Below are 144,179 nucleotides of genomic sequence, written 5' to 3'. Positions count from 1 at the left end.
AGGTAGTTTTGATGCGGAAGTTGCGTCAATGCGATACATTGCATTGCTTCTGTCCTTTCTTTTAATGGCCGCGCTTTTTCGTGCGCGATGAATTATCACGTCGAACGGCAGCATTCAATAGTTTTTAAAAATAATGCTCAATGTGCGTTTTTAAGTGTGTTATTTTCTTTACATATCTATTTTACAAACTTAACCGTCCTGGTGGCATTTGTCTTCAGTTCAATCAGATACAACACTATTAACATTCATATAGCCTAATTACACGAATTCAATAGCTTAATACGTTTCACATGACTTCATTTATTCCCCTCCCCCGCCAGCCCCAACCCACCTCATACACCCCAAATTTAAATGGGACCAAATTTTTATTTCATGAACGCGTTAATCACGATCTTTATCTCCTCCTGTACTGAGCTGTCCAACAGATTCGATGTTAAAGCCTAAATTGCCTTGCGGTTCGAAAAGTAAGGGCTTGGTGTGTAATTGGCTTTTTATTTTGTTGTTTTTAATTGGGGAGGGGAGTGGGGGATGGTGGGGGTGGGGTAATAGGTTGTGTTTTTTGTTTTTTTTTATGGGGATGGAGTCGAATTTTTTGTTTCGGCTTTGGGTTTATTTATTTGTTTGTTTGTTTGTTTCTTATGATTTATTCATTTTGGTTTGGATTGGTAGTTTCGATTTTTAATTTGTTTTTTTTTTTTTTTTTTTTTTTTTTTTTTAGGTTTGTTGTTTATTTTTGTTTTCTTTTGTTTTTTGTTGGGTTTTTTTTTTTTTGGGGGGGGGGTTGAGGTTTTTGTTTGTTTTTTTCAATTCTTCCCCCTATTTTTATTGCAATTTGCAATTTTCTTTTGGATGTTTTTGTGTGGGTTTTTTTTTTTTTTGCGTGGAGGTGTTTTGAGGGGGGGGGGGTTTGTTTTCCAAATACAGGATGCAACCTGATCTAGCCAAGTAAACATGCAAGATTGTTCCAAGTTTCAATGAACAACGATTGCAATTTATTCAGTGTGGTTGTTATATTATGTACTTTATGTACATAATGCCTTGCAAGATATATTTTTATTAATACTTCAATTCCAATGAATATCGAGCGAGATTGATTACCTTCAGGACGATGGGCATGCTTGATTGGTTAAATAGAATATAGTGTTACCTGAGCCCATTGGGACAAAGTGACATAGTCGAGGATCATTGTGACACAACTATGTTCTGTTTCATACTTTAACATATCACCACACAGATAAAAAAGGTGCATTTATATAGCGCAATATCCATTGAACATACTCAACAAGTTTTATAGGGGGTCCCAAGCCAACAACAGCACTTAATACGTCAGACATGACGTCGATTTGGCGATAGTACTTTTTTTTTTCGACAGAGACAACGCTGTTACTGTTGTTAATGACCAGATACTCATTTTATGCCTGATCGCAGAGAGAGAATGTGAGTAAAGAGCCTTTTTCAAGGACTGAACTATGCACCACTCTGGACAGGACTCGAACATAACCCTCAGGTCCGAGGGCGAGTGTCATACTACTAGACCATGTACCCGCACAAGACACATATATTACAAACGGTAGTATGTTGGATAGACTTATAGCTTGAAATTCAATGCTAAGCTTTTACTTTCACATTTCTAATTAGAACAAATGCCTTCAATTAAAGGAATCAGTCCCGATAGCTCAGTTGGTAGAGCACTCACATCACAAGTAAAGTAAAGGGAGCTAGATCAATCCCGGTTGCAGTCGAGACCCCCCCCCCCCCCCCCCCCCCCCCCCCAAAATATCTCTCCTGTCACCCAGCGGTGGTTAGGTGGTTGGATCTGGCGGAAAGTACGTATATATGGGTGTATGTACAATCGGGTTAATAACGTTTCATTTATTCCCCAAGAAGGCCATACAAATGAACCAAAATGTCTAAATCCTTCACTACAAGTCGCCTGTTATTCGTCTTTATTTGTATCAGCACTCCTGTTCTAACGTCCCACAATTGCTGGATATTTGTTGACAACTGAGTCAAGTGTGACAATAAATACGAAGCACATTATTCAAGATCACAACGCCTATGCCAGAGTTTTGAAATCACTGTCACCCCCCCCCCCCCCCCCCAACCACCTACCCTTCCCTGTCACTTACTTCGCTGAACATCGCTTGGCTTTTTTTCAAAATGTGACTCTTCCTTATCCCTTAACCACCAACAACAATAGGACATGAGTTTAAATCTAATATCCGAGGTCGTACTTTAAAGATAAAGGGGCTGAGATCAGCTACATCAAATGCATTGCCTCAATACCAGACATCTTTACCTTCAATTTTGTGCTGTGTGAATGGTATAGTTTATCTGATAAGAATTGTAGGACTATTTCAAATTGGTACAACTGATATCATCGAAGTCGTAAATTAAACTTTCCATATTTTCACTTTTATGTTTTCGATAATACCAGAACTTATCAAAAAAATGGAAAAAATACAGACACAAACAATATCAGAAAGATTTTCAACGAATGTTTTGTTTAGTTTTTTGTTTGCTTTATTTTTTTGGGGGGGGGGGGGGGGGATTCTTTTTTTTTTGGGGGGGGGGGGGGATTTTTTTTTTTTTTTTGATTTTGTCTTTTATTGGGGTGTTTTTTGTAGTTTGTGCTCATCTGAATATTATGAATTCCTCTGAGATAAAAGATAGCTGTGTTGCTAATGCTTTGACACTGAACCAAATTGCTTCATTACTTTTTTCATCTCTAATAATAAATAGCCTTTTTCTTATGTTTTCCACATATTCCTACGCCAATAAGTCGCGCGTTCAATAATGAACAATAGTGTTCAATACACATCTGTTTTTTTTTCGCACCATACCTATAATAGATATCCGTTATTTTATCCCACAGAATTTGTAAAGATGATGACATCCAAGTAAAGACTGTTTCAACATTGTAAATGATTCCATCGATCTACCACATCCACCACCACATCTACCACCACCACCACCATCTATTCATGATCATCGCCATATCTTCCTTGGGTGCCTGGGTTAATACAGACCTTACAACAACAACAACCACACATTGCCTCTACTGATCTACTCAAACAAACCATTTTTATCAACATTTTGGCCTGACATTTTTATTTTTTCAACTATCATCAATCAATTGAGAGTCACGGTAGCTCAGTTGATAGAGCACTCACTTCACAAGCAAAGGGATCGAGATTACAATTACAAGATTTTTTTCAGCCCCCCTGTATACCCAGCAGTGATTGGGTAGTTTGATCTATTAGATTTGGCAGAAAGTACTTTGCCTTAGACAAGGGGTAGCAAGCTATTAAAAACGTTATAAACTCCAGCTCCATGGCCTAAATGACTCGGAAGGACTTCTTTTATCAATTGATTAAGATGACCCCCCAAATCGTCAATCTCAAACCTGAGACTTCTTAATTAAACCTGAAAGTTCTTTGGAGTTTTGGGTTACAGAAGACTCTTGTTAATTTTACTTGATCGATATTTAGAGTAAAGGTTTTCTGGCCACACTGAAAAAAAATAATTGTATTTTGTTTGTGTACGGCAGTCCAACCCAGGCTGACAGACTTGCTTGCTTTAAGACAAATGGCTTGAAATTGAAATTGAGATTGAAATCAGCTGGTTCTAGATTTTTTTTAATGAATCTTACATCGTTTGTCTAATATTAATATTAATATTATTATTACAATGTTTTGAAATATATTCTTATGATGAAGACTGAATTCCATAACTTTATTTATCCTGTGATTATTAATAAGTTAACTGCCGTGTCCTGGAAAATCACGTATTTAAAAATTTGACCAGAAAACTCGTCCTTCAAATCAATCAATATTTTAAAGATGAGTTTATTTTCTGGCCAAATTTTTAAATACATGTCTTTCCAGAGTACGGCAGTTAACTTGTTAATAATGGCCTTTAATTAACGACAGGATAAATTCATCTTTAGGGTCACATGCACACTCCCTGTTGTGACCCTTCACCTAAAAATGGTATTAATTAAATATTTCGCTATTAAAACAATCCTTCATGACCACATTAATACCGATGTGAGACGAGTCACTTTTTTTTTAAGTTAAGAAAAGTAACAGATGAACCAGGCACTTTCTTATAATATTTATCTCTGTATTCTATTGCTACATCTCTACCCCATCCCCTCCATCCATATTCCTTTCACCAATTTTTAATAGACGTTTTATGATTTAAGGCCCACTGATTTATTGCTAAACAAATGTTATGTTGTCATTCCGTTGTACCCTGTAAAAAGAAACATGTATTTAAAAATTTGACCAAAAACTCGTCCTTAAAATATTGATCAATTAAAATGACCCCCATCTTGACCAAAATACTCTTTAAACTGGGGCCTCTGCGGAAGTCCCAGGTTTGAGAGTTTTTTGTCAAGATGGGGGTCATTTTAATCAATCAATATTTGAAGGACGAGTTATCTGGCCATAATTTTTAATACGTGTTGTTTGCAATGTGCAGCAGTATTGTCTGAAATGGCCAAATAGCTAGTAAATTCTGTTATATTTGTGGTTTGTTGCTACTATATTCATTGGGTTTAAGAATAGCTTTTGTAAACTATGGACCGATAGATACGCACTTCCCATAAAGTTCCTCACAGTTGATGGTATGCTGTTAAGTAAAATACTCACCAATTCTGCTTTCTAATTAAAAAATGCAAAACCGATACACAAAATCTATGGAAAATATTGAATATATAGCTATAGCTATAACCAATAAGAGATAATTTAGTTTAAAACTTTTCTCCTCTCTGGCTACTACAAACAATGACAAAGAACGGAATAATGTCAACTTTATCCTTTGTATAGAAGGAATGAAGTTGATGTCACTTAACTCTTAGTTATTGTTTTTATACAGCCTGTTGTCTGATTAGTTGTCACAACTATATCAATCAATAAACGTTTACGGTTACACATAGTTTTGTGTGTTGGTACATTACATCTGGTTGGCAGGTGTTGTGAGTATCATACTACCTACATGCATAGCATCAATAGGCGGTGATGTACACCCCCCCCCCCCCCCCCCCCCCCCCCAAAAAGGAATGGAATCGTGGGATTTCTTTATGGGATCAATTGAAAATGTTCGATATTACCTTGGCCGCTGCTAAAGACACATCACGTTTGACTCTCTTTTGGTGAACGCACCGTGTATGGTGATGAGTGCAAGCAACTGGACCTCAAAAAGCCTGCAAGTCTACTTATGACCAGACATATAATCTGAAAAAGCCTGCAAGATTCACGGACTTAAGTTTCGCTTAATCATATGGACGGACCCGACCTGATTGTTGGGACCTAAACCAAAAAAAAAAAAAAAAAAAAAAAAATCAATCAAATCCAAATCGCAAAAAGCAGGCGACGTTTTTTTCGGTAATCCAATCGGCCAGCAGGCCAGCTGTAGCCGGCACTCTTGCACCCATAGTGATGTAATTTTTGGGAAGTATTAGACTATAAGGTTTACGAAGGCTATCAATTTATGCCTGTTCTCCTTTCGTTGTGGTTGCAAGCTGTTTTTATAATTTCATATTTCATTCTTCCGTTCTTCCTCATAATTCATAATTTATTTTCGCAATGAGAATTAAGAGTGATTAACGATTGAAGCGTTATTTCTGAATTATGAATGTTTGAATTTGAATCTCGCATACATAGACTGCAACTCTGCAAGTTTCAAGTGCAAAACTAAATTGTGCGTATTTGTGAATATGTGTGTGTGTGTGTCTGCATGTGTAAATGACTTTAAAATAACTTTTTTAAAGTATTCACAGTCCGTTATGCATGCAAAAATGCAAGAAAAGGCTTTGAAATTTAACACATTTAAGGTAACAATAATTAACACATTTCAATTCATTCTATCATCCTACAACACCATCATTTTACATGCTAGAGTATAATATTGTCCAACAACATTTTTTTTTTCCTTTCTTTTGTGGCGAGAAATTTTCATAAAACAAAATAAATTACATGAACACTTGTACATAGAGCTCAGGCAGTGCGCTTAAAAACACTTTAAATATTTCTCAATCTTTCATATAGAAATAAATTGCTGCAGTCAAAGATAGAAAATTCCTCTATTACTACATGAGCTGTTTAGTCAGAATGTTTATTTTGTGAAATACACTACATCTTGATTGATTGGCTATAACCAAAGAAGAAGAAAAAAAATGCAAACGTTTAAGGAATGACGTCAAAGAAGGAAAAATACAAGAACACAGTCAAACATTTAAGGAGTGGCGTCAAGGAGGAAAAAAAAAATTGCGGTCAAACATTTAGGGAGTGGCATCCTGTACTTTTATCAGTTTCCGACTATGGCTGCTTGCATCACCTGATAAGAAATAAGTATCGGTTGGAAAACTGTTAGTGTCCTCCTTATTAACACCTCTCTCTCTCTCTCTCTCTCTCTCTCTCACACACACACACACACACACACACACACACACACACACACACATATCTCTCGTGACTAGAGCCTGTACCAATCAATGGATTTAATGTTTTTTGTCAACATGTCCCTGCATGATCCACATGACAACTTTTATCCTTTTCGGTATTATTAATATCAACGAATATCATGTTGGATTTTTACTCATATAATAATATTACTTGAAACGGAAATAAAAGCTACCTTTTGTAGCCAATTTATAACATTGATTGGACTTGTTTTTCTATTTCAAAAAAAAAAAAAAAAGTTAAGTCTGAGCCATCGCCCAGACATTCCATGAAGAAATAGAGATAATCCATCAAACTAAAGTCTTATGTCAACAGGGATCACCCATGTTGTCCAAAAAAAAAATTGGGGATCAATAATCTTTCTGAAAAAAAAAAAAAGCATAAGTCCCTGAAGCAGGGATCGAACCTGGGACCTCCAGGTCACAGTACAACAATGCTGTAACTGTAACAATCGCTACCTTAACCCCAGGAACCACAAAAATTCCTTGACCAGTTTTTATTAGATTGCTTTAAGTTGAACAAATATTTGAAGGATAGTACTTTCAGTTTTTAAGGTCATGAACTTTAAAATAAAAAGTAACAGCAATCCAAGTCATTAGCGCCCTCTGCCTGTGAAATCATATTTGGGTCCTTCAATGTCTTCTGAGAGGACTAATCTCAGTTTGACAGTTCAATTATGACACCTTTCACAGTCTGCCTTTGCCTGCAATAACAGACATTTGTTTGGGCTTATGTAAAAAGTATATGGGTCAAAATGACCTGACCTTTTACAAGCATAGTGATATCGTTGCATGTCATATATTTTCACTTTATCTGGCCCGAATCGTTTCATATTTCAAAATAGTTTCTAAAAATAGTTAATTGAAGCATAACTAAAAGACCAATATTTTTGAGCTTTTTATACTGATGATAGTAAAGCAAATGGATAGGCTCGGGTCATTCTGACCCGACGTTTTACTGGTTGGTAGGGTTAAAGCAGACAGATTACCCGTATCATGTAGTCTCGGATTAATGATAATCAGAGTGCATTTTGCTTATGACAGAATAATCAATCAATAACAATATTTCTTAACATCTGAGAACAGAATCTTCCCATCAATTTCGTTGATAATTAGGTGCAATGTAAAGTGCCGCAGGGAGATCAATTGTGATTTTACAGGAGAGCTTTAAATAAACCAATATCCAATACATGCCAAAGCCCTTTTCACAATGAATTCCAAAAAGTACACCAACATTGGGGGGGGGGAGATGCCTGTGATGAGTGCCATTGCCCCACCCAACCTACGGCGAGTCGAGGCAACCCAAAGACATGACCAATGAATAGTCAACACTGAAATCAATACCCATCTTAAAAACTGATGAGAACTGCTCCTAAAACACCACTTTACAAATGCAGAAAACCATTTGATAGCACACAAAATTATGCTTTTGACCCTTGAAATAGCCTGGAGGGATGATTGGCACCGAAGAGATACCCAAAGGAGAAGAAATTATTGAAGATCCCTTTAACTCACTCAATCCTAGATACTTTTGATACTTGTCAAAATTGGAAAAAAAATGTATTGAAAATGAGTATGTACATAGATAGTTTTATTCAACTATCATTAACATGTAAAGACTAAAAACATAAGCTTTGATACTAAGCCTATACGTTGTCCCGTAAAAAATATAATAAATAGGCATGGGGTAAAAGTAGCTCGGGTAAACTATGGATATAGTCGGTGTTAGGGTTGAGTGAGTTAATATCCAACTTCTAGACTTCAAAACATTAATAAATGACACAAGACATGATGTTGTCTGGGTTTTTTTCACAGATACACCACTTAGCAACCGGAGCTTTTATCAACGGAAAATTTTTGACAAGGCAAAAGCAGCTGGAAGATTATCATCACTGCTAAATAAAGCATAGTAATTTGATCAAAGTCTCAATTTTTTTACTGTAAGTTCAATTCTCAGCACCCAACAGAATAATAATAATAATAATAATAATAATAATAATAATAATAATAATAATAATAATAATAATAATACTGTTTTGAGTCGTCAATTATTGTTAAGTCAACTTCAGCAGTAATCAGCAGCCTCAGGCCAGCCAAAGTCTTACACAGACTCTAGCACAGGATCCCATTAAAATGGAGGCAGACAAGATTATAACCACTTGTAATCAACAAACATCTATCCACACACCATTTTACAAATTTAACAACTTCTTGAAAACAATGAAATTGTCTTAATTTCCATTTATTTACATAATAAAACTATTTACATTTACATAAAAATGAATCAATTCACTTTGACTTTTTTCCTACCCCTTTCGATTTAGCCATCAATGAAGTTGGAATCTGGTCTGATGATAATCCCTTCACCGAGAACAGTCTTTCTGCTCGTTCCTCTAATGTACCGCCACATTTCAAACCCCTAGTAGTCAGAGCATTTTTTAGTCGATTCAAACTCATGACAGTGAGATCGTCAATACTGATAATCTCATCTAAATCAATTGGTTTGTCATCGTCATCTGTGTTGTTTGTTGCATTTATAGATTTATCTTTGGTGTTAGATTCTATCTTTCCGTCATTTGAATTAGAACCGTGTAAAATGTCAGATTTCGATGTTTCCCCTTTGACAGCTTCAGTACTTTTGTCTCCATCTTTGCCAGAAGTGTTCGACAAAGAATCACTTCCACTTTGATCTTTGCAGGACATTGATTGAATTTCAGATTCTCTCAAACCTGGAGATCCTGGGTTTGCTTCATTGTCAGAATCACTGTCAAGGTCGTCTGAGTCGATATCCATCCCTAACCTGACAAATGAAGAAAGAAAAAAAACAATTTATAGGTTGGATAGACAAATAAATATGAACATTTATAAATCATCATTATTTGTAACCATTGTAAACTAGACCTGGAAATGAAGGCGAAATTCTGAATTGTTACATAATATGATCTTTGGTAAGGTTATGGTTCAGATGGGTAGACTATAACTGTTAGAAAAGAAGACATGAAAATAAAAAGGGTAGAGATGCATTTGAAACTTTGGCATCAGCTGGGATATTAGAGCGATTAATGAAGAGGTTTGTTGTTGTTGTTTGTTGCTTTAGGTCTCTTCCAACACAATTGAGGTTATATGAGAGACCGCTGAAACAAAAAAACAAGCAATCTAACAAAAATAGTACAAATGTAAATCAAAATCATAACCTAAAGATATCATAAGCTAAATTATAAATAACCAAGAACAAACAGGCAGAAGATTTACAGAAAAAAAAATATCCCCTGTCAAAAATACAATCACAAACCAAAGAAGCAGGATAGGCTAGTAAAGAGAAGAAGAAACGACATCACTATCGGATCGTACACCCATGCGAACATCATAGGTATATGATTCAAGGGTGATGCTCCCATCCAACCACCCGCGAAGAGGTTTGGATGAGTAAGAATATGAAGGACTCTTGATTATATGCATCATATTAATTCCTAAACTGATAAAAAGACAATTTATAACTTGAATTGACAAATAAACATAGAGCGGCCAAATTTTCAAAGAGCTAAAAGAACAGGACATTGTCATGACCCAAAACAGCAGTATGTTTGGACTATTATTTGAAAAAATCTGGTGACAGTGAACAAGCCTTTCAGAATTCTGGCCCATGGTTGTGGAATTTGCTACCACTTGAGATACATTCTTCGTCATCACTAGAGGAATTCAAGCATCGGTTGAAGACATTCTTATTCCGACAGGCTTTCTTTTCATTATGTGTATAATTAGCGTTGGTCGTGTAGGCCTACTGTGTTAGGGCTTAATCTATGTTATGCACCCAGAGCCCTCCTGATGAAAAGATGTTTGGCGCACAATAAATCTATACCATTATTATTATTTAGAGATTTTCCTGTTCCCATTTTAATTTTCTAATCAAAAAAGCATAATCCTGGAACATGCAAGGGTCATTTCATCCATATAAACAGTCCCAATTTTTTGTCTTTAAATTTTTCTCAGATTGCCAAATCGAGACAGTTCCGATAGTTGGCCACTATGAATAAAACAAACAATTATATATCATGATCACCTGCAACCATTGTAAACCAGATCTAGAAAAGAAGACAAAATTCCTGAAGTATTACATAAGGGCAAGATAATAGTTCAGATGTGTGGACTATTAGAATCAAGGATATGAAAATAAAAATAAATAGGATAGATGCATTTAAACCGAACTGTAACATGTCATCAGCTGGGAAAATTGAAAGTGATTACTGAAGTGGTTAAAAATATAAGAGATGACGAAGACCTCTGATAAGATGAATCATGAAAGAATAAAATTGTATATTAATATTAACCTTTGTCACCATATAACGCACATGTACAGTTTTCTTCAATCTACACTGTATTGTAAAATTTAAGTCATATGATGGAACGAGAAATGAAAAACAATCTGGTTAGACAGCATCAAACAATGGACAAACAAACGCCCAAAGCAAAAAACAATAACGATGCGGCTATGTGGTCTAGTGGTATGACACTCGCTTTCGGATCGGAACGTCCTGGGTCCGAGCCTTGCGCTCGGCGCATAGTTGAGTCCTTGGAAAAGGCTCTTTACTCACATTCTCTCACCGTACTCAGGTGTAAAATGAGTACCTGGTCGTTAACAACGTTGTCTTTGTCCGAAAAATTGTAATATCGCCTAACAGCCGTCATGTCCCGTCCTACATGTTAAATGTTGCTGTTGACCAGGGCCCCCTTGTAAAGCGCTTTGAGCACATTTAGTGGATATTGCGCTATATAAAGCTCAAAAAAAAAAGCTCAAGCTCAACGATGAAGAATGAAAACCCCTTGGAGCAGCGTTAAAACCCCTTGGAGCAGCGTTAAAACCCCTTGGAGCAGCGTTAAAACCCCTTGGAGCAGCGTTAAAACCCCTTAGAGCAGCGTTTAAACCCCTTGGAGCAGCGTTAAAACCCCTTAGAGCAGCGTTAAAACCCCTTGGAGCAGCGTTAAAACCCCTTGGAGCAGCGTGTACTTATTTCCAGGTCTGATACAATTATGGCTTGATTCGACATTGTTGTCATGGATATTTTGCAATGATTTGAGAGTATTTCCATTACATAAATTAATGAGATCATAACAATTTGGGTTATCAGACCTGCTAATATGTACACATCGCCTTGAAGCTATCTATAATATCACTTCCAATTAACAGTATAATTAATAACACTTAGCAAGTAAATCTACATATGTTACAGTAAATGACATAATCAGTTGGATGGTGAAAAGGTTTGAACTGAAATATTGCGAAGTTTAGTTAGAAGGTCAATTTTTATCAAAAATGAGTTCTTGTCATAAATTATTAAATCAACCCTTTTTGTACATCTTCGGGAAATATCAAAGCGTAATTTCACTTCTAAATATTTTTTTACAGCTAGTCAAGTTGAAAAAGTATGAAATTTGAGAAATGATGCTGGATACTTTCCTGATCACCCGATTTACTTCAAATAAAGATTAAAATGCTCTCGTGAGCATATTCTTTCAGAAAATGCAAATCCAATGTTTTCACCTTTCGACTGACTATGCCAAGCACTGTTACATATTCGCGCTGTAGTTTCTCTCATCATAACATTGATCTGTATAATTTTGTAACATTTTTTAGACCATGTGTTTTTCGGGATTGCATAGAGTTGGAGATTTCAGAAATCATTCAAATAGCGCAAACAGAGAGATACATAATATATTTTAAAAAATAAAACACTGTAAGTGAAAAACAAAATTGTGTACAAATAAATGAAATTTGGAAAAATAGGTAAGTCTTTTTCTTAAACCTGAAATCCATCATCAAATTTTAATAAAAATAGAAACTGAATAAAATGCAATGAATAATAAATCAACTCGAGCATTAAAAAAAGGTTTGTATTGACATCAACATAATAGCAGGTCTGACTTTCAAATACAAATATTGAGTGAATGCATTTACTGCTTATATCAGTCCCTTGATTGATGACAAAATGATAATTACATGGACACCGGCTATGTGGCCTTGTGGTCTGACACTCGCTTTCGGATAGGAAGGTCCTGGGTTCTAGTCCCGCTCGGCGCATAGTTGAGTCAATGAAAAAGGCTCTTTACTCACATTCTCTCAGGTGTAAAATCAATACCTGGCCGTTAACAGCATTGTCTCTGTCCAAAAAAATTATAATATTGCCTTACAGGCATAGTGTCTTGTCCTAAATGTTGAATGTTGCTGTTGGACAGGGACCCCTTTGTAAAGCGCTTTGAGCACGTTTAGTGGATATTGCTCTATATAAAAGCTCGATTTTTTAATCAATTTTTTTCAAATGGACAGAAACGCATCAGACTGTCATCGAAACATTCACATGGGCTGGTGTGTGATTTGTGATTTTCATACACTCATTGGAATAAATAACAATGTGAAATTGAATGTAAGTTTCAATTTAATATACGAAAACAGATAAAATGGACGTTTCCAGTTTCCCCTTTATAAAAAAAAACAGGATGAATGAGACAACGTGGTAGTGGAGTTGTTAAGATGAATAAACAAAAAAAATGTTTTAAAAACTGTTTACTTCTGGAAAATACCCAAATTTCAAGAGAAAAAAATCTTAACACAAAATGCATGATTCTCATACTAATTTATAGAAATTATTACTTTCAAAAACTTAAGAAATGTCAAAATGTAATTTGGTCACAAACTGACTAAAACAAGAATATTTTTCACTAATTTCCCCATTAAAATTTTGATAAAAATCGAATAATAGAATTTGGCTGAAAAATCAATTTGCATCCACTGATTGATTCGATACAAATGACAAGTCTGAAACACAACGGCTGGGGCATGTTGTTTAAGGCAAATACTCTCTGCCTAATGGAATGTAATAAATACTCACCACTCTTTATTAGAGGTGGTCTTTACTTTCTTGACAGGTCTAGAGGGAGTTGATGAAGATGCATCCCCATTTTTTTCAACAGATCTCTTCAAACCTAGGATAGAAAAGAAAAGAAAAAAAAGCAATATAATTGAAGCAAAAAATCACAGACAATCCAAATTTAAATGGTTCTTAACTGGTATTCAAAAATGTTCCTTGTCCTTTGAGAAGATTAAATTAATCAGAGCTGATGGTGACTAAGGTGAAAAAAAAAAAGGAAAATTTTAAACAATTGCCTTTATTAAGCCCCATTTGTACTGCACTAACCTTTTACTTTTAGAGCAATTGAGAAGATAAAACTATCACTAATACTTTTGTCAACTTCTGGAAAGTGAGACACTGCATCTATTTGTTCCACCTCATATCAAGTCTCTCACGGCCAGTACATTTGATTGGGGGAAATGTATTTTTTTTTAATGGAGGAAATTCCTCCTGTGACTACAAAATCGTGGATTTTTGCAGATGCGCAGAAAACCATTAGCACTTATGAATAAAACAAAGTATTTGTCAGAAAATACAATATGAAATGTGCTAGGGTTTACTTATACTCAGGGGCATTCACGAGATATGGAAGAATGGAACTGTAAAAGTAGTCACTCAGAGACCAAGGGAGCCAGAGTTAAACCTGGTTTCAGTAGCATAAAATAGACAATTGCAATTGTTTCAAACTGTTTGGAGAAGACACTAGTACAAGACCATAAGCAGATGAAATTTTTATATATGCAATTTGATTTGAATAATATAGTTTTGTCTGTTGATAAATCAAAACAAATAAAACCAATAACATTTAAAGAATTCCGTTTTTTTATTCAAAGGTATTTTTTAAACATAGAAAGATAGACTTAAAGATACCATTAGGGAGTACCCGATGGTTTAATAATTAATCCTATAGGCTTGTCAATATGTGTATTTTATTAAGGCCCTTTTTTTTGTCTAGTTTGCATACATTCAAACAAGTTGTAAATGATTCATTTCAATGAGATTGTGCAAATTGGTAGCTCACTTCATTTTTCATGATTGTAAAAGCATTTAAAATTCACAACCTATTTTTCAATGGCCGTACTGTGCAATGAGCAGACCAATGAATCCCATACAAATCAGTCATTACCTTTCTGCAGGGCATCGTCTAAATCTTCTTGGACTTTGGATCGTTGCTTGTGATACTCAGGATCATCAAACTTGTGTTTTGGCCCTGCTAACTGGGCAGCCAGTTTCTCTTGTTTGCGTTCGGCTTTTTCACGTTCTCTGTCACTTTCTTTTGCAAGCCAATCCTTCAACCTGGAAACATGGATTTTCAAAATTTAAATTTACACAAACATCTACAAACGCCTGATACAATACGATATTTTTAGACCCAAGTTATATTTTTTAAATTCCGACATAAAAAAAAAAAATCATCACAACTAGAGTATTAAAAATTATACTTTAGTAAAAAGCTGAGAAGTTGATTATAACAAATGTTAAACTTATATTAACCATATTATGTGATCAGAACAACGACAAAAATACCAATTTATTGTTCTTGTTAACATCATCAGAAATCTGTCTTAAGGCTTACAATTTGATTATATATAATAGTTGTTAAACCCCTATAACCATATATATGACCTCTTGTCTAAATCTGGTATTATGTTATGATAAAAATAAAAAATGATAAAATTTAACTTTATGAGTTACGTAATCTGTTTTAGAAGTCTTTAAAAAATGAATTCAAACCCATTTAAAATCATTTTAATTACAATCATATTCTATAATTTAGACTTAGATTTTCAATTCTCACATCCTGATTAGATATCAGTTGGGGGAATGGACCATTGCATGAATTTCTATTTTAATATTTTTTTGGTAATCATCACACCACAGTTGGAGTAGAGAGGATTTGAAACTCATTTTTTAGTTAATTTTTTTGCATATTTGCTCCAAGTAGCTAAATAAAATTGACATGTATGCAAACCTGCAGTAAGGTTATTTTCTGCACCAAGCAATGTGTTTAGGTAGCTGGGTCGGATAGATCTGATGGAAACACTTTACAAAGGTAGCAATCAACTAAAGGCACCAATGGGGAAAAAAACCGGCTCTTTAGGCCTATGGTTATAATTACAATATTCTAAACTCTTTGTTTCTAATTTCATGTAACAGGTCAAAATCGAAATCCATGAAAGACAAATCATAAATAGCTTACTTTAGAAATGAAAAACATGTACAGATTGAAAGTTAAATCAAAACCAGTGGCAGATTTGTTACAGTTAAAAATAAAAACACCAATAGAGCATACTTCTTTTCATTGTTAACATCTCTCATTCTCCGTCCACTCAAATCTCTGCAAGCTTCTCGACTTGTCGTCTTCTCAATCTGTGCTCCAATGGCTCTAAGCATAGATCCAAAACCTGAATAAAAATATTAAATTATTTTGAGTACTGCCAAGAAAACAAGAAATGTGAGCCAAGTGTTTATACTCACACCATGATAATGATGAAGAAAAAAAAAAGTGTAAATAAAAATCAAAATAACAAGTGAATCAATTAGACCTGCAAAGAGAAAATTTTATGAAACCATACAATATTTCTATTTAAATTTAATGACCCCCTTGTTATAGTAAGATATAGCTCAGTTGGTAGAGCACTCACTGCACATGCAAAGGGACTGAGATTGAACCTGAGTTGAGATTGTTTTTCTCCTGATGCCCTGTCCACCCAGCAGTGATTGGGAAGTTGGGTCAGTCATATTTAGCAGGAAGTACTTTGCAACAGACTAGCATCCTATTTATAAGTGGGTAGTAAGAAATTGCAATTGTCCGTTTCATGCTATAAAAAAAAAATGGGATAGACTCCGGCTACTTTTCTTTTTTGGTTATAGTAGGGGGGGGGGGGGGGGGGGGGGCAAAATGCTAACAAAAGTAATGATTTGATAGATAAATCTTGACATCCTTAGAATACTTATTTTTTTATAACTAAATTTGGTAAATGAAAACATAAAAAACGTTGTAAAATATTTTGTATGATGATTCATGTCATAGATTTAGAGAGCTGATATTCTAAAATCAATAAATGTGAAAGAGAAAGATAAAAAGATGAAATCTTTCAAATGTTGAACATGTAAGAAGATGCGACGATTGAAAAAGATAGAACAGGGATTAAAAGTGAAAAGGGAGTGAAATAGACATAAAAAAAGAAGCATTATTCCTATGAATGAGAATTAAAAACAAAATTTAAGGAGGGTGCAATGGTCAAGATTTTATGTTGAGAATCAGTTTTGTTTGGAATTGTTTCCATGTCAAGTGAGTCATTGTGAAATTATGGTTGACAAATTGCCACTTTTGATTGTTTTAGTATTCCAAGTCTAAAAGATTGCTATTGATGTTCTCTTGGTAAATTAAGCTTACCGATTACATAGAAAAAAAAAAAATAGCCAGAAATAGAAAGAATCTACTTGTCACTGTCCCAAACATGCTTTGCATACAAACCTCCTTTTCCTCCAAGTACTCTGGGTATAATGTGATAAATGTTGCCATCTTCCAACAGACTTGTCCCTTCAATTTTACGGCCTCTATGAAGTACATAACACAAGTTATGATCAATCTGGAGAGAAATGGAGAAAGGTCAAAATGTTTGAATAACATAAAACTGACTTTTAAATATGGCTTATAAAACACTTTTCAATAATTCGACACTGCAATAATATATACCTTGTTGTGCTTCTCCGACAAGATTACTTTACCAGATCATAGCCAGTACTTTAATACAGGTAAAATATTTTGAAAACAAAGATAATCCTACTTTACACTTGAATAACGTCCAAATATTACACCAATTGCTGATGTCTATGTGTGTCCCATGGCATATTAATTCCATTGGTATCCTTCTAGATGGGTATACTCAACATTCTTCTGTCTGAGACTACCTAATCTAAAACGGCCACAAGCAATAAACAATTTATCTTAAAAAGATAATGGTAGGAAAATATAAAGGTTGTGGCTATTGAGACTTAGGTCTCTGAATAGCTGGATTCAAATTCCAATGTGCATCATGTACAATTGACAAGTTACTTGGAATCGAGTCTGAATCGTCCCCTGATAGTTTTTCAAAATGTCAATGTATCTTATGACAATTACATAAAATTGATGCAAATGAAAATAACAATAATGGTATAGTAACAGCACACAGTCTAAACTGCTTTACTTGATGAGAAAAACAAAATCATTGATCAATTGAAAGTCCAGTTAGAAAATAAAAAGAAAAGAGTTAAAACTCTTCAAAAGGTCGTTCAAAGTAATTGTGCTCTAAAGGAAAAGCGTATTTTCTAACACCTTTACATGTTGTCCAAATAATACAGGGACAAAATAATATAAATTCTGAGTGTTAGGCAGGCAGCAATCCCTCCACAGTCCGAAGAGAAGGTATTGGCCGAGTCAATCAAGTCAATCTGATGATAAGATGGGCAAAACAGATTTCTTCTGAACTCTTCTTATATTTATATATCAGTTCCACCCTATGTCCACTGCCCGCAGACTCGAGTCTGAATTGCCAATTGAAGATATCATAATAATAATAATAATAATAATAATAATAATAATAATAATAATAATAATAATAATAATAATAATAATAATAATAATAATAATAATAATATAATATAAATGTAATTGAAAATTGGCAATCTAAATCTAGAGAAGAAAAAAAAACTAGACTCCCAAACTGACCAGTCTTCATCTTAGACATCGATTGTGATTGATTCGCTTATCGGCATCGGAATTAGAACACACACATTAGAAGAAAATGAAGAAGAAGGAGGAGGAGGTGGAGGAGGAGGAGGAGGGGGAGGAGGACGAGGAGTCGAAGTGAGTCGAGTGAGTGGCGGACGAGGAGGAGAAGAGGATGATTATGACTATGACTATGGTTATGAGTTATGATGCTGATGACGATGAGGAAAGGGGGGGGGGGGGGGGGGGGGGGGGGCCAGGAGAAGAATATGACAACGATGACAAGCAGAAACTGTACGTTGATTGAGTAGTGATAGCGACAGGAGGAGGAATTTTAATTAATATTAAAGGGGGAGGATGATTAGTCTAATGAGGCGTTGCCGTTGCCGTTACCTGTGCTGTACCGTACTTACGTTCAGTTCATTCAAGAGTTGAGAGACATGTGAACCCGAATTAAAATCTTTGATGAGACAATGACATCCAATTTGACACTGTATTGACATGGCTGTTCCGTCTTGTTGATCTAATAGTAACTTCAAAAATTTATTTATTTTTTTTTAATATTGAAAGTGTGGCCAATTATCAGTATCAGGCAGTCTTTCTCCTAACTCAGAACAAATTATAAGCGTCGGACCCCGTCGGACTGTGGCTACCCCTGGCTAGTTGAGGTAAATATGCCAGATGTTTTGCTTTTATGTTGATATAAAGACGACTCGAATAATATATTTGTTTTTATCGTCTAGATCCGTAAGTCAGTAAATTCTAACCTAAAATAGATGACAAAAAATATGTATTAACATAATACAACATTCATAACACTTAATTTAAAATAAAACAGGTTGAGAGAAAAAAAAAATATTAGCCAAAATAACTTAGCTATTAAAATTGACAGCATGTCTACATTGGTATGGAAGTATTTTCCTATCTAAAAGAGTGATGTGATTAATGATCATTAATGTATAGACGAGATAAAGAAACGCAGTTTGTGAAGTGAATCTTATGATGGTTTTCACTACAAGTTATCCAAAAATGGTTATTCAGTATCTGGCCTTATCCACACATTCCGCATAATCCGATACGCACTAGTCTGTTTTGAAACTATCACCAAGCTATGTTATAATGTACAGTTCCATGGATGTAAAGCTGCCAAGAACAAGAAATGAAGTGAGTAGGAAAGTGCCAGAAGACAACAGAGAATAAAAACTTCGCGCGGCGATGGAGGCTCGAACCTGCATTTAAGCTAAATAGGTGCCCTGTGGAAATTAATTAAGGATTATAGATACATGTTTATATAAACATGACGCAATTTGCTAGGCGAAGTTTTGTAAAGCAATGCAGCTATACGATTATGTGATATGACACTCGTCTTCGAACAGAAAAGTCCCGCTCTGATCGGAGTATTGATGATTCTTTGGAAAAGGTACTTTACTCACTATCTCTCACCGTACTCATGTGCAATATGAGTATCTGGCCGTTAACAGAGTTGTCTATAGGGGGGGGGGGGTGTAATATCGCTTAACACACGTCATGTCTCATCGTCTTCTTCTTCTTTCAGCTTATATCCCGCAGTTTGCAGGGTTGCCATTATCTCCATGCATCTCGGTTCAGCGCATCATCTTCCTCCAGGCCCAGTTCTTTCATATTATCATCCTTTACCTTATCCCACCATCTAGTCTTTGGGCGTCCCTTTTTCCTCTTTCCCGCTATTTGTAAGTCCAATTCTTTCCTTCCCGCTTACTCCCTCTCCCGTCTCTTTACATGTCCGAACCATTTCAATCTATCTTCTCACTTCTCACATCTTTATTGATACATTCTTCACTTCAGTCAAGCTTCGAATTCGTCCATGTCTCATCCTACATGTTAAATGTTGCTGTCAGCTAGGGATCCCTTGTAAAGCGCTTTAGCTGATATTGCGTAAGATAAAAATTATCAGATTAAATTAACCAAATTACAAAATTTCAAATTCATACTGAGAGAGACAAGCAGGTATATAATACAAAACGTATATAGGTGGGCAGGAACTGGAGATTTAAGCTGAGAAATATATTTAGAAATATCTTTAGATTTATATAGGCATTTATCATTTATGATTTATGCCGGCTTCCTACACGATCACAATCAACGTTCAAAACCTCTAAATTTAAAGACTTTAAAGATCCAAAGTGGAAGTGGAAAGCTTTCACCTAGGGATAGAAAATTAGTTGTTTTGTTTTTATAGTTTTAAGGCGGTTGCGGCAAAATTGGGAATTTCGGCGCCAGTATAAACATAAAACAGGAAGATGATGAGGGAAAGGTTCGAGTTCTAGGTGTGAAGTTTAAGCACCAAAGAAAAGGTAGGTAAGGTGAAGGGAATTGGTTTAAAATAGAGAACAAGCTATCAATGTGTCAATTTTGGCATAACCTAAAATTCCCACCCAGGCCCAAGCAAAGGGCCCCGCTGTTTTAAGTTGCACTCAAATCTTTACAAAGTATAGATTCAAAACTAAAAACGAAGTAATGCATAACAAACAGATGATTTACTATAATTTACTAGGGGAAAAAACGAGCAATGCCAATCCAGAACAAAGTCGAGAGCAATGTAGAATAGGAAAACATAGAAAGAGGTATAGAAGACACAACATAAGCGAGCTCTTCGACCACCCAGAGAAAATAGGGAACAAAAGTGTGGCGTGAAACAACTGGTTCCAATCTCATTGGAAGTGTAAATCCAGTCTTCTGGAGGACTGGGTACATATTATGCACCTGGTGCAACTGATTTTCTGGTGTCAGAGTGATGACAACTTATTTTCTAGTCTAAATAAATGCTGGTCGTCAAAAGAGATAACCCATTCTCGCTCTTTTACGCCCCGTAATCATAAGAATGTGCCTGTACCTTCTGCTACTTGTGCGGCTATGTGGTGTGGTCTAGTGGTATGACACTCGCTTTCGGATCGGATGGTCCTGGGTTCGAGCCTCGCGCTGTCACCGTACTCAGGTGTAAAATGAGTACCTGGCCCAAAAATTGTAATATCGTCATGTCCCGTCCTACATGATAAATGTTGCTGTTGACCCCTTGTAAAGCGCTTTGAGCACATTTAGTGGATCTTGCGCTATATAAAACTCAATTTTTTTAAAAATGTGCTACTAAAATAGTTATGCAGCCTTATGATTCAATAATATGTAGCCTATTCATTGGTTATGCATCATTGTCCAGAGGACTAGTTACACACATCCAATACGTTTTGAAGAGATACACAGGGTGTGACATCACGACTTCTCTGCGGTATTGGATTCAATAGTCTGATGTCATGTCGCCCAGCAACGGCGGCCATCGTGGTTCTAAACAAAGAAAATCTGTACTTTTTATTCTTCATGTTAGCTAGAACTTTTCATATGTCTTCTGATCAGAATGTGTAAAACTCAAAACATGATCAGATTTATAATGTTTTGTGTTTTGTTTCCTCTGGATACGCTTTTATGCTCGTCGGAGAAATATTTCATAAGGGCATCCGTCATTGTTCCGATAGTTTAGAGCCAGATACTAAGTTACCATGCGTCATTACGAAGGAAGTGACGTAACGACTGTTGAAGCGTATTAGTTGACAAGGCCAAAAGATAGAGGAGAATAATAATAAGTGGAGATCCCACGCCTTCCCAGGACCAAAGTACGGTCGTCTTTCAAGAAGCTCCGATCCCCCATTCATTTTTTGTTTTGTTTTTTTTTTTTTTTTGTTGTTGTTATTGTGAATCTACAGCTTATCCACATTAATTTTTTTATGGGAGAAAATCCCAAAAGGTTCCCACAGTTTGTGTATCCCATTTTGTATAATTTGATAAATGATGATGTAGCAATGATTTACTCCAATTCATATTTGTTTGTTTGTTTGTTTTTAAGGGTTTTACGACGCGTGCAACACATTAAGGTCATATCAGCGCCAGTAAAAAGGAAGAAAATGGGATAGTAAAAAGTTATAGAATTACAATAAAGTATCCAAGAAAAGGGAAGACAAAGGGGAATTCGTTCAAACTAGAAACCGGTGTAGATTCCAAAAGCACACTATCAAAGTACTTAGTTTGGGATCACTAAAAGTCTCATCCAGACACAAGCACATGTCCCCGCTAAGAGGAATACACTCAAATGTTTTACTAATGATACATAATATAAAGAACAGGGACAAAAGATAGAGAATAATAATAAGTGGAGATCCCACGCCTTCCTAGATGCAAAGTACGGTCGTCTTTCAAGAAGCTCCGATCCCCTATTCATTTTTTGTTTTGTTTGTTTGTTTTTTTTGGGTTGTGTGTGTGTGTGAATCTACAGCTTATCCACATCCATTTTTTTAATGGGAGGAAATCCCAAAAGGTTCCCACAGTTTGTGTATCCCATTTTGTATAATTGGACAAATGATGACGTAGCAATTGTGTTTACTCCAGTTCATATTTGTTTTTGTATAATATAGATAGTTCGAATATGACGTCACTCAGGTCTTTGTTATTGTTTTGTTTTTTTGCCATCCGCGTTTTTGAGTGATGCTCACTGAACAGTATTAACCTGACTATAAACGTTCATGGATACACAGTTTTGTGTGTTGGTCCGTTATACTTCCGGATGGCAATGTCATCTTCTTAGCCAAGCGCACACTGCCTATAGGGGTTTTAGGCACTAACAAGAACGTTTGGGCAATTTCAACGCCAGTGGGACAAGATGGCAGAGTGGATAATGGCATTGCACTTCCAGGTAACCCGGGTTTGTTGGTTTTGGTTTTTGTGGGTTTTTTTGTTTGTTTTTTTTTGTTTTTTTTTTGGGGTGGGGGGGGGGGGGGTAATGGTTTTACTGCGCTTGCCTACGTTAAGGTCATTCAGCGCCAGTCTCAAGGGAAAAGATGGGATTGTCAAAAATATTCTACATTTACAATTGAGGCACCCGAGAAAAGGTTAAGACAAAGGGGACTGGTTCAAATAGTGAACAGAGGAAAATTTCCAAGAGAAAACTATTTATGAACTTGGAGATCCGCTTAAAGTCCCATCCAGACACAAGCACAGGATCCAACCAAGAGGAACACTCAAATGTTTACAAAACATGTTTGTTTTGTTTATGTTTTTAAGGGTTTTACGGCGCTTGCAACACATTTATTTCAATTCAGCGCCAGTAAAAAAAGAAGAAAATGGGATAGTAAAAAGTTCTAGAATTACAATTAAAGCACCCAAGAGAAGGTAAGACAAGGGGGAATTGGTTCAAATAGGAAATATATGTAGATTCCAAGAGCACACTATCAAAGTACTTAGTTTGAGATCACCCAAGTCTCATTCAGACACAAGCACAGGTCCCAACTAAGAGGGATACACTCATATATTTACAAAGGATATATAATATGAAAACAAAACAATAAAGTGCATAACAGAGAGATGATATACAAGGGAAAAAAATCATCTCCCAAAACTATCTATACATTTGACTGTTTCCCTCCCAGCCAGGGTATCAGGCCAGGGCCTGGACAAAACCAAGTAGGCCCTAATCCCATTCCAAGTCAAAGACAGAAAGCAAGTTGGAAAACAGATATAAGGGGATAGAAGACAGTAAGCAATCCGGAAAACAAATACAGGGGGGGTAGAAGACCCCACCCAGTTTTCGGCGGTTATTTAAGGAAAGGCATATGGCACGCAAACAAAGAGTGCCTGGAAAAATAAGAAAGACAAAGGGTAATTGCAACACATTCAGGTCATATCAGCGCCAGAAAAAAGGAAGAGAATGGGTTAGTGAAAAGTTCTAGAATTACAATTAAAGCACCCAAGAAAAGGTAGGACAAAGGGGAATTGGTTTAAATAGGAAACAGATGTAGATTCCAAGACCACACTATCAAAGTACTTAGTTTGAGATCATATAAGTCTCATCCAGACACAAGCACAGATCCCTACTAAGAGGGATATACTCAAATGTTTACAAATCATATATAATATGTATACAAAACATAATACAGTGCAGAATAGAGAGATGATTTACAAGGGAAAAAATATTATCTCCCAACACTATTAACTATACACTCGACTGTTTCCCTCGACTCCCAGCCAAGGACTCCGACCAGGATCAGGACAAAACTAAGTTGTTTTTTTGTTTTTTAAGTGTTTTACGGCGCTTGCAACACATTTAGGTTATATCAGCGCCAGTAAAAATGAATAAAATAGGATAGTAAAAAGTTCTAGAATTACAATTAAAGCACCCAAGAAAAAGTAAGACAAAGGGGAACTGAGAACAAATAGGGATCAGATGTAGATTCCAAGACCATACCACCAATGTACTTAGTTTGAGATCACCTATAAGTCTCATCCGGACACAAGCACAAAATCCAACAAAGAGGAACACACTCAAATGCTTACATTATACATTCAAAATAAAAATAATAATACATAACAAAGAGATGATTTACAAGGAAAATAATATCATCTCCCAAAACAATAACTATGCATTTAACTGTTTCCCTCCCAGCTAGGACTCCGGCCAGCGCCAGGACAAATCCAAGTAATCTCATTCCGAGACAAAGACAGAAAGCATGTTGGAAAACAGATATAGGGGGATAGAAGACACAGTAAGTACCTCCCTGCCCACTATGGGAGGTCGGGAACCCCACCCAGAACATGAAAAGGGAAACAGATATTGTGGATAGAAGATAGGCAATTGACCTCCCTGCCCATCATGGGAGATCAGAAGGCCCCGGCTAGCTTTCTAGAGATAACCCCATCAAGTGCATCATTGTGTTTTCCCATGAACTTTCCATATAGCAAATACAAAATTAATTATAATAATAATTGTAAAAACCAACACAAAGGCAGGGGGTATTTTGTTAATAATGGTAATATACTGATGCACAAATAAAATCGTAACAATTGACAGAAGTTAAAATTTCATCAAAATATGAGGATATATGAACAAAACCAATTTACTTGGTATATGTATATATATTATCATAATATAAATGTAATATTTATTAGACAGCACAGACTAAAGTATACGTACGTTTGTATATTATATATGTATATATGAATGAACATGGACATTTTGTTATGTTGTAACACTTAGACGAAGCAAAATATTTCATGAACAGTTGAGCCAAACACACACATGGCATCAAAGCAATAGATTTCATTCAGTTGAGACACACTCGTGCCGTCAACCCTGAACATTAAGCATCACATGGAACATCTAGTCAAGGCAGATGAATATTTCGCAATGAATAACCAACCAAAAAAAAGAAGAAAAAAAAAAGTTTTAAAATGAACAATTATAAATTTAATGATTTTTATTTTTTCCCCCAACATATCTTACGTTGTATGAATGTGTGTTTAATGAATCTACAGCATGGGTTAATTCACAAATCCTTCATACTTGGCCCCTATAAAGATACAATGTTATTACCCGATGAAGGATTATCTATGTCCAAACCAACAATGACACCAAAAAAACACACAGATTTTTCCTCTTTTTTTTCTTCATTTTTTAAATATAAAAAAGAGAGAAAAAAATCTAAGAAAGAAAAAAAAAACAATCTAACTAGAGATAAATGTCCTTTGACTTTGTATCTGAATCAATAATATATGTAGACTGACCAGAACACCATCAATAACATTTAAATAACGAAACAATTTTTTGATACAAATAAGACATAGAAGAACATGACATTAAAAAAAAAAAAAAAGAAAAAGGGAAGAACAAGTTAAATACGCGCATTCTTTGATCCAGTCTAGTTCGCTTTGGCTACATATCCCAATAATGGCCAACAGGACAAACAACTTAGTATAAGCTCTGAATTTGGGTGTTTAGGCAAGCAGGTGATCGGCATTCAAAATGTAAAGTCTAGTGTGACCCACAATATCAAACCTGTATAATATCACGGTCAGCCTAATTATTAAAACTAAATTTTAAGTGTAATTTTTAAAATTTGGGATATTTGAATTTGATTGAGGAGGGAGAGGTTTGTTTCTTAATCTCAAAAAAAAAATATTTTAACCCAAACAAAAAGAACTTACATTCCTTGATTGTCCTTTTGACCTTATGATCACTTTTATGTATCTGGTTTGTTCCGTCATAATACTAGTTTGATGCTGTGGGACACAAATAGCAGAATAATAAATATATATTCAGTCTAAAGAGTTATGCACATGACTCTTTACAATCCTCTGCACACAGAAACTTTTGGCCAAAGTCAACAATTAACATGTATGGTAATTTTGGCCGCAAAAATGGTTAAGCTAAAAAAATAAAGAATACTAGACAGAAGAAAAACGATGAAAAAATGGTTTTGAACACCATGACCAAAAAAAAAAAAAAAAAAAGAAAAGAAAACTTCAAAAAGTGAAATTTAATTACAAAATATTAAGATTAACGACGACCTTATTATTATTAAATAATATTATTATAAGTTGGTTAACAATCACAGAGCTTTGTTGTCCCTTGTTTATGAAACTGGGAACGTGACTAGGGAAAAATATAGATAATAATTACAAACAATCCATCTCAGGTAATCGCCCAGCCAAAACTTCTATAATGGTATCGATGCCATTCATGACTTTTAATCATAATATCGTGATGCTTCCAAACAGTAATAAAAAATTTTTTAAGTAACTGGTATTTCAAAAAAAAAAAAGATAAGCTGATTCTTAGAATGGATTAAATATTAGAGCTACAATGCAATCAACATTATTCCTCTTTCTCATATTCCTCACTTCCATCCATTCCTTGTACCAATCTTAATATCTGAAATTTGAAAAGTTCTCAAATTTTCTTTGTAGAAGTTTCACTTATTCCTCGTTTTTATGGAGTTCTCATTTTCAAGGAATACTCGTTTTCAAGGGTTTTGTCCGACCAAGGACGAGGAATATACGTTGCATTGGAATCATTCAGCGATTTTTTAAATAACAAATAATTAATAAGATAGAAACCACGATATTGGGTGGACTTTTTAAAATCGAAAGTAACAAACACAAATCTGTAAATTATGTCCAAATTCAAACATTTGGGAAGTAGCTAGCTACTCAAATAATTGGTGTTTTGTATGTGCTTATTTCATTACCGAGATAAAAGCCCAAAAAAAACTAAATTACAAATTAATTTATAGGAAAATAAATATAATGACACCACGAAGCAAGATTCAAAGTGACAATAGAAAGGGAGAGAAAAACAACAAGAGTGTGAAATTTTAAAAAATCCAAAAAAAAAATCATATTTTGTTTGTTTGTTGCTTTAGGTCTCTTCCAACACAATTGAGGTTATATGAGAGACCGCTGAAACAAAAAAACAAACAATCTAACAAAAATAGTACAAATGTAAATCAAAATCATAACCTTAAGATATCATAAGCTAAATTAATAATAAACCAAGAACAAACAGGCAGAGGATTTACAGGAAAAAAATATCCCCTGTCAAAAATACAATCACAAACCAAAGAAGCAGGATAGGCTAGTAAAGAGAAAAGAAACGACATCACTATCGGATCGTACACCCATGCGAACATCATAGGTATATGATTCAAGGGTGATGCTCCCATCCAACCACCAGCAAAAAATGATAAATAATACAGTAAGTGTCGGGTTGGCAAGTTTGAATCGAATATCAGTGGGTAGAATCGATGATGTGTGAAATTGGTGAAAACTAAACACAGGTCACAGGTCATGGTCGTATCTCAAACAAAAACCAACTTATACTTATTATCACAGAGAGAAAAAAATGCTCCTCTTTTATCTTGTTAGAAAATTATTCAGAATAAAAGAAGTAAACTGAAAAAAAAAAAATGACCATCCATACACATCTCTTGCCAATATCCGGATTGAGGATAAAATAACATTTATGAATTATATTTTACAAAATCTTTTGAAAATTTTGCATTATTCCTCTTCCCCACCCCCAGCAATGGGGAAGAGAAAAGACAACAAAAAAACGTTTTGGTTCCTAAACCTCCTCAAATCCTCAAAAGTGAAAGTCATATTTTCAGACAAGACAAACTACCTTATTGATAAATTTACTGACTGAGTAGCAAGAAGTAAAACAACCATGAAAACACTGATAAAATAAAACTACAAATACAATGATAAGTACATCAAGCAATCACACTCTTATCTGAAAGTCGAGTCTGAGGCCAAAATCTAAATCATATTCCAATTCCATTTTAATTCTTTTTACCTAACGTTAATAAAGCAAGAAATTTTTTTTATTGAAAATCAAATATTAAAAAAACAGCATGGCACAGCTAGAAGGGCTTTGTGATGAAAAAGTTTAAAAGAAAAAAAAGAGAAACAAAAGATTATTTTGCTTTCCTCTACAGTTATAACTTCAAGAATATTGCTTGTGTTAATAATGTAATAATGTTGATTAAATGATTAAAAGTCCTCCGATGAAATCTATCATTTTTTAAAAGACTTATAAAAAGACTCATTTACAATCCAACCATGTCATTAATTTTAATTAGGTGACAATTTCAATCTGCCACAACCATTATCCACGAAACTTTGTTTAAGGATTTGTTTTCCAACGACTTCTTCAACAATAAAAAATGAACATAGACATTCCCACACCATCATACAAAGTTGCGTAAAAAGCGGTATCAACATAAACAATTCCATGGAATCCCGACTTCATAAAGGTATAAAAGTAAAATTAATTGTGACATCTTCGACAATATATTTAAACCATTTGGTAGCTTCTCTAAGAACCCTGTTAGCATTCGTTCACATTCTTTTCCAGCTAATTTTTTCAATTTGTTTAACAGCACTAGTGACAACTTTTGGTCATGTCTTCAACTGGGAAGAAGATATATGACAATGAAAGACATAGACAATCTGGTTCAAAAAGAGAACAGAAGAGAAGTAATTCTGTACTATGCAAGAAGATTACATGAATAAAAAATTCATCTCCTGAAGTAAGAAACATTCATTTCACATATAATTCTCTGGCAAATAATTCTATCAATGACCAAGACAAAACTGAAAAGATAAAGGCATGAATAAAAAATTCATCTCCTGAAGAAAGAAACATTCATTTCACATATAATTCTCTGGCAAATAATTCTATCAATGACCAAGACAAAACTGAATAGATAAGGGCAGAAAGCCTTATGGGAGGCGCAACAGACATAAGGGGATAGAAGAGACAGCACGAGTTGACCTCCCCGTAAATAACCTCCTTCCAGAAGTGGTGCTCTCTCTATAGCATTCACCCAAAGTACATTTGTGCGAAAGATCATCATGGGTAAGTACGCAACATTCAAAAGCAATCATTAATTCATTTTCTAAAGAATACCCTCCACCAATCATACCTGTAACTACAGAATTCTTACTTCTGTTTTAAAAAAAAATAAACCGAAAAAAAAAAAAATGTTCTGCTACAGCTAGTTAAAACTTGATAACAAATGTTATATAAAATAAAGATTGCCTTTTTTTTCTGCATCACGGGTTCATTAATTCATCTAAACAAAAACATTTTTGACATGCGAAACTTTTTACATTGAATAGAAGCGAATACATCAATGAGTGAAAACATTCTATGGACGGTTGGATCTACATCATCAATTAAAATAAATAGCACAGACCCAAATAAAAAAAAACCAAACCAAATTAATAACAAAACAATGATTTACCATCACCCTAGGGAGAAAAAAAAGGGAAGATTTTCCGCAATGCAGTGGAGCCCACTGACGTCTGGAATTATTTGCTTCTCAAGTCAGTTTGTTTTTCTTTTGTTTATACAAGACTTCTATAAGGCAAATGATTGTGATCCATTGCATCCAAATAGTATTATGTTACTGGTGCAAATTTTGAGAAAATTACACTCAAAGGCTATGAATAAAATATATATAAATAGATATTGCTATCTTCACGGAGTTAGTTATAGGATTCTCTCAACCATCGAAATCCATATGAGCCACGACAGTAAGTTTAATATTAAAATTAACCCACAAGCCTTTTTGTGTTTAAACACAGATAATAAACTCCTGAACTGAAACAGTCCTGTTTTGAATATCTGGGTCCCAATTGAGAATCAGTGGCCCAGGGTCAAGCCTTTACAGACCACAATAATAATAATAAACAGAAGCTAAAATATTTGCAGTCTCTTTACAAAGTACATATTGAGCTATGAATGACAGTGACATGAAGAAAGACAAGCAACAAGTTACAAAGGTTTGTTAACATATGCATGCATGCATCAACACTAAATAAGATTTCATTTTAATCTCCAGCAATTAATTTTCATCCAAATTAACAACTTCAACTAGCTAAAAAAAATGGATCATTTATATCTACCATAAAACTAATTCCTTTCAAAGCATTTGATTTTTCCCCCAAAGTTTGCTCATACAATTTAAGAATTAACAGCAATAAAAAAAAAATTCAAAAAATTTAAGCCAATCTTGGTTTCCTATTCATGAGAGGTAATATTTGCTCGCCTTTTGAGGTTTTGATTAAAATATTTTTAAAAAACTACATGAATTCAATTTCACAGAGTGTGCTAATGTAATCTTAGAAAAATTTGTACTTAACTTGCCTCTGTAATTTAAAATTTAATCTAAAGAAATCAAGTTTTGCTTGAACCATATTGAAACAAGATGTAACAACTGATGATCTTGTAGTTTCTGGCGATGATGATGATGATGATGATGACGATGATGTTGATGATGATGATGATGATGATGGCTTAATAACGATGATTTTGGTGACAGTGGTAGTAGTGGCAAATCAACAAGCAACAGGATGAAGTGATGGCTGGATTGTCCTAAGAAGTTCAAACCGATGTCCCATTCTCTTTGCTCGTGGCAGCCTGAAGTAAATGAAAACACACACACAAAGAAAAACAAATTAATATCAAAGCAAACAGCGTTCAGCATCATATACAACTGGCAACCCTGATTTTCAGCCGAAATGGAAAAAGCGACGCGTCCGAAAGTCAAACAAAGAAGTAGTAAGTTAAAAAATTCATAGAGCCATAATTACTCATAAAATTTGCTTCCCATCCTCTAAACAGGAAAATGGTATATCGTCAGAGATTAAATTTCTGGCAAAAGTTGTTTTAGTAGACCGAGCTTAAGTACTCTATTCCCAGTTAAAGGTACTGAATTCAAATCCAGGTTGAATCAAACTTTTGATTATTATTTTTTACTTTCTATTTCTTCCTCTCTTTTTTTTCTCATCCCCTGGCCATATTGTCAAATTAGCAGGAGTTGGGTGTAGTTGACTGCGTTACATCTGGCAGAAAATACTTTGCAGTGGTAATTGTATAATGATAGGTATGTTATCTATTTCTGTAAAGCGCCTTGCATGAGATGTTGGCACTATATAAATAAATATACAGAATTATTATCATTAAAGGCAACCTTCTCATCCAAAGAGTAGCAAGCACTTATTATAATCCATTTGACCCTACAGAAATTAGCATTAACCCTTGCTCGACGGGCAATATGGCTCTCAACAATCACTACACAAGATGAACCACAAAGGCCAAAGAAAAGAGTCGTCGACCCTTGTCAAACAAGGTTCTTTTGAGAGTCATCACATTACTGGCCAAGCTACCAAGATCACCTACATAAGGCCAGTAAAAGAAAATTACTTACTGGTTTTGTCGGGTTTATTTTATTTGATCAACACTCGAAAATCTCTCTATTTTGACAGTACACCTAAAAGAGTTTCAGCTATTGTGTCTTTTGTTCTGACAACATAAGGGAGGAAATGCAGGGATGGAAGTTATCATCATTACCCGCTGAGTGGTCTCCCTTTTATATAACTAAATTCCCTCATAGCAAAATGTATGCCGACATACCAAGCCCTTTGGATTTCAATTTAACAACTGTTCAATTGTTCAATGAAAAACATAATTTCATTGTTGGCCAAAGTACGCAAAAACTGGACAAAAAAATAAATTGATAAATAATTCATTAAATACACAGGTAAATAAATAAATCAATACATACATAAATAAATAAATAAATAAATAAATAAAATAAATAAATAAATAAATAAATAAATAAGAACAGAGATCAGTAAATCAATTCAAAATCATAAAGAAGAAAAGAGAGAGGAAAAAAACGTGTGGACTTTTCCTTCACCTCGAGGTTAGCCTTTGTTTATGCCAAAAAAAATTATGGTCAAAAGTTACAGTAATGAAGGATGGGGGAAGAGAAGGTGATGAAAGTTTAAATCACTCAGCATCGCACAATCAAACAAAAACAAAACAAAATCCTGAACCATTACAATAAACGTAGAACATTTTCAAAACACAATGACAAATTTCTTTCAATCGGGATCTGCATGCAACAAAGACAATGATGGCGAGTCTGTTTTTTTTTTTTTGTTTTTTTTAGAAAAAAATTGATTTCAAATTGGTATAAAAGTTGGAATGTTTTATTTAAAAGAATAAATGAATATCTAAATACAAGAACAACACAAGTAATAAATAAATAAATAAATAAATAAATAAATAAATAAATAAATAAATAAATAAATAAATAAATAAATAACCACAACCACGGAATATATACATTGTTTAAGTTAGTTGAGGCATTCTGCTGCTCACTGACTAAAAACCTTGCTGTTCATTTTGGACAGAAATTTTTACTTCAAATGTCGATGAATTAAGATGATCCTAAACTTGTCAAAGAATTTTAAGCCTAAGACTCACATTTAAGAATTTTCAAAAAGTTGACAACCATCTCAGTGAATCAATATTTGACATTACAAAATTTTCCGGACAAAATGAAAAATAAAAGTGTTTTGATGTCCAGTATGGGACAGTATTTACAAAGAGAAAAATAAACAATCTTCTCTTAAAAACAACTTGGGTATTAATGCTGCCATACTCTGAAAAAAAAACAAAAAAACATTCAAACATTTTGGCCAGAAAACTCGTCATTCAAATGTCGGTCGATTAAAATGACCCTCAACTTTTTATGTTTTTGCAGAGTACAGTAGTATGATGAATCACTCCCTGCTGTATTATGTACAATTTATGAGTTGAGGCATCTATCACGGAAAGTAATATAGTATTTCTACCATCCACCATCGTCATCCTCATCGCCATCACAATTAAAATCAACAAAAAACAAAATAGATTCAAATACATATTCAGGAGAAAATACCTCCAACCTTAAACAAAAGAAGGAAAACAATTCACCACCATAAAGCTTTCTATTAAGAACTATCACATCAGAAAATATCTTCAGAATCTACTGTTACGATTGAAATCTCCAAAGCCAGCATGCCATTAAGTCAATCAAGGTAAATCATGTTTGCGATAAAAAAAAATGAAGAGAAAAAGAAAGAGAAGAGAAAATAAGCAGCTAATATGAAGTAAGCATTTAAAATCTGGATACCCAAATAAGTAGAAAGAGAACAAAATATTTGAACATTGAAAATCAATCGTAAGACGTCAAAATGTTATTAAAATCCCATTTATGCGAGACATATCTGAAAATAGGTCTCTAAATACCATGCTCTAAGATACCTATAATATATTTATATGTCTCCTGGTGATTTTTGTTTGTTTGTTGCTTTAGGTCTCTTCCAACACAATTGAGGTTATATGAGAGACCGCTGAAACAAAAAAACAAGCAATCTAACAAAAATAGTACAAATGTCAATCAAAAGCATAACCTAAAGATATCATAAGCTAAATTATAAATAACCAAGAACAAACAGGCAGAGGATTTACAGGAAAAAAAATATCCCCTGTCAAAAATACAATCACAAACCAAAGAAGCAGGATAGGCTAGTAAAGAGAAGAAGAAACGACATCACTATCGGATCGTACAACCATGCGAACATCATAGGTATATGATTCAAGGGTGATGCTCCCATCCAACCACCCGCTCTCCTGGTGATATCATACAGTATTGAACCAAAATTCAATAAAACAGCCTCACCAAGGACCATGTTACTCAATAATAATAATAATAATAATAATAATAATAATAATAATAATAATAATAATAATAATAATAATAATAATAATAATAATAAAAATAATAATAATAATAATAATAATAATAATAATAATCTTTATTGTCGAGAAGAAAGGCAATTCGTGTTGTGTTTATAATTACAATGCTCTACAAACAGCACAAACTCATGTCATACACATAACAGTCAAGCGGCGCATTCAAACACACAGTGTACACACCATCTTCCGGGCTCAAAAACACTTCATTTAGTAACTTAGTATTTAGCTTTGACCTAATGGATATTTTCATATAATAAATAAGTAGTACTCCACCTCCCCCGAGTGTGCATATATAATTTTTATGAACAAAGCCATCTTTGCTTACCCCATACGCACTCGACTTTCCAATTTTCATGTCCATAAAAAATCATTTTCATAGTAATCAAGACTGGGGTTTGAACTCTAATCAACCCAATGTATACCACTTAAATATCATTGATACATCAGCTTGACACAGTTTGTAACAGATCATAACTCAAAAAATATTTTACAAACCTATCATTCTTAAGCTAACATAACACTCATGTTTCAGCTTTAGCCCTTTGTCAAACTGAGAGCCAGTCAAGCATAATCTTTGTAACTGACTAAAATACAAAAATAGAGACATGAACATTACCTATTTGTAAATTTAACACTTTTTTTTTAAAAAATAATTGCGGTAACAATAAACCACACCAAATGGATAAAATATGTATATATAAGAATAAATAGCTGAAAGCATTTTAAGGAAAAACTGAAACTTTATCATGTCAGCTGTTCCAAAAAGGAAATAAAAAAAGGTACCTAATCAGTCTTTTAAAAAATAATTGTGATTTTCTTTTTGGCTCAATATATGAGTATGAGTAACATTGAGATGGCAAAATAACTTTGTGCTAATGTGTTTATCAAATCGGAATAAAATAAAAACTTCAAAATCGCATAATTCAAATTTAAATTCATACAGCGTTTACAAATGATAACACACTGGGCCATAACGTTATATACTATGGTAAACACCTCTGACGGATTAGATTGACTATATTATACCATAGACTAGTAGATCTTTTGGAGCATAATATTATTCACTGAAGTGGAAAGGCAAACATTCAATTCAGTTAAATGCAAAAGCCAAAAGCCGTGATTACGAAATCAGGTACCCAATCATTTGACAAAGTGTACTCCGGTGCTGGTCTAGATTAGATGTCCTTTTTTATCTGATAAGAAATCTTAGTTCCTTGTCTCGTCAATTTTATTCTTCCTTTTTGTTGGGGGGGGGGGGGGGGAACACTACAATGTTTTATGACTTTTTTTTTTCTTTGTTGGAACATCAAATTAATATGAAAACCACTCCCATCAGTTTGAAAAGACATTCAAATTTGGAGCCATGTTAAACCAGAGGATTCAAAAGAATGTAAAAAGCAAAGTCTATAGATCTAACCTTAGTTGTGACGAGTCTTACTCTTATTATGTGAAAATAAAACAAAATAAATATCATAAATAAAAAGGTTGGGAAGGGAGCACACATAAAGTAAAGAGGAAGGTTTGCTCACACGATGGTGGGATGGAGGGAGGGAAAGGGTAAACACAAAGGCTTTTTTAAACGTTCATTTTTTTTCTTCTTATCTGTAACTTTTCTGACGCTAAAAAAAATAAAATATTTCTTGTGTAACTTGATTCTCATTAAATCTAATATTTACTTTTCACTCCGTTTAAGATAATAAATTAGCCAATATCGTATTTTACTTTGAACAATTTTCAAAGTGCATGAGTTTGTCTCGTTCCTTTTTTTGCGTGAAGCAAAACCTCTCAAACATCTGTTTACTCGAAAGGCCCAAAGTCACCAAGTTATAGAAACAATAAAGAAAGATGATTGTCCAATGACTTTTATTGTTTTGTTTGTACAGCTTTTACGGCCCTTGCGGAAATATTAGGTCATTTCAGCACTGATAAAAAGGAAGATGATATAGAGGGAATATTTTGAATTTGAAGTTAAAAGCACCACAGAAAGATCAAGACAAAGGGGACTGGTTCAAAAAGGGAATAGAAGATTCCACAAGCAATCCACCGATGTGCCTATTTTGACATAAACTAAAAGTCAGATCCAAGCACAAGTATAGGATTCCTCTATGAAGGATACGCTTAAATGTTACAGAGAATACATTCTAAACTAATGACTATAATAGTTCATAACAGAGAGATGATTTACAAGAAAATAAAAATTCTCAAAAAAAAAAGATAATTTATACTTGACTGTTTTCCTCCCAGCTAAGAATCTCTGCCAGGATCAGGGAGGGGGGAAAAGAGCAATTAAAAACATAAGACAAAAAGCAGCGTGGAAAGGTAAAACAGATAAAGGGGATAGAATGACACAGTAAGTGAACTCTCCACTCTCCACCCACCAGGGAAGGTCAGAAGACCTCACCAATCCCAAAATCTCAAGTCATGAGCTTTTTAATCCATTTCATTTCCATTTAGTATCCATTTCACATAGTGCCAAATTTTCCTTCTCTGCAAAAGTTGTTGAATGCTGTCTGAGTATGTCAGCCTTCCTTATGCTTAACACTGTTTTTGGAAGATGGGTCACAAATATAGTGACAGTTATACAAACTATTTATATTTCATATTATAAATATAAGAGGGGCAGCTAAAAAACCCCACTGTTTTATATACTGTAACTAATTTAAAATCAAATATTTCAGGTCAAATGTTCTTTGTAATTCTATTAAGTGGAGATTGGAGATATTTAATCTTTTAATTATTTTATTTATAATTATTAACTTCTCATTATTTAATCATTCACAAATGAAGGGAAAGATTGCCAACTTTTGACAATAAACATATTCATATTGCTTTTTATCGTTTGTAGGAATTTGACATCGATTTGCCTCAACCATAAGTCGTATTGACACATAGGAGAAGGCAGAGACCAGATGATGCATAGTAGATGATAGAGTGAGGGTTCATCAGAGCCAGCAACACACTTGGGTCACATGCGCATGAGAAAAAGTGGGGCGAAGGGGACAAGTCTGAAGTAGAAACAGAAGTAGATCTCAACACCAATCTTATCACAATCCCCAAAGCCATCAAGAGTCGAGGCAGGGGTCTGATTTCTCACACAAGAATGGAGACAACTGTTTAGGGACGGGACAGCACTCACTAAATACACATGAATGCAGAAAATTGAAAGGAAAATGAATAATCATCATTTTCCAAGGAACTTTAGCACAAACACACAAAAGGACAAACTAGCATGCTCAACAAAATATGAATGTGTCCCTCTTGTCAAAGGATCTCGACGAGGACAAAGACAAATCAACGGGTTTTTTTCAATCGAGGACAAGGACAGAAAGCCACAGGGTGAACAGGTAAACAATTACACGATAGAAGATACAACACAAGCAGGGTGTCCAGCGAAAAAATCAAAATAAAATTTATGACCTTGAGGAAAAATCTATGGGCTTGGAAATAAACATATTTAGATAGCCAAATTTTCTTCTATAATCATTGTTTGATGTCCATTTACCTAAGCATCATATTTCATTAATAAACCCATTTCCAACACCTTTAATATCGTTTATCCATATGCTAAAGTGTGTGTATATATATGTGTTTGTGTACGCGTGGGTGAGTGGGTGTTTGGTGTGTGAGAGAGAGAGAGAGAGAGAGAGAGAGAGAGAGAGAGAGAGAGAGAGAGAGAGAGAGAGAGAGAGAGAGAGAGAGAGAGAGAGAGAGAGAGAGAGAGAGAGGGTTGGGGGTGTAATATTTCGAAATACTTTTTCTTTCCTCTAATTTGATGTCCAGAACTATTATACCACATGCAAAATGTAATAGCAATAGTAAAGGTAGAACTGTTTGTAGTCATAGGGTGCTATTGGGTAGTAGCTGAAGTGGTTGTGGTGGTGGTGGTGGTAGTAGTAGTAGTAGTAGTAGTAGTAGTAGTAGTAGTAGTAGTAGTAATTGTTGTTGTTGTTGTAGCTATGGTGATGGTAATTTTAACATTGGCATCTCCTGAGATAAGGAAGGGCCCTGCAAATGGAGGGGGCATCCATGCTGATTTTAGCGATGGTCTAACCTCCTGTTTAGTTCACATGGGGTCAGAGATCCCCAGAGACTTATCAGGTATCACTTTATGAGCCGCAGAGAAGAAAACAGACAACCGATGCAGTTCACCATGGTCAGATTGCATGTCTGATTAGTCTATGATTTTTAAAATAAAGCGCTGTCATATTTTGCATTGCAATTTTATCCCCCCAGATTCAATTCCTCAATGAACTTTATAAAATGGTATTCTTTAAATATTCACTATTTTACAACTTTTCTATGGCCGAATATGCAAATTTACGACTAATTATGACTTTTACAACCAAGACAGAAAATTTACGACTTTTTAAAGACTTTACGACCTTGCTGGACACCCTGATATGACCCCACTAACTAACCCCTACTCGACTGCCCAACAAAGTTATCTGTCTTGTTTCTACAGGAAATCATGCAGTTTACCATAATGTGGGGATGGGGGGTGGGGATTTCATATTTTTAAAAATTAAAATATAGTGTGGAGTGCATATAATATAATTGAATCTAATCTATATGGTGTTTGAATATATCAACCCTTAACAAATATCAAACCAAAATACCCGTAAACAATAAGAGTTATGCCCCTGTCACCTGATTTATCCCATTTAACAGGTTACAAGTCTAAAAGGTTAAAACTCACCAGCACGCCAAGCTGTGCCTAAATAACAACAGTTAGTATTACTGAATTAAGCCAAAGTTTAAAGAGTTTAAAAAAAAAAAAAAGAATATTTCTACATTCAAACAAATTAGTTGCACATCAAATTCAGCTTTCGATGAATTTTTTACTTTCCAGTTTTTAAATTATCAATTTTATAGCTTTTAATTCTTTTCTATTATTTTGTTTTTTCATATATTATTCTTTTCATTTATTTATGTTTGACAAAAATCTCATTTCTCTAGGTTTCCCTATTAACAGCTAAAAATCTGAAAAGATGTCAACTTTGCCAGATAAAGCATAAAGAAAAATATAAGAAAAAAACCATCACAAAAATGTCAGCCTGTCTCGACCCCCCAGTGGAGGAAGGCAGATTTTTTGTGATGGATTCTTTCTGCTTTGTCTGGCCCTGTTCCACACAGACCTGTCCAAATCTTACACACACCATTGCATACTCCCTAAATTGTCACCTATTAACATCTAAACATTTATAAATCTTCTTCAAATTGTTATCAGAGTACATACTAGACAGGCATGCCAAATTGAAAACTTCGAATTTTTAAAGTAATTTGACAAGGAAATTCGTAATTTCTGAAATTGTATGCGAACAATCACAATATTATTATTATTATTATTATTATTATTATTATTATTATTATTATTATTATTATTATTATTATTATTATAGTAGTAATAGTAGTAGTAGTAGTAGTAGTAGTAGTAGTAGTAGTAGTAGTAGTAGTAGTAGTAGTAATAGTAGTAGTAGTAGTAATAGTAGTAGTAGTGGAAGTAGTAGTAGTAGTAGTTGTTCTTCTTCTTCTTATCATTATTATTATTAATAAGTATTACTAAGAATTAAAAATTCGTAATTTTCCATAAAATTTCGTATTTGGCCATGAAATTTGTCTAAAATTCGTAAAATTACGAAAAATGTGTAAGATTCGACATGTATGACTAGATGATCCCATGTAATCTATCATACCAAAATGGTATTATGTCGGGGTGGGTCTGATGCTTTGTATTGAATTTTACCCTCAACTTGTAATATTTGAGTCCAAATAATTGCCTGGTTTTTTTTTGAGGAAATTAAGGTTTGTTTTAAAAACCTCAAGTAACTTAAACTCTCTGATTCTTACTATGACGACTTTCAACTCAATTTCTTTCACCCAATTCATTCCGACATAATACCAGATTCAGATGACAGATCAAAAATATGGAGTATTGCAGGAATTTAAAAAATTTGTTCCTTCCTTTTCTTTATTATTATTGTTGTTTTGTTTTGTTTTTTTTATATCTAAAATTTTATGAAATTTATCAAGTGGTCAATATTAAAGTTTTCCAATATTCTGATAGGGTTCCTTATAGCTCAATTGGTAGAGCATTCGCTTCAAATGCAAATGGACCAAAATCGATCCCAGGTAAAGTCCAGAATTTATTTTGCTGACCCCCCCCCCCCCCTCTCTCTCTCTCTCATTGTAAACCCCAGCAGTGATTGGGTAGCCAAGTCCATTAGAGTTGGCAGAAGGCACTTTGCGATAGACTATCATGCCATCCAAAGGGTGGCAAGAAAATTACTATTGTCAGTTTCACACTACAGAAACTGGGATATACTTAAGCTCCATGGGCCGAATGGCTCTATAGGACTACAAACAAAAAAACAAAATAATTTTTAAATAGATAAATATAAGTATTCTGCTGGTAGACAATTGTCTAATAGCATAGCTAGTCGACTCACCAGGCGTTCGCTCAGTTGCTTGTTAGCAGATATTTCTTTCTCCAACAGTTTTTGTTTTTCCAACAGTTTAATGCGGAGCTACTCGGTGGGGTTTTGTTGTTTTGTTTGGGTTTTTTTGGTGTCAAAAACAATAAGGTTAGATGTAAATAGGCAAATTGTTAAAAAGACACGCATCAAGCAGTATTCCTTGATGGCAGCATACTTTCTAACATAATTATTATGACTACATTAGGTAGCACAAATTAATATAAATAAATAAAATACTAAAGTTATGTTGTTAATAGAAGCACACAAAATTGCAACGTAAAAAAAATGATCTATTTCATAAGCAAGATGTACTAAGTGAAGCAAATCAAAAGAATGTGTATGAAAATTTTAAAAAGGTCGACTTTTATAAACAAAGACATTGATATCTCCTCTATGCAGACAATTTGAATAGTACAAGAGATAACTAACTACTTTTCACAAAGAAACTGGATATAGGGTATACAACGTAGAGAAGAACTTTTACAAAATAATAATAATAAAACAATCTGGGATGTGCAAGAATGTGAAATATAAATAAAACAAAATATTCATAGTAAAAGGAAGTTGCTTATTTCTTTAATATGAGATGAATGCATTATGTATCCCCCCCCCCCCCCCCCTTTCACTCATCTTAAAAATAGTTTTTTGAAAGTCTGCGGCTAAACAGCATGATTACTAGGGAGAGTATTAAAGAGGAATGATGACAGCGACTTATAAATGATGGAGAGATAGGACAAGCATATGAAACTATTCAAGATTTCATGAACTTGTTACTACTAGGACTTCTTAACATATTCGATATTGAAAAAAAAATAATTAAAAACATTTTTAAATTCATCAACACAGGAAAGACGAGTCTTAACAATTACATAAATGAATAAAAACAATGAATAATCATCAAACATTGAGCGGTACCTCTACTACTTGAACTGAAGAATTGGAGATGACTTTGAATGTTTTAAATGCTACTAAGTGACATTTTCTGAACAACCTTTTATCCAAGTCATAAATAAGGAAACACACACACACACAAAAACATTTTAATTAACGCACTGCTTCTCTTTGTGGAATCTGGATTTTACTAATAGTAAATATAAAAGAACAGCCTTATTTTAAAGACAAGGAAATTACCAGACCATATTACACAGGATAAATGGGAGCTATGTCATGTTAACTTTATATCTTACTTCCAAAACAGTGAACAATGACAAAGAATACTTGAGATATTCAGAATAATGCAATATGAAATTAAAATTTATTTTTTTTAAATCGATACACACAAAAAAAATTTTAAAAGGAAAGAAAAAAAATTATTTATCAAACTTATATTTATATTTTATAGTTTTCAAATGATTTATGTTTTGATAAAAAAAAAAAAAAGAAAAAAAGAGAGAAAAATCGTGTCTGCGTAAATTATGACCAACTTCAGTATCATCGATTCTCTTGGGTTCTTTATGTAAATTAAATAAATTTCTTGACAGCATCATTACGAGAAAGAATATTCCCTTCAAGTAAAAGCGAAACGAAACAGTTTATTACGAGGAAGATATCTAGCAGGGTTAAACTAAGTGAGTTTAGGCAAACACACACGATTGAGGACTAGTTGTTTTGTCTATATGAGTTGTTAATTGAAACACACTTGGGGAGAAAAAAACTAAAAATATGATACACGGTGGGAAAAAAGACGGTTTCAAACATAATATATATATATATATATATATATGTGTGTGTGTGTGACTTTGGAAAAAATGGCTTGAAAGGCATTAGAAATGTTAATCACAGACAATATATATAGACTGCTTTTATATAAATCAGACCTGAACATCTATTTTTTGTCTTTTCTCAACGGTCTTGCAGGTAACCTCTTGCGCTGTTGAATTACAATTTACCACAGATGAACATCAAAAATCAACAATAGCAAATTTTGCACCCTTGCAGCATCTCATACTGCCTTTTCTTACTCTTTCCTTCTAAATCGATAATGCACTGTTTCATCTGTTTCAGTTTTTTTTTTTTTTTTAATCTTCCAAAGTGTTTCACAGACTTCCTATTTCACAGTTGATTCAGATATTCGAAAGGACAAGTTAAAAAAGGAGAGAGATTGATACACAAGTCTAATAAAACTGCAATACTGTTGGTTAAAATAAAATAACACGGATAAAGATTTGTCAAAATGCTTCAAGTTGCACTGAATACATAACAAAATCAAACAAAACCCCCAAAAAAATGATGTATCGAATATTATTTCATATGACATTTTGAGGAGAATGATAGTGTACTTCTAAAAATACAGAATGAATAAAATGACGAAATTTACATGAATATGAAAAGAGGAAATGGGGAAGTATTATAAAAGTGAAAGTCAAAATTAACCTTCAGCGGTGAGATTAGTTACAATTTAACTTCAAATTAAATCACAAAGAGGGCATTAAGAGCAAAGCAACTAAGGCTTCACATGTCACAAGCTGATATTGCTCTCTTGAGGAATTGGGTAGGTCTGAAATTAATTCAATCTCACCTTTAAAAGGTTAACCAAACAATAAGTATAGATAAATATAACCAATACAAATGAGAGATATTCTTTTAGAAGAAATTAATCTTATTAATGAAATCATCAGAATTTTTTTTCAGAATGAAGAAATAAAACAAGACACTAAGACATTACCTGTTCAGTTTCTTCTACTTCTGATATTGCAGACGCCTAAGGAAGACAAAAATTTCATAAACATATGATCTTCATTCATTCATGCAAGTATTTCAAACCATTTAACATTTTAACAATTCTAGATTCAACACTATGCACGATAAAATGCATTTCAATTATTATTTTTATTTTCTCCAATGCTGATGTTAGGCGACATACACATACATGCAAGATGCTGTGGGGGTGTGTGGAATCTAAATTACATATTATTATACAGTGCTAACCAAAGCAAACGGGAATATCAATGAAAAATCATCTCAAAAGAGCAGCTTTCCAAGTTTTAAAATTATCATCCTATCTGATTTGCCTGGCACTGTATTATATATACTTTTCCTATTTTTATCACAAGAACCCGGCCTGCTATTTAGCTCTCCAGTGTAGCAGACTATTGGTTTTGCAGACTTCAATGTGTGTGTGTGCGTGTGTGTGTGTGTGCATGCGTGTGTGTGTTGTGTGTGTGTGTGTGTGTGTGTGTGTGTGTGTGTGTGTGTGTGTGTGTGTGTGCAACAAAAATGGACTGATTGTACAAATCAAAGTGGAGACCAAGAATCAGTTGATCAAACTTTATACAAATTTTAATATTTTGACGTTCCCTTTAGAAATAATGAAATCGATGAACTATGAATGAAATGAAGAATTGTGGGTTTGAGATCATTGCAGGAATTAAAAATTCACCTTGCTTATTAAATTCTTGATGTAGATCCCATTTGTTTACGAAAATAGAAAACCACGTCATTTTTTAACAATAAATACAAACGACATTTTAGGATTGGTCCTAGCCACTGTTGTTGCCATCTTCTTATTTTTGATAAACCTATACAGGCATTGACAGCATGCTTAATTTGCATTCATAATTTTTTTGAACCATCATAACATATCCTTTATCTCATTAACATTTCCAGATTTTTAAAATAATAATCAGGAAGTGTTCCTGAAGATGGGTTCCATCCCCAAATTATTTCATTTAAAAGAGGCCATCCATGCACATCGGACACATTATTGTACAACTCATGTTTTGATAATAAAATCCTGAATATAATTCTTTTTTACTCTTTTTTTCTTTTTTGTTTGAAAGCAGTGGATGACTAAAAATGTTTACTTACCACTGATCGCGTTTCTAGTTGTTCTTGTAATTTGCGCACCAACTCCTGTTCCTGTGTAAGGGCATCGTGGCCAGTCTTTATGATGCCGTTTAGTTTGACTGTGTTCATTGACAGTTCTTTGTTCTTTTTACGTTCTTTTTCCAATTGTTCTTGGAGATCTTTCAATCCCTATAAGGGTGGGATGATAACATTATAGTCATTTTTTTTAGTCATTGATAAAACACCATTTCAGACTTCTAAAATTTTATATTTTTACTCATGAAAAATCCCTTCCCGGACAATTTTAATTCTATCACCAGATTAAAAAGAACATTTCAAATAATCAGAAAAATTTTCTCAAGACTTAAATTTTTTTTTAATTGAGGCAAAACAGAAAAAAGGTTGATATATTTATAAGTGTCCTTATAAATAAAATAAATAAAATTCCCTTTATTCATCCCAAAGGGGAAATTTGTCTCTAGGGAAGACTGGAATAACCCAGGCATTAGCCGCAGTGCACGCCGCAAATTGGGCTAAGGCAAGGTGACTTTCTCAAGGCCACAAGAGGCGGGTAGTCGAACTCGGTACCTTTCGGGTAAGAAGCAAAGACCGTACCGCTGAGCCACACTGCCCCTAATATTAATTAATCAAGTAATAATATTGTGTTTAAAGAATAATGTTGTGATTAAAGAAAAATGTCAAGAGGTCTTTTTTGTAATGTAACAAATGAAGACATGAGTAAAACGTAGACCGTCAGAGCCTTAAGGCCCATAAAGCCGGAGTTTATCCTGGTTTCTATAGCGTGAAACGGACAACAGCAATTGCTTGTTACCCTTTGGTTAGGACACTAGTCAATCGCAAAGTACTTCCCACCAGATGGAACATACCCAGCTACCCAATCACTGCTGGGGGGGGGGTGGGGGGGGGTGGTCAGACTGCAACTGGGATCAATCTCAGTCACTTTGCATGTGAAGTGCGTACTCTACCAACTGAGCTATCGGATGAAGACATGAAATTCACCTTCAATGAAATGAGATGGGGGTTTTATTTGGGAGGGAGGGAGGGAGGGGGTTCAGTCTAAGCTAAGACACCATTACCGCCCTCCTCACCCCCAACCAACACACATACATACATTTCACTGAATCAGTTGTTTTGTGTGGAGTGGAGTGGAGAAGAACAAATAGGAATGTGCATTATGCAAATTAGGATGGTAATTTGAATTTTATGATAATAATTACAGAAATAAAGAAAGAATTGCTCCAGGAACGTAAATTGTCTTACCATCTCTTTTTCAGTGTTAATCACGATAACTCTGTCTTTGGACTGGGCAAGCTCAGATTCCAAGGTAACTATTTTTGTTTGTAGCTAAAGTAGAAAAGACAAAAAATAATAATAATGATAATAATAATAATAATAATAATAATAATAATAATAATAATAATAATAATAATAATAATAATAATGATAATAATAATAATAATGATAATATTAATATAAATAAATAGTATATTAATATTCACTGATAAAGCACACACTAAAACTTCCTCATACTCATTAACAGAATGTTATTTTATGGAGAGAAAGAAAAAAAAACAAACAAGGACCTTATTACCCCAATCAATTTACTCGGATTGACACTCATGACACATATTCCTACTCAAATTGGCATGTAAAAAAAAAAAAATAATAATAATAGACTCTTATAGAGCGCACGGTATCCTCAACAACGAGGCTCTTGGCGCCGTCGTCTTATCATAAATTCTTAAAGCGGAGACTTCTAAAACGTCTTGATTAAAATTCATCATGCTCTCAGCTTAATAATTTGCTTTATAATTGTCATGTACTGTATTTATCACCAGCTGTTGTTGTTGTTGTTGTTGTTGTTGTTGTTATTCTTCTTCTTATTATTATTATTATTATTATTATTATTATTTTCTGTTATTACTATTATTATTATTATATCATTATTATTATTATTATTATTAGCATTATTATTATTATCTTCATTATCATTATTATGGTTATTGCTATATTATTATTTCCATCATTATCATCATCCATATTATTTCTACTACTATTGTTATAAGAAAAGCAAATAATTTTCTCTGGAAATCTATTTCTTCTATAGACAATATATATTGTTCAAATATTACAATTTTGTCTCATGAGCTATACTGAAAATAACAATTTCGGTTTAGAAATAAATATTGGAAAATCCTTATCATTACAAGGATGAAAAATAGCACTTTTAAAAAAAGACAGAAGAAATTCAGAGTCTCTATAGAACAGAAGGACTCTCTAGTTTGTGTTTTTTTTTCTTTTTTCATAATGGAGGTAAATGAAATGGTTGAAAACTGCCATGCAGAAGGACTAGTGCTCAGCATAAGGAAACGATTGACTATGTCAGTGACAGTAAAATTAATATGGAATGGAAGGGACAGGAAAGGTTGGTGGATTCGAGTCTTTTTCTCCAATATCCGTACAATGGAAGATACTTTTTATTTAACAAAACAAAATATATATATATTTTCTTTCCCTTTTTCTAACTTTTTAAGTGTCTTATAAAAAATAAGTACAGAGCAAATCATTGAGAATATTCGTGTTTATTTATAATGATAAAATGTAACGATACTACAAGGAGTAAAAATGACTCATAATTTGAAACAATACAAAACTGCCCAACGTTGACGATAATAATAATAATAATAATGATAATAATAAAAATGATAATAAAATAATAATAATAATAATAATAATAATAATAATAATAATGATAATAATAATAATAATAATAATAATAATAATAATAATAATAATAATAATAATACTAATAATAATACTAATAATAATAATAATAATAATACTAATAATAATAATAATAATAATAATAATAATAATAATAATAATAATAATAATAATAATAATAATATTAATAATAATAATAATAATAATAATAATAATAATAATAATACTAATACTAATACTAATAATAATAATAATAATAATAATAATAATAATAATAATACTAATAATAATAATAATAATAATAATAATAATAATAATAACAACAATATAATATACACTATATTGTTGTGCATTGTTTCACATTATGAGTATTTTTAATATTTTCGTTATATTTTGACTGGCCCACTTATTTTAGCTTGAGTAAGTAATAAAAAAATGGAATAATTTAAGTTACGAGCATATTTGAATGTCATTACAATTACAAATATATCATTAGAAAAAAATGGATGGTTTCTCTTCACTTTTCATTTCTTTTTTTTTTTTTTCTTTCTTTCTTTTGTTTCTTGCTTCTTTTTTTTTTTTTAAAGTTTTGTTTATTTGTTTGTTAATTTTTGAAATCCCTACAGAACATTTTCTACATAAAATCATATAAATAGAGCGATCATTGAGAAACAGATTATTCAAATCTCAAAAACGACTCATGGAGAGACCTAAAAAAAAAAAATAGTCTGTGCAAAACTTTTCAGAAATAAATGATGAAACTGAAATGAAATAACACATTTTACCACATGGATATATATCGATAGCAATGACATAGATGTGAATAAGGACCCGTAACAAAACGTCAAACAATAAAAAGTAAGAAATCCTAGAATAACCCCAGCCGGTAAATATTTCTTCAATGCAAAACAACATTGAGATAACAATCGGTTAGTAAGCATATAACATGAAATGGGTGTGGATAAAATTGGAATTGCAGCATGATAGCTATTTGAATGAATACATTTGGTGGTACACATTCAGTTCCTTTATTGGAGACCAAATAGTAATTACAAAAACCTAGCCTCACAGGACTGATAATTCAGTGTTGCGGTTTGTTGTTTTCATGAATTGTGAGTTTTGTTCCCTCATAGAAAGCATTCAGCCCTAACCAAACGGTGTTGACATGGGTGTTGTCTTCATAATAGTGTTCACTAAGCGACAAAATCTGTGACAAATGCTAATATAAGTGTTGAATGGTTAATCAGATAGGTGGAGAATATTATTATTGTGTCATTTCTGTAGGTAGACAATCCAAAGATTTCAAGGTGTTCCAAAGCAGTTTGAAATTTTCACAAAGCCATTAAAATATACCTAATATTTCAGAAACCTAAAAAGGAATAGAAAAAATGTTTAAGTACAAGCAGCACATTTAAAGTATGGATAATGGAGCAGGGTGCTGCAAACTTTCCCAATAACAATCTTAATTGTTATGAATTCATGTGACAAGCCAATACAAGCATCATTTAGTTGTATAAATGAAGCTCTGTTATGTTAACCATTTTTAGTTGTATAAGTTGAGAGTGTAAATCATGGGGGGTTTTGTAACATAAAAGGGCATCTGAAGAATATATTAGAAATTTTTATGGAAATATTTAAATTTGGATATATTTTACAAATAATTGAGCAATTAAGAAAATGTGTTCACCCCATTGAGCAACACACCATAATTCCTGCATTTTATTTCAGTAGTAAACCAATATGAGGGTGAGGTGGCCAAGTGGGCAAAGCAATAAATCATCATTCACAAGTTCAGAGTTTTACGTTTGTCCTTCGACATATATATATTTTCCTCCATTGATCCATTAAACTGTTCACTGACAAAACACCTTTCCATTTAATTTCATTTTTACCTTCAAAATCGCTGTCCAAAAAAAGTGATGCGAGGAAATTATTTACTATTGAGTTAAAACAAAAATATTTTCATCTTTTTTCTTTTAAAAATAATGGTGACAAATTTGTCACACACAAACTGACACATTATTTTATACGTCCAATTGCAACATATCCTTTTAATGAGGCTACTATATACATGTTGTTTCTTATCAAGAAGCCTTTGAACCTGTGCTCTTCAGTCCAATGTCATGTACTTGTAATAAACAAAAATGAATAAACTTTTTATAAAATAAATAACAAATACGGAATGTTTCGAAATCAAAACCCTTCTTCAGCCAATAACAAAGACAGTAACAGTATTAATACATCACTTAAAATCTAGACACATGGCAGAACAGTATTTGGCAAAGTCTAGTCAGCAAGTACAATCTCAAAATGTAAACAAAATAGAAGCTTTGGCTGGGTAACAAAAGCACTTGTGCGGAACGGTGCGAAATGTTATATCTATTTTTGTTCATTACTTTTGACAGTCCGCATCTTCTGGAGGCTTAGTATCACTTTGACTTGTGAACTGGTATGTAAATCTTTTACCGGTCTCATCCATTTTACAAAAAGTTTGTATAGTGAATACATATTGACCAAATATGAATATAGCAACTCCAAAAATAAATAAAATACATAAAAGCTCATCATACTTCTTCAACAAATAACCAAAACAAGGAGAATAAAATCTTTCCTTTCTTATATTCTATTTATTTTTGAATCCACTATATTCATTTTTCTCCAATATTTTTACACTCCAGAACATCAAGCAACCCAGGATTAACTTTTACATTTGTTTATATTGAATAAGACCCTCTTCTTAAAATGGGAAGAAAAAAAAAGCACATGCACGGTATGACAAGAATTAGTCAAAATTAATATGAAAGGATCTATATTAGGGCTCCAAAAACAAAAAGAAAAAGAATTCATGTTCGAAAAGAGAGAAAGAGTCATTAGGGTTGAGGCATACCTCATCTACTATACTTGTGAGGGATTTCTCAACACACCGATAAGCAAAACCCAAATCGGATAGATCCTAAAAAAAAAGTTGTAAAAATTGCAAACACATGATATAATCACAAGATAACAACAACAACAACAATAGAGATTGTGAGAATACCTGGGACGACAAAGAAAAATCAAACAACTAAAAGAATATAAAACAACAACACATGCAATTAATCAAAATTTGAACTGATTAAATGTAACTTTTAAAACTTATAAATTGGAGCAAACAACACACAAACATCTCTTTAAAATAAAAAATAAAATGTTTTTGAGAAATTGCTACCAAATTTTCACATGCAATCTTTAATCTTATAAAAGAAGTGAAAAAACTTCTAAATGGTGATTAGCAATATAATGATAATACAAAAATAATGTAATGAAATAAATGCACAGATTAGAAAATCTTTTTAAAAAGATATTTGAAATATTAAAACCGCTGTCCAATGGAGTGTAGACTATTCTCAGCTTAAATAATCAAAATTTTACAAGAGTCAGTCAAGCTAAAATCAGGTCTTTTTAAATATAGTAACAAAAAGAAAATCTACACAACTTTTAAAAATGATATATATTATAATTATAAATATTTATAATTATATATTAAAACAGATAGACCACAGGCTACGAGGGATTAACCTGTTTGTTTTGCTTTTTTTTTGTGTGTGTTATTTTATTCTGCAATAAATTATGATTTAAAACAGAAAGTGGATGTTGAGGGGTAGGTGTGTTTATAATTGAATCAGATCTTTCAAAAAGTTGTCACTCGGTTTTATTTTGTTTTTGTTTTTCATTTATATATTTTATTTGGATCTCACTTCAATAAATCATTGATGCTCTTAAAATTAGCGGCTGCATGGCAATCATAAAATAAAATCATTCATAAAAAGAACAAGACAGACAGGCCAACAATGCATAATCTTATATAAGGAACAGAATAAAGGAATGAATGACAGCTCTACTTTGAATTTTAAACTTTAATTATTCTAACAGGTTAGTGAAAATAAAAGCAACACCAGATTGGTCAGACCTGCCACAGGAAGCAAACATAAAATCAGTATTTTCAATTTTTTTAAAATCTGAATATCAAATACAAATTAAGATGCCCTATAATTTGTTTTACACAAATCAACACTTCAAAATGTAGAGGCAAATCTTTAAAACTTGGAACAAATTCCTTTGGAAGTAAAATACAAGATGTTTTCATCAACGAGAGTCTTAAACTCTGGTTAAGAAAAGTAAGAGGACGTAAAAATCCTATTCTTGTTAAACTTGGACCGTGAGAAAAAAATGTATTCTTATAATTTATTATTATTTAAAATATTTACAACAATGTTTGAGACAGTCTACATTAATGTTTCAGGCTTAATTTGCCATCGTGGATTCGCTCCATTACTGCATGTCGAGCACTTTTCGTACCATATTTGTATCAAACACGATTCAATATTCTTATAATTTATATATTTCACGTTTATGAGTCGCAAGTCTGAGAAGTGCGTGCAAGCACTAGTTTTGAGGAACAATTTGACATCTTAAAAGCTTCACTGAAATATTTCCTGGAAAATCTCTTGCAAAAGTCAAAAAATTCTGATTCTTTTTTTTTATGTAATGCAATTTATCAGGGGTGGGACTCTCCAATGCTATTCAGAGGAAAATTTGCCATCAATTACAATTTCAGAGAAAAATTTTGAAGAAAGCGCAAAAATCATGATTTCAACAGAGATAAAAAAAAGCCGTTCTAACTAAAGCTTGGAGTAGTCTACTTACATAGCTCTGCTTTGTGATATTAGTAGATGAAATGAGGTAATGCAGAAGCATCCTCCATTTCCAAAGAATGAAAACATAAAATACGATATCCGAGAGTCAAAAAACAATTTTTGCTGAATTAAGTGGATTGGAGGAAGTATCCCATCCCTGAATCTATTCTCTTCCAATCAATTGTCAGACAAACTGATACAGAGCATATTTGTTGATATTGTTGTTTTAAGACACTAAACTAAAAAAAAAACATTTCAATGATTTAACAGTTGTCTCCTTGTAAATGCAGCTCCAAAATAAAAAAAAATCAAAAGAGTAGAGAGGTTGAAAGCCTTAGAAAAATATGTCTCTCCACAAGGACAAACGAACTCTACAGAACAGCCATTGAATGAAAAAGCTAACCACAGAAAATTTGGTTCCAAATAAAAGAAAACTTAATACATAATAATTGTTCCAGGGGACTTATTAACAGTGGAAAAAAAAAACAATACATAACTTAACTTTTCCAGAGTTAAGGACAGGATAATAATGCTGATAATGATTAGATGTTCCGAATGTAGGAACATGCATACAATTACAATATAAGTCTTTTGGAGAGTTTTTGATTATAATCTTTTAAGTCTAATTCTTAATCTTTAACAAAAGCATACAGCTTTGATAAATTGATTAATATTTTCCATAACTGAAACCATTATCGAACAATACATCAAATGCAACTATTTGGACAACTCATGTTTCCCATGAATTCATTTTATAAAACCACAAAACAAATGCTTAAATCAAGCAACTAAAAATCACAGCATCCGAATGCAAAGCATCAATCAAAATAAAAAATTTTAAAAGCGAAAAAGGGAATTATCTAGCATGGACATATTCTTCGGACAAATCTTGTCTTGTTCCCTTTCTTGACACTTTTATTTACAAATTTTTATTCAATACTTTCAAACAATAATATTTTACTCTAAGAATAACAAATGTAGGAATATTCAGTTTTATTGTTTCATTCCCTCAAAATCCACAGTCTACTAGATTTTTCAGAGCTCGAGATTGGTAATCACATTCAATGAATATGCCACCAGATCATTTTTGAACAATCTGGAAAAATGCTCCCCGAGAAAATTATTTCAATATTATAGCTCAATAATACACTTGGTATATGCCTAATTTCTGACCATTTAACCTGTTCAGATAAATTACAAGTTTAAATTTAAGTTTCCATTAAGCAGAAACCTCTAATAAGCCAGAATTTTAACTACTATGAACTCTAGATGTAGCATTCAAGCATTAGGAACTGGCTACAGATGCCCAAGAAAAAATAAGTGAAACAGTAGCAATCTCTCCCTGTATTGAGCCTTAAGCCATCCAAAGCTTCACCGCAAAAGGTCTCTATAAAAAGTGAGACCTTTCGATAGTTTCTTACATTTATAGACGATCTTTATAAGATAAATTATTCAAAGAGGAAAAAAATTATCTCACAAACACAAAATTCATATTCACTCATGTCCGCTAGTGTTCCTTAACACAAACAAAAACAAACAAAAAAAAAGATCCGTCAGGACTTGGGTAAAACAAAAAGTCTTACTTCAGGACAAAACACATAGAGAGAAACAAAGAAGAAGCAGTTTACGCCCTTCAATTAGCCTTAATCAAACCTCCATAGAAAAAGAGAGAAACCAAAGATAAGAAGCAGTTTACGACCCTTCAATTAGCCTCTATCAAACCTCCATAGAAAAGCTTCAACAAAAAGAATAAATCTACAGTTCATTACCAGTATTATGTATATCCAAAATCATAATGAGATGGAGAAAGGAAATATATTTCTTAAAAACTGAACAAACATTCCCATTCTTTTAAGTCAGGTCTAGTTAGTAACGTATTTTAAATGTTAATAATTCCATTGTAATGTTTTGAGAAAAATGAGATGAGCCCTAGGTGTTATGCTATTTTGTTTGTAATATGTAATAGTTTTTGTTTAGAGGGCTAGCTTTAAATGTCTGCTGCATCTTACTGCATTCAACTCTCTTGTACAACAATGGAGATGATCAAGAAACACTTCTTAAAGCTTTGTAGATTCAAAACCATTTCAAAGTGAAGCTTAAGGTTATATAAATATTTCAACGTAATACTGAGTGAAAAGAATGCAAGCTTAACACTTAACCTAAGAAAAATATCATAACTCAGTCAAAATCTGGTTAATTTCAGAATACATCTAATTTTTTTTAATAGACATCTGTTTGTCATTTATTTCTTTTCAATTCAAAGTAGGATTTATCCCCCCCCCCCCCCCCCCCCCCCCCAAAAAAAAATTTGCTACCATTATGATTCCACAAACAGCTAAATCAAAATAAATAAAAACGCAGTGAAAGCAAATCCAATGTTTTGTCAAAAATTAGAAAGCAACAAAAATAAGCAAGTAATGGACAACCTTTTAAAAACAGAATAAGGTATTAGTTTTAGTATAAATGCATTTCTAATGTTAAAAGTCCGACAACAGATGAAAATTTTATGCACAACTTTGTCAGACCATAACCATTTTCTTCCATTAGATTAAAAAAAAAAAAAAAAAAAAGGAGGATTTCTATCTAAATTGGAAAAAAAAACCCCAAAAAAACAGCCCAAAACAACCATATCAATCACAGGAAAGCAAAACGAAAATAGGAAAATCAAACATGGAATTAAGGAGTGCAACTTTTTGTGCTGGTTGTTTGTCCTCACTTGACATTCAAAGAAAATGTTGAATTTTTACCTCCTTGCTCCCTTGGGTTTCCTCTAGCTTGGATCTTAATGCTGTTAATTCATTTTGTGCCTGTGTGAAGAAAAAAAAGAAAAGAAAAGAATTTTAAAATAACACATTGATATTGATATATGAGAGAACCTTTGGAATCTGTATTGAGAGGTGGAAAAGAAATACCCATCATGCAAGGAGCATTTAACAGTAATGATAACTTTCGCTGTGCTGTAGGTAAGGGCTCATATATATCCTGACCTATAATTTAATGGGAGATGATCTATTTGCATGTCAATCTACTACCCTTACCCTGCCCCCTCCCCCCCCCCCCCCCCCCTGCCTCGAGAGAACCATGTTGAAAAATAACATTACACAGACCTTGATCAAGAGCTTGTGTCAAATTGCACGATCAATTTGTTACGCGATGTACAGATCACGAGACAAGAATCAGATCAATGAAGAGAGCAATCTTACAATCCTGATACCGTAGGATTAATTCTTAACACTAAATGATTACGATGTTGAAATTCAAAAAAAAATTTATTCTGAAAAAATCTTGCTTTACTCTTAGACCCTATTTACTAAATTTACAGCGCTGCATGGCGGCTGATGAAAGAGTCATCTCCGTTTTTTTCTCATCATAAACCCTGAAGATGAATAAAACGAATTATATTTAATATTCATTTATCAGTTATTTATTAGTCTCTATTTAACATTAAACAGCATTTAAACAACATTTTTAAAAGATGTTCCAAGGAGAAAAAAAAAAAAAAAAACAAGAAAGAAAGGAACAGATAGAACTTTTCAAAAAGTAGTACAAATAGATTTTTTAAAGGCTTTTACCCTTTGAAGTTCTGAATCTGAAGACGATAACTTCTCTTTCCAAGACTTTTCTTCAGAAGCTATTTTTTCCTCGTAAATTTTTAAACTATTCTCCTGCAAATTAAGAATAGGAAAATTCATTGGTTAATTAAAAAAAGGTGAGAAAGAAGAAATTAAAAGGGAAGTAGGATTCTAAATGCAAGTGTGTCTCTTCTTGTCACATACGCAATATTAAGCATGATCAGTGACTATGGGTGACAGTGATCCTGAAAATTTCTGGTCACAATTTACACACATTACCCCACTCAACTCAGGTGTGAATGGGTACCTGGCTACTTGGATGGCAGATTATGTAAGAGTGTTAGTACGAAAGGGATGCCTAATAGGCAACCAGCACTTTATGAAATGGAAATATGTTTCCGTATGACTTACAGATGAAATAAATGAAACACTGTTGAGCACATTGAGTGTGATTAATCCGTGGAAATGCACTAAATAAATTTTATTTAATTTTTTACCTAAAACAGAATGTAAATTTTAAAAACAAAAAAAAAGGATGTTCTACACAAATAAAAGGAAATTTTGAGCCATTAACTCTTTGTTGTCAACAACTTTCTATAATTTTTGCATCATCACAAATTGAAAGTAAAAATACCAGGAAGCCATATACTCAGTAAATGAAATGCTGCTCTAGTGTGAAGCAATTAAACTAATATTAATATCAAACTTATAAACTAGATTTGAAGCTGTCACGAAAATAAATAATCTGTTTAATCTAAAATCTATTTCAGAAGTTATCCTACGATGCTATAATTACTTTTAAGAAAATGCTCACCAAAGTGTACAAATATCCTGCTCACTTTGGTGAAAAGAGAAAAATATGAGAAAAGTATGAGTATTCAGAGCATCTTTGAAATTTGAAATCCCAAAAATAAATGCATTTTTTCATGCTATCCTTTTAACGACAGAATGGAATTTTTTTCAAATCATAATTTCCCCAATTACTTATCTGCAGACATAACTATATTTTAAGAAGAGACCAGTTTCCAAGAAAAAAACTCAATTCGCATCACGGTTACTGCTCTCTTGGTAAAAACTGTAAGACATTGATGTCAGATTAGATTAAAATCGAACCTTGTCCATGAAGGCTTATTTTTTGAGAAAAAAAATTCAGATCGCCAACACCTTCATTAGTAACAATCAAAACACTTACTGTCGTAGCTAACACATTTCTGTATTCTGCAATCTGACTCTCTTGCTGAGAAATAACTGAATTCAATTCTTCAACCTTTTCATTTGATGAAGACTGAGGAATAATGGAATAAGTGAATAAGTGAAAAAATATGTTTATTTGCATTTATATCCACAGCACTTAACAGGGGGTCCCAAACCAATAGCAACTCTTTACAGTAAAGTGATGAAAGTTGTTTTTTTAAAGGGTATAACGGCGCTTGCAACACATTAAGGTAATATCAGCGCCAGTAAAAAGGAAGAAAATGGGATAGTAAAAAGTTCTAGAATTACAATTAAAGCACCCAAGAATAAGGCAGACAAAGGGGAATTGGTTCAAAAAAGGAACAGATGCAAAGTCCAAGAGCACACCACCACTGCACTCAGTTTGAGACAACCTAAAAGTCTCATCCAGACACAAGCACAGGTCCCCACTAAGAGGAACACACTCAATTGTTTATAAATCATATATAATACATAAACAAAATACAGTGCATAACAGAGATGATTTAGAAGGAAAAAAATATCATCTCCCAAATTAACAATACATTTGACTGTTTCCCTCCCAGCTAGGGTATCTGGCCAGGGCCAGGACCAGACCAAGTAATCTCATTCCAAGACAAAGACAGAATGCATGTTGGAAAACAGATATAGGGGGATAAAGGACACAGTATGTACCTCCCTGCCAACTAAGGGAGGTTAGGATCCCCACCCAGCTACTGGGAAAGATTAGCCTTTCAAAAGTTATGGAAATCAGATGAGAAATAAAAGAGGGATTACCTTATTTGAAGCAGCGGCTTGGCATTGCTTTAATTTTTCTTGCCATTTTTTCTCCTCAGAGTCTATGCTTTTCTCTAACTGTCGTAACTTGGTTTCCTATAATTTAAAATAAAGGAAATAAAAAAATCAATTTACTGAAATGTATCACAGGTGCTTTAAATGTAAAAAAAAAAATGTCCATTCATCCATTTAATTATTCATTCATGTTAGAAAACTTATCAATAAATTTTCATCTTTTATATTAAAAATTAAAAAAAAAGAATAAATATAACTGTTTATAATATTAACTAAATCTTTAAGTATAAATGCATATGGTAAATAGATGTAAAATACTTACTGTTTCTGAGACAATGCTTTGGTACTTGTCCACTTCGGACTTTAATCTTTTATTATCAGATTCTAAAGAGCTGTATTTTTTAGATTCATCCTGGAAATGAAAAAAAAAGGGAAAAAAAATAAGAAGATTAAAACTTAAGCGCACTTTTTTTTATATTCTGCATTCAGTTTAATATAAAAAATTACAGTTGAGTTATGAATTGCATATTTCAAACATGTATGTCGCACATATCAACCACTAAACCCAATGCGTGTAATGTGACACGAATGACTGAAGCAGACCAAATGGCACAAAATTTGAAAATTGATATTCCGAGCCCACAAAAATCCCTGCTATATTAATAGTGATCGGGTCAATTTTACGCTTGACTGAAAACATAAGTTCTTTTTAAAAAATTCCTTTCAATGAGACGTAACAGTTTCTCTCCATAACTCTTTAAAAATCAAAAGAATAGTAACTTACTGATATACTGGATTTCAACTTTGAATTTTCGTCCTGTAAACCTTTCAGTTTATCATTATTTGTACTCTGAAATAAAAATAAAAACAAACAAAAGACGATGATATCAACTGTAAATAAAGTAAGGAAAAATACTTTTCTATGAATGTAAGATAAGAGGTCTATATCAGGCCCTGAGCCATTATCTACAAGACTGAGTGACCTAAAGGTATGCATCTCGATATATTTATAGAAAGGTTTTCCACAAATATTCAAAATGTCACATGTTATCTATTTGACCCAATTACAACATAGTCTTCCTGTGATATGAAAATAAATGTCTGGGGGTTACCAGTTCAAGACCATAAGGGAAAATAATATTGGCTAATGTAAGATGGAAAGTGATTCTCTTTAAACACGTACATAAATCCCCCATTTGACCTCTCGGACAACCCCCCCCCCCCCCCCCCCCCAAAAAAAAAAAGATTATTTTCATTGACATGGGACATTTACTCAAGTACTATTATTATGAGTAACAAAAGCAAAACAAAAATAGATAACGGAATTATCTTAAATTCTGATACATTTTATTCAATAATATTCCCTTGCCACAACATATCAAGCTTGTACTTTTCATAAACCACCCAATCAGGAATAAAATTTCAAAACAAAAACAAACTTTAACCCATGACTCCTATAATAACTTGGTAAGACAGGCTAATATTATTTTCTTTAAATTAACATATAAAATAATGCGTTCAAATATTTGAACCATATTTCAATTCATTTCATTTTAAAACTTACATTGTTTGACAGCTCTTTGGAAGCCTGTTTTTCAAATGTGGACATCCAATCTTTGTGTTGCTGAAGGTGAAAGAGAAAAAAAAAAAAAGAAAACTCTCAATGGACAATTTTAATTTTTTTACTTTCTTACATTTCTAAAAGTAAAATGATTCAACACTTATGAAAATAACAAAATATTGTCAACAATTGTCACAATTTCTTTCAAAGCTTAACCATGGACGGACAGACCCATTTTAAAAGCACTGACGTTTTAGTCTCCATCAGGATCTGAACCCACCCCTTTTTGATTTAGAAGAGGTTGAATTGCCACTACACCAACAACCTAATGATGTCTTGGAGTTTATATGTGTTTCACATTGCAAACAGCACTTTTGGGTTAGATAAGCAACAGTTAGTGATGTCATTACATGAAGGAATAGACATAATGCCTATAAGGCGATATTACAATATTTTTTCAACAGAGACAACACAGTTACTGGCCAGGTTCTCATTTTACACCCAAGTTCAGAGACAGAATGTGAGTAAAGATCATATTCCAAGGACTCAACTTTGCACCTCCTGTGCCTCCTATTGGGAGACTAAAACCAGGAACCTAAATGAAAAAAAAAAAAAAAAGGTCTGAAGACAGGTGTCATATCACAAGACCACAACGCCAGCTAAACCAAGTAATGTTGTATACACACAGGTTCTGAGTTGTATATGGGTCAAATGAATTTCTCACTATTCTAAATTGCTGATCAAGCAATATTCAACATGGCAAAGAGTGCATGTCACAATAGGTATCGGGTATCAACAACTCACCAATTTATCAGCAACTTTGACTTGTGGAAACAGACGTTGAAGGACGGCTTTGTCATTGCTTTCTAATTCTGAAATTCCTGCTGTTGTTGCCTCCTTAAAATGTAAAAAAAAAATTTTTAATTTAAAAATTGGATTTTTCTTCCTTATTTCCCAATCAGTTCTCAACATTTTACCATAGAAAAAAATTTAATGAATCAACAGTACAAGAAAATAATAACGTATAAAATAAAAATAGAAAAGTTATCAAGCAACAAAGACTTATACGAACTTAAATATTCAGGTTAAGAAGCATAAAATCATCTGATGAAGGCAAAAAAATTTGAAGCAAGATAATGGAAATGTTCTTGATTATATTGTACTACAAAAATACCAGAAGAAAAGGCAGAGGGGGGAGAGAGAGAGAGAGAGAGAGAGAGAGAGAGAGAGAGAGAGAGAGAGAGAGAGAGAGAGAGAGAGAGAGAGAGAGAGAGAGAGAGAAGAGAGAGAGAGAGAAAGAGAAGGAGAGAGAGAGAGAGAAGAGAAAGGAGAGAGAGAGAAGAGAGAAAGAGAGAAGAGAGAGAGAGAGAGAGAGAGAGAGAGAGAAGAGAGAGAGAGAGAGGAGAGAGGAGAGAGAGAGAGAGAGAGAGAGAGAGAGAGAGAGAGAGAGAGAGAGGTAGGAGTCCACGTCACACGGGTACAGAGTGAATGGTTAGAAATAGGAGTGATACATGTTTAGTCACAACATATAAGAATGTCTCAAGAGATGCTCCACAGGCACCTTTTTCATTTGCAGTCTCATCTCATGTAGTTCCATATCTGAAGCAGACGTCGGAGGTCATCTTCCGCCAAGCTGATCCATCTCTTGCCAATTCTATTAAAGCAGCGCCACCTTTCTCAGCTTCATCTGTCCAAATTCTTATCCCTTTCAAATACGTTATTCTTTGTCTTCCTCTTATTCTTTTTCCATTCATCTTTCCAGTCAAGGCGAGTATTTCCAAACCAGGGTGGCGGATAATGTGTCCTAAAATTCCATTTGACGTTTGATGATTTTTGTTATCAGTGATCTTTTTCTGTTTGCCATTTCTAAAATTTCTTCATTCTTTTCCTTTCCATCCATGACACCCTCATCATTCTTCTGTAAAACCACATTTCCACTGCCTCCAGTCTTTTAACCATGGTCTTGTTTATGGTCCAGCTCTCACAACCATATAGCAGCACAGACAGTACATAGCAATCCAGGACTTTGATTTTTGTTTTCATGCTAATATTCCTGTTTTTCATAATTGTATGCAGCTGGTTGAATGCATTCTTCGCCATACCTATTCTTTTCTTTATTTCACAATCTGATTTTCCATTGGATGTTACATTGAAGCCTAAATATTTGAAACATTCAACTTGTTGTATTGTTTGTCCTCTGCTTGTTATTACACAGGCTGGTGGGTTATTATTTTTAGATACCGTCATACATTCTGTTTTAGATATATTCAGTTCCAGTCCCATATTTTCACTACTGACTACAACATCCAGTAATTCTTGTAGTTCATGTTCAGATTCTGCCAGTAGAACCGTATCATCTGCATACCTCAGATTTGTTACATTCTTTCCTCCAATACACACCCCTTCTTATGTTCGATATCTCTTAATATCATTTCACTATAGAGGTTGAATAAATCTGGAGACAAAACACACCCTGCCTAACTCCTCTTCTAATAGGTGTAAAACTGCTTAGTTCGTTGTCAACACGCATTGCTGCTTCTTGTTCCCAGTACAAATTCCGTAAAATTCTTAAATCTTTACCATCAATGTCCAAGGATGATAGAATTTTGAATAGTTTTTCGTGTTGTACTTTATCAAAGGCTTTTGAATAGTCGATGAAACACATATACAGATCTTTATTTACTTCAATACATCTTTCCATCAGCATTGATAATGTGAATATTCCATTTCTGGTACCCTTGTCCTCAACAAAACCAAATTTGCAGTAACTAATTCAAATACAGTAAATTTCAAAATTATTAATTTAACTCGTGACGCAGCTTAAAATTCATGTAGGAGTAGGGCAAAGTGCCAGCAGTCAACTGCCAATAGAGTGTCTCTTGATATATACTCAAATGTTAAGACCATATACGTATCAACATATTAAAATCCCATTTCCCTTTTTATTTTCTCAGTCAGGCTATGAAATTAAGTTAACGTTAACGATGAAATATACATCACTGTAACTCCGAAACACCAGACTCCTAAGCACTTAATATTCAAATTACATTGACTTAATCACACACACACACACACACACACACACACACACACACACACACACACACACACACAAGCCAGATGCCTAACTTGATTCTCAAACAATCTACCAAAATCAAAACGTAGGTTTTAAGCGAATGCTTAAGTTAAAAGTTTAAGTTGCAAAAGGCACACTATGCCCATTACAACAAATTTGTTGTATAATTTTTTTTTTAAAACCCTAGACATTAATTTATTCTGATCTGAAAGAGTCCTGACTGATAGATAAAGGTTCGAATCCCATCATTGCAGTTTTGTTGTTGTTTTGCTGCTGGCCAGGGGACTTTGAGCCTGTGCTCTACAATTCCATTTTTTGTAATCAAATTTATTTAGATTAGAGTATGGAGCCAGATTTTTATGCCGGATTCTGTGGCATGAAATGGACAGTAACAATTGCTTGCTACCCTGTGGATAGATCCTAGTTTGTATGTATTTAACATACTTCTCTTCAGATCTAACAAATTTGGTTACCCAATCACTGCTAGGTGGAAAAAGGGCTTTCTGCAATCAACATTTCCATTTGTCCTGAGTCGCAATTTTAATGTGTAATTTGAATTGAGACTCAGACTTTTGACTTATCTAAAACATCTTCCTAACATTTAACTAAGAAAAGACAATGCGATTACTGATCTGGTTTTATCTGAGGTGCTACTGCGTTTGTAAATCCATAGAATTATAGTACATATACTTTTGACTTATCTAAAACATCTTCCTACCATTTAACTAAGAAAAGACAATGCGATTACTGATCTGGTTTTATCTGAGGTGCTACTGCGTTTGTAAATCCATAGAATTATAGTACATATACTTTTGACTTATCTAAAACATCTTCCTACCATTTAACTAAGAAAAGACAATGCGATTACTGATCTGGTTTTATCTGAGGTGCTACTGCGTTTGTAAATCCATAGAATGATAGTACATATACTTTTGACTTATCTAAAATATCTTCCTACCATTTAACTAACACGAATCATGAATGATCTGTTAAAGCATTTTTTAAAAAGTATATCCATTGCACTTGTGACCCAAAACTTTAAAGAAAAGACAATGCCATTTCTGATCTGGTTTGATATGAGGTGCTGCATTTGTAAATCCATAGAATTAAAGTACATATATTGTTTTGTTTTTTTAATTTAAATATTACTAATGAATGTATTAGGTATAATCCAAGTGCTTCAAAATAACATTGAACACATTTATAAAAGAATCCCTACAGGCATAATATTCTGTAGTCCTTCAGAGCCATTAAGCCCATTGGGCCGGAATTTTATCCCAGTTTCCATAGTGTGAAATGGACAATAACAATTGCTTGCTACTCTTTGGATAGGATGTTAATCTATCGCAAAGTATTTTCTGCAAGATCTGACAGAGCCAGTAATCCAATCACGGCTGGGTGGACAGGAAAGTCAATTTAAAAATCTGGACTTCGGGATTGATCACATACCCAATGCTTGTGAAGCAAGTGCTCTACCTAATGAGCTATCAAGACCCCTGCAGGGGTAATATATAAAGAAATATTTTTATATATACTATGCGCCAATGATTAACTTTTAACAAAATCTAGAACTCGTGAGTTACAACTGGCAGTGATTTTTTCAAAGCTTGATGTGGGTATCCAAGAAAAAGGAAAAAAATGAAATCATAGGGGCTCAATGATTTGTAGATTTTCATTTATAAAAATTACAAAAGATAATAGAAAAAAATAAAATTACATAGAATAACTCAAACCTGAATGCAATTTTTGTATCTCGATCTAATCAAGTAAATAAAAGAGGAGGGAGTGCGAGATAAATGCTTTAAGCTAAACAATATAATTGGGGGAAGGGGGGGGGGGGGGGGGTACAATTATAAAGAATCACAAAAGATCTCTTGACTAGTATGGATAAATGTTTTACATTCATAAATCAGAGATTTTACTGTTAAAATGTAAATATGGACTCCTTAACTGTCAGCGTTTTAATCAGGTGTTTTGATCATAATGAAATGAGTTACAACCACTGGTAGTGACGGAGGACTTAATTTTACAAAATGCAAGGGTGTATAAGGGCAGTATTAAGGACAAGCTGGCTAACTCACATTACAAAAAGATTTTAGAATGGTTACTTTAAAATGCCTTTTTTACCATCTTAGATCTCTCTTATTTAAAGATCATCTCTTTTTTTTTTATATAGATTTCAAGAATGGAATGAAACATTGACAATGAGTAATGAAAGGAAATTTGGCTTGGACACTATACAAAAAATACATAAACAAATGAATTAATAACCGAGCAAAACAAAAGGAGAAATAATTTAGTTAAAAGCTTTTGTATGCTTTAACTAATGAAAATTGCTTTGTTTTTGTTTTTTAATTGGTTTTGTTCATTCCAAATTTGACAGCTAGAAAATATTTGTCACATGCAAGTCTTGAATTCATTATTTGAAGTATCCATGTGAAATCCGTTAACACAAAAACACCAAACCCTTTAAAAAATTATAAAGAAATGATTACAAAGGCATGTTTGCAAATGAATGAGTGAAAGCAAAAGCTGGTGACAATTGATGAAATAAAATAACGTGAGGAAAAATATAAAAGGATAGATATTTACCCTAGCCGATTTTAACGCCCTATCAACTTTTTCAGCCGAGGTTTTCTCAGCCTTTTCTAAAGCTTCCATGGCTTTCCAGTTCTTTTCTCGCAACTCCTGTAAAGTGCAAGAAAGAGGTAAAGCCCTTCTTAAAATAGAAAATATGATTTGATCCATATTTCAATTGAGTTCTCCTTTTGCGAAATATAACTTTTAAAAATAATGGGGTAAAATAAAAGTTGTTCATCCTTTTATCATGGTGATACATGTACAGTTGAAAGGTATAAAGACATCTCATTCAAAGAGCTTTTCCATATACATTAATTAAAAAAATTTTCCGACCCATTAAAATCTGGTTACGTGAATAATTCAAGACCAGCATTCATACTGTTGACTTACATTTTTCTAAAATGAGATTAACACACATTTTTTGACCAACAATGGAATGTTTTAACAAGATGACATTATGTCTTCCCCATACACATGTATCACCTCGACAATGCCTTTATAAATATTACAACCTTGTTAAACCCTGTCACCTTTATTCCAATTCTTTAAAACTTATAATTACTTCGATCTTAAGGAGAAAATGTTGAATATTCTTTTTTACTTTTGAAATTACTTAACACCTTTCCCTAAGATACATTTGACATGAATAAAAGAAAATTCTATTTTAAGATAAGGTGCTGATGTTTAATGAAAGCAAAAATAATATATTAGTTGAAAAATATGATATGGAGTAAACATTATTATTATTATTATTATTATTATTATTATTATTATTATTATTATTATTATCATCATCATCATCATCATTACTATTGTTGTTATCATCATTACTATTTACATTATTAATCATTAATATCATTAATGTAATAATTATTTTCTTACTAACTCTCTTCCATTTGAATAGCTTTTTCTGCTTCAATATCAATGCCAGATAATTAAAAACAGATAATGATTTTGAGTTTTGTCTATGATTACAACCACCCTATAAAAAAAGTAAGATAATAGAGAGACAAGTTCAAATAAGGAGTAGAATTAGATACCATGATAGCAATCTTTAAATCAATTCGAGACCGCTTCAAAGCCCAACCCAGACATGGGTTCTCCAGACAGAAAAAAGGATGGCAGTAGTAGTTAACATATTAATGAATAATAACACAAAATAGAGAGAAAAGCTTTACAACTTTCAATAAAACAACTGCAGGAAAAGGAAAACCCAATCAAATCTCTTTTGTCTCCGCAAGTGACCCTGGACAGGGCTCAGACGAAATTAAATGGTCCCATTCCCGAACAAAGATACAGAGCGACATGAAAAAAAAAAAAAGCAACAGAAAAGTAGAGGGAAATAGAAGAGATGGCAAAGTAGGACTGATAAACTCCTCGGCCCGATGAAGCAGATATTCTCCAATTTGGATGACATGAATTCATGAGATGATACACATACACACCACTCCTGGTTTACTAGTGACATGCAGACACAGCAGGGTTCTAGGTAAATAATGGATACAAGGAGATTTTTATCCATAGCTCCATAAAACGTTCTCAAATCATGAATGACAAATTCTATTTCGCCAGTAAATATATTTTTTACACCTATAAAGATCTATCCTTAAGAAATATTACCTAAAGTGCATTCAAAATGGTTTACAAAATAGCAGATAAGACTATTAGTCCCATTGAGGTCAATTCAATTGCTATACATAACTAGAGCTAGATGGTTAAATTTATTCTTTTACGTCCCATTTCAATACTTTCCGACAAATATTGAAATATGAGTGACTAAGGCCAATTATTTGAACAAAAATATTTGAACCTCCTAGGAGGTCTTCAGAGGTAGGATGTAACTTTAACGATTCCCTCAAATCTGCATGGAAAATTTACTTTTTACTATTACAAAAAAAAAAAAAAAACCTGGCAAAATCACTAAAGATTACAGCATTAAACAAGGTGCATAACCAAATCAAATTCCCCAAAAGCCCTATCAGGCAAATGCAACCATGGAAAAAAAAAAACCCCAACCTAACCTCTTGTCATAAAAGATATCAACTTGTTAACTTACATTATTCTTAGCCTTTTGTTGGGTCAGTTGATTCTTGAGATCATCGATTTCCGACTGGCGAGTATCCAACTGGACTTGTAAACTGGACATCGATTTCTTTTGAGCCTCAAGATTGGTCATGAGATCAGTGATTTCCTTTCTCTTCTCTGATAACCTAACGCATTGAGAGCATGATAACAGTTAACAATATATCAAAACTAGATCTGCACTGGTGCTGGATAGAATAATTTTTTGTTTGTTTGTTGCTTTAGGTCTCTTCCAACACAATTGAGGTTATATGAGAGACCGCTGAAACAAAAAAACAAGCAATCTAGCAAAAATAGTACAAATGTAAATCAAAATCATAACCTAAAGATATCATAAGCTAAATTATAAATAACCAAGGACAAACAGGCAGAAGATTTACAGAAAAAAAAAAAAATCCCCTGTCAAAAATACAGTCACAAACCGAAGAAGCAGGATAGGCTAGTAAAGAGAAGAAGAAACGACATCACTATCGGATCGTACACCCATGCGAACATCATAGGTATATGATTCAAGGGTGATGCTCCCATCCAACCACCCGCCTGGATAGAATAAGATTCAATTCAACAATTGATAAACATGATCGGTGAAAAGTCACTTTTCTTGTATTACAAACAAACAAAAAAAGGAAACTGAAACACAATAAAATTGCAAGTTAGTGTGCAAAGTAAAATGTGTATGACCTGTGAGTTAATGCATAAGTAATACTGAACAAGAGTAATGATAACAATTAAAGTGAATAAAAATGTTAATGGCTGTCTATGTAAGTTACACTGTAAATAAAAACAATAACACTATACTTAGGCTGATTATTTACATCATGAAACTTAAAACCTGTTTTTACTTTGAAAAATGGGTACATTGTTAATGACAAGAAAGGAACATCTAAGAAAAAGGAGAGCCTCTATAAGCAAGAAAGAATAAAACACCTCTAGTGTTGTATCCAGGAAACACACTGTACAATAATTCATCAATTCTTGAATCAATAACAAAATTCTTTCTTTACTCCCTGTGACAAAATTACATGGAGCGAGTATTTGTGTACAGTAAGACAACCTGAGATCAAGTTTAAGGATAGTGATACAGACAAGAGAGGAGCAATGTAATATCTTTGTCTATAAATTAACATGTAAAAGATAAATACGAAAGAAATCATAGATATTTACGAGAAAGCAAAACTGCTAATTTTACACCAAAAAATTCTATTCCAAACTTTTGTACCGCAATCTTATGAACAAAAACACCCAGTCCATGATCTATAGAAGTTTGTGGTTTTTTTAAGGGATTTTCAGCACCAGTAAAAAGGAAAATGAACGGGAGAAAGTTGCAGAGCTGAAGTTAAAAACATCAAAGAACAAATTAAGACAAAAGGGACTGGTTCAAATAGGCAGCAGAAGATTCCACAAGCAATGATCGTATTGCGACAATACCTAAAAGTCCCATTCAGGCACAAGGAACGGATCCCACTATGAAGACACATTCATTAAAATGTATTCATATCTAAAATCAATAATGTCATAATAGAAATAATTTAGAATGAAAAAAATATCCCTTAAAAAAAATAAAGGAACTACATTTAACTGCCTACCTACCTCTCAGCTAAGGACCCTGCCAGGACCAAGAAAAAAATGACAAATGTCAATCCAGAACAAAGACAAGAGCAACGGAGACAGGAAAAATAGATAAAGGGGAGAGAGGACATAGCTACAGTGACCTTTCCACCCACCTCAGGTGTCATAAGACCCTACCCCCATCCCTGGATTCTACTTCAGGAATAAACCCCCCAAACAAGTATTTTATGTAACATACTGTTTCTCATTTTCATGAATATCGCCATTGGGTTCTGGTACTGCCTGGAGCTTTTCTTTCACAGTCTTATTCTCTGTGGCCAAAGTCTGGTTTTCTTGTTGCAGACGCTATGTTCAGATGGAGGAGAAAAAAGATCAGTATATTTCAGATGTGTAACTGATTGGGCAGTAAGACAAACCCCTTCTCCCCAATGCCACCACTATTCATCTTTGTCTGTAATTTGTCAGGCTGCCCTTTCCTCTCATATCAACATCAATGCAAATAAAATAAATTTCTTCCCATAAACAAGAAAATAACTTTTCACTCAAACCTAACACCGACTATATCCGTAGTTTACCCGGGTAACTTTTACCCCATGCCTATTTATTACATTTTTCTGAGACAAATTATAGGCGTAGTATCAAAGCTAATGTTTTTAGTTTTTGCATGTTAATGGTAGTTGAATAAAACTATCTATATACATGCTCATTTTTAATACATTTTTTTTCTCCTGTTTTGAAAAGTAGCAAAAGTCTCTAGGATTGAGTGAGTTAAAAGGAAAAATCGTTTTTGTACTTTCTTGAAATCTGTGGAAATCCGTTACCAATATTTAAAGATCTCAATATCACCCAATAATGATATAAGTCTCTCCTGGACTGAGGAAAAAGTAAATATTCAGACTAATTTTGATTTTTCAACTCTGACAAACCAAACCCAGCATGAGCCCTTCTATATCTTTAATTACTTTATAGCTCAAAGAAGTCATAAAAAAAGTAATAAGTGACATTTTAAAGAGTAAATGAAAACAAAAAGATAAAGGCATTTCAATATTCAATGACTAAAATCTAGTAAACTGGTTACCTTCACATCATTGTCTTTTTCTGCATTGGTTTTGGTGAGATCTGACAACTGTTTCTCTAGATTTTTCAAATTACCTTCCAAGTCTTGCCTCTTTCTCTCAGAATTCTAGAGAGAGAAAAAAAAAAATTAAAACAAAAAAATTGTCCAGCAGTATTGTGTGAATTATATAGGCGAACAAAAGGACAAATCTAAAATAGAAATATAATTTATTAATGCAATGAATGGAGGCATCATTTTTATATTGTCAAACTTTCCACTCATTCATTCTTCACGTTTTACATTAAAAACAAATTTTGAAATGAATCGAGAAACCAGGAAATCATACATGCTTGTTTGTATGGGTTTTACAATACTTCCAAAAATTTCAAGTCACCACAAGCAATAGGGCTGCACTCGACACTCAACAACGAGAAAGTAATACAAAGCGAGAGTGGAGAAAACAGAGCAGAAGTAGATTCTAAGAGTGATCTATCGTGTTACCCACGTACTTATGTACCCAACCAGACAAAAGCAGAAAAAAGGAGGGACAATTCAAATGGTGAAAGTAAAGAAAGAAAGAAAGACAGATAGTCAGATAGAAAGAAAGATAAATAAATTTTTAAAAAGAAAGAGAAGAATAATGAATGAGATGGAAAGAAGGAAAAAGACAAAAAATGAAAAAGCAAGAGCATATTTGTTATCCCCCCCCCCCCCCCCCCTTCCCAAAAATCAAAAATAAAAAAACAACATCTTGTTCCCCATCATAAACATGGACACATATTTCACTACAAACATTACATATACACTAACCTGCAACTTAGAATCTGCCTCCCCAGATTTGGTCAAATGTGCCTCCAATTCTTGTAGTTTGGCTTTCAGTGTGCTAACTTCTGCCTGGGCTGTGGTCATGGCTCCTGTTGATTTCTCAAGCTCAGCATTCAAAGATGCATTCTTGGCTTCCGATTTCCTCAGCTCTTGGCTCACTTCCTCAACACGCTTGCTTATGAGATTGTCTACCTCTTTCTGTGGAGGGAAAAAAGTGTCATCTTCGCTAACCAAAAATTAAACAACAATGCTAATAGAAACCAAATCATCTGAGAAAAAGGACAATACTTTTTTTGCCGACAGGATTCTTCAGATGGTGCAGTATTGGCAGCTCTGCGTTGGTTGTCACTGTGACTATGTAAAAAAAATAAAGTATGCAATCTGTAGCTGAGATTTCAAGCTTTCTTTTGATGTATAGCTTAACGTATTATTCCTAAAAATGAGGGAGTTATTACACAAATTGCAAAACTTTCCAGCCCACCCTCATAATATAACAAGCCTCCTCATGGGTTTTCAACTCAAGATGAACAGTGTTGAAATGACAAATGAAATTAGTGGACAAAATAGCAGTGCGTTGCTAGCCAACAAAACGATGAGGATGATTGTAGAGGATTTTGCCAGCTTTCCCCGAGGATAGCGGAATTCCACTATATAATGAAAGAATGAGGTCTCTGTTCATATACAAAAGATCAGATATGAAACAAATCAAGCGTTATCCAGATTTATATTAATAAGTTTCATTGTACAGGAAATATCTAATACATCGATTAATTGTTAATAAAATCTGACAAAATACTTGAGACAGATTCAATGGTTAAAAAAAAAGACCCAATATTTTCACCACTTGTCAATACTATACAAAATCTTATACTGTGGAGGAAAATAAATTAGTAAAATCTGAAAGTTTATCAGCACATGCAGCAGGCAGGTCTGTGACCCAAACAACATGAGAACGAATTCAGTAATAAGAAAGTAGGTACAGCTCGATCGATGATACTAACACATCATTTGACTTACCTGATCTCCTTCCAATTTCTTCATCTTGGACTCGTAGGTCTTTATCTGACTCTCCAATCCCTTTCTTGAGGCATCACTTGCCTTCAATTTTGAGGCACTTGCAGCCAAATCCTTATCCGCATTCTTTAACTTGTCGTTCAAAACAGCATTCTCTTTACTGAAACCAATACCAAATATTATTACCTCATTAGTGCTTATAATTCCTTTACACAGCAAAAAAATGAATGCAATCACTTCTGCCCATTGACATGTTTAAAATATCTAGCGACTCATCTAATCTTTATGATTTTTACAGTTCTCTATTCCATTGGAATTAGATGCCACAAAACACAAACTAACAAAACAATCCGAACAATGAACCAGAATTTCAAGAAAAATATCTATATCAACCTAAAATTCAGGAGTTTCACCCTATCTAAATGTCATCCCTTAGAAATACAGAGGAATTGAGGTAGTGTGACTCAATAATACAAAAATTATTATACTGAAATTGTCAAAAGTTATCAAGGCATGTAAGGACCTTGAAAAGAACTTTGTAACACATATTTTTAACATGATAATACACTGCAACTTCTGGATAACGACACCCCCGGGATAGGGATATTGACCTCTGGTCTCAATTTTTTTTTGCTATATACTACTAGTTTTTTTTTTTAAACAAATAGCGACATATTAGTAAAACCCTTGCTTAGCGACATCATCATAGTAACAAACAGCAGTTGAAACCGATGCTTGATAACCGATCATCTTCATCTCGTACTCTTAACCAATACAGCGCTTTTTTCCCCACTCCCAATGAGATTGCTTTGTTACCAATAAATCAGATCACATGTTTACTACACTGCAGGGAATCAGCACCAGTTCATATGGAACCTAAGCATATCATATTGGTACTTGATTTTCTTGATTTACTCCTAGTTTTGTTAAATAGCTATCGAGCACTGTTAAAAATCAAAACAATGACAATACACATTGGAGAGTGAAAGTGCAACTGGTTTACCCTTTGTAAACAGGAAAAATACACATTCTAACGTCGTTAGGATGTGTCTAGTCTCTGGCATTGGTCCGCGGATTGCAATGTATGTATTCATGGGTCTCATCATGCCACTCCCCTTTTCCGCCATCTTGAAAACCCCGGAATAATGACACCCCTGGATAACGACATAATGTTCCAGTCCCGGGCAATGTCGTTGTAAAAGGGTTGCACTGTATTACAATGAAAAGTTATCATTGATCAATGTTGCAAATTTATAAATCTGATCAAAACCTTTGCGATCAATATCTCAATACTTACACTTTCATTGAAAGGGTATCCTCAAGAATCTTCTTTTCCTATGAATAAATAGAAAAGATAAATTTAAAACATAATGATAAAAAAAAGCAAAGATAAATATAATCATTGCAAGGAACTGTGAAAAGAAGCAAAATCTTTTTGTTTTCATTTTGATATAAAACAAACTATACTAATCTCTAAGGAATACATGCATAGTGTCAACCTCATGACCTGATAAATATGTCACATAAAATTGGAATGTTGCCAAGCTCCATTTCAGTGGAGGATAAAATAGAAACATTGACCTTTATATTGCGAAGCAAGAGATGACCAAGCGATTTAAGCCCACTTGGACAACATGTTTTTCCTTGTGCAAAAAAAAACAAACTTAACTGCTATTGCTCTCATAGTAGGCCTATCACTGAACTGTTGCTGATGTCTTATCAATTTCAGTAATATCTTGACCTCAAAGAAATTATTTTTAATTTTTATCTACAGGGTGTCCCAAAAAAATGAAAACAGTTTTTAGAAGCCAATAACTCAAATGTGAATACATTTTTTGGGTCACAGATACACAAAGTAATAGATGTCATGATTTAAAGAATTCAGAGCTAAACCACTAATTTAAGAAGCTGCACCAGAATCCTTACATCAGATAGCTGACTGTACAAAGTTTTATCCACACTTTGGTCCTGGTTCTTCACACGATTCTGCAAAGCATTGGTTTCTGCAACATGCTGCTCGTGGGTCTTTTGCATCCGTTGATGTAGGGCATCCATTTCATTCTTCTGACGGATCAGTTTGTTGTTCAGATCCTTTTCCATAGCAGTATACTTAGATTTCTCATTCACGAGTTCACTTTTGATGTCTTTCATACGAGCATTGACATTCATCGACATCTTTTTCTCTGCAAATATAAAGACAACGCAACGCTTACAGCCACCAAAAAAAAATAAAAAAATTGTTTTTAAAAAAAAGAACAGAAAAAAAAAAAATTTTTTAAAGAAAAGAAATTCTGACCAAGGAACTGTTATATCAGGGAAATATTGAGAATTAAAATAAAGTCTAATTTATGAAATTGGAATTAATGTCTTCATTGCAGAGGATGTATGTTTTTTGGGAGTTTTTTATTTTTATTTAATGAATAAGTCAAGATTTCTCAATTCTATATATTTTGACTTAATATTCAATTCTGGGCATCTGGTTGAACTGAGATAAAAACCAGATTGTGGCAGAGGTTACAATTGTGGTACAGTAAAAACCGGTTATGCCAAATTTCAAAGGACCTGCCATATATTTCACTTTAGGCATTTTTAAAATTTAAGAATTGTGCTCTTCACTGAACACCTGATGACAAAAGAAAGCAAAGCAGGCCAAATTAGACATCTCCCTATCAACTCTTTGTGACAGACAAAGTGGAGCACCTTCAAAGTCGCCCTACACAATAGAGGATGTAAAAGACAATTAGACAGATAACATATGGCACAGACCAAGCTTACAAAAGCTTGATTGTCTATCAAGGATTCGACAGGACATAAGATTGGTTCATGGCACTAACCTTCTTGCAGAGCCTGTTCTTTTTCTTCAAGTTGCTTCTTCAGCACAGACACAGAATCCTTTTGTCCTTTCTGTTTCATTGAAAAAAATATTTTTTAAAAGAAAACAGAAAATAATATGCAGATTTTATATAATTTTAAAAATTTGTATGTAAAATAGATCTCGCTGAAAGTAATTTCTGAAAAACCACCATTGCTATGTCCAAAGAAAGTGTTATTTATGGTCTCTTTCATACTACAGAAGCTGAGGTGAATTTTGGCTGTAAAGGATTACTAATTCAATATTGATATTGAATCTTCTCGCTCCCCTCACCAGAAACACAAAACTTGAATGAAATATCGGACATCAAAACTTGTTCATTTTCGAATTGGATTTATGTAATTTCTGCCTTCGAGAGGATTCCGGCTTGTGTGTGTAGAGATATCTAGTTGAGATTAGTTAGATACTTATCAGATTGGAGTGAACAACAAGATACAGTGATACAGTACAGCTTAGACTTAGATAGATCTAGTCATTTAACAAGTAAGAAGATGAGCTTAAACAGCAGTAGTAGGAAATGTAGATCTGGCAGTGCCAGTACTAGTAGTGGCAGTAGTAGGAAAGAAAGCCCTGCACCGATGAGTACAAATAAGGCAAAAGCAAAAGCTGAGACTGAGACTTGCGGAAAATGTGAATATGTATGCAAAGAGATTGAGAAATGCTTACAGTGCGAGCTCTGTGACCAGTGGTTTCATACCTTGTGCGAAAAGATAGATGATGACACCTATCAACTGTTGAAGAAAGACTCAGAAAAAGAATGTCCGCTGCTGCATTACTACTGCTCTAAGTCCTGCAACAAAGTGGCCTAAAAGTTCTTGGGCAATTTCATGCAGCTTGAAAAGGAAGTAGATAAACTCAGGAAAAAAGTAGAAGATGTAGATAAAAGTGTGAATATCATTCAAAAAGGTGAATTCACAGAGGAGATGATAGAAACAGTGAAATCAACAGCAAAGGATGAGATAGAGGCCTACCCTAGGTCTGAGGCGAGTGATTTTTTTTGTTTGTTGCTTTAGGTCTCTTCCAACACAATTGAGGTTATATGAGAGACCGCTGAAACAAAAAAACAAGCAATCTAACAAAAATAGTACAAATGTCAATCAAAATCATAACCTAAAGATATCATAAGCTAAATTATAAATAACCAAGAACAAACAGGCAGAGGATTTACAGGAACAAAAATATCCCCTGTCAAAAATACAATCACAAACCAAAGAAGCAGGATAGGCTAGTAAAGAGAAGAAGAAATGACATCACTATCGGATCGTACACCCATGTGAACATCATAGGTATATGATTCAAGGGTGATGCTCCCATCCAACCACCCGCTGAGGCGAGTGAGATTAAGGAACGACTCAAGAGAAGTACAGAAGAAAAGTCAGATAGAGTAAGACAAGATATAAATGAAATGAGGAAAATTAATGAAACTGAGGAGAAGAAGCAGGCAATGGTGAAAAAGAACCTGGAATTAGAAGAATAGAGAAATGAAAGGGCTAAGAGAGTGAAGAATGTAATTATGTACGGTATACCAGAAGCAAAAGATGGCGACAACAAAGAAGACATAAGAAAAGCCCAAATGGTACTCAAAGAGTTGCAGGTTCATGGAGACAAAGACAGCCTAAACCCTATAGAGCAAGTGATCAGATTGGGCAGAAGAGAAGATAGACCAAGACCCATGAAAATAAGTCTGATGTCAACGGATCAGCGTAACACTGCTCTTAGGAACAGCAAACAGTTGAAAGACCATAAACGGGAATGTTTACAGAAGGTGTATATTGGAGCTGACCAAACAATTATGCAAAGAGAGCAGGCCAAGGAGTTAAGAGAGGAGCTGAAGAGAAGACGAGAAGCAGGGGAAGATGTGGTCATATATAGGAAAAGGGTCATTTTCAGGGAAAAGTTTAGTGAACAAATAAGAAAGAGAGACAGCGATGTTGGAGGAAATGACTGGGACTGGGACGAGGAATGACTATATTGGAAACGTGTCAGTCCAATTGCCCAAAATGTTTCTGAGCAAGGACTCGAAGACAACAAGAAAATTCAAAAAAGAGAAGTACCAGTAAATGATAAGGAGGGGCAGCACGTGAATATGAAAAATACTCTGAAGTTCATGTACACGAACGCAGACAGTGTGATGAATAAGAGAGAGGAGCTAAAGGCTATGGCAGAAGAAGAAGATCCAGATGTGATAGCAATAACAGAATCTAAGCCAAAGAATGCAATAACACACCCAACCATAGCAGAGTTAGGTATTGAGGGATACACTATATAGCTAGCAGAGATTTTGAAACTTCCGGCAGAGGAGTATACTTATTGGTGAGGGAGAACCTCAAGGTTAACCCCATAGAGGAACTCACAGATCACGACTTTAGGGAGAGCGCTTGGTGCTCGATTGGAGTAACTGGACAAAGTCAGATACTAGTAGGAGTGATTTATCGGAGCCCAAACAGCACAGGAGAAAATAATGAGAGAATGTTGGAGATGACAAGGAGAGCATCACAAAAAAAGCATTCAGAGATAATTATTATGGGAGACTTCAACATGCCGGAACTGGAGTGGAAAGGGATGGACAAACCAAAAGAGGGAAGCCTGGAGGAAAGTTTCATAGAAACCATTGAAGATCGCTACCTACAACAGATAATAAAAGAACCCACAAGACAGAGAAAAAACCAGAAGCCCAACGTATTGGACTTGATATTGATGGAGGAAGAAAATGACATTATTGACCTAAGACTGAGCCACCCACTGGGAAAAAGCGACCATGCGACCATATTCCTAAAACTGAGGGCGACATCAGAGACTGTAGATGCAAAACTGACACTCAGATATAGGAAGGCTGATCTAGAGAGTATGAAAGAGGAACTGGGGCATATCAAATGGGAGGAAATACTAATCGAGGACACCGTAGGAAACAACTGGAGTAGATTTACCAGAGTACTTAACCAATGCTTCGAGAAAAACATCCCGAAAAGCAGAGGGAACCGGGTTGGGAGAAGAAATCAACCTTGGATGACGCAGGAAGTGAGAGAGGCATTGCGGAAGAAGAAGGCAGTAAATAGAAGATACTCTAGAAGCAAAAAGGAAGAGGATTGGGACAAATACAAAAGAGTGAGAAACGCAACTACTAAAATAGTCCGACAAGCGCATCAAAAGTATGAGAACAAGATAGCAGAGGAAACGAAAGAAAATCCTAAGGTATTCTGGAGTTATGTAAACAGTAAAATGAAGACAAGACAGGGAACCTGTGACATAAAAAAAGAAGATGGCACTTGGGCATCTGAAGATGAAGACAAGGCAGAGGTGCTAAATCTCTTCTTTGCAAGTGTCTTTACAGTGGAGAACCAGAAAAACTTGCCAGATATTGCTAAAAGGAGTAATATAGATACTACACAATGGCCGATTACTGAAGAGAGAGTAATGAAGAGACTACAAAACCTAAAGGAGAGTAAATCACCTGGACCTGACAAACTTCATCCTAAAAAACTTAGCAGAGCAGCTAGTAGAACCCCTAACCAAGATATTTAACCAGTCGATGAAAGAAGGAAGACTACCAAGGGAATGGAAAGAAGCTAACGTCACAGCCATATTCAAGAAGGGAGACAAAAAATCCAGAAAACTACAGACCAGTGAGCCTGACATCTGTCGTCTGCAAGCTCATGGAACAGCTGATTAGAGAAGAAATGGTTGATCATATGACCAAGAACAAACTATTCAGCAAAGATCAACATGGTTTCATGGCGGGAAGGTCTACAGTAACAAACCTACTTGAAACAATGGATGACTGGACGAGAGACCTGGAATTAGGCAACAATTTAGATGTCATATACCTCGACTTCAGAAAGGCATTTGACAAAGTTCCACACTGGCGCCTAATCAGGAAATTGGAACAGTATCAAATTAATGATCAGACAGTCAAATGGGTCCGAGATTTCCTCAAAGATAGAAGACAAAAAGTGATAGTGAATGGAACAGCATCAACGGAGAGACTGGTAACAAGTGGAGTTCCACAAGGAAGTGTACTGGGACCAGTTCTCTTCCTGATTTATATCAATGACTTGCCAGACAATCTATCATCTAAATGTAAAATCTTTGCCGATGATACTAAGCTCTATGGAGTAGCTAATACAGAAGAAAGAAACACCTTACAACAAGATTTGAAAAAGCTTGAAGAATGGTCCGAAATATGGCAGATGGAGTTCAATGTAGATAAATGTGCAGTTCTTCACCTAGGAAAAAACAACAGAGAAGGGATGGACAAACCAAAAGAGGGAAGCCTGGAGGAAAGTTTCATAGAAACCATTGAAGATCGCTACCTACAACAGATAATAAAAGAACCCACAAGACAGAGAAAAAACCAGAAGCCCAACGTATTGGACTTGATATTGATGGAGGAAGAAAATGACATTATTGACCTAAGACTGAGCCACCCACTGGGGAAAAAGCGACCATGCGACCATATTCCTAAAACTGAGGGCGACATCAGAGACTGTAGATGAAAAACTGACACTCAGATATAGGAAGGCTGATCTAGAGAGTATGAAAGAGGAACTGGGGCATATCAAATGGGAGGAAATACTAATCGAGGACACCGTAGGAAACAACTGGAGTAGATTTACCAGAGTACTTAACCAATGCTTCGAGAAAAACATCCCGAAAAGCAGAGGGAACCGGGTTGGGAGAAGAAATCAACCTTGGATGACGCAGGAAGTGAGAGAGGCATTGCGGAAGAAGAAGGCAGTAAATAGAAGATACTCTAGAAGCAAAAAGGAAGAGGATTGGGACAAATACAAAAGAGTGAGAAACGCAACTACTAAAATAGTCCGACAAGCGCATCAAAAGTATGAGAACAAGATAGCAGAGGAAACGAAAGAAAATCCTAAGGTATTCTGGAGTTATGTAAACAGTAAAATGAAGACAAGACAGGGAACCTGTGACATAAAAAAAGAAGATGGCACTTGGGCATCTGAAGATGAAGACAAGGCAGAGGTGCTAAATCTCTTCTTTGCAAGTGTCTTTACAGTGGAGAACCAGAAAAACTTGCCAGATATTGCTAAAAGGAGTAATATAGATACTACACAATGGCCGATTACTGAAGAGAGAGTAATGAAGAGACTACAAAACCTAAAGGAGAGTAAATCACCTGGACCTGACAAACTTCATCCTAAAAAACTTAGCAGAGCAGCTAGTAGAACCCCTAACCAAGATATTTAACCAGTCGATGAAAGAAGGAAGACTACCAAGGGAATGGAAAGAAGCTAACGTCACAGCCATATTCAAGAAGGGAGACAAAAAATCCAGAAAACTACAGACCAGTGAGCCTGACATCTGTCGTCTGCAAGCTCATGGAACAGCTGATTAGAGAAGAAATGGTTGATCATATGACCAAGAACAAACTATTCAGCAAAGATCAACATGGTTTCATGGCGGGAAGGTCTACAGTAACAAACCTACTTGAAACAATGGATGACTGGACGAGAGACCTGGAATTAGGCAACAATTTAGATGTCATATACCTCGACTTCAGAAAGGCATTTGACAAAGTTCCACACTGGCGCCTAATCAGGAAATTGGAACAGTATCAAATTAATGATCAGACAGTCAAATGGGTCCGAGATTTCCTCAAAGATAGAAGACAAAAAGTGATAGTGAATGGAACAGCATCAACGGAGAGACTGGTAACAAGTGGAGTTCCACAAGGAAGTGTACTGGGACCAGTTCTCTTCCTGATTTATATCAATGACTTGCCAGACAATCTATCATCTAAATGTAAAATCTTTGCCGATGATACTAAGCTCTATGGAGTAGCTAATACAGAAGAAAGAAACACCTTACAACAAGATTTGAAAAAGCTTGAAGAATGGTCCGAAATATGGCAGATGGAGTTCAATGTAGATAAATGTGCAGTTCTTCACCTAGGAAAAAACAACAGAGAAGCAAACTATATAATGAAAGAAAAACCCCTGCAGAAATCCAATGGGGAAAAAGACCTAGGAGTATTTATTGATAGGAAGCTAAACTTCAAGAAGCAAATTCAAGATGTTCAATCTAAGGCTAGTAAAACACTCGGAATAGTGAAAAGAAATTTCAAGAATCTGAAAACAAAACACATGACTACCATCTACAAGACTATGGTTAGATCAAAGCTGGAATATGCTAACTGCATATGGTATCCGAAGTTTGAGGGAGACAAAGACTGTTTGGAAAGAGTGCAAAGGAGAGCAACAAAACTTATCACACACCTGAAAGACAAAACCTACTGTGAGAGATTGAAAGAATTAAATCTCCCGACCTTAGATTACAGGAGAAGAAGGGGAGATATGATCCAAACATATAAAATAGTTAAGGGAATAGAAAGGGTAGAGGCAGGATTCCTTAAACCAAACAAGAACATTCAGACACGAGGAAACAGCAAGAAACTGAAAAAAGAACGTTTTAAAACAAATGAAAGAAGGAACTTTTTTTCATCTAGAATTGTAAATAACTGGAATAAACTGCAAGAAACCACAGTATCAGCAAAAAATTTGAATAAATTCAAAGCAGAGTTGGAGATAAGCAACACCCTAGGAAACAAGTTCAATTTTAAAAATTGGTCCAATCATTAATAGATGAGGAGGAGCGAAGGAGACTACACCAAGTCTAAAAGCTCTATACAGAGGTATCCAGGTAATTATCCAGGTATGAGGTTTTATATAAAATTTGGTTCGATCCTGTCTGCTATGACAAAACATTGGGTGTTAGTATTAGCCAGTGAACCAGCTAAATGTTCAAATTAAAATTTCTTCTCTAGTTTTAGAAGTTTAAGAAGCAGAAAAAAACTCCCTAGATTTCGAGTTCAGCACCCCCAACAAACACTTTAGGTCACAAGGGCCAAAGAAAATGAAACTTTGAGCACATTTAGTGGATAGTGGATTATACAAATGCATGTGCTCGTGCACCCAGTCCGATGTAAACAAAAGTCTTGCAATGACGTCCACCTCCTCCAAATGATGCTGCATCCACTTGCTGGTAAAATTCTCTACAAAATTGAAGTGTGATGCCAGATTATGGGGTTTTGGGTATGTTTTTTTTTTTTTTCTTACTTCTGTCTCAACTATTTATTATTCATTTCATGAAAAGTAATAAGACATAATTGAGCTTTATATAGGGCAATATCCACTAAATGTGCTCAAAGCGCTTTACAAGGGGTCCCTGGTCAACAGCAACATTTAACATGTAGGACAGGACACGACGCCTGTTAGGCGATATTACAATTTTTCGGACAAAGACAACTCTGTTAACGGCCAGGTACTCATTTTACACCTGAGTACGGTGAGAGAATGTGAGTAAAGAGCCTTTTCCAAGGACTCAATTATGCGCCGAGCGTGAGGCTCGAACCCAGGACCTTCCGATCTGAAAGCGAATGTCATACCACTAGACCACATAGCCGCACATAAGCAATAGAGTGAATGTCGCTAAGGCTGCAGTTCATAGGGTCTATATGAATGATATGGTCCATAGTATAGGGAAAAATATATGGAAAGTCCAGACTTACTTTATTCCAGGAATCTTCAGACATGGCAGGCCCTGATGGAGTCAATCCCTGTTTGTTTAATAGAATCTCAATCAGAGTCTGGACCTCGTTTTCTGACAGTTTGGCAGATTTCACATATGTGATCACACGTGGTGCTGTCAAAGGATTACTGCTGCTTTCATCTGAAAGTTGTAAAAATAAATATATATGATGAAGACGCTGTGTCGCATTTAAAATGCAGTTATTTATTATAGATCCTACCTTTCAATACAGGGGAATATTCATTAATTAGCCCACTTCTACTTCAAAACAAATGAGATTCATCAACTTCGTGTGATAAAGAAAAAAAGAAAATAACATACAAACAATATTGCAGCCCATTTTTCAAAGAGCTAAAATGGGACACCATAACGCACAATATTGTAATGAGCCAAAACAGTAATATGTTTGGACTATTATATATATATAATATAATCTAGATTTAGAGATTTGTTCCTTGTTTTAATTCGTTTGTCAAAAAAGCATAATCCTGAGACATGCAAGGGTCATTTCCATTCATTTAAAACAGTCTATTTTTTTTCTTCTTTAAAATGTTTCTCAAGATTACCAAATCGGGACAGTCCCAATTTTAGCAGGACAGTTGACCACTATGATACAATAAAATGTCAATGATATGAAGAGGAAGAAAATCAGTATGCTACTGTTACATCTTATCGTCCATTAAAATATGAGATGTGGAGGTTTTCGGTCACCCAACAAGATCAACTATCTGGAAAAAGTTTATTGTTAGGCATAAGTGTGAAATGAGTCGTATAGCCCCTGACCCAATGTGTATCCCAATTTCTGTAGTATTAAACTGACAATTAAGATTGCTTGCTACCCCTTGAATAGGACACTAGTCCATAGTAAAGTATATTTCTATCAGACCTAACAGACCAGGGAAACCTGCTGGATGGACACAGAAAACTTTAAAAGCATATCAGTGTCTGTACCAATGTCAAGACCTCTCTAACATGTGTTAGATAGTCCTTTTTTACATCATCTATGTTAATGGTGTTCAATCGAAATGCAATGACAGAAAATTACTTTTTTAATTACAAAAACATTTGACACTGAAATTTAGAACTTTTTCAACTGCTACTGAGACTGAGAAGAAAATGCATGAGATGAAGTACATAGTATTAGTTATATCAAGAGTACTTCAGGGCACTGTACTGTATTGAGACATTTTTATGGGCACCAAACATAATATCTAAATCTAAAGAGTCCTATATCACAAGTGTGAATGGTAACAAGAATACAAGGTATTCATACATACTTAAATGTTGATGTATAATTAATATAATGAACTAAGTAACAAAATTAAAATCTCACCAGAGGGCTTTGTCTTGGTGTGTCCTTTAGGCTCTTCTTTCTTGTCAGATTTTGCTGGGGGCATGTTCTCCTTGTATTCAGTTTTAGACTTCTTATCTTTAACCGAAGGGGCTGCTTTTGTTTCGGACACCTGAGCTTTTTCAATCTTTTCAACTACAGGTTTCTTTTCAACTACAGGTTTCTTCTCAACCACAGCTTTCTTTTCAACTACAGGCTTCTTTTCAACCACAACCTTCTCCTTTTCATGGATCTTTTTCAGTTCCAGTTCATCTTTCGGAGGAGCAGCAGATTTCAGGAGAATTTCAACAGTTTTATCATCAACTAAAGGTTTGTCATCTCTGTTGTGTAAAATGGACTTGCCAACTTTATCTTTCTTTCCCCGGTTGCGAACTTCACCAGAAGGGGCACTGAGGCCCAAGGTCTCAGTTGGTTCAATGATCTCAGGTTCAATCTCCAGTTGTACCATTTTTTGCACCACAGGAACTTCTGGTTCTACAACAGGAGCTTTTTCTTTCACTTTCTCCTGTTTGTTCTTTTTCTTCTTATGCTTTTCTTTTTCAGACTTTTTCTCTGCTTTCAATTTCTCTATTTCCTTCTCTTGCTCGCGACGTTGCTCCTCTATCACCTCTTCAAATGTTTTTTCTTTCATTGAGAAAGCAGAGATGAACCATATCAACAGCGCTGACAGGATAAACACGGCAAGGCCGATTAAAACCTGGGTTAGTATATCCATGTTGGTAGTTGGCTTAATTGCCCAGTGCAGAAAAGATTAATCTTCTTCGAGCACAGACGTTGATGAATACTTTTTATCTTCTTTAATTAACTTCCAAAATCCGAGTCTATCTTCAAGTCTACGCTGAACTGCTGAAGACAGAAAACGCCACGCCCCTGTCACTCTAAGTTGTGTAATGACGATCCATACAAGCTCCAGATTCGCAAGACATAAAGAGATTCTCTACAGAGAACCTGCAAAGGGAAATAGAAAGTAAAGATAAGATTTAACCCTTATCACTGACACGTAGACATTGCACACCGGTCAGTCATAGATCACCTCTATACTGCACGACAGCACTTATTGAAATGAGAAAAGGATAAATCAGTAAACAGATGGCTACATATCTCCATCAACCGGTGGACATCGGTTGATACACTATCCAAATCAATTGCTATGAAATAAAATTTAAGTACACTACTAAAATAAAACCACATTAAACATCTATTGTAAAGGAGCGTTAAAATACCACTTGCATCTCAATGAACTTTCAACGTGTTACATCCACAACGGATTCCCCCAGACAGTACAGTGTAGTGTCAGTGAATGAGGAGAAAAATACAACTCAGTTCGGCAATCTAAAAATATCGGATTTTGTGATTGGTCTAGCCTCATTGATTGCGATTATATTTACCAGATTTACTCCCTGCCACGTAACTAGGTTCGTCAGCGAAATATAGGCATGTTTTCAAAGCATTTTGACGTTTTGGACAAATCTAGCTAAATTCGTAACTCTATCGCATCTAATGGATGCAACTGAGACGATAAATTTGTGATATCCATTACAAATTACCCAAATCTAATGAAGAAAACTACAAGGTGGAATGGGATCGAAAGATAAACGCCATCTGTTTCCCGTTTTCCCTTGTAGTTTCGGTTTTGCAACGCTTCCTGTCGCTAGGTATTTCCATAGATTTATATTTTGAGATAAACAAAAATTTTATGTCACGCTTGAAAATCATAATCCTTCTACGTGTCAGATGTATATAAGGCTACGGCAATGCAATATATTGCTTCTTCCCTTTCTTATAATAGCCACAAGGCAAAGATGAAACATAGTATTTCACAGACATTTTGAAAAATCAATTGATATTTCGTTTGTATATTATATAAAGCCCCTATATGAATATGTACCTACCTGAACAGTGTACATATTTACATTCACGTCATTGTGCACAGTACTACCACTGTACCACACCCTTAGAAATCAATTAAACTTCTTGCTACAAAATGAAGGTTATTTTTTTTTTAATTGACATGGACTATGGCAAGATTCGAACCTTGAAATGCCACAGCCACAAACCATAAACCACAACATGGCTTATCAACGTGTACACGTCGTTTATCATCCATTTTCATGCGTACTCCCAGTTACCAAAAGAACAATTCAGATGGGAATCTGAAATAAATTTAGTACAAATATATATATGCACGCACACACAAGCACACCACGCATACACACACACACACACACACACACACACACACACACACACACACACACACATATATACACATCGCGTCGTGGAACATACAGTACCCTTCTCGAAATTCATTTGCTTAAAATCTACGTGCACCGTTATAGTCTGATACATGCATATATTATTATTTCAAATAGTAGGCTCCTCGCTTCAAATCTACTTGCACCGTTATAGTCTGATACGTGCTTATATTATTATTTTAAATACTAGGCTCCTCGCTTAAAATCCATCAAAACATCGAAAATCTGTTTCAAATCAAGTTTGTTTGTTTTTAATTTTACTGCGTTCGCTCTTTTAGTAACGATGTCAATGTAAATGCGGCGATTGTAGCCAAAATAATAACGTCATTTGGAAAATTAATAACACAACTACATTATTATGCGGAGTGATATAGATGAAGTTAATTGAGTTTACAGTTAAAATTATCATAATGTTGAAATGAAAGCTTCTGTTGAAGTGTAAGAAACAAAAAACACACTCTCTCTCTCTCTCTCTCTCTCTCTCTCTCTCTCTCTCTCTCTCTCTCTCTCTCTCTCTCTTTGTTTCTCTTTCTATGAAGGGAATTACTCAAAGCTGATGTTAGAAGTACTGGTTAAATTCGAATTCTAAGCTCCAGGTTGTCTCGGACATAATACCGTTTTGAGACGACAGGTCACAATTAGATAACACATATAAATAACACATCGTCTCCAAATCGTATAGAATGACGAAATTGACGTCACTCAGCTCTTTATTATTGTGTCTAGCCAGCCATTTTTGTGAGTACTCTCACTAAATTGTATTAATCAGACTATAAACAATTAAAGTTACACATAGTTTTGTATGTTGGTACGTCATCATATCCGTCTGGCGGATGTTGTGAGTTTCTTAACTAAACACATATTATGGACAATTTAACATTTTAAAAAAATAATTTAAAAACTGTTTGGCAACCCCTTCCCTCCAGCATAATACCAGTGTGACGCTAGGAGTCACATATTATTATTAACTGCATATCACAACATTTATTTTGACATCACCGTCAAAACATAATATTAAAATTTAACCCTTTAACACGATAATTCTCATTGTCTTTCAAACTTTGTTCAAACTGTCTCTCTTTATTGTCTTTATTATTACTAATACTTCTCCTCCTTTTCCTCCTCCTCCTCCTCCTCCTCCTCCTCCTCCTCCTCCTCCTCCTCCTCCTCCTCCTCCTATTACTACTAACTACTACTACTACTACTACTACTACTACTACTACTACTACTACTACTAAAACTACTAATACTCCTCCTCCTCCTTTTCCTCCTCCTCCTCCTCCTCCTCCTATTACTACTACTACTACTACTACTACTACTACTACTACTACTACTACTACTACTACTATTACTACTACTACCACCACTACTACCATTACTACTACTACTACCTCTACCACTACTACTACCTCTACTACTACTACTACTACTACTACTACTACTGCTACTACTACTACTACTACTACTACTACTACTACTACTACTACTACTACTACTACTACTACTACTACTACTTCTACAACCCGTGCGCACTAACATTGCCACCCTGGGTTCAAAATGACACAGCAAATTGTACACTTTGTACACACTTGACATAAACAATTGTTACATTTTAATAGTTGAAAGCCAGAGGCGTAGCTGCCTGTTAAGATGTATACAATCATGAAAAACTCACATGAGGAAAATTTAAAGAATTTCTCCAGAGAGGCGAAGCGCGGAATTCTTTTTCATGGCATGAGGTGAAAAGCAATATTATTAATAGATTGCCAACAAAACAGGAACTCAGAGTGAAGAGGACAAATTAAAAATTGTCATTTTGGTTTTGCACCTCTTGTATCTGAAAACTGCGGTTCCTTTGAAAGATTATACCGTATAAAAAATTACACGGAATCTGATGTTAAAGAAGTTTTAGAAAGTTTCAAAGTTTATTTAATCGTAGGCCAATCTTCGTCAATAATTCATACAATTTGATGACAACATACATGAAAGTGAGAAAAAAATTGTAAATAGGACCAAAAAATTAAATGATACCATTAATAACCACAAAAAATACAACAACGGTAATACCACCAATAATAATAATAATAATAATAATAATAATAATAATAATAATAATAATAATAATAATAATAATAATAATAATAATAATAATAATAATAATAAATACAGAAGCACAACGTCAATAGTATCTGGTATTGTTTTTATAAATGAGGAGCCAGCTTATACCCCATTTGTTGACAATAAAGAAGATGGGAATACTCTTCAACAGTCGTAACGTCACTTCCTTCCTAATGACGCATGGTAACTTAGTAACACTGGCTCTAAACTATCGGAACATAAAAACGTATCCAGAGGGAAAAAATCCCATAAATTTGATCATGTTTTGACTTTTACACATTCTGATCACAAGGCATATGAAAAGTTCTAGCCAGCATGAAGAATAAAAAGTAATGATTTTTTTTGTTTAGAGCCAAGATGGCCGCCGTTGCCGGGTGGCGTGACATCAGACTACTGAATCCAATTATATCATGGTAATTCTGTTTCGGATAAAGTGATAGACATTTAGGAACACTAGGTGTGATAAATGCTTTGGCCTGAGTGATCTTTATCTTCGTTTACTCGGGAAATTCCATCAGAAATAGCCCATCCCCTTTCTATCTTATTTAACACATTTCTATCGCTAATTAAAGTTCTAGAAGATTGGAATTTTGCGAACGTTGCCGTCATTTATCAAGGGCAATAGAAACGAACATAGAAGTTACAGACAGACATATTAGTTTAGATTCAATTACATTTCACATTATCACACTCAAAGCCCCCCTCCCCAGTGAACATAATTCAAGAATGGTAAACATGTACCCTGCTCGATGGGTGACCAGTGGGTTTTGTGTGACCTTTATGAGTTGTCTTGCTAAACAGTGGGTTATGTCTTTGTGAAAGGCATTTCTCCATGTCCTATCGAGTTCGGAGGACCCCTGGTTTTTTGGGGTTTTTTTGTTGTTTTTTTTTTTGTTTTTTTTTTTTTTTGTTTTTTTTTTTTTTTTTTGTTGTTGTTTATTTTGTTTTGTTTTGTTTTTTTTTTTTGTTTTTTTTTTTTTTGTTTTGTTTTTTTTTGTTTGTTTTTTTTTTTTTTGGGGGGGGGGGGGGGTTAAACATCATAAGCACCTCACGGGCTGCTTGTGTCGTCCAATAGATTACATGTCCGTTGTGCACCAGGGAAGAGATACCTTGCGACATTAAACGCTATGCGCTTTTTTTTTTCAACACGGTTAAGTATAGTACAATTTAAATGATAATATTGTTACATTATTTCAAACACTAATTCAAACAACTTGTTTTTACAACCCAAAATTATTTGCCAAGCTACGCCACTGAATGCAACTTTGTGAATATTTTCCCTAAAGAGAATCAACACACCGTTACTGTAAACATTTTAAAGTTTGAGTCATATTTTATTGCAAACCATGAAAAGATCAAAGGAATTCGGCATTGTGAGAAAACTATTTGGTCTATCATAACGTCGCCATCGTTAACATATTAGCCTGACACAACACCCTCTAGGACTGGTAGTTTTTTGACATCATTTTTTAGGTTTTTGCACCGTGTAAAGAAATGCCTTCTATATAACAAAGGGAGATATTTGTCATACCCACCAAGGTCTCGGGTAGAATCCAACCCATATAATTAAATGATTTATGAGTGTAGGATGGGTGTTGGAATAGGGACTCCCTTGTATTCGCCGTGGGTGGTGTATACTATGAAGGCAATGAAAGAACGGAGGGTTATCATGTTCCATCAGTGTTAAGACACCCTCATCAATCTTATGCATCAACCGAGATACCGTTAGATACCCTGTCCTATGTTTCGGCTTGGGTCGATGTTCAACTGGCAGTCTGCGATTAGAGGTCGAAGAAGGAAGACCTGTACAGCCTGTGTGTTGGCTGGAATTCTGTTTGGCTATGTTGAAGCCACAGTGAAAAGGGCCCAAAGTGGCCAGTATTTTATGTCGCACCCGAATATGGGCTCTCAGGCGATATGTGTTGGGCCTGTGTGTTGGCCAGCATTGTGTTTTAGGCTGTATTGTAGCCGAAGTGGGCCTAATATGGCCAGTATTTTGTGTATCGTACCCGGTTATGGGCTCTAAGCGATATTGTGTTTTTGTAATTTGTGCTCGGTGAGATTATATAAATTTATAATATTGTTTTGATGTGCTGAGTAATCATCAAGTGATTAAGTGATTAATATCGTAAAATTATTTCACTTATCTTAAAGTTTAAAATAATATTAAGTTTTATTGTTTTATTGAATAATTAATTCAATGAGTTAAATTGTGTTAAAATTGAGAACGTGACCTCAGTTAAATGAATTATTTTTAAGTAAATAATAATTGATCACTTACGCTATCATTGTGTCTATGTTAATTTCATTTTTACTAATACTAATATATCTATATCTATCTTCTAATATAGTGAAGAGCTGACGGGGCTAGGACATAGCGCCCGGTAAATGCGTTTGCATCTTTGAACATTGTTATTTTGACGGGGCTAGGACATAGCGCCCGGTAAATGCGTTTGCATCTTTGAACTTTGTAATTTTGACGGGGCTAGGACATAGCGCCCGGTAAATGTGTTTTGAACCCTTTTGAACAATATGATTTTTGAGAAATATGAACAAAATACAATGTAACGTTTGTAAAGATGAGGAAGTAACACTCGATCTATGTGTTTTATTAGGAACAATTTTGGATTTGAACAGGCTGGAACACCGCACCCTGTGTGAACAATTTTGTTGATTAATTTTATTCTCCTTTCGGAATATGAACAGTTTATTTTGACCCTATATGACTTGACTTGACTTAGATGCCTTTCGCGTCTCGACCGAAAGATCGGGTCGCCTTGGCTGTTTCCAGTATTTCCTGTGTGAGGTGTCTCCAATATTGCCGGTCCTCTGCTAGGGTTCTCAGATTTTCAAGGTCCCCTGCCGTTATGAGACTAATGCTTTGTCCAAGTGTTGTGAGGTTTTTGTTTAGGATCACAGGGAGTGTTGTGATCGGTCTTCCTCTGAAAAGGTTCCCGTGTTTTTGGAAGTATCCCGACATGGCTTGGTTTGCTGGTATGTTTTTGTCCCTGCGTAGTATGTGACCGAAAAGTTGCCATCGTTGTTGTAAAATGACCCTATATGTAATTAATAATTTCATTATTAGTGGGAATTAATGGAACGGTTGGAACCTGGGTGAAGTATAGTTTATTTTGGTTAAAACTTACATGAATTTTATATTGCATTACTACTTTTTACTTGTATGTACTTTTGATTTTTCCTGTCAATATATGCAATGTTATTCTCTTTTGCTCAATAACTATGAGCTGTTCCCCTTTCTTTTACTTTAAATAAATAATAATGGCTCTCTTGTCAGATACGGTGTTCTGTTGGTGATTGTAACGTCCACGTCTACCTCTCCACACTTTAAGGTCATAAGCGGCCTTCGCATCCATTGCGAGTTGCGAACGCACCTTGTGACACACCGTCTAGTGAGATATCGTTAGCAGAGCTCTGGGAATTAAGTGATTCCATTGGTTGAACTATTGAATACAACTTACGATTTGTTTTCTTTTGTGGCCAAAGACTTGTCTTTTTGGCGTCATTTTTTGGTCAGTGTTTCCGGATAAAGACGTCGGGCACGGGAAAAAAAAACAAACTAAGAATAAAGAGAAAAGCCGGTTGACCTACTCATACCAAGCACCCGACGTCCTCTGCCTTTTTTTTTTTTTTTTTTTTTTTGTTTTTTTTTTTTTGTTTGTTTTCGAGCTTGGTATGGTAGGTCTACCGGCTTTTCTCTTTATTCTTAGTATTTTGTCCGTGCCCGACGTCTTTATCCGGAAGCCGGCAGAAGATGGCTACAGATAGACTCTGACTTCATGGGCCTAATGGATCTGAAGGATACATGCCGACAAGCCGCATCAACTGGTTATCCAGATTGTGAGCATTTATCACGATGTTTTGGCGCAGTTACTTAAAGAATTATATACTAAAGCGACTTAAGTGTTGCTGAAGCCCGAGTCGCACTTCTCTTTGTGATTTTTTCTCTCTCGACCCTCTCTCCGTCCATCAATGATTGGGACGGTGAGATGAAAGATTATCGCGTCCTTCCAAAAGGATAGCAAGCAATTAGTACTGTTCTTCTAACGGTACAGAAAATAGCCCACTCAACGTAGTCGTAAAGATGCATGTCTGTGTCTGTGCGCGCGGATATTGTGTAATTATATATGCATAATGTGTGTGTGTGTCTGTGTGTGTGTGTTTGTGTGTGTGTGTGTGTGTGCGTTTCTCTGTGTGTTTGCACCATGTGTAAAAGTAATCATTAAATGACTGTTACTGTGTCATTTTCACTTCGCGAGCCAACACAGATCAACAAGTCCACCTACTTCATTTAAAACACATCACATGTTCATGTTTGTTTAGTTTGTGGACGAGCAAGCTGTCAAACTTGACACGGACAATTTATGTCACTGTGACATGACAATATTTATTAGATCTGCTGTGGTGGTAAAACGATTATCTAACAACAATGACGACCAATAATAATAGGCCTGTTTTAATGTTTAACCCTTTGACAACGAGGCTGATTTCTTATGAAACCATACTTTCTCATTTTTATTTACTAATAAGAAAGGGAAGAGTAACTAATCACAAACTGTGTTTTTTTCCTAGTACCAGTACCAACTAACTGTTTGTATTGCTTTTCGTTGATGGCATAGAAAGGGTCTGTTTGCGAAAAACCTCACTTAGGATGTTAAGACATTTTTTTAAAAAAGAGCTTTATATAGCGCAATATCCACTAAATGTGCTCATAGCGCTTTACAAGGGGTCCCTGGTCAACAGCAACATTTAACATGTAGGACGGGAGACATGCCGCCTGTTAAGCGATATTACAATTTTTCGGACAAAGACAACGCTGTTAACGGTCAGGTACTCATTTTACACCTGAGTACGTGAGAGAATGTGAGTAAAGAGCCTTTTCCAAGGACTCAACTATGCGCCGAACGCGAGGCTCGAACCCAGGATCTTCCGATCCGAAAGCGAGTGTCAGACCACAAGACCACATAGACTTGATGCATTAAGTAAAGTTGTGAAAATATGTCATAATGCATGAAATAGCGTCTTTCATCATCTATCGTGGTAGTTCTAGATTCTACGAAAGATGTCTATTTCTTTAAGAAATATTCATTTATTTATAAGTCATACTAAATACTAAAATGTGCAAGATTTTTAAAAAATTATTATATTTTGGTTATTTTTTTACGCTTCATCCGCAAGTCAAATAATGCTTTAGCCATGGGCAGGTAATACGTCACTTTGCCCTTAATGATGATGATGATGATGATGATGATGATGATGATGATGATGATGATGATGATGATGATGATGATGATGATGATAATGATAATAATAATATAAAAATACAACAACAACAACAACAAGAACAACAACAAGAACAACAACAAAAAATAATAATAATAATAATAATAATAATAATAAATATTAAATGTGCCCTGCCGTCTCAAAACGTCATCACGTCGGAGTGGAGTTAGTGGGGGAATAAATAATAAAATAGCAATTTCGATAACACTACAGTCGAATTAACCACAGTTTGTGGTTACTCTTCCAGCACGTGCTTGGGAAGACCACAGCATTCCTGCATCCAGTTGAAGAAGAAGAAGAAGAAGAAGAAGAAGAAGAAGAAGAAGAAGAAGAAGAAGAAGAAGATGAAGAAGAAGAAGAAGAAGAAGAAGAAGAAGAAGAAGAAGAAGAAGAAGGAGGAGGAGGAGGAGGAGGAGGAGGAGGAGGAGGAGGAGGAGGAGGAAGAGGAGGATGAGGAGGAGGAGGAGGAGGAGGAGAAGAAGAAGAAGAAGAAGAAGAAGAAGAAGAAGAAGAAGAAGAAGAAGAAGAAGAAGAAGAAGAAGAAGTTAAAACTACCAGAAACGTGAGATTTTCGTTTTTGTTACTACTTTAAGTAAATAAATGTGTTCCACTGCCCCATAACGGTATCACGTCGGAATGGCTTAAATGAAGAAAAGTGACAACAGAGTCAAAATGACCAGAAATTTAATTTTTTTGCTGTTTGAAGTTGAAAAAATAAAATTCTCTTTTTTGTTATGATGATTTTTACTCAAATTTTACGAATAAGATCCAAAATTCTAATTTAAGCACCATGTTCACCACGACATAATATTGTTTTGAGACGATGTGTCACATGTGCGGCTATGTGATCTAGTGGTATGACACTCGCCTTCGGGTCGGAAGGTCATGGGTTCGAGTGGAGTACTTGGAAAATGATCTTTACTCACGTCCTCTCACCGTACTCGAGTGTAAAATGAGTACCTGGCTGTTAACAGCGTTGTCTCTGTAGGGGAAAAATATATATAATAACGCCTAACAGGAGTCATGCCTCGTCTTACATGTTAAGTTTTGATGTTGATTAGGGACCAAACGCGATTTGAGCATAAAATCTCAAATTATTATATTATATTCATTGCCCTCGTTTCAGCAAGAGCCAAGTTTTCTATATCTAATTTGACAATAAATTCAAATTTCAGTATCACATAATACAACATTACCGATATTATTATGTGGCGGTTTTCATAACCAAAGCAATAGGGAATGAGATTAGCGGAAGAGTAGCGTCCCTTGATTGGACGTCACCTTACAGAGAAACCGTCAATTTGGTTTTACGCATGCGTCTCTCTCGTCCTCGCTTTCGGTGAAGTGTCTCAAGCCGCGGAAGCGAGGACGAGAGACCCATGCGCACAACCAGCATGACGTTCTCTCTCTAATAACTTTTCCGCCGTGACGTCCAATCAAGGGACGCTACTCTTCCGCTAATCTCATTCCCTATAGAAACGTGTCATTCGTGCAGAAATGCCATATGATAATGTGTAGAGTAGTGTCGTGTCAACAATGACAGCACGATGAAATAAGAATGGAATGCATGGTGCGCAGCGACTATTACGAGCTTACATTTGTGTGGCGTGCTGGAAAAATAAAAAAAATAACAAGGCTGATATTTATTCAATAAATTATAATATTATGCATCCTGCATCCATCCAAGGGACTCCCAACAGCTCAGTTGGTAGAAAATACTAACGAAAGAGTGAAAATAGAGAGGCTTCGTATGGAAACAATACAGACAATGGACGTTTCGGATACAAACCTTTCGTCAGCACAACAATACACAAATCAACGTGGAAAACAAAAACAAAAATAAAATGCAAAATAACTTGTATCGTCTGTACTCAATGGTGGTTGCAGTATGAATGAAACGTTAAAATAATAATAATAATGATAATAATAATAATAATAATAATAATAATAATAATATAATAATAATAATAATAATAATAATAATAATAATAATAATAATAATAATAATACTAATAATAATAATATGATAATAATAACAATAATAATAATAATAATAATAATAATAATAATAATAACAATAATAATAATAATAATAATAATAATAATAATAATAATAATAATACTAATAATAATAATATGATAATAATAACAATAATAATAATAATAATAATAATAATAACAATAATAATAATAATAATAATAATAATAATAATAATAATAATAATAATAATAATAATAATAATAATAATAATAATAATAATAATAATATAATAATAAAATTATAATAATAATAATAATAATAATAATAATAATAATAATAATAATAATAATAATAATAATAATAATAATCCCCTCATCCCCTTCATCGAGGTGAATGTAAAGGATACATGAGAGCAATGAGACTAGATTATCTTTGATGAAAGTGAGAGTAGACTTGAGTTGAGTTGCCGAAAGGACTCTCCATCCAGATGTGTTCTCAGCTTTCTCATCAATGTTGGGCTTTTCCACCCTTTTTCATTCTTTGACACTATCTATCCATCCAGCACTTTGTTTACCGCCTTCTCCTTCTCTCCAAGGCCCCTTGCATAATGTTTTTTTTTTTTTTTGTTGTTTTTTTGTTTTGTTTTTTGTTTCTTTTTTTTTTTTTTGCCAAAGTTAGAGAGAGAACGTCATGTTGGTTGTGCGCATGCGTCTCTCGTCCTCTCTTCTGGCAGACGACAGAGATACACACACACACACACACACACACAGAGAGAGAGAGAGAGAGAGAGAGAGAGAGAGAGAGAGAGAGAGAGAGATAAATGACAAAATTTGGTGGATGTGTGGAATCATGTTTGCAAAAGTGAAAGTCAATGAGGGCGTATTATTTGCGGATGGTCTTTTTGTTGTTGTTTTGTTTCTCTCTGCTTTGGCTGGCACTGTTTCCAACACACCTTTCCTTATTTTTTTTATCTTACACTAGTCTATGGTCCCCGACGTGAACTTATTTGCAGGTTTGATAACCCAATTCATTATGGGCTCATTGCTGTAATGTAAATCTGAAAAAAAAAATGACGCAAAATATTGTCCATTACAATGTTAAACTAGGCCCAAAAGCGGGTTCGGATAACAGACCTGTATATGTACTTGATGCTCCCTGATTTGTCACTTTTATTTATGCGTTTTTTGTTCTCACTAATTCCTCTCCCTATTACAGTCAAAATTTGGTATGTTGATCACATCTTTTTAACATTGTTTTGCCAGTTATAACTGTTAACTGGTAAGAATGTAATTTGATAGAACAACCTGCAACCAATACAGGTGCGTATGTTTGTCAGATTGTATTATCGTGTCTTTTGTTTTACCCTCGTTTCTTGTTAATTTGTCAATGGTAAACAAAAGCTTGGGAAACTTAGCTGTTTTGTTGTGATTACGAAGTTACGCACTCACTCGTAGCTCTCTTCTTTGTTACTATCCACTTCCTGTGTTTAAAAGCTAGAAAGCTAAATCATTATAAACAGTATTGTAGACACGAAAGCATTCTTTATGAACGAAAAAATTGCAGAACTTTGAAGCAATTTCATAAAGACATATGAGTTAATCAAATAAGTTGGTAATCCAAAATAAATTTAAAGACGCAAGGGAGGGGTTTATTAACCGTAACAGCCTCTACTACACACTTTACGTTTTTTCAAAGCGCCCTCTGTATGTCGGCCCAATCAATGGTTAAGAGTCGCATCATTGATCAGAGCTGCCAGCTTTTAACAATTTTAAGCTAAAAATAATACACTCTCAATCGGAACAGCACCCACCTCACCTTATTTTCGAATGATTGTGTTGTTTTTAGAATTTCTGAGGATTTCTCTCTCTCTCTCTCTCTCTCTCTCTCTCTCTCTCTCTCTCTGTCTCTCTCTCTCTCTCTCTCATTATTAGTGTCTATTGCATAGGTACTCGAATATCGAAAACTCTGCATTCCATTCTTCAAATTTATTATATACAAAAGAGAAAGTCACTTTAAAGGATGGAAAAGAGCCGCTCTGGACTATCTGTTTCTAGTTAACAAACTTAAAAAGTCAGTAAACTTCAGAAATTAAACCTCCCCATACTCACAAGGGGGACAAGCCATAGACATAGAGAAATATTTATATATTTTTAGGATTCCATATTTTTAACATCAGTGATATAAGCCAATGGACTTGACTTATATTTAATCAAAATTATATTCACCTTGCTTTCTGGGACACTTAAAATTCATTGTCTTTTCAGTGCGTTTATTTTGAATTTGAAATTTTAATACAATATGTACATGAAGCTCATGTCACCAATTCAATCAATTCGAGGCGAGTGGAAACTTGAATCGTGCTCGTTCCAGCACAATATTTGGCATTTTGGATAAAAATTATCTGGTATTCTTAGTCGCATCTGCTTGTCTGCTAGCTGCTCAAGCTGAGAGAAGACCGGCGTCTTTGTGTTGTTCCTTCTCACGAATATACTTCAAAAATGGAAAATAATCAAGAAACTACTGGTGTTAAACGTACAGCAGAAGAAGCAGAATCCCTTTTGGATGATGTTCGGTCGATTATTGTTGACATTGAAGGAACTGTTACTCCAATTTCCTTCGTAAAGGTAAGTTTATCCTGCTTGCTGTGATGTGATAATGAATTCTTGAGCGCCGACCAATCCAAGGACGAACGCTAGAAATAGAGTACGAAGAACCGATCCAATGTTCGATTCAATCAATAGTTTACCTTCACTGCCAAGATTATATGTTTAAAAAGTGTTTTTGACATATATCGCCAAGGTTATTGTCAGTACATTGAGAGGTGACGCAAACTATTAAACAAAATAATCGACGTTTTGTCAACAAAGATAATAATGATGAAAACAATTGTCGGAACAGAAAATGAAAACGGGCCCCACCAATATTGGTAACTGTCCATGTTTGTTTTTTTTTAAAAATGCAATTCAAGAAGACTGAGGAATGTTAAGTTTTAAGTGTTCAATAAGTTCTACTTTATTGCATACATTTTTATTTTGAAACATCGACATTCAATCAGAGATTGGCGGCTAGCCTAGGGTTACACGAAGTTACTTCAGCCCCACTCCACTCTATTCATCTATTAGAATCTATCTGCTCGATTCTAGTCTATTCAAAATAAATGTTGGAGTCCAATGACGATTTCACTTTTTTTTATTTGTATTTTATCCCGCAGTCAGTATAAAGAAAATTGTCACGTGTATGGTGTATGCCTTTATTTTTTTTTTATTGACACCCGGTGTGTTTGAAGTCAGCCGCCGATGCTCGGATCGAAGTCACGTGACTTCGATTTATTAGTGACTGGATTTTACCGGTTGGCTCGAAATGTGATCAGTTGTTACGAATGCAGCACGAAACTAAGAGAGTAGAGATGCCAGGTAGCGAGTTGTAACCAACGACATTTGATTGTATTCCCGTCATACGATTTCTATTTGACTACTGTCTATTTGTTCAATACAATGAACGTATCTTCTTAGCCTACTTTTTAAAATGTCTTTCCAATGCCAATGGAAGGTCGTAATCATTCATTTCTCCTACAACTAACCTACCATCACAGACTTGGATAAATGAATTAGGATTAGAAAACTCAAAAAAACTTTCATAATGTACGCTCAGTCATTCATTCACACATAATAGAGTGGACGTTACGACACCTAACTCAACACTATACTGAATGATAGAAAAAAAACGCACTTTGTTAAAATACAAACATACATTACGGATTGGAATAGGAATGAGAAATAGAAATATAGTAAAAGAGTTGGTTGTGGTTTGGGGGGGGGGGGGGTATGAGCAACATACTGAGAAGAAAGATGTCCTATTACGTAATAAACTGGTTTATCTAAACTAAACACATCTTCCAGCAATTTGTTCAATTTAGACAATCACAAATGAAAGTGACCATTTTGATTAGTAACATATCTAAATATTCCTGTTATGGATTGCATCTCGCATGTGTTGAATTGACACCCACTGCTATCTATTTTTATTCTGAATTACAAAATGGAGATTAAGAAGTCCCGACTATATAGAACATCTGTCAACTCTTTTTGTACAGTTTAGATAGTAAAGATGAACATTTATAAATTTATATTTTTATGGATATAGCATGTCCACCATTTTGTATAACAGGCCATTCGGACCCATATTTCCATTTTGTATTGTGCTAGTCACCTGTTAGGTGTCCTTTATGAATTTTCTTTTTACAATATCCTTCATTATCTATAGCCAGGGACTCATTCAAACCCAAGTCGAGTGGGGTAAGGTGTGCAAAGCACCTTGCCCAAGGACGCAATGTTTGGACAATAATTTTTCATGAACACTGTCTCCCATTCAGCCACTGACCACAGCTAACATTGCTTGAGTTTTGTAACAATACAAGACACCATACTGTCGTGCTAACAAGATTGTCGCCACTCAAGATAGTCATTCATTGTGCTTATCTCTACCAAAGATTATCATTTGAATGTTGATTGCCCAATAACAATACTGTAATGATATTAAAAAAAAATTATTCTGTTCACAGGATGTTCTATTCCCATATGCTAGAGACAATGCTGAAAAGTACCTCACAGACAACTTTGAAAAAACAGATGTGCAAAAGGCAGTATCTGCTCTCAGGGCTTTGGTGAGTTGTTTGTGAGAGGAATGGATAGTTTTAAAACATATGGTCGACCAAGAGTTGTATTAATATTATCTAAGGTTTCAGTGTGACCAGCAATAATCGTTAGTTTAAAACTTCATTGATGATATTATTGATAAATCACTTTGTATTTGTCATATCAAAGGCTTTTGAAGGAAGCAAACTTAATGTAAGCCTCTTGCCTTGTTATGTGTTATAATTTATATATATATATATATATATATATATATATATATATTATATATATATATATATATATATATATATATATATATATATATATATATCATGTAAATATAGTGAGGATATAGAATTTGTTATGTTCAAGTTCATAATTTTTGTAAAGTTAAAAGGATGACATGAATAATTAATAATAGAGGGACCTTTTCGCCGTCTGCTCTTTCGCAAAGTACTCTCTTATCAATTTAATTTAGAATATTCATAATTCATTGACTTTTTAATAGACTGAGGACTTATAAAAAATTCTAACTGCATATGGAGGTACATACATATGACCCTAAGATATACCTGATTGAGTTTTTTTAAAGTTAGTGGAATGAGTATTAATTATGTAGATAAGTTTTAAATAAATTTTGTACCTTTGCATTTCCGCAGTATAATTTTAAAATTCAGTTACACTGCATAAACATTTATGGATGGTGAGGCATTAGGCTTAAGAAATACTTTTGTGAAATCAATGAATGTCGCTGTGGATCATTTCTGTATTTTAAAATTTATGGATTCTTTTCTGTGAGCATGAATTATTACCCTTGATTCCACATCAGATAAACGCTCTGATTTTGTATTTTGTTGTTTTCTTTTGACTTTTTTTTTCTAGCTGAAACCATAATTTCTCAATCAGTGAAATCGATGAATGTCACAGTGAATCATTTCTTTTTATTATTATTATTTTCTAGGTTCTTCTGTGGGAGCATGAAGCATTCCCTAGATTCCTTTATAGATAGAATCTCTGGGTTTTTTTGGGGGTTTTTTTCCAACTGAAACCATGATTTCTCAATTCCCACCCATGGTTTTTTTTACTTTCAAGCCTTTTTAACACAGTATAGTGCTTTTGTCCAATATGGATTTTTTACTGTTGTTATTGTTGTTTGTTTGTTTGTTTTTCTGTGTGATGCAGTTGTAATTTTATTTAGTTCTTTATTATATTTTTCTTATTTGATGTAGGCTATCAAAGACAAGGAAGAGAAGAAAGATGGTGTAGTGGATATTCCAGCTGAAGATGCCAACAAAGACGACATCGTCAAAGCTGTGGTGGACAATGTCAAGTGGCAAATGGATTCTGATAGGAAGTCAACAGAGCTCAAAGCATTGCAGGGAATGATTTGGAAAAAGGCTTATGAAAGTGGTGAAGTGAAGGGAGAGTAAGTAGGGTTTGTTGTTGTTGTTTCTAGGAGATGAAGTTCTCTTAAACTTTATCTGATTTTTTTTTCAGTGTTAATGTTATTTATTTATGTATTTGTGAATGGTTGGTGGGGTTTTCTATCCCCCTAATCTTTTGTGTATTTTTCTAAGTTTTTCTGTCTTTGTCCTGGAGTGGGTTCACTTGGTTTTGCCCAGGCCATGACTGGAGTCCTTTTCTGTGAAGAAATGAATTGGATATTAGTGTGTTTATATTTCCATGTGAGTGAGAGATAATATTCCTATCCTCAGTAAATGATAACTCATCTCTCTGGGCGACTGGCGACTGTGTAATATATAGTATTGATATTAGAACTCATCCCCTTTTGTATTTTGCAGGTAGTCAGATATCTTATCAAATCTCTCCATCCTCGAATACAAATACTCAGAATTGAGTTGAGTTCGAATAACATTCAGATTCAGATCTATGGCAGGTTAAGGATGGTCTTGGATTGTGCCCAGGGGTAGCCTTCCTCCGGGGTCTATTTTTGTCAATAATTCCCCTTTGACAAGCTTTTATGTTGGCATCTGATTGGGAGTGTTGTTGAATTTTAAATCTATCTAGTGTCTATTCATTTAATGGGAATTTTCAAATTATATATGTTGTCTGAACTGTATATCAAAATGTAGGCATTATCAAGTTTAAGTCCAAAAGGTGTGCAATTATTATGTGCGAATCTTTTAAATTTATCTCACATGCATCCCTGCCATTCCAGTCATTCATTTCTCTCGGTGTTGTTGAAATGATGTGAGGTTTTAATGTCTATTATGTCATATTAGTTAGTTCCGTTTGCCTATTGTTCGAGGGGGAAAACTATTTGGATGTGTCAGATTTTGTGAATAGGTAATGAAATTTGTTGATGTGAAGAAGCCAGGTGTAGTATCTGTTTTTTGAATTGTTGATGTAATCTGCAATGTTTTTGACTGAGTGTTTGCTTTAGTGTGTTTTGTGAAATAGATGCATTTGCAGTAATGCCAAAACTCCGGTTTCACCGGAAAAAACTCCGGTCTGGAGCAAAAAATTCCGGGCTCCGGGCAACTTCCGTCAAATTCCGGTGAGGTCAATTTGTTCCAAGAATACCCCCCCCCCTCCCCATTCCTTTCCAACCACCACATCATCATCATTGCCACTAGTATTACAACCATCATCACTACCACTACTACTGCAACCACCACCACATCATCATCACTACCACTTCTACTACAACCCCCACCACCACCACATCATCATCAGTACCACAACTACTACTGCAACCACCACCACCACATCATCATTACTACCACTACCGCAACTACCATCACCATTACAACCACCACCAGCACCACCACATCATCATCACTACCACTACTACTTCTACAACCACCACCACCACATCATCATCACTACCACTACTACTTCAACCATCACTACCACTACTACTACAACAACAACCACTATCACATCTTCATTATCACTACCACTATTACTACAACCACTAACACCACATCATCCTCACTACCACCAGTACTACAATCTCTACCATTAGGTTTTGGCGCTTTACTCCATTTAAAATAAGGAAATTTGGGATTGTATTTGGCAATGTGTTTATATATCATAATATAATTCTAATCAGTTATCTATTTGGAACTAAACAATATGTAAACACAATGCCAATTACCATTCCAATTCCTTTTTCTTGTGTGCGGAAATTCCTCTTTCGGCATTGAAATTCCTACGAGTGATGTCTGAAACTCCTGTGAGCCAAATTTAAAGTTGGCGTCTCTGCATTTGCGTATTCTCTTTATGAGACTTGTGTTAGTGTTACATTTCTTAGTGTGTCAAGAGCTGCTGTCACACATCCTAGGTCCTTCTTTCAGCAATTTGTGGCAAATCTTGCATGTCTTTCATCTTGTAAAGGGGGGAATCCATGTAGTGCGAGCATACTCAAATAGTAGGAGGCATAATGGCACTAAATATATCATACAAGGTTAAGAATAGGAGGGGTGACATCTATATAAATTGCGATAAGCATTGTATTTGTTTTTCTTGTTTTTTTTTTTCATGGTGGGGTTTCGTGTTACTCTAAAAGTTTTCAGCATGAGGCTCATAAAGTCTTCAATAACCCAAAGGCACCAAGTTTGGGTTCTCACAATGACACTCAAATATAATTTCAGTCATTTGAATTGATAAGACATTTTTATTAAGTCTGTTGTTATGAGACGGTTCGATTTCAAATGTATTTTAATCTCATTGTTAAAAGGGTTAAAAAAATGTATTTTAATCCCACAGGTTATTTCAAGATGCTGGTCAAATGCTGAAAATGCTTGTAGAGGAAGGCTTCTCTTTGTATGTTTTCTCTTCTGGAAGCATCGAGGCACAGAAATTGCTTTTCACACACAGTAACTTTGGAGACTTGTCTGATGTAAGTTCTTTCGAAAACCTATTGAGATAAAAAATACAATGCACCTCACTTTTATATCAAATATTAGATGGGGATGGGGTGTTGAAATTGTGTTTCTATGGCCGATTAGTACATAAAGTGATGGGAAAATAATTCGAGACTTTTTCTCAGATTTTATTATTTCTAGCAGGGTTACTTTGAATTTAAATATATGCTATTTTGATAAATAGAATTATCCTGATTTTTTTTTCGCTTGGTGATTTAGTGATATTTTACTGAAGTAATATGGATGATCAGAAAAGTGTTTATATTGCATATTGTGTTGAATGTTATTAGAAGACTTTCAAAAAGACATTAGAAAGATAATACATACTGAGAACTGTGTTACAAATGATTTGAGTACTAGAAATATGGATTTGCATTTTATAAATTATATTTTTGAAAATGTTTATTGCATTTATTTAATATTGGGAAAAAAATCCTGGCTATATGTCCTCTCTTGATTTACTTGTTTTATTTCGTGACCATAACATACCTGGCAAATCTTACAAATTTTCCGTGATTTTATGAATTTTAGTCAAATTTCAAGGCCACGTATGAAATTTTATGGAAAATTATAAATTTTTAATTCTTAGTAATACTTAAATAATAATAATAACAATAATAATAATAATGATAAGAAGAAGAACAACTACAACTACTACAGTAGAACATGAAAGTAACGTACTAGGAAATAGCGAGTAAAATCTAAATCCCCGTTTTTTTTTCTCTTATTTGAGTCAATAAAATTAGCATGCAAGTAGCGAGTATGAAAAAGAGGTCAACTCGGAAATAACGAGCATTTCCTTCCCCAGCCTAGGACTTCGAACGAAGTAAAGCAAAACACCAGACAAGGGCGATTTAAATATTTTTAGCCTAGCTTCTTTTCTTTTCTTATTTTTCGTTACGAGTAATATTACATAGTAGCCTAGTCTAGAGTACATAATAGGCGAAACAAATTTGGGTGGGGGTTGGGTGTGGGTGTTTGTGTGCGTGTGGGGGTCAATTATTCACCCAATGTGGTGCCGCACGAGGTCAGCACTGGCAGCCAACATGTCAACATGCCTCACTTCGCAGCATCGGTCAGCGAGTCGCATTCGTTAACGAACGACACGATCAGCGAGAGAGGGGAACGTGGAACCATTATTTCAGTGGGTCAGTGATTGAGTGATGCGCTTGCTTACCTCATCAGACATGCCTAGTGCATACAAACACTCGCACACACACACACACACATACACGAAATCTTGATGGAAATGGAAGGGGTGGATCAACTTCAACCTGTGGCCATCATTACGTAGTTAACGAAGGCCGTGTTCAACCCCGTCCTCACCCCACTTTATCCACACACAGTCATTTGCACGCACGCGCGGCACACACGCACAGAACACACACACACACATTGTCTTTCCATATTTTTGTACGGCCGAGTGACCTTTCCTGGCAACTCGGAAATAGCGAGTAATTAGGAGTGGACCCGTCGAACTCGCTATTTCCGAGTTCTACTGTACTACTACTACTACTACTACTACTACTACTACTACTACTACTACTACTACTACTACTACTACTACTACTACTGCTACTACTAATAATAATAATAATATTGTGGTTGTTCATACACAATTTCAGATATTACGAATTTCCTTGTCAAGTTACTAAAAATTGACATAAAAATTACTAAATTTTAAGTTTTCAATTTGGCAGGTCTGCCATAATCTTTTGTCAACAACATACATATAGAATGGATTTATGTTTTTGTATATTTTTGAATGTAGCTGGGAGGGGGGAGGGAGGGGGGAGGGGGGCAAATTTGACCAAAGTTTTTATCCTGTTCTTCCAGATTGAGACATTTACGAAACCCAAAGCTTGGGGTATTTGAATCAGAATTTGGTCAAATTTGCTTCCCCCTCTCTCCTCCAAAAATATGTACAAACTCTAATTTATTTTATATTATATCTGTTGGGATTTCCTCCAAAATTAAACAACATTGCACCTGTTCTTAATCGTTTTTAAGTAAGATTGGATATCATGCTTTTTATATATAGTTTGATACAATTATTTGTCTTGAAATTCACTGGGGTTTTTATTTTTTTTTTTTTATTACTATTATTACGCACATATTTTATTTTTTATTTCTTATATCAGGTTTATTGTGCATGATAGCTTACTGATATTCTAATTATATCTTCATGAATGAAGAGGAAGACTACAGTAGGATCATAATCAAAAGATCTTTCCTAAACTGATTCTATGTTTAAGAACCCATGCTTTGTGTCTCTCAGGTCTTTTCAAACTATTTTGACACAACGTCGGGCAGTAAGACAGAGGTTGCAAGCTACAAGAAAATAGCAGCTGAGATTGGAAATGAACCTAAAGATATCCTTTTCCTCACCGACATCCCTGCTGGTAAGTATATTCATGATATTTATGGTGAGAAATATAAGGTATGGACTGGGTGGGGTTCCTGACCTCCCATAGCGGGCAGGGAGGTACTTGCTGTGTCTTCTATCCCCCTATATCTGTTTTCCAACTTGCTTTCTGTCTTTGTCTTGGAATGAGATTACTTGGTTTTGTCCTGGCCCTGGCCGGATTCCTGGCTTGGAGGGAAACAGTCAAATGCATACTTATTGTTTTGGGAGATGATATTTTTTTCTGTGTAAATCATCTCTCTGTTATGTATTATTATATTTGTTATTTTGAATAATTTGAGTGTTTTCCTATTTGTTGGATCTTGTGCTTGTGTCTGGTTGTTATAGGTGATCTCAAACTAAGTACATTGATGGTATGCAGACCTGCCAACCAGTATGATTAATCGTATTTTAGTACGATTTTTGGACCCCGAATACGCGGATACGATTTTAGTGGATTTAATACAATTTTTTAAAAGATGTGTGATGTGAATGATCTTGATGATACATTTGATGCATTGATACACACGTGTCGTACACCAACTGTTGACCATGTTTCTGAATGAATGATGCATCACATTTAATACTAATACTATAGTTATCATTTCAGTTGCTTATATGATGCCGGATTTCACCAATATTTTTCTCATACATTTTTGAGGATTTGCATAGAATTATGCATATAAGCTTGTTTTATACTTTAAATAGTCTCAGACCACATTTAAACTTTTGCCACTTATTAAATAGAAAATTCTTAGTGAAAATTTAATTGAACCATCTTTGACTATGAAGCTTTCAATTAAAAACTGTATTGCTAATTAACTTAAACAGAAATGGGTTATTTCCCTTTATAATAACTAAATTACTCTATTTTGATTTATAAAATTTATAATGATCTTTTTTTTCATTATTATTTTGTACGAGTCTTGAATTACAAAGTGGGCAGCTTTAAGAACGGTATTTGGTTCAAAATTAATTTTTAGAACTATTTTAGAAGTATTTAACTTGTCTCTGCATATTACATACTTTGCGAATTTCCCATCATTTGACCAAAGTAATAGTATTAGTAGTATATAGAAGTAATAGTAGTAGTGAATGCTCAAAAAATAAAATAAAAGAGAGAGAGAGATATGGATCATTAGATAACATATATGGAAAATATCTTGCTACTGTTGCAAATTGTCATCTATTGAATTGAAGACCACTCTCCCAGTTATTTTATCTCAAAACTTTCTCATAACTGATGTACTGGGCTAGCAGATATCACCATCACAACTTCATCAGCATCTCTTACCATCAACATCATGACATCATTACTTCTACAAATGCCATCACAGCATTGTCACTGCCACAACCACCACCACATCACTTCTACCACCACCGCCACCACAGCTTCATCATCATCATCACCCCACCACCACTAGAGCACCATCGCTACAACAACCAACACTTTTTCCACTGACACTAGCATCAATACTACCAACATGTTAAGGGTCTTTTGGTCATTTCTTTGAGTGTTTCGAAAGCAATTTCCTTTGATATTGCAATTTCTGAGCCTTATGGTAATGTAAATGGCCATTGAGTTTTAGTTTCTCGATAAATCGATAATTTTGTAATCACTAGAGATTGCTTGACTGATGAAGATTAGAGTTTATTTTGATTTGGGATTGATTTTAGCTTTTATATAAATTTTTGTATAGTGCGCACTTTTTTTCCACATGTGCGAACAAAATACACTTTTTTGCTAAAAAATACACTTTTCACCCTGGGAAGGTTGGCAGGTCTGGGTATGCTCTTGGATTCTACACCTGATCCCTATTTGTTCCCAGTTCCCATTTGTCTTACTTTCTCTTGGGTGCTTTAATTTTAATTCCAGAACTTTTTACTATCCCATTTTCTTCCTTTGTACTGGCGCTGGTATGATCTAAATGTGTTGCAAGCCCAATAAAACCCTAAAAAAATCATAAGGTATGGAGAAGTGCCAGATGAATACAGAGAAGAAAAATATTGCGGTGTCAGAGCCAAGCTGGATGGCTCAGTGGCTAGTGCGACTGCTTGTTGATCTCTCTCTCTCTTTCTCTCAGTCTCAGCCAGGCGAAGGGGGCTGTGTTGGTTGGATGCCAAGTTTGGCTCTGGCACTGCGATATTTATATTCTCTGTTTTCATCTGGCACTTCTCTCAATGCCCTATAATTCTCATCATTATTGATACAAGTGCCCACTCCACACGTTTTCATTAAATTTAAGCACTATCTGTAATCGTTCACCTCAAACTGGAAATAAGTTTTGGGGTATTCTAGATGCTGAGAATTGAATCTATGTGTAAACTTGGGTTATATTCGTTAACGATTAGTCCGATGAGAATAGATATATTTGTTTACAAATTAAAACAAATGAATGAATATAAAAATGTCATGTATTTCTATTCTTGTATTCATACATTACACACGTGTGTCATATTTTTCCTCTAATTTCCTACACTATGACTATGATGACAGGCAATTTTAGTGAAAGTATTTTTTTTCTGGTGTTCAAAGCTTTTAACTTTGATAGGTCATCTTTACTTATATGAATAACTGGCTTATATGCCATTTCTTCTACTTCTACATCAAAGTACCTAAATAATAATACTTGCTCTCTTATTGTCTCTTATCTCTTTCCTCTCTTATACTGCACTCATTTTATTTTAAAAGTCTATGTTCATCAAAAATTTTCAGTCAATTTTTGTAGAGCTCATTTACGGGTCTATGTTTTAATTATTAGGTTACATGAAAAATGAATATGAATTTTGAAATATAGAATTTTGTCGTGTACATTGTAACTGGATTTAATAGTTCATTTTTGTTTTGCTTTTCAATATTTGACATCAGTCTTATGCTACTTTTATCATCTGGGAAATAATATTAAAATGTTTTAGGACACTGTAAGAAATAAGATATCTAAAAATAAATATTGAATGGCTTCAGATGTTTAAAGATTGATGATTATAAAAATTGCTCATTTCAATTCTATTTGATTTACTTCACAACAGAGGCCGAGGCAGCGAATGGAGCTGGAATGAAACCAGTCTTAGTTGTCAGACCTGGCAATGCTCCTCTAACAGAGGAAGTGAAAATGAAGTTCACCTACATTGAACGATTTGAAGAGTTGTACGGTGACGAGGAGGATCCTGAGGACATCAAAAGGTTTGCTGGTGGAGATGGAGAAGGGGATGACGACGAAGATGAAGACGACGAGGACGATGATGATGTTGACAATGAAGATGACGATGAAAATCCAGAGGATGTTTGATTGTTGTTTTGTAGTCTGAAGTAAGAATACGCAAATGATTCTCTGGTGTGTTTGTGAGTTTGAAAATGGTAAACTTTATTGATTGGTTTAGTGTTTTGAAACGAATTTTTACACATTCTTTATTTCATGTTTTATAGTGTATGTGTGTCATTGTATTTTTATTTTATTTTATTTATATTTTTTTCTCATTTGTTCTGACTTGATAATCAAAAGCTCATGAGCACTTAATTTCTACCTATTTGTTGGCTTTTAAGGCAGAGGAAAGAAGTACCACACACTACGTTATATCATTAAACTGACATACATATCTGTAGAATTAAAGATTCAATATGTTTCAAATGCGTAACATTGGCAGCTGTCTCAGTTTTATTCAAAGATAATCATGCTGCTTGTCTGCCTGTTCAGTTCGTCTATATTTTGAATTTGATATTTCTTTTGTTCTACCTGTTATTTTTAATCTCGATATAGACTGACAGGCTGTTAATACTTTATTGATGTGATTGTCAAAAATGATCAATTTAGGATTTTATGTTTCATATAATATAATTTCATATTTTTATCATTGATATTAACCTTCCTCTATTTATTTATACGTCAGCAAGCTAGAATTGTTTTAGTGTATAATAATAACAGATACGTTGATGTTCAATGCAAGTTCTACCATTCAAAATGTTGTAAATCTGTTACATTTCATATTAATCATAATTTATTTCACACAAAACTTCCGCATCAATGATCATTTAATTTAACTGCTCTTAATATTTGTTTAAAAATCACATCACATTGGAAACCAGTTTGTTTTTATTGTTTTTTTTTTTTGGTTGTTTTTTTTTTCACCCCTTACTGATCTTTTGTCAGAATGAGTCTTTTTCAAGGTATATTATCCATTTTTCATGTATTTGGTTTATAAACTTTATCACCAACTTGTTCATGTTAATGAATACGCAATAATTATCTGGTCTAATGTTATATTTTAACTTTAATTTTTACAATTCTATTCTTTGTTTTGAGCTGTTATAAAACAGTTTTTTTTTGTTTTTAAAAAATGATTTCAAAGGAATTAAATGCCTTGCCCTCTTTGACTGCTGAAACACAGCATTGTTGGGTGCCGGAGAAATAGAAATTATTTTTATTTCAACTTATCGGAAGGTCTTGAGAATTTGATGAATTTTTTATGTCCTGCATCAAAAAGTTTTTAAAAGTAATTTCAAGTCACTACAGGAACTTATAGACATTTTGTAATGAAATATTTTCTAATGCGTAATAAGGAAATGGATCTAAAGTGGAGGTTCTACTGTTACTAGAGAGTCCCCCCCTTTTTTTTGTTTTTGTTTGTTATTATTTCAAATCTTAAAAAATTTTGTTCTTGTATCCAGTTTTATTTGAATAAGGTGCTGAAATTTATACGAGGTATTGTGTTCTAGAATGTAAAAGTAAGAAAAGACAAAAAAAACAAACCTGTGGATGGTTTTCATCCTCATCTTGGTATGCATGTTTTAATGTCATACGCATCTCATATTATTATAATTATTATTACTACCATTGTTATTGTTATTGTTATGTATTTGTGACTAGCCAAAGGGACCTGATACACACATCGCATTGACATGTTTTCATCAATAGCCTATGTATTGGTTACATGCATGATACTACGCTGAAAATGAAAACCCACGACCCAGTTTGTTATTTTATACTTTTTATCATAAGACAATAATTAAAATTATGTAGTTCTTCTTTTTGTTTTTCACATTGTGAATTTTTTTTCTGTACTGTTCGTGTCATATTCCATTACAATGGATTATTTTTTTTAAAGCAGTCTACTTGTTTTGAATCTCCCAAGTTGTCGCTGTCCTGAGGCTTGACTGCTGTGGTGGGTTTGAGATGGGGGAGGGGGGTTATAGGGGTCTTGGCTTTTCTTTTGGACTTTCTATCTCATAATTTGGCCTTCTCGTGATGTGTTCTTGTCGTGTATTCTTATCATTTATTATTGTGTACTGTGATGGACTATTTAGGCCAACTTACCTTTGAATACCCTGTCTACTGTTTATTTAAATTGTTTTGTCTTCTCTCTCCCAATCTGTTCCTTTCTTTTGGCATGCTGTAATTGTGTATGAAGGGAGGGGGGTTTTGTTTTTTATTATTATTTATAATGGATTGGATAAGTAGCTTGCTTTCCTTTATCTACCTCCCCTTTCATGTGACTTTGTGTTAGTTCTATTTCTGGCATGGAACTATTTAGTTCTGGGTTGATGCTCTTGCCTTCACATCTGGAATTGAGGAAGTCATTCTTAATCTTACTGTCTCTTTTGTCTCCTCATCTGTTCTTCTCTTTTTCCTTCACAACACCGCAAGCTCACCCATGTGAGTCCCATATTTGAACGTTAAACGTGAGCTTTTATATAGCGCAATGTCTACTAAACATGCTCAAAGGGCTTTACAAGGGGGCCCTTGCCAGCAGCAACACTTAACGTGTAGAATGAGACATGATGTTGTTAAGCGATATTACATTTTTTTTTCTGACAGAGACAATGCTGTTCACAGCCAGATACACATTTTACACCTGGGTTACTAGGTATTGTGAGAGAATGTGAGCAAAGACTCAACTATGTGCTGCTCAAAGCATGACACAAACCCTGGACCTTCCGGGCCGAAATAATGTGAATGTGAGATTAATGAGACTGGCTGGCTGCCAACAGATCAAGGTCTAGAACATGTCTACCGTCATCCTTTCTTCCTTCAGTGGGGCAGGTGGCTTTGCCCATTTAAATTTAATGCGCTCTGAGTGGAGACGAGTCTGAAGTCAAACAGCAACAGCATGGTTTCGCGTTCGGTGACTTGAACGTCCCCGTGGTAATGGTAATCGTAGTGTAATAACTTCCCCGTGGTAATGGTAATCGTAGTGTAATAACGTCCCCGTGGTAATGGTAATCGTAGTGTAATAACTTCCCCGTGGTAATGGTAATCGTAGTGTTATATGATGGGAGATAAGAAGTTTCTTTAGAGTTAGAGCCATAAGACCCAGGAAGCCGGGGTTTATTTCGGTTTCTGTCAAGATTTAAAGGACAATAGCAACTGTTTACGCTAGTTCATTGCCAAAGATTTTTTTTTTTTTTAATTACCCACGAATCCTGTCGACTAACAGTGGACAAAAAGGTCTTTGAAAAAATTTTGACTGCTCCCTGGATCAATTCGAGTCTCTTTGCTCTTTATTTTAGTGCTCTACAAACTGAGCTGTCACGAGCAGGACCCTTTAATAAAGTGTTGTGTTGTATACATGTCAGATGCTGTGGCAGTATCAAGTGGTGTGCTTACAAAAATCGTGATCAGGACCTTGAAAGAAGTGTAGTGTAATACGTGTGTACAACATTGCTATCAGGACCCATGACTGAAGTGTGGTGTGGTAAAGTACAACATTGCTATCAGGACCCATGACTGAAGTGTGGTGTGGTAAAGTACAACATTGCTATCAGGACCCATGACTGAAGTGTGGTGTGGTAAAGTACAACATTGCTATCAGGACCCATGACTGAAGTGTGGTGTGGTAAAGTACAACATTGCTATCAGGACCCATGACTGAAGTGTGGTGTGGTAAAGTACAACATTGCTATCAGGACCCATGACTGAAGTGTGGTGTGGTAAAGTACAACTACCACAATCAGGACCCATTAATGAAGTGTATTTTAATACAACAATCGCGATTAGAACCCATGAATGAAGTGTATTGAAATACAACTATCACAACCAAGACCCATACTAAATGAAGTGTATTGAAATACAACTATCGCGATCAAGACCCATTAATGAAGTGTATTATAATGCAACTATCACGATTAGAACCCATTAACGAAGTGTATTGAAATACAACTATCGCGATCAAGACCCATTAATGAAGTGTATTGTAATGCATCTATCACGATCAAGACCCATTAATGAAGTGTATTGTAATGCATCTGTCACGATCAAGACCCATTAATGAAGTGTATTATAATGCAACTATCACGATCAAGACCCATTAATGAAGTGTATTGTAATGCATCTATCACGATCAAGACCCATTAATGAAGTGTATTGTAATGCATCTACCACGATCAAGACCCATTAATGAAGTGTATTGTAATGCATCTATCACGATCAAGACCCATTAATGAAGTGTATTGTAATGCATCTATCACGATCAAGACCCATTAATGAAGTGTATTGTAATGCATCTATCGCGATCAAGACGCATTAATGAAGTGTATTATAATGCAACTATCACGATCAAGACCCATTAATGAAGTGTATTGTAATGCATCTATCACGATCAAGACCCATTAATGAAGTGTATTGTAATGCATCTATCACGATCAAGACCCATTAATGAAGTGTATTGTAATGCATCTATCACGATCAAGACCCATTAATGAAGTGTATTGTAATGCATCTATCACGATCAAGACCCATTAATGAAGTGTATTGTAATGCATCTATCACGATCAAGACCCATTAATGAAGTGTATTGTAATGCATCTATCGCGATCAGGACCCATTAATGAAGTGTATTGTAATGCAACTGTCACGATTAGAACCCATTAATGAAGTGTATTGTAATGCATCTATCACGATCAAGACCCATTAATGAAGTGTATTGTAATGCATCTATCACGATCAAGACCCATTAATGAAGTGTATTGTAATGCATCTATCGCGATCAAGACGCATTAATGAAGTGTATTATAATGCAACTATCACGATCAAGACCCATTAATGAAGTGTATTGTAATGCATCTATCACGATCAAGACCCATTAATGAAGTGTATTGTAATGCATCTATCACGATCAAGACCCATTAATGAAGTGTATTGTAATGCATCTATCACGATCAAGACCCATGAAGTGTATTGTAATGCATCTATCGCGATCAGGACCCATTAATGAAGTGTATTGTAATGCAACTGTCACGATTAGAACCCATTAATGAAGTGTATTGTAATACAACTATCGCGACCAAGACCAAAGGTGGACAGAGAGGGTAAGGATATTTTGACTTTACTTGGGATCGATTTAACCGGCCCCTTTGTGCGGCTATGTGGTCTAGCGGTATGACACTCGCTTTCGGATCGGAAGGTCCTTGGTTCAAGCCTCGCTCGATGCATAGTTGAGTACTTGGTAAAGGCTCTTTACTCAGATTCTCTCACCATACTCAGGTGTAAAATGCTATACCTGACCGTAAACAGCGTTGTCTTTGTTGGGAAAAAAAATTGTAATATCGCCTAACAGGCGTCATGTCTCGTTCTACACGTTTCGTGTTGCTGTTGGTCAGGGACCCTTAGTAAAGCGCTTTGAGCACGTTTAGTGGATATTGCGCTATATAAAAGCTCAAGTTTTTTGCGTCTTTTTTTTTTTTTTTTTGCGTGTGAAGCGAGTGCTTTACCAATTGAGTCATCAGACCCGTGGATTGCATACTTCAATATCATTACTACAGCCGCTGCTGTTGCTGTGTTGTGAATCCTGCATGTTGACATTTTGCAGTGTGTTACTGTTACTACCACAGTGGCTTAATTAATCCAACCATCAACATCAAATTAACACGAGCTATTAGATATATAGCTCTTAGAAATAAATCGGAGAATTTTAATATAGTGCGTTGAGCACGTTCAGTGGACATTGCACTATATAAGTGCTCGTATTATACATTATTTAGACTTGGCGAATCTTAAACATTAAGAATCTCGTTGTTTTCCAAGAAAAGTTCGTCAAAATTCATTAGGCCTACACATGATCATGATCCGTAAGGTCAACAAGAGCATGTGTGACAACGTGTGCTTGTTTGAATGAAATGTGCTTCTTTAAATGACATTTTAATTGACACCAAATTAATTAAACTCATCTCTCAGAAGCAGCACATTATACATATATATTACAACTGAAAGTAGGCTGATATGGAAAAAATGACTCATTACTGCACGATTTCACTTTCTGCATCGGATGTGATAATAATAATAATAATAATAATAATAATAATAATAATAATAATAATAATAATAATAATAATAATAATAATAATAATAATAATAATAATAATAATAACAATGATAATAACAATAATAATAATAATAATAATAATAATAATAATAATAATAATAATAATAATGATGATGATGATGATGATGATATATAATAATAATAATAATAATAATAATAATAATAATAATAATAATAATAATAATAATAATAATAATAATAATAATAATAATAATAATAATAATAATAATGACGATGATTGTAAAATAATAACAGCAATAATTACGAGGAGGATGTTGCTGCTGCTGATGATCATGATGATTATGATGATGGTGGAGGTGGTGGTGGTGATGATGATAATAAGAATAAGAAGAAGACGGATGATGATGATAATAATAATTATACTACTACTACTACTACTACTACTACTACTACTACTACTACTACTACTACTACTACTACTACTACTACTACTACTAATAATAATAATAATAATAATAATAATAATAATAATAATAATAATCATAATAATAATAATAATAATAATAATAATAATAATAATAATAATAATAATAATAATAATAATAATAATAATAATATAATAATAATAATAATAATAATAATAATAATAATAATAATAATAATAATAATAATAATAATAATAATTCACAGTAGAGATGCAGTTCGATGTTTTCCCATTTAAAAGTCCCAGATATTAGATTTTTTTCCCCATTTGGTAAAACTAAAGATGGTAAATGTCATGGTCGAAAATGAGTATTAAGAGCTACTCGACTATGTATAAAATAAAGATGTGAAGAATAAGGCCCCAGAATTTACTAGAAACTTTAAAATGAAGAACAAATAACGATTTGTTTAAGATGAAATAAAAAGAAAGATGAAATTTAATTAAATGAGTCTTCTGATGAATAATGGTGATGACAGTTACAAATAGAAATATGCAGATATTACGTATCTTATGACTATATAATATAAGGCGGGGTAGACTTGTGGGATTCCACTTCCAGTTGAGAAGGGTTGTAGTTATTCCTCCGACGGGCTCAGGCTTGATTCTTCCTCGACAGTGATTGAACTGACAAAGGCGTCTTGATGGTGGAAATCAAAATTAATCAAATATTCCACAAAGTCCCGAAAGATAAAAATCTTTAAATATATAATGTGAGCAATGGAGTGGCTGGCTGTCCGGGCATAGATCGTAGAGAGAAGTGAGTGAAGAAGATTTGACCTATCAGCTTTTATAATAAGTGGCTACGTGACAGAAGGTAGAACGAAAAGTATTCACTAATTTGAAATTAATTCAAGGGAAGGCTATTAAAGGAAAGATGATCTAATATTAGAAGGTAAAGTTTTTCTAAGCCTACCGAAATATATCTGGAGTGAGATGCATTCAGTTCTTACTAAAACAAAACTTTAATAAAATAAATGTGAATAATCGTTACTCTGTGACAGTAAAACTTCGACAATACGATTTTGGCATTTTCGCTAAATGGTGTACAGATTTATACCAGCTTTTCTCTTGACATTAGTATTCTATACATTTTAGGCAATAATACTGTTATCATCGGGTGGTAAACCAACACTGAAATGCGATTAGAGCGTGTTATTTCGCGCTTTCTATATAGTGTGGGATTTTAAAATGTAAATTAAAAAATAAATAAATAAAGCCTAGGAAATATAAGGCTAGTGCGACTCCCCTCCATCTTGTATCCATTGCTTGTATCTAGTATGAGTTGGCTATTCGAAAAGCGTCAATGCACAACACATTGGAGAGAAACATGAAGTGTTGTTAAAAACGTGACTCATATTATGTAAATGACAGAGAACAACACATGACAGCGTTTCGAACCTTGACATTAAAATTGGTCATGAGACAAACAATGAAAACGTAAAATTTATTTTAAAAAATTCGAATTTGATCAATTATGACGTGACAAGAGTTGTATCAAAGATTATAATTCTTATTATTAATATTAATTATCTTCTTTGGTTGTTTGTAAGTGTTTGGGTGTGGATCAAGGTGATGTTAGGATGCAAAAAGAATATAAAATATGACATAATCTGGCAACAGAAATGTGATGGAATGGTGCGTTCCGGAGTAGAAATATATAATTGAAATAATAATAATAATAATAATAATAATAATAATAATAATAATAATAATAATAATAATAATAATAATAATAATAATAATAATAATAATAATAATAATAATGATGGTAAAGAAAAAAACCTCAGGACTTTCTTTTAGTGTTGGATAGATTTCCTATATCAATTTGGGAATGAAAAAATGACATGAAAAAATTCCCAGTAATATTAGCATAGAACCCGAGAAAATCGGTTGGTTATGCTAGGCCTACTTTAAAAAACAATTTTTTTGGAATGTCTTTTTTTTTTAGGCGCATCTCTTTAGTCTAAACATCACCAAATTCGCAGAGTTAAGCAGGGGAGTGGGGAAGGAAGGTAGGATATGAATTGTATTACAAAATTGTATACAGGTAAATTGATAAAGATGTATCACTGTATTAAATTCTGTATCTAAAATTCCCAGTAATATTAGCATAGAACCCGAGAAAATCGGTTGGTCATGTAGCCCTCCTTTATTTTTTGTTTTTGTTTTTTTGGGACTGTCTTTTTTTTAGGCGCATCTCTTGTCTGTAGTCTAAACATCACCAAATTCGCAGAGTTAAGCAGGGGAGTGGGGGAGGGAAGGTAGGATATGAATTGTATTACAAAATTGTTGATAGGTAAATTGATCAGATAGGTAAAGATGTGTATATTACTGTATATAATAATGAAGAGGCTTTGGACTAAAGGTGTTGAGATTCTTGCATGCACTAGTTGGGTATTGGGAATCCTTACTCTTTTCAAGTCACTCACGAACAAACTAAAATTACGCGAAAGAAATCCCTTTGCGCAAATCTATAAATAATCATAAAAAGAATGTTCAGCCTTTATTTTTGTAATATGATAAAAGAATGTTTTTTTCCGAGCAAGTAAGCTACATAAAACATGAAAGTGAAAGGCAAAAAAACAAAAACATACAAAATTGTCAGCCACCGCTGTTTATCATAGTCACTCAGTACTCAGTAGGCAACTGATTTATGGTTGTGACCGGGGTCCCAAAATGTGTTTAAATAACCAACTTGATACCTATTTAATAATCGTTACAGCTACATACAATTACCACATTAATACACGCTGCTATTTAGTCCAGTGTTCATAATTCATTTAGAAATTCATTTTTATTATTATAGACGAGTCTAGTTATAAAAACACCCGAGCCCGAGCGACAATTTTGAAAGTTTTGGTAGAGTTCATTCGATCGGATAAATTATTATTTTGAGACAATGGATTACAAATGTTTTAATATGAAAACGGAATTGCAAACAAATAAAATCACTTATTTCAGAAACTAGAATTTGATAAAAGGATTTCTTTATTTAGGTATAAAGAATCCTTAAGTTAATATCACATTTTATGTTGGGGAGTGGTGAAGCCAAAGCGAGCTCGCCGACGGACGTTGTCTTTTTATTTTACAGTTTCTTAGTCAAAAAAAACTCAGGGAAGGTTGAACGGGTATTAATATTGAAAACGAATAATACTTAGATTACGTCGGTGAACAACTAGAACACATTTTTCTTAAGTATAAGTAAATTCAAAGTTTAAAATCGCTAACCGCACATAACAGTTGCGGTAGCAGTGCCTAAAGCGATTGTGGAGACTAACGGTCTATTGTGACGTAGGTGCTTTCCCTGAGGTCCGCGTTCAAAGTATACTTCAGTAGCGCTTCAACTATTTTTATCAATCGAACTTTGTTCTTCAAGCCCTCGCTGAATTCTTTTTTTTTTTTTTTTTTTTTTTTTTTTTTTTTTTTTTTTTTTTTTTTTTTTTAATAGACTCTGGATCGTTTCCCTGGTCCAGGTCGCACATCCTCGTCAGATTCGTCGTCAGTGTCGATTGATCTGTTGGCCTTCACCTGCTTCCGCGTGATCTCCTGTGCTTTCCTCTTTGCTAGCTCTAGGTTGACTCCCAAGTGCTGTCAGGACTCGCTTGTTTTCCTCGGACAGAACCCCGAAAACCGTTAGACTAACTTTGCTAAATCGTCTTATCACGTCTTTCGGCGTCTGGGGGTCGTGACCTGAAGTTTTGAAGTTCGCAGTAACAGAATCACGTATGGAGTAGTATGTCGCCCAGTAAAGATCAGGGTAATGGGCTGCATCCAGTGGTTCGATTATATTCTTGAGCCCGCCGCCAAGAAAGCTGCCAAGAAGTAAATTTCACGGTGTCCAAATTTCACACTGCCCTAAAAGCCCCACAACCGGTCCTTCTAAGGACCATCCTAATTTTCCCGAAGTCCTTGAGTCTACTCCATGAAATCGCCTTTCTGTTTCCTTGTATCTTTGCTGTCTCGCTTTTTTTCTTTTTCCTATGCCGTCTCCTCGTGATGGCTTGGGTTCGATCCCTTAGCCTTATGTCTGTCCTTATACTATACCGCTGTGTTCACTGAGTTCTGGGAACTTTACAACAGCGCTATGTCACTCACGGTGCTCAACGAAGCCCGCCTATCGGTTTAGTGACGAGTCAGAACGCCTATGTTGGGCGATTTTGCATTTTTTCTGTCAATGTTAACGACTAGCGGTCAGTTACTCGTTTTGCACATAAGTGCGGTGGAGGGTTTTATGTGTAGTCTTCCCCTCGAGTTTGTTTTTTTTTTGCACCAGGTTGGGCCATTTTGTGACGTCATCTGAGAATAACCCTCTTCGCCAACCAGCCTGCACTATTTTTAGTATCGCCACAATGGGAAAGCCTTGAGAGAGGTCGGACAAGGCCATAGGTCAGCGCACGTTGTTCAAGGTTCAAAGGGTTGTGCAGTTGGCAAGCCGACACTACACAATGTGCGCCTACCGTTGATTGTTAAGAAGAAGAAGAATGAGAAGATAACATACTTTTTAAAACTGTTTGATATAATACTATAATACTGTAGTTTGAAATATAAGTTAGCAATAGAAATTAGACCACACTATTGTTGTCTTGAGTTGTATTTAGGTGATAAATTATTGCACAACTGTGATTGGTAAATTTATAACTGCTGCAAAAATACAACAATTTTTTATTTAAACGTAGTGTTTTTACGCACCTCCGTTGACGGCGGTGCATCTTTTATGCACCTCCGTCACGATGCGCATTCCACCCAATTTCATCAGCGATATTGTGTTTCTGTATTCGGACATGGCAAAAGTTAAATTGTGACATATGTAGGATGTTTTTGTTAATAAATTTATACAAAAATAACAATAAACTAAAAAAAATCGAAATATAGAACCAGAAAATAGAAGTTGCATTGAAGGTAAAATAATGTCTTAGAGCTTATCAAATGTGATGGACAGTTAGGTGGCTCCGTAGCGCAGTGGACAAGCTTTCAGACTTTTTAACCTTGAAAGTACTGGGTTCGATTCCTATTGTAAACATATATTTTTTAAAAAGTTTACTTTATTGAGAAAGACATCTTTTTTTCTTTTTTTTTTTTTCAAAAACTTTTTATCGTGTTTAAAAAAAATAATTTTCTAAAATTCTTTATTTATTTAAGATCAGTATTTGTGTGCCATGTCTCTTTTTACCTTTGATTTTTTAAATTATTGTGAATATTCTTTAATTTATTATCATTTTTTTCAAAAACTTTTTATCGTGTTTAAAAAATAATAATTTTCTAAAATTCTTTATTTATTTAAGATCAGTATTTGTGTGCCATGTCTCTTTTTACCTTTGATTTTTTAAATTATTGTGAATATTCTTTAATTTATTATCATTGTATAAACGTACATAGGTAATCACTAAGCAGCGTGCTAAACTACAATCTAAAATTATTTAAACCTCATGGTCGTATGCAGTAACATTTTCATTAATTAACCATCACCGCCAACAGAGGTGCATAAAAACGGTGCGGTGTAGTTGTAGTAGTATGAACAGTAGTAGTAGTAGCAGCAGCAGCAGCAGTAGTAGTAGTAGTAGTAGTAGTAGTAATGATAGTAGTGATAGTAGTAGGAGTGGTGGTAGTGGTAGTAGTAGTAGTTGTAGTAGTAGTAGTAGTAGTAGTAGTACTAGTAGTAGTAGTAGCAGCAGCAGCAGCAGTAGCTGTAGTGGCAGTTGTTGCAAGTGGAGGTTAGTGGTGGTCAATCCTTGTGTTGAGTCCGCGTGGAGTCAGCGTTCCCAACAACTTGATCAGTTGAGTTTCCCTACGGTTCATATAAACCGCTTGCGTGTCAAAACGACACGTAAAAATAGTACTGTCACGTGATTATTAATTTTCTCCACGAATCAGCGTGAGACGGTAGACATGGAGGAACCTCCCTGACCCATTTTTAAACCTGCCTGTTCCCAACCGGGTGCAAAAAAACTCGCTTCCCGGGGCTCCCCTGTGCGCCGAAAGTCTCCAATGTGGGTGCATTCTGTAAACAAAACACACCCTCCCCCAGGTTGGGGCGTGTCCTTCGTTATGTACTTAACGAAGGATACGGTTGGGGTAAACACTAATGGAGATTACTGGATTGTTTCCCTTTCTTGAGTTTTTCTTTGTACTTATGATTTTCTATGTGATTGAGGGAGTTTGAGATAGTCAATCCTGGAAGCTTTAAATTTTCTTTTTTATACAGTCTGTCCCCGCAGTTTTTCGCGGCCGCAAATGGCAGTTTTGCGGCCGCTAATTTCCCTATTGACCGCAAGAAGACGCAATTTTCGCCTGTTTCAGGCGAAATTGACGATTTCTTGTTTAAAATAGCAACAAAAGCTATTAAAAATTGTGAAAAGACGGCGACTTTAAATTGGCGCACGGACAAACGTGTCTAGGCCTAGCCTCCCACCTATATGGCCTCGCCCAGGCTATTGGAGATCCCAGGCTTTGTTTTTTTCGCCTTTTATTTTTCTATATCTAATCCTATTATTATGCTGCACCCTTCTTATAACATGATTTCTCTGAATGATTATCTACTTTAGTAGGTAATAAATTTTTATTTATTATGATTGTTTATACTATAACTATAACTACTACAGAAAATAGAATTATCTATTTCAAGAATCTACAATCGAGACAATTAATACTAACTGACAAATGATTTGATATTTCATGAGGAAATTCCTATTTTTATTTTATTGCATTCAAAGAAATGTATCATTTATGTAAACAAAATCTGTTCTATTAAAATATTTTTCATGAAATGCAATTTATTTTTTGCCATAAGTTGCACTTAGTTTTCATGATATGATTTTGATTTTTCATGATTTTTTCCATGTTTTTCATTCAAAAACCCATTGGGCCTATATTGAAATATAAAGCAATAATAATAATGCTCAAAATTGGATAGTAAGTAGAGAATACACAAATTTAATGGATTTTGTTTCTCTTTCCTTGTTAATAGTTACTTTTTTCCTCTCCTTAATTAGTTTTTCAAATTTTGAATTTTTAATGCGATTGTTCACTTTGATTTCCCATATTTTAAGAAGCTAAATAGTTAATAAAATATTTTGATTACTTCCTTCTTTTTTTTTTTTACTTACTTACTATTGCTATTATTATTATTATAATATTATTTCAAAACATTAAAAATGTACAGAAATTTATGTTGACATGTTGTAACATCAATATTCTACAAAATGCCCTATTTGTGTCAATTTTTACTGTACATGTTGTTTTAATTGTTTGAATTTTGTAAAACTAGCGGCAAATTTTTGGCAAATTTTGCTATTTTGATGGCAAATTTTACCATTTTTTATGGCAAATTTTGGCGTTTGAAATGGCAAAAAAACCGCGGGGACAGTACAGTGAAGCCAAAACTCCGGTTTCTCCGGAAAAAACTCCGGTTTCTGCGGAAAAAAACAAAACAAACTCCGGCCTGGAGCAAAACATTCCGGGCTCCGGGCAAATTCCAGTGATGTCAATTTGTTAGTATACTCTCCCCTCCAAACACCACATCATCATCACTACCATTAGTCTTAGTATCACAACCATCATCACTACCTCTACTACTGCAATCACCACCACATCATCATTACCACTCTACAACAACCACCACCACCACATCATCATTACCACCACTACTACTACAACCACCACAACCACATCATTATCACCACTGAATCTACTTCAACCACCACCACAACCACTACTACTATACAACAATTTGTACTACAACCACCATTACCACCACATCATCATCATTACCAATTGTTCTACAACCACCATCACCACTACATCATCATCACTACCACCACCACATCACATTCACTACCACTACTACTACAAGCACCACCACCACCTCATCTTCATCACTACCTCACTACTCAAATGTTTCGTTTTAAGGGTATTGCGGCACATTTAGGTCATTTCAGCGCCTGTAAAAAGGAAGAAAATGGGATGGTAAAAAATTCCAGATTTACAATTCAAAGCACACAAGAAAAGTAAGACAAAGGGTAATGGTTCAAATAGGAAACGTGTAGATTCCAACAGCATCTATCAGTATCAGTATCAGTGTAATCGGTTTGAGATCACCAAAATCCTCATGTAGACACAATCTCAATCACAGGTTCCCACTGAGAGGAACACGCTCAAATGCTTACATTATACATTCAAAGCAACAATAACATACATATAACAGAGATATGATTTACATGGAAAAACACAAGTCTCCCAAAACTTTAAATATACATTTGACTGTTTCCATTCCAGCGAAGGAATCCGACAAGGGAAAGGAAAAACCCAAGTAATCTCATTATTCCAAGACAAAGACAAAAATCAAGAAAGGAAATCATACAAGGGTATAGAAGACACAGTGACTGCCCACTATGAGAGACTCAAATCTTTACAACATGCATTAAAGACAAACCAGGACAGTACACAACAGAAAGATGATTTACCAGCAAAAAAAAATATCTACCAAACCTACATAATAATAATTATTATTATAATACTATCTATCTATCTGATTGTTTCCCCTAAGCCATGGACTTCGGCCGGGGCCAGAACAAAACGAAGTAGGCCATGTATGTATTCTCATTTCAAGATAAAGACAGAACGCAAACTTGAAAACAAAATATCTGGGATATGTTTTTGTTTTGTTTTTAAGGGTTTTACGGCGCTTGCAACACATTTAGGTTATATCAGCGCCAGTAAATAGGAAGAAAATGGGATAGTAAAAAGTTCTAGAATTACAATTAAAGCACCCAAGAAAAAGTAAGACATAGGGGAACTGGGACCAAATAGGGATCAGATGTAGATTCCAAGAGCATACCACCAATGTACTAAGTTTGAGATCACCTATAAGTCTCATCCATACACGAGCACAGGTCCCAATTTAGAAGAATACACTCAAATGCTTACATTATAAATTCAAAACAACAACTATAATAATAATACATAACAACAGAGATAATTTACAAGGAAAAAATATCATCTCCCAAAACAATAACTATACATTTGACTGTTTCCCTCTCAGCGATGGTATCCGGCCAGGGCCATGACAAAACTAAGTAATCTCATTCCAAGACAAAGACAGAAAGCAAGTTGGAAAACAGATATAGGGGGATAGAAGACAGTAAGAACCTCCCTGCCCACTATGGGAGGTCAGGAACCTCACCCAGATAGAGGGAATAGAGCACACAACAACATAGTAACATAGACCTCCTTGCCCACCATGGGAGGTCAAAATACCCCAACCTTTATAAGACCAATCTTGATTATAGCTAAGAAGAAAACAGAAACGGTGATAACAACCTACAACACAATCATAACAAAGCAACCAACAACAAATCAAATTAGTGTCAGCAAAAATATTTAATCACATTAGCTGGTTCAATATTTCAAGTCCAATTTCTATTTTTATTTCCCTATGCAGCGATAAACTGTCAAAACAGAAGTGCACAGAAAAAAATCAAAAACTGCTTTAGACTCTTGATAATAAGTTAAAAATTTGACCAAAAAAAAAAAAAAAAAAGTAAATAACAAAAAAATATGTTCAATGATAATATAATATAAATTGGAGAGCGACTACTTGAAAGGTGGCCAAGAGAAAGGGCGATTCATATTACAAACATTCCTATTATGGTCAACATGACCTAAATGACTTGGTATGTCACATGATCCAACCTTGTGACAACTCATTTCAATTCATACAGACAATATCCGTTACCATAAATTAGCAAACCTTTTAAAACTACTTTCTACCAAGCAACAATAATCAAATTACGGTATTTAAAAACAGTGACCAATTCTCGTTCATTGTGAACTTTAAATCAAATGCTTCACCTTGCCCTTTCTTTTTACCGAACGAACAAATTTGTTTTTTTTATTTTTTACTTACAATAAAATGATATGAATAGTCATTACAATAACATATCATAAAACATGAAAAAAGAGAATAACATATAAATAACAATTATTGATTAATAAGAATTACCTTGTTCTAAATTGGTTAAAATTTGTTCTATGTTCTTGTATCCTATCTTTTACTTTTATTATTTTCCCTCTTCTTATATTTTTATGAACTAAAAATTCTGCTTCAAAATTAATTTCGGTTGAAATAAAACACCAAGAAAACCAATGTCTTATTATATTATTATTAATAACGGTTGTCCATAACCGAAGGGGTCGTGTCTATGTACAATAAACTTAAAGGGATTATAATTACAATGAGGAGATCCAATAACCCACCCTACACAGTGTCATCGTAATAATAATAATATTAATATAATATGCTGATGATGGAAACAATAATAATAAAAAATAATAATAATAATAATTATTATTATTATTATTATCATTATTATTATTATGATCATAAAAATATTAATAAAAAAAACAAAAACAATGATTATACATTTTTTTGTTGACAAAGTACGTACACTTTTTAATAGACGCAGACAAAGAACAAACAAGCTAGGATATGCAATCGGAAAGCTCCATGACTAAGTAAGTTGCAGATGGAATGATAGAGAAATTATTGCATCAATTATGACAAAGCAAAACTTGATGAATGAGAGTGACGAGGACAATGGCTCGATTGATGTAGGTATTGTAAATGGGGTGTGGAGATGGACTTACAGTAGTAAGGACATGTAAGGGCATATTCCGAGACATTCCATTTTCGGTTGACTACAGGTGCTTTCTGGCCTGCTACTTATCAGATTCACTGATAAGGCATTGCAAGTGGACCTGGGTTTCAAGCCCTGCTTTCTTTCTGTTTCTTTCTCCAATGAGCAAGAGACTTATAAATATATGCTGCTGCTCTGTGTGTGACACCATGATTATTTCAATCTTTTCTTGTTTGAAATAAACCCTCAAGCGTTTAAAAGGGGACTTAATTCACTTGTTTAAAAAATTGACTACATTTAGACTGAGCCAGTTGGCAAAAAACAAAAAACAAAACAAAAACAACCAAACAACCAAACACTTAGATTGGACTGGCTGGAAAATTAAAAACAAAAAACCCCCCCCAAAAAACTAAAGAAAAATTGGTAAGGAAGTGCTAGTGCTGGCTGTCGACTAAACTCATGGAATGTCTCTTTGAGATTTCGTCAATGCTTGAACTGTACATGTATCACACTGATGACAATCGACAGAATCTGGTCAGTAAAATATCACCATGAACATCATGTATCATGTAATCATATATCGTGCCAGGCCAGTTATCAAACTAACAACGTGATGATATCGATGAAATTGATAACAATGATGATGATATCAATAATAATAATAATAATAATAATAATAATAATAATAATAATAATAATAATAATAATAATAATAATAATAATAACAATAATGTAATGATTAACATCAAAGGCCTCCAAAAGTTAATAATTACTCTACATCACATCAGACTGAACAAAACAAACATTAAAAATCACAGACCTACGGGGCAATTAAAACAAACTGCAAAGTGAGACTCTCCAAATCAACAAAGCGACCAAACACTGATTGTACAATGGGTAAATGCAGAATGGAAAAATAAAAAATTTCTTTTCTTTTTAAAAAAAAATGAGTGTTGCAATCTCAAAACAACAACTTGGTTTGCTTCCTACCTTACTCTTGTATCACTGACACTATCGTTATCACGCTTGGAATTTTGACCAGAATTTCGATGATGGAATAAAAACTTGAATTTTTAAAATGGAAAAAAAAAAAAAAAAAAGCACGAATACAAAATCAAATGACGAGCACTTTTAACCGTGTATGTATCATTCATAAAGCATCGTGGTGGCAAGCATTAATAATAATAATAATTAAGAAACATTTTTTCCTTTTCTTGCACCTCAAAACAAAGCTGCTCGTTTCACTAAGAAGATCAACGCACCACAGCCTAATTTAGTCGTTATTACGTCATGACAATTTCCATTCACACCTCGAGTTGTTCTATTTTGTATATAAAAGCACACAATATGAGTGATCAATTTCTTTGCACTTGTACACCCACTTGTTGTATCGATGATGATGATACAATGCCAGTGTTGCTGCTTGAAGCTTGAAGACATCAATAACAATAATAAAATAAAATGGAATAGCAGCTTCAATTTCATTCACAAAGACAGATTCCATCCGCATCGTCATCTTTTTAATTTTCTTCATCCAGAGATACCCTAAGCTTATATTTAATTTTTAAAAAAGCCTGAAAGTTTTTCTTGTATAACGCATATATAAAATATTTTGTATAAAGCTTTCCTTCATCAAATGGTATTGCCCTTAAATCATAGAAAAGAATACATAATATACCCATCTAGCTTCCTATTAAACGTTTCAACAACCAATAGTTTCGTTAAAAAAAAAAAAAACCCAACTCATCAATTTTGACCAAAACAGACCAATAGCTGGAAAAAGGGGCATCCCTGTCCATCTTAACCATGGGCGGTTTTAGTTTTAGCACAGATAACCAGTCTGTTGTATACTCATTATAAGCTGTTTTACCTAGTGTATCATCATCTTTAAAAACAACCCAACACAAAGAATGCAAGACGCCTATTGATCTCTTCTCATCATTCTAAGTATTGTTCTCCTTTGGTAAAAAATATAAAATTACCAAAAAGATGATAATCTCACCCTGGCGAAAAATCAAAATAGAGTAGAGGTAGGAATTCTGAGAAGAGCAAGGCATGGCAGTCAGTGTGAATGATTTGATTTTTGATGATTTATATAGGGTTCAATTTCACGTTAACCTTATTTCATATCTTGCTGTTTTTATCAGGATAACAAATGCTTGAACATCTGATTAAGAAGGCAAAGAGAGGCCATGGGAGGTCACTGAATGAATACACTGGCTGCAGAGAACATGGTCAAATTTTTCTTTCGAACTATCAACAAACTCAGATATGGATGCAGATATTGATTGATATTTCACAAGAACTAAATTCAATTATAATGATAATCATAATGATAATAATAATAATAATAATATTAATAATAATAATAATAATAATAATAATAATAATAATAAAATAATAATAATAATAATACGCAACAATACAGCACTAAGCAGATGGACAGATGGACATCTACAAACGTAATAATAATAATAATGGCAATGTAATATAAACAATACGAGACAAATCAATTCAAATCAGAACTACTATTATGATAAAAATTTTGACGAATTGAATGAAGGTTATTAGGTGATATCACGTGAATACATTTATGATAAGGTAATTTAAATGGGTGGATGGAAGTAAGGAAGGTTGTAAAAATAAAAAAAAGAATACAACAAAATTCAGACCTGCCAACCCAAAGAAATCAACAATCATCCGAGAATTGAATATTTTCAAAAAGAAGAAACCCCAATTAGATTTAAAAACAAGAAGTAAAAATAAAATATCTAGATTGAAGTCAAATCAAAATTTAAAAAAAAAAGAAAAAAAAAAAAGAGATGAATAAAGAAGAGAGAGAGAAAAAAAAAATCCCTGCAGGTTAGGCAGGTCTGAGTTTATGAAGAAGTCGGTCTGTTGTAGATGACGGCGACGAAGACGACAATGTGCAGGGCTTGTTGCAATCCAGAGGACAGGCAGATGGGAATGGGATCCAGATACCACTACATTCACAGAAAGACTGAAAGACCTCTGGCTGAGTCAATATTTGTGTAATGTGATATCCTAAAGGTGTGGTGGGGGGGGGGGGGGGGGGGGGGGGGGGGGGGGGACTTGTCATCAAATTGTGTGTATCAGGTTCACCGATTCGTTACACTGGAATAATATAACCATCTATTTGGCCCAGAAAATTGGCTAAGGGGACAGATGAGACATTTTGGTGTGTATGTCCCTGCTTCCTCTTCTTCTTCCCTGTTATCTCTGGTGTATTATTGCAGCCTGTACAGTCAATTATGAGATATGTTAAAACGTGTAGTTAGTGAATCTTTGCTTATCAGTCATGGTTTGAGGACATGGCTAGAAATTTATCACCTTTGTGTTTTCTATCTAAAAAAAAAATATGACACTCGAATAGCTTTGTCAAATACAATTGGCATGACTTTCCCTTTTTCCAGGCTTTCATCAAGATGGCATCTCATTCGAAGAAAAAGATTAGTGTCAAATGATAGCTGATAGATAATAAATTAAGCAAAATGTTGAACATCAAGCAGAATCTACTTTTTTTTCTTAAATGTACAATATTCTTATAGAAGTGAAAAAAAAAAACAAGAAAGCCTCACTTTGAGTGATTTTGCAGACTCAGCCACAGGCCATTTACTTAATTTACCTTGATTGACTGAAGAAAATATAAGCAATCTACAAGCACAATTCAATAATCTAATAATTGACTCTTAATTTTGTATGATGGACAGTCACTTCCAAATTCATCACTTTCTTATTCAATCGTTGACCGTGGTACAACTGCCCTGTCCATCAATAGTCATTATGATTCAAAGTACAATTAATGTGATCATTTAATCAAATTCTTGAGGCAGTGTTTTATGTGTAAAGTGAAATATTATGTAAACCTGCTCTTACTTTTTTTGAGAAATTATTGCACTTTATAAGAGTTCTTTTCTACAAAAGACAAGTTTATTTCAAAACTTAAAATCATCAAATTATTTCCCTGTATATTTACAATTTGTTCAATGGAATTTTCATGGATACGAACCAAAATCAATTTAGAGTACAGTGAAGTAAATACTGGTTAAACCAAAACCCAAAAGAATATAAAGATACATTTTGGGACTGAAAATGAGAATAAAATCACGGAAAACATGAGAATTGCCGTGGTCTATCGTTATCCTTACGTTATCAAGTTAGAAGTTTTGTTGTGCTGGAATGATGTCCAATTATTGGCATGATGTATGGGCAACAGTACTTTCTGAGCAGAGTGTACAATATCAAGTATATGTAAATTACTTTATTAACGTTGGCCATGCACATAGTAGCCTCATACTAAATATGGTTTGACCATTAGGCTTTCAGATTTTCGAGAGATTGTTGTTAACAATGGAAATAAAGAGGAAAATTACATTTGAAATTCTTTCTGGTTTACTGATTTTGATTTAACCAGTTTATACCGTATTTGTTACAGAAAAAAAAACCCCGTAAAAAAAACATAAAAACCCCCAAAAAACTTATTGTATTGTTTCAAGGATAACAATTCCAGTGTGATAAACAACCTGTAACTGTAATAGACCGACTGTAAAGGGAGGGAATTTCACAGAAAATTACAATGCCCAGAGAAAGAGATTCTAAATCTCAACCAGATTCAAGACCGTCATCTTCTTGATCCAAAAGTGATGGGTATCCTTCTTGGCCCGCTGTCCCACAGCGATATTATGCCGGGACGAACTAATTTACAACCACAAATATGAAAACTGAGTTCATTTCATACAATTTCTTACCTTGCAAAATAAATCGAATTTTATCATCGTAATCCTAAACTCACTGTTCTAAGTCCAATTCATCCCGACATAATACCATTTTGAGACAATTGGTCACAAATCAAACAACTTTTTAAAAGATTACATTATAAGATTCCTTTTACAGAAGATTTTTAACTGTTATCGTTTGATCATCTCACAATAATAGTAATAATGTTTTTAAAAATGTAATTTTGTAAGATGATTCTTTCTTTTTCTCGTTTTTTTTGTCTTTTTTCAAATTACCAAAAAGGCTGCAACTGATCTTCAATGATAAGTCAATCAATCACTGGGGGAAAACAATCTTTGAGTCAAGATACCCAAAGACAATTTTTTTTTTCAAATTGCCTCGACAAGAAAATGGATTTAAACGAGCCTTTAGTCAAATAAAAACCTGGCATCACTCATACCAATACCGTTTGCACCAATATAAATAAAGGCAATATCTGAACATGACTGAACCTGACATTTAAAGGTATAAAGTAAATTGACACTATTTCATCGTTCCAACACTGCATACATTGAAGACCCAAAAAAAAAAAATATATTGAAAAATAAATAAAATTCCCATCTTTCATTTCAATTTCAAGTTTACAGCAACTTCCATTTCATAAAAATCATTAATATATATACATTTATCAAAAACAAACATGGCACATCTGTACCAACACGCACACTCTCATAAATTCCACACACCCCAGAAAAAATGTACAATGTAACCAATTTTTTTCTCTCCTTATTTCCCTTCACATGTTCACCAGGCAAACACAGCACACATCTCAATCTCCCATTTAACTAATAAACTAAAAACTAGGCCAATGTTACAATAGCTCTGCTGGTGCGGCACGTCCCCTAGGTCGGAAGTCTCCATTCCCTGCGGCAGTCAAATCTCCAACAGACCGACGGCTTTCCTGTGAATAGAAGGTGGATAAGCCATATTTTAAAAAAACAAAAAAAAGAAGAAAAAAGTTTTTATATATAATAATAAATAATATATAAATATAAATATATAATAAATATAGCGCTTTACCCCGTTGTCACAGGCTCTAAGCGCTTTACAGTGATATAAAACAAAACATATTACAGTGAGACAAGTGTGAAGGAAACGTGATACGAATTCAATTTAACAACAACAAAATATGAAAATAATATTGCAACATTATGACGTAAAAAGATAAAACTTTAAGCGAGATTTGAACGTTGTCAACGAATCTGAGCATCTCACGTGTGACGGGAGAGAGTTCCAAAAATGGGGGACCGAAAATTGAAAAGACTGTTCACCTATTTTACGCAATGGCTTAGGTTTGACAAGGATTGATTTGTCATTGCTTGACCTCAAGTTTCTATTGGGGACATATATGTTTAGAAGGTCTTTAATATAGGAGGGACTGTTACAGTGCAATATCCACTTAATGTCCTTCAAGCGCATCACATGGGGTCCCAAGTTAACAGCAACACTTCAAATGTAAAAGGAGACATTACAGTTGTCAGATATATTACAACTTTTCCCAACAGAGACAACACTTTTACCAACCAGGTACTCATCGTACACCTGGGTGAAGTGAAAGAATTTGAGTAGAGAACCATTTCAGACTCAACTTTCCACCACCTAGAACATGACATGAACCAAGGAGTCACCAGTCTGAAGGTGAGTGTTATGTCACAAACTACAAAGCTGCAAAGAGAGAATAAGCCACATTGTGTCTATATTGTTCCCCCCCCCCCCCCCCCCCCAAAGCCTATACATGTACTTGTTAAGAGAGTATTGGATTCTACAAACCGATCAATGATGCAAGAATGATCATCCACTTGTAAAACTTTTAAAGATATCCTTAATCATCGTATCAATTGAAAATTATAATAATAATGTGAAATTGAATGTAAGCTTCAATTTAATTACAAAAACAGATCAAATGAATGTTTCGGGTTTCCCCTTTATCAAAAAAAACAGGATGAATGAAACACTACAGATGAATGAGATAATGTGGTAGTGGCATAGTTAACTTTACTTTTCAATTGAATTTGAGTCTTGCTTCAGAAGCTGGATTTCCAAAGCTTGCTGCTTCTAAGACTGTAATTAACTCTTCTTTATCTTTCAATCTGGTCCAGTTTTTTTGATTTTTTTTTTTCAATGGTTTTTAGCTTTGAAAATAGCCAATAATTTGTCTCAGGAACAACGGATATAGTCGGTGTTAGGGTTGAGTGAGTGAAAGGGATAAGATGTTCAAATATATTAAATATTCTACAGACATGATTTGAGGAGCATAACTTTGACAAATAACGTGGTAGTGGCAAAAGCTGATTTGTGTTTAAGTTTCATCATTTGTCAAATCCTCTATCACCTTATATATTATGGTTCATGGTTCTCGTTATCTTTCTGTCAGCTGCTATTTGTTGATCTTTTCAATAAACCACTTCTTTCCAGGTTTATCATTTCAAAAAAAAGTATGACGCTTTTCACCAATGAAATAAAACTAGGTAATTTAAATTTTAGTTCAATTTGTCTCAAAGTTTTCACAATTTATATCAAGCAGCACAACAAAACTACCGAGATCAATTTTGGTGACAATTTAGTATAAAGGCAGTCAATTGCTTTACTGCATTCAATAATTTCGAAGGTAACATTTTTTTTTGTGTGGAAAAAATTAACATTTAAAAAGCTAAGAATTGCCATAAAATTGGCAGTGTCACTGCTATCTTTAATGGAAGAAAGTTTTGTGGATTCAAAATGAATATGCATGATTCAATATGCAATAAGAGTTAACAGATTACTTTCCAGCAAATGTCAGACCTGCCAAATTGAAAACTTCAAATTTAGTAATTTTTATGTCAATTTCTAGTAATTTGACAAGGAAATTCCTAATTTCTGAAATTGTGTACGAACAACCACAATATTATCATTATTATAGTAGTAGTACTTGTTCTTCTTATCATTATTATTATTATTATTATTATTATTATTATTATTATTATTATTATTATTATTATTATTATTATTATTATTATTATTATTATATCATTATTATTATTATTATTATTATTATTATTATTATTTGAGTATTACTAAGAATTTAAAATTCGTAATTTTCCATAAACTTTTGTATTTGGCCATGCAATTTGTCTAAAATTCGTAAAATTAAGAAAAATTCGTAAGATTCGGCAGGTATGAAATGTTAAATGAATGAATATGCATAATTCTCTATGCAAAAAGAGCTTGAGGATGACTTTCCAACAATCTCTCAAAATCTATGACTTACCATTATCAATCCTAAAGGAATTTGCAAGAACTAGAAATGACAATAAGGCAAAATACTCACATGCAATTTGTCGTCTGTACTGCTGATAATATTAAGCACTGACAAGGAGCTTGCTCTTTTCATACTGAAATAAATGGAAGCAAAAGGTAAAATGAATAATTCAATAAAAACTCTGGATTCTTCAAGTTGTACAACGTTACTATAGTTAAAAAAAACGAAGGGTAGGGTGACAGTTGTCGAAAAGAAAAATGCTCATAAGCATGCAACCAATCAAATCATTGCTTGGTTATTTCAAATGCATGATTTATCCCTTTAGGCATTTCTCATTATTGGGAGTCACAACATGTAGTTTATATGTGCAGGGCAGAGAAAATTGGTTAAAATTGCAACACTGGTTTTAAAATATACACAGCGTTTTGAAGAAAACAAAAAAATAAATACATTAAGACATAATAAAAATAAAACTGAAAACTTACAAAGCGCTATAACTCTGAGACACCAGACTCTAAACGCTTAAATTACAAATTACTTTGGCTGAAACAAACTCATTTACACACACAAGCACACACACAACACAACAGAAACCAGACGCCTATCTTGCTTCTCACATCATCTACTAAAATCGAAACAGATACGTTTTAAGCGAATGTTTAAAAATAGACATTACTATGTACATCATGCCAGATTCTTCCTTTGGGTTTTTAAAATATTATTATTATTATTATTATTATTATTATTATTATTATTATTATTATTAATAATTTTTTTGGTAATTGACCAATTAACCCTTTAACAGTGAGATCAAATTTCTTTCAAAATATAATATAATTTCCTCCATTATCCCAGTTCAATAAGAGAGAAATAACTTTGGTGTGACTTGGGCGTGATTGAAGTCAATGGTCCCTTGGTGAAAACTTAAATTACAATGAATTAACGGAACAGACACTTCAATTTAATTCAGAAAGACAAATAACGCGGACTTTTCAGGTTTTCTATTAGTTAAAAAAACCAAACAACTTGATGAATAAGACAAAGACGAATTTCAAGGTGATGAGCATCTTATCTTAGTCTTAGGTCTCTTATTTATTTGTATCATGATTTAGAAGACAAATAGGAAATCCAAAAAAGTCTGCATCATTTCAGAATTGAAGCTTCCAATCCATTTTATTTTTCATTCTAATTCACTTCTTTGAGAACCAAGCAGCGACATTTTGCATCAAACCCACCCAGTGAGATGGGCTGTCAAATTGGGGTAAACTCAAACCTGATCTGTAAAGGGTTATTAAATTGCTATCACATTCTCAGGGGGGGGGGGGGGGGGGGGGACGTAAAAGAAATAAAATTTGACGTGTAATGAAATCCAATTGACTTTCAGTCCCCGATATCACTAGTGACATTTTTTAGAGCCTCATGGTCCAATTGAGCTGCACATTTCACCAAATCGTATGGTCGATAATACAATACAAATACCGTGAACGACAATGAAGAAATAACAGATAAGTATCATTGCATGCATTCTTACATCTAATAAAAAACAGTAAAAAACCAAATAACATTTGAAAACTTGTAAACCATAAGAGGATAAAAGATAAAAAATGCTAATTTTACTCATAATTTTTTTCTTGTAAAAAGTGCTTAAAAATCTAGTTTAAAAAGTTCCAATTCCGACTCACAAATTGTATAAAGGGAAACATGCTTAAAAGACAGATTATTTTTAAGTCATGCAGTTTTGGAACTTTGATGTGAAAAAATAAAAATTTTAAAAATAAATTGTCAATTGCTTGGGCTCCATTTACAATAACCTCTCTCATATTTCGATAAAAGTAATTAAGAAACATTAAAAACAGTAATTTAAAAAAGTCCACATACAAAAATGAAAAAAATAATAAAACAAAAACAAACTAAACCACAACAATATGAAAAGAAAACCCAAACATTTTTAACAAAAATAAATAAAATACCATCCATGACAAACAAAATATTAACTTTAAATTGGCCTATTTAATATAGCCCTTCACCATGACCCCCATTTTAATAATTGTCTTTATATTTACTGTGCAAAACTATGGCTTCATTCAAATCTTTTAATAGTAGTCTCTAATTTTTTAAAAACACTTGGTTAAGACAACATACAATATCTGAATGGACTTACTGAATTTTAACTTTTTAAAAAAAAGCATTTGGTTAAGACAACATCCTATATCTGATTGGACACACTGAATTTTATTTATAAAAACACTTGGTTAAGACAAAACAAAACAAAAATCTAATCAATCGTTTAATTAGCAATTAATTTCTTTTTCTTCTGATTCCCTCCGGATTATAAAAAAAAGCAATCAAGCAAAAATTTCTTTGAGAGAGAGAGAGAGAGAGAGAGAGAGAGAGAGAGAGAGAGAGAGAGAGAGAGAGAGAGAGAGAGAGAGGGAGAGAGGGGGAGAGATAGAGAGAAAGTGAGAGATGTGGAAAGTAGCTACTGGGTGTAAGGGTAGTATTAGTTAATTCACAGCCTAACACTGATCAAAAATTATGCCACAATAAAGGGTGACAACCACCTAAAAAAAAAAATGAATGGTGATTTCAACTCAATAGTTTAACCAATGGGATCAATTGTTTCCTTAAGCACTACTAACGACAACTCGCTTTTAACTTTGTTTTGGTGATCGTCACCTTGTATTGTGAAAACATTTTTAGGAGAATGTCAGGCTTCAAGTTAACAAAGGCTTCGGTGTCAGTATCAGGTATACATGAAAGTTGCATAGATTAAGGAATGTTGCTGTTGAAACCAATGCTGATGATATAATTATTATTCCAGATAAATGCAAAATTGTAACACCATGAGACAAGTAAAGAAAGATCCACATTCAATTCTGCTCCACGAACATGTCAAATAGTTTTAATTCCAAAGTGGCGTCATGGGTGATGGTCTTTGCTTCACACCCTAAAGGTACAGAGTTTGACAAATTGTCGTGCTGTGTGGTCTTAAACAAGTCGCCTCGCCCTTGCTTGGTTATTCCAGTTTCCTCTTGAAACAGACACTAACGACAAAATCCCCATGAGGATGTCCAAAGGGAATTTCAATATTTTAAATTGTATTTTATCCTTCTTCTGTATAATAATTTATCGGTATTTCAGGATAAGATTTATTATAACCCGATGGTAAACCTTTCGTTACAAATCTTTATCTGCTCTTGATTCGCAATAAATTCATTTTTGTTTTCATCGGATACAAAGAAATCGAGGAGCACGAGACAAGACTGTCTTTTTCCCCCCATTGGCATGATGCTATATAATCATAACGTAAACTATGATAACGTCATACAGATATCGACAGTTTTCCTGAAATAATATTTATTATTATTTCCGTAATTTATCGACAGCTTTGTTAAGGTAAAAATCTATCACCTTTCATCATTGATATTCATTTACAGGGAATTACTTTTTATTTTTAATATATGCTTCTAGCTTTAATGTCTATACATTTGTCATATTATGTATAGTCTAAAAAATACATATATTGATATCCTTATTATGGAAGTACTTTAATTACAATGTTTAAAAGAAATGAAAAGTAAAAATAATATTTTATAGCATATCGCTTCATTAGTGAATTTCAATTTTGTAAGCCCGATTTACCTATGTATTTATAAAGATTTCTTATTAATTAATTCATTTATATAGTTATATATCCTAAAACTGATGATAGAAATTATCGATCGAGAAAACCCAACAACTCAGTCATGATATATGATATAATTGGCCATTTTCTTTAAAAGGAGAAAGAACATAAAATGAGAATTCAAGTGAATTGTATTCTAGTATTTCATTCCCCTCCCTTATTCCCTCCCACACCTTTATAAGTCCATCTTTCCGTCAGCTTCAATCAAAGAGTTCAATCCTAGGGTATTGTATACGTTAAATATTCAAATTCAAAGAGAATTTTGTGCAACATTTCATTTCCACAACAATTTTTCAATCAATTAGAACAACAGTGCAACACGAACACTAAGAATCAATTCAAATTTACAATAACAGTGAAAAAAAAATAAAAATCAAATTTTTAAAATACCAAAAATGATTTAAAACAAAACAAAACATAAATAAAAACAAAAACACACCAAAATCAAAAGGTGACTTTGTTACAAAACAAAACAATACTTTAAAAGCAAATCTTAAAAGCTAAAAAACGCAAATAAAATGTTTTAATTGCTAGAGGCATTTCAATAGCTCTAGGTGATGAAAAGAGACAAAAAACCACAAAAAAAAAAAAAAAAAAAAAAAAACCCCAAAAAAATAATTAAATTTAAAAAAAGGAAAAGAAAGGTGAACTAAAACTGACAGGAAAAAACAGAGCACACAAATAAATTGTATTAGTCAAACAATGCAGACTGCACAACGGGTTATTCTGTGTAAATTTAATCTTATTGTATGTTGCATTGTAGAATAAGGAAAGAAGAATATTTATCGTATTGTACATGCTAGTTCAAGAATTATTTCGACTCTGTATGCAGGGAAAGAGGTGTATGTAGGAATTGATGGAAAAGAAGTTGTGCCAATACTTCGCAGTATTAGAAGAAAAAAAATATATATATTTTAAAAAAAATCTATTTGATATCAACAATGCTTTCTCCATCCTGTTTTTTCTTAATCAACTTACTAATTCTATATGTTGTGTGTGTCAGACTCTAACTGTGTAATTGTGAGAGAGGTGATTGTGACAGAAATAGAAGAAAAAACCCCAAAAAAACAGTGTGCCTTCTACAATAAAACTTGACATGTGTGTTTAGGTCACTTGACTATTCCCGCCAAATAACGGGATTGTGACTGATATCTTGTTGGTCACAAGGGTAGAGAAGGGGTTGGGCTTTAATCTAAGCGTAAAACAAATTTAATTTTACTGCACATGAGGTTTGTATGGTAAAAGTTGGATGCCCTCCATATATATATATTCATTGAAGCCCTGCACTTTCAGTTCACGCCTGAGATATTCCAGTCTTTCTCCAAAAGAGACCCTAATAACTCATGGGATTTACACTAGGACATTTATTTGTGTTTTATTATCTTTTAAGAAGAGGAGGTTTGATTGATGTAATAAATCTTATTCTTTAAACAAAAATATCTAACGGACATATGAGATTAACTACAGTATTTTACTTGTAAAAGTTTGAAATTTCATGAGTTAAACAAATTAAAAAAAAAAAAAAACAGAAAAAGTTTTATGTCATTAGTATTGAGTATAATAGCTTGTTTACATATGGTTTAAATAAATAAATAAATGCAAATGTAGAGGCACAGATCTTAAATATGAGGAGTAAAAAGTAGCACATTACTGGTTTAGCAATAGTGGCAGAAGAGGTAGTAGTGCCTAATAGTGATTACTGACTCAGATGATTGTAGTATGCCTGCCTGTATCATATAAAGCCATGTAAAATTAAGCGAGAGTGACAATGTCTGAAAGAGTGAGACAATAGGTGGTGGGGGGCACTTAACACTGACCTTTCCATTGGTATCCAGTTTCTGATGTTTAGATTGAATTGAATTGAAGGTATGTTGGGTGGGGTGGGGGGGTGTGTGTTGGGGGGTAGGGGTCAAGGGGATGGAAGAAGACAGTGCAATCAACAATGAGAGGTGAGGTGGACGGAGAAGGTTTTCAAACAAAAGGTGAATGGAGTAATGAAATGGGTGGACATGGATAACAGTGGTAGGATTTAGATAGAAGAGAAGAAAGCGAATGAGTCCGTCTATAAAAGTGTTCAAAAGTTGCCGGCGACAGATCAGAAAGAACAGATATAGAAGGAGATGAAAGAAGTAGGGTAAATACAATATCTTCAAAAATGGTATCATTAAAAAAAAATATATATTTAAGACTTAACAAAACAAACCGATGACTGAAAATACGGTGCTTGCTTGCAATACATTTACACATAATATATATACAGCTCATAATACAATTAGTTAGACAGCAATCAAAGGTTGCACATCTTCTAAGACTTGAATCAAATTATGTGAAAAGATGTTTGGACTGTGGAATTATAGCGGCATCTCAAAGGCATCATGTCTCATCCAACATGTTAGATGATGCTGTTGGGACAACTTGTAAAATGCTTTCAGCAAATTTAGTGAATATCACTCTGTATTTACATAGAGCTTGCATTTATCATTTATAAATTTTTTTTGGAATTAGTATTACTTTATAGACATTGACTTATGATAACTTTTTCCTATGATCTCTGCAGCCCCCTCCCCCACCTGTCCATCCCATCCCCAAGGCAGAGTTACATTTCTGACAAAATTCAGAACTTTAGAGCATTGTTGAAATTCACTAATCCTACCCAATATTATTCGTCTTGCATCAAAAAGATAGATACGTAACTTCATCACAAATGGTGTTTTTCTTGTTAAACCCACACAAATGCAAACCAAGACTATAAAAATGTATAGTTTTTTTTCTCTTCTCTCTTTATTTTTCTCCATTTCATAAAATGAGTGTAGATGTATTGTTTTGCCTTTGGGCGACAGAGTGGATAACTTCCTTATAATCGAAAAATATATTTGTAACTTGCCACTTGTTTTTTTTTTTCAATTCCATAATTAAATTCCAACCATTGAAAGCCTGAATAAATTTCACAGATAAACAGTTTATCATCCTGTTATCCCTTCAGCAATTTTAGATAAATTAAATGATTTAGCCTGCAAACTACAAGGAGGTGCATGGATCATTATTCAGTCAACAGAAAACTGCTTTTGGCGTAGTAATACATCGTGACCGTTATACAAAAGGAAAGAAGCAATCTATTGCACTGTCAAAAGTAATAAACAAAAGAGAATATAACGGCTTCCAGTAGCCCAGTATCACTTAAGACTTGTATTGCTCTGTCCCAATCTTGGTGTTGCATCCTTTACTATCTTAATCTTATGAGGGTATTTTGGTCCTTCCCCCCCCCCCCCCCCCCTTGAGCTGTAACACGTATGATCTTTTCCTGTCATTATGTACCTAGAGCTAACATAACACAGGATTTGTATTACACAATGAAATATCATCATCTCCATATTCATTGTTATTTTTATTAATATTGTTATTATAATTAATATTTGTATTATTATTATTATTATTATTATTATTATTATCATTATCATTATCATCCTGTTTTTATGGCAAATGTTTAAATAAATGATTGATTATGTGTGGTGTTTGTTGTATTCAATCCATGCACGTGATCTGTGTTCATAGTTCTACGACCGTTTACACCAGTTTGCACCATTTACACTCAACATCAAATGACATTCCTACATGCACTAATAAAAAAAAAAATCAAAAATCGAAAGTCAAATGAAATAATGTGTGACATAACATGATACTGACAAACATACCAAAAAAAATATTTAAAAATCTAAAATATACTGACAAATCTATCCATCGGAAAAAACCAAACCCAAAACAATACAACTCAATGTGATTTATTATATTTATCTTTTTTTATAAATGATAAAATTAAAATACAATTTTATCGTTTCTTTGGATCAACCAGCTCAATGAATGATAACATTTTCTAATGTTTGAGTGACAAAAAAAAATATGAAAAGAGGAATGAGGAAAAGGGGAAGCCACACAGATATTTATTTTTACGTATCTCGACTCAAGGGAGTCCCTTATGGCTCAAGTGGTAAAGTTCTCTTTGGCCTAGAGTTTGGCCTTTAATATATTTTATCTCTCTTGATTTTTCTGTAAATCTAACATTGGGACTAATTAGCAGGGTTGATTAGATTGGGAACAATGGACTTTATGATAGACTAGCATCTTGTCAAAAGGTAGCTCGCAATATTTACTATATGATTAAGGCTCAGAAACAAAGATAAAGCTCAAACTCCATACTCCATGGGTCTCCTTGCTGTAAAAGACTTTTAAAATATCAAACAAAACTAAATAACTTTTCGGCATTATGTATATTGATTGTCTAATTAGAAATCTGAAGTAGTACAGGAAGTCGTCCTTCAGAGCCATAAGGCACATGGATCAGGGGTTTATCCCGGTTTCTATGGCGTGAAATGGACAACAGCAATTGCTTGCTATCTTTTGGATAGGGGGAATCACCAAAATATCTCGACTGAACCCGGGATCGACCTCAGTCCCTTTGCGTGTGAAGTGAGTAATCTACCAACTGAGTTATGAGGACCTCCAATTAGGCATCTAAGCTTAAATAAAAACTTTGAGTTAAAAGCTACTTCAATCGATTGATCTTATTTTGATTTGAATTTGATTTTTTAAAAAATTAACAGCTTTCTACTTTCTACTTTCTACTGCTTTTATGACATTGCTAAGAGCCACACACACAAATAGAAAGACAGGACAGGTAGGGCAAACGAATCGGACTGGAGTGAAAACTGACCTCTCAACTGAAAAGTAGTTACGGACATTCCAGTTTAGGCTAAGACAGAAAGGAGAGAGCACTAACACTAATAAGGCACGGAAGGCATGATTCCAAGCAAACAATTTTAAAAATTAATTTTATTCAAATTGTTTGACTTCTATTTAAGATTTTATTCAGATTATTTGTTTTCTATATAGTATTTTATTCAAATTATAATTTGTCTTCAATATGTTATTTTATTCAAATTATTGCCTTCTATACAATATATTATTCAAACTATTTGTCTTCTATATAATATATTATTCAAATTATTTGTCTTCTATATAATATATTATTCAAACTATTTGTCTTCTATATAATATTTTATTCAAACTATTTGTCTTCTATATAATATATTATTCAAATTATTTGTCTTCTATATAATATATTATTCAAACTATTTGTCTTCTATATAATATTTTATTCAAACTATTTGTCTTCTATATAATATATTATTCAAAATATTTGTCTTCTATATAATAATTTATTCAAATTAATGTCTTCTGTATAATAAATTATTTGTATTCCGTATATACTCTCTTATTCAAATTATGTCTTCTATATAATATTTTATTCAAACTATTTGTCTTCTACATATTTTATTCAAATTAAATATCTTCTATCTGAATATTTTATTCAAATTATTTGTCTTCTAGAAAATATCTTATTCAAATTATGTCTTCTATTCCTTCTACATATTATTTTTCTCATTATGTATCTCCACAAAATATCCATGATCATCCTTTCATTTAACTATCCAAAAATAAACAAACAATAACAAACCCCCTTCTGGAAAAAAAAAAAAAACCCCATTAAAAACCGATTGCTAAGTACTGTCTGCATCTTCTCTTAAAGCCTTTCAAATGTACCGATTGAATACTGATTATCAAACAGTCACATCGTGGAAGTCTTAATTTTCCTTTTAAAACAAAATAAACAAACAAAATGAAAAACTTGGCCGCAGTATCATTCGTCTTCCAATGCAGGTTATAGGCGTAATTTTAAATGATTATTCTAGAGTTAGTGTGAACTTGAAAAATACAAGTAGTTTATTATTATTATTACGGTATTCAAGCAAATCCAAACTGAATCTAGTAGTGGTGCGCCTACCTCCCTGATCCGTCTGTTTCCGAGCCTTTTCCTTTAAGTTTTTGTACAAGTTTAGCACTGCTGCGCTTCAACGAGGCTCTCAACTTGGTGAATGAACCGCTACGACGCATCCTCCCGCTCTGATTGGGGCAATGGCATCATTGATGGGATAGGTGAATGGGGGGGGGGGGGAACAGGGGGGGGGAACGTCAAGGGCCGTGATTGGATGAGATGAGATGGGGTATTGAATGATGGAACGAAGATGACAATGATGATGACCATAAAGGTGACAATGACAATGACAACATAAATGGAGGTGGAAGTGATCCTCGATCAGAATATTTTTGCTTCAAAAATAAATACAAAAAAAAAAAAAAGTTAAAAAAAGATCAGCACTCCAGTCACAAAAAAAAGATCAGAACTCCAGTCACAAAAAAAAAAGACATTTAAAAAACAAACAGCCTACTAACTGAAATGAAATAAAAAGGAGAAAAATTGTTACCCTACGAATAACTGAATATTGCATGTAATGGAGTCTAGTTTCATCGAAATCACCAGTCTAAAATGACGTTACTGTCTCTAATAAACACATCAAATTTATATAATGTTTGAAAGCAAGACAACTAAAAAACATCTTTATCTTGAACATGAATTTGCATAGAGGACCTTAACTTAAATTTATGATCCTATTGATAACATAATAAAAAAAATTATTAATAACTATTTGGGCTTTTTAACTAAACAAATTTTTAAAAAAATTCCCCTTTAATATATTTTGTAAAAAATACATACAGTACAATCATCTATCAAAACTGATTGAAAATAAAATATCTAAC

At 34.0% G+C, this 144,179-nt stretch overlaps 5 protein-coding genes across 69 annotated transcripts in view; 2 read left to right on the top strand and 3 right to left on the bottom strand.

Moving 5' to 3' along the window:
• Positions 1-6,662, top strand: part of LOC144963417 (calmodulin-like) — a 33,932-nt gene extending 27,270 nt beyond the window's left edge. Inside the window, exon 5 of the mRNA XM_078897421.1 lies at positions 2,876-6,662. Coding sequence (XP_078753547.1) covers positions 2,876-2,904 — 29 coding nt within the window. The 3' untranslated portion in view covers positions 2,905-6,662. The remainder of the gene's footprint in view (positions 1-2,875) is intronic.
• Positions 6,663-8,692: 2,030 nt separating this feature from the next.
• On the bottom strand, positions 8,693-18,764 carry LOC144963414 (splicing regulator SDE2-like). Its single transcript, XM_078897418.1, has 6 exons — positions 18,502-18,764; positions 16,853-16,967; positions 15,665-15,776; positions 14,498-14,667; positions 13,351-13,444; positions 8,693-9,266 (listed from the first exon to the last, which is right to left on the bottom strand). Exons 1-6 carry the CDS (start codon positions 18,589-18,591, stop codon positions 8,756-8,758), a joined length of 1,092 nt encoding a protein of 363 aa, XP_078753544.1. The 5' UTR covers positions 18,592-18,764; the 3' UTR covers positions 8,693-8,755.
• A 6,137-nt stretch (positions 18,765-24,901) lies between these two features.
• LOC144963412 (uncharacterized) lies at positions 24,902-84,442 on the bottom strand. Of its 16 annotated transcripts, XM_078897404.1 has the most exons (28): positions 84,062-84,164; positions 82,814-83,779; positions 81,461-81,621; positions 73,895-73,964; positions 72,987-73,243; positions 72,358-72,395; positions 71,064-71,220; positions 70,032-70,244; positions 69,243-69,347; positions 68,403-68,509; positions 66,570-66,723; positions 64,526-64,621; positions 59,662-59,754; positions 58,861-58,920; positions 58,081-58,146; positions 57,619-57,708; positions 57,282-57,377; positions 56,485-56,577; positions 55,293-55,385; positions 54,468-54,527; positions 49,932-49,997; positions 45,581-45,664; positions 44,321-44,488; positions 43,179-43,214; positions 40,487-40,564; positions 38,737-38,754; positions 35,458-35,479; positions 30,743-30,869 (listed from the first exon to the last, which is right to left on the bottom strand). In XM_078897404.1, exons 2-27 carry the CDS (start codon positions 83,544-83,546, stop codon positions 35,459-35,461), a joined length of 3,213 nt encoding a protein of 1,070 aa, XP_078753530.1. In that variant the 5' UTR covers positions 83,547-83,779; positions 84,062-84,164; the 3' UTR covers positions 30,743-30,869; position 35,458. The 16 variants fall into 16 exon arrangements, with proteins under 16 accessions (XP_078753527.1, XP_078753528.1, XP_078753532.1 ...); XM_078897401.1 differs by lacking the exon at positions 35,458-35,479 and having other exon boundaries at positions 24,902-30,869; XM_078897402.1 differs by lacking the exon at positions 35,458-35,479 and having other exon boundaries at positions 24,902-30,869; positions 84,055-84,152.
• A 12,450-nt stretch (positions 84,443-96,892) lies between these two features.
• Positions 96,893-110,438, top strand: LOC144963430 (enolase-phosphatase E1-like). The gene is made up of 6 exons (XM_078897489.1): positions 96,893-97,110; positions 99,048-99,149; positions 100,350-100,546; positions 102,853-102,985; positions 105,289-105,412; positions 108,445-110,438. The coding sequence occupies exons 1-6, from the start codon at positions 96,985-96,987 to the stop codon at positions 108,702-108,704; spliced, it is 942 nt and encodes a 313-aa protein (XP_078753615.1). The 5' UTR covers positions 96,893-96,984; the 3' UTR covers positions 108,705-110,438.
• An 18,933-nt stretch (positions 110,439-129,371) lies between these two features.
• The window catches only part of LOC144963423 (kinesin light chain-like), a 104,243-nt gene continuing 89,435 nt past the window's right edge, over positions 129,372-144,179 (bottom strand). For 13 of the 50 annotated variants that reach the window (XM_078897464.1, XM_078897469.1, XM_078897467.1 and 10 more), the window contains 2 exons: positions 133,910-133,973; positions 130,724-131,503 (listed from right to left, as the gene is read on the bottom strand). In XM_078897464.1, coding sequence (XP_078753590.1) covers positions 133,941-133,973 — 33 coding nt within the window. In that variant the 3' untranslated portion in view covers positions 130,724-131,503; positions 133,910-133,940. Of the gene's footprint in view, positions 131,504-133,909; positions 133,974-139,342; positions 139,364-142,233; positions 142,273-143,364; positions 143,484-144,179 lie in introns of all 50 variants that reach the window. The other 37 variants (XM_078897437.1, XM_078897448.1, XM_078897447.1 and 34 more) reach the window with 6 other exon arrangements.

This window comes from Berghia stephanieae, chromosome 1, assembly GCF_034508935.2.
Source record: "Berghia stephanieae isolate SIO BIC M18660-M18661 chromosome 1, UCSD_Bste_1.3, whole genome shotgun sequence".
NCBI classification, from domain to species: domain Eukaryota; kingdom Metazoa; phylum Mollusca; class Gastropoda; order Nudibranchia; family Aeolidiidae; genus Berghia; species Berghia stephanieae.
This window is presented reverse-complemented; position numbering and strand designations above follow the sequence as displayed.

What these genes read in the sequence shown, in the direction of transcription:
- LOC144963414 (XM_078897418.1), bottom strand. Translation starts at nt 18,591, where the DNA reads ATGTCAATACAGTGTCAAATTGGATGTCATTGTCTCATCAAAGATTTT. An exon ending in AGTACTTGGAGGAAAAGGAG is followed by an intron (nt 15,777 to 16,852) that starts GTTTGTATGCAA and finishes ATTTTTATTCAG; the next exon opens with GTTTTGGATCTATGCTTAGA. An exon ending in ACCACCTCTAATAAAGAGTG is followed by an intron (nt 9,267 to 13,350) that starts GTGAGTATTTAT and finishes TTCATTTGTCAG; the next exon opens with GTTAGGGATGGATATCGACT.
- LOC144963412 (XM_078897401.1), bottom strand. Translation starts at nt 83,546, where the DNA reads ATGGATATACTAACCCAGGTTTTAATCGGCCTTGCCGTGTTTATCCTG. An exon ending in CCAAAGAGCTGTCAAACAAT is followed by an intron (nt 58,147 to 58,860) that starts GTAAGTTTTAAA and finishes TTTTTATTTCAG; the next exon opens with AGTACAAATAATGATAAACT. An exon ending in AAGCCGCTGCTTCAAATAAG is followed by an intron (nt 56,578 to 57,281) that starts GTAATCCCTCTT and finishes ATTATTCCTCAG; the next exon opens with TCTTCATCAAATGAAAAGGT.
- LOC144963430 (XM_078897489.1), top strand. Translation starts at nt 96,985, where the DNA reads ATGGAAAATAATCAAGAAACTACTGGTGTTAAACGTACAGCAGAAGAA. An exon ending in TATCTGCTCTCAGGGCTTTG is followed by an intron (nt 99,150 to 100,349) that starts GTGAGTTGTTTG and finishes TATTTGATGTAG; the next exon opens with GCTATCAAAGACAAGGAAGA. An exon ending in AGTGGTGAAGTGAAGGGAGA is followed by an intron (nt 100,547 to 102,852) that starts GTAAGTAGGGTT and finishes TTAATCCCACAG; the next exon opens with GTTATTTCAAGATGCTGGTC.